Source organism: Lepisma saccharinum, chromosome 21 (assembly GCF_977018435.1).
Source record: "Lepisma saccharinum chromosome 21, izLepSacc3.1, whole genome shotgun sequence".
NCBI lineage: Eukaryota > Metazoa > Arthropoda > Insecta > Zygentoma > Lepismatidae > Lepisma > Lepisma saccharinum.
Genome location: NC_139249.1, coordinates 13,145,760 through 13,289,938, shown reverse-complemented (window position 1 = coordinate 13,289,938; position 144,179 = coordinate 13,145,760). Strand labels below are relative to the sequence as shown.

Genomic DNA, 144,179 nt, shown 5'->3' with positions numbered 1-144,179 from the left:
ATTTGCAACTTATTCCACACATCAAAAAGTGCCCTTATCTCAGTGGTGTGACCAGTGTTTTCGAAGAGGTGGGGTGGTACGTATACTTTTTAGTAGCCCGTCCTCATATGCCATTTTCTCCTGCCGTTGACCTTCTTCTTTTAGGAATACTTATCCAAGGTGGAGTTATGACCAGCACATACCCCCATTGGACACGTCACGTCATTCACATCAACACAATTACAAGGGTTCGTTCTAGGTCTAATTTGTGGTCAGATGAACTAATCAGGACTGAACCTTCAACGTATAATCCATTCTGGAATGTACCTCCACCAGGAAACGAAACCAGGGTCCTTCGATTATAAGGGGATAGCATTAGCAGAATTTCCGTCGCATTATAATCAAGGCATCCAGGGTTCGATACCTGCTGGGGGTACAAAATAGTAGGTCCAGTCCCAATTAACCTATCTGTGCATAAAAGTGGACTTAAAACTCAATTAATCAATTATTAGTCGAGGTGTGAAATAAAAGGACTTCTATTGTATTTCTATGAAGAATAATTACAGAAGGAAGACTCTTTCAACTATCTAGAGAAAATGGCTTGATAATTTTTTTGTTCTTTTAATATGATGCTATCAATACTTTTTATAGTACTTAATAATCATTTTGGGAGGGGCAAGTGGACCTCCTCCCGAAAAATCCGCCAATGTATACAATGTGCCTGGGACTTTTCTATGCAGATCGCCTCGTATAAAAGTTGTATTCGAAGTCATTGCATTTTGCTTACCTGTTGTTTTTTTGGCATTTTTCTCCTCGTTTGGTGCTGCAAGAGGATCTTTAATCGCTTTGCTATTAATTTTGTAAACCGTTTTGAATGAAATTCCAGTCATTTCAGCAGTTTCGCTTGCAGTCCAACTAACACATTTACCAGGATTTTTCTGCTTTACCTTTAAGTATACAATAATATTTATTACAATTTGTCTATCTTTACTTGTAAGACTCTGGCCACTTTTATGCTTAATAATACCACTCCTTGAATTTATAATAAATTCCTCCAAGAAATACATAGAATGAGAAAGCACGCACGCAAACAATAAACCACTTTATCCCCGACGGAAGCCTATTCACGAACTTTTGCCTGGTGATTCCCTGCCTCTTTCCGTCTTCCCAAAACGTGTTTGCAGCAAGTGGCAACCGTCCGACAGCTGTTAATTTTAACTTCCCAAATCGCAGTAAACACAAGAAAGGAAAAAGTCTTGTTTGAATGGTCCGAATTGCAAAAGAAGGTGTAGACCATCAAAGCCTTACATTTCCTCTGGTTCTTGCTTATTTATTATTTTCTCATCGAATGTAAACGACTTTTGTTTCTGACAGGAACACTCTTGTTTAATTTGTTTAATGGTGGTGATCTCAAAAGTAAAAGATCATACTGAACTCTTAACTTGGGCTCAACTAGGCTATATCCTATTTTGAATAGTAATCACTTCGAACTCTTGGGCCAGCCCCGTGACCTAAGCAATCTCTTGTTCCGCTATTCGACACACTTGGGGCAAGGTTTCATTTTTTCCTTTCTAACCTAGTTTCCACCACTTCCACATACTTCCCATTGAGTTATTGGATGTGTTCCTCGCAATCTTTTACAACACCTGGGCCATAAGTAGTATGTTATCTTTCACAGAATGTGTTCCTTGCAACAATGCCATACACAGTTTCACAACAGGAAGCAACATCAGATTAGATTTTGAATACTTTTGAATGTCAAAACAACAAAAATGGTACCAAGATTGTTCTAATGTCCTCTGCGCATTTCTGTGGTCCACATGCACCATTTTAATAACACCCTGTGTATCTAGACGACCATTTCTTAACCTTTTAACATGAACTTCATGTTCATGGACTTAATGTTTGAATTCCTAAAGTGCATCAAATACTTAATTAAATAAGTTCATCTAGGTATATTATTGCAGTTATATAATTTATTACATTACTTACTTTTATTATAATAAATTCATGAAAAGCGAGAATATACTTTGCATTTGTTTGGAGTTTGCATGAAAGGTCGTGACTGATGCAGATACACTGAGGCTGGCTTATTGACAATGTAAAAATGTGTTTCATACACAACCTATCATTAATAAAAGTGTTAAAAAAATATGGTTGTATCTTTACCTCTCGCAAATGGTGAACTATAATTGAAGAGCCTAGTGGGGAAAAAAGGGAGGGAGAGGGGAGGATCCCATCATGACCAAACTGTAGTCAGCAATGTAATATGCTTAAACCAACTGCAAGTAGTTTGTGGAATGAGCAGAGTATGGGATTGTGCCAGTTAGTGAGAATACATATTGCAATACTGCCTCAATTTGTCCACTAGGCTCTTCAATACCTATTAAGTTATTATTTTAAATAATTCACAGATCCATGAGGGAACAGTGGTCCCCTGAGGTGGGTCCATGATCCACTGATCTAGACAATATTATATCTTTTGAAGTGTATATCTCATCCTGTGAATTTGCTTGTTTTGTTTTTCATAAATCTCGAAAACGATTTAGTGAGGCATTCCGGCATTATGTGGAATGCTCCACATAAGATTCTTGGCATGCACTGATTTCATACATCTACAAGATACTTTTGTTGTGTCTGTATGACATGGTTTGAGTGCAGAAAAAGGACGAATGAAAAAGTGTGTGAAGTTTAAAAACATTGGACTTGATTTGTCAGTGAAGTGTACCGACTAAATATGCTAATAATTTTCTATTGGTGAAATATACAAATTACATGCATTCACAAACATTTAAGTCTTAATGCAATTAAAAAGAAGCATAATTTCCAGATTAATTCACCATGTTATCGACGTTGAAGTCCTCCTCCGTAGCTGAGCGGGTTAAGGCATTCACTCGTCTTGAGATCGTTCGCTGCGGGACAGCATAGGTTCGAATCCGGCTCTGGTCGGAATTTATTCGACCTATGTATAGGGCCGGTGGCAACCCACCATCATGAGGAAATTGAGAAGCTTCGAATGAGTAAGCGTAATCCGGTCCCGGAAACCCACTATAACGGCTGGGGATACGTCGGGCTGACCCCCCGACTATTCCAATACTGGTTGCAGATCTCCACACTTAGAGGTGACGAAGGAAAGCATGGGAGGGAGACTGGCAGTCAGTAGGTAAGCCAAGGCCCTTCAGGGCTGTTGCGCAAAGGATTATTATTATTTATGTGGAGTGGGACAACTTTCTGCTGATTTTTCCTAGTTCCTTTAAACAATTGCTTTAAAAACAATTTAAACCCATTCTAAAACTAAAACATTAACTCATACTCATTTTGAAATGCTTTCCTCATCTTCCTACAAACCTTGCAAAAATAATACAGCATCAAAATTTGGACAATTTATCTCACTAATTGTCATGAGGAAAGAGACAGCAACAAAATACGTATATTACTGCAGATATTTCTGGGCAATGAGCAGTGCTATATTATCAAGCTCGGTCGTACCTTTCTACAAGGTACTACTGCTTAAATTAGCACAATAGATTGTTACAGATACTTCAAAATAAAGACTATAAAGAATGTATATGTAATACCTGAATACACTGGGTGTATATATCTCTTAAGAACTCACAATGATATGGAAGAAAATTGTTGCAACTACTGACAGGGGCCTCTCGAAGAGTGTAGTGATAAGCACTGTCACTGAAGATTGTTGTAATTAAGTAATTCCTAGTTTGGTCCTCCGTAGAGGTACATAGCACCATGGTTCAGACCCAACTTCAAATTTAAGGTCTATAACTTCCCCGATGGTATAGTTGTAACTTCCAGGATTTCATACTTGGTGGAAGCACATAGTGGTTTAGATTGCACTTTAAACTATAGGTCCACTCCCGATTAGCCCATCTGTGCATAAAGTGACAAAACAAAAACTGGAAAAAAATAAGCCTACCTGAGAATGAAGTGGACTCATAGAAACAACAAAATCAAAAACTGACACGACTCATCTTTCAGGGAAGGTAAAGACAAAGTAGAAGGCCTCTTTGCAATCCTGCTGGGTAACAGTTTCATACATCGGAGACACATTTCTTCAATTTTACACAAGAAACTACTTACTGAAATGTTTCTCCAAAGTTTACAACGTTCGTCGAGGTATATTCTTTCATTGTGGAATATATTGGACCGGGAAATCATGTATTTTTCAAGAGAAATATCTCACAGACACAAAATTGCCATTGCTTTCATTTGCTTGCCCTACGACAAACGGATGCTGCATACGTTTGATGATGTAAGCTCCTGTCAGTGTTTCAACCCCCCCCCCTTTCTTTTTACTATGCTTGCTTAAAGTAACCAAACCTAACCTAACCTTATCAGAAATGGTTTGTAGGGCTATCCGTCAGCTACCCAGGCTATCTGTTAGCTACTTGTGCATAATGTATAATTTCCACTGGTGATGAACACGATACTAGGTATTTTTCGGTGAAGAAGGTTGAAACACTGCACAACGTGAGTCAAGATGTGCCCGCCATATTGTGCGTTCCGGAAGCGAAGAAAGGAATAAAAAAAAGCAGTCAGAATGTGAAAAATTGAGTTTGTTTTCGTGTAAAAAGCATAATGGCACCTTGAATATGTTCCGCAATACACAATTGGTAAGTACGAACCATGCGAAACACAAAATACGTGATTTTAATGTGTCTCCGATCTATGAAACTAGTACCTTCTGCTGTTTACAGCTCCAGCCAACTTGTATGGAAACTCAAGACATATGCTAACTCTGTCCACTTTCAGCTGTCTACGTCATTTATAACGTTTCAGCTTGAATGGACTGAGATCTGTAAGCCATTCCAGCACTGGCTTAGTTGAATATTAAAAAGCTTCTAACACACATGCAGGGACATGTGTTTCAATCTTCTTCCAACCTTTGTGACATCGTGACCTTGAGAAGGGATCAAAAACCAGGAACAAAGATTTTACTTTGTGTACTGTTTTTCATTGGCTTAGTTGTCTGGCTGAGAGACAAAGCATGGCAGAAAGCTCCAGCAGAAAAGTACATTTTAGTGTCTAGGATGCATCTGACTTGATGTCAGCCTTCAATTTCCGTTGCTTAGACTTCCTTTCCAGAGGCCTGCACAAGACCTGGAGCAGACCCGTTCGCGAGACATCGCTCCTGAAATGCCATGCAACCTGCGCAACATCCTCGCTTGTGCAGCTTGTATGTCCACCTGCCCAGATCGTTCCTGGCAGGCATTGTAGACCCGCCAGGTACCCGCAGTCTTACGATACCTAGTAGGTCTCAGTTCGTTCTTTCCATCAACTGCGGACCCCTCCCTCTGCATGACGTAGTTGCTTCGAGTAGAAACTGCACCGGGCCCACACCATTCTGCAGTGTTGCCAACTGCAATAGATTTTCACTACTTAAAAAAGGGAACTCAAAGCTTCGTAAGCCACATCACCAATGAAATGAGATTTACGAATGTTGCTCCCTCCCCCCCACACACACACATTGAAATAGGTTTTCCGTGGCACAGGATCCATTAGTATATGTCGTAAATAACCAACATACGTATATATAGTGATATAGGGCAGGACTGAAACATGTCACGTTCGACGCTGAGGTCGCGAGTCAAACAACACACTGTTCTACTGCGAACACCAGGGCCGTAGCCAGCCAGGGGCATTGCCATTACCCTCGTTTGGGGGGGGGGGCAAGTACTTGGATAAACGTAACAACAACAACAATCACAATAATAGTAATAAAGTAGCATGAAAGGCATTATTATCCTCATAAATCACGCAAAAAGGGGGTAGAAGTCGGTTCTCACGCATTTGTGTTGAAACAGAGGATTATAAATATTTTTTTTCAACACGTCAATTTCACATTAGCTAATAATGGAAAACAAGCACACAAACTATTTTTGAAAGAAAGAAAGTGCATGATAAATGCATTCCGAATGTACATGCATATGGCATGTAAAATTTCCATCTACAATATTTTCTTTTCACATGGAGCGACGTATTACATAATTAATTCATCCAACTCGTAACAAACCAACATTAATAGCAAATAATATCACGGGCCACCATAGCATTCTCTGTTTTAAAACTTTTCTCACTTAGATCGTTCGGCGCTCAGGACCGACTCCCGCTACCCCTTTGCTACGGCATTGAACTTGATGAGACTTGAACTTTAATGTTTGACCCCCACCCTGACCCCTCCGCTAGACAATTTTCGTCCAAGGTTGTGAGCAATGCACCCTGCCCCCTCTGGTTGCGCCACTGCGTGCCTGGTTAAGGCACCATGCAATGAAAAACAATTAGTTTTCAGTGAGGAGATTTTTGTTTGCTCGATCATTCATTTAGATAAATGAAGCTGTAATACTGCGGCAATAAGATAAAAACTGCTTACGCTGAACTGAAATTGCTAAGTATATAAATTCTCCTTGGAGAAGAAGCTCCTCCTAGGACTTCGTAGGATTTAGTAGCTACGTAAGTAGGCAACGCTGGCTGCAGCCGTCCACGTGGTGATGAAACACTTGGAGCGACACGCTGCCGGAGGGCTGTTTCCTTCCAGCAGGTTTTGCAGGTGCCCGGGTCTTGTTGAATGCCCATGTACCTTGTAAGCGCAGAGCGCCTTGAAGACCAAGAACCCGGGTAGAGACGCAAGTCGACTCGTTGCCGTGGGCAGGCGAGCAGGTAAACTTGTTATCGCGTGCAAGCGGGCAGTGGGTAGGTAAAAGGCAGACTATGCTGGCCTCTATTCCTTTCCTACCGTAGTTTCAAAAATGTGATACTACAGTATGTAATAATATTTACATTAAAACCATAAAATTTCTGCATGTTGCCAACACTCACGACAAGAAACTTATTACTTTCAGTTGGTCTTGTTTGGTCTAAAAATGCTTTGATTCAATTCTTTATGCTTCTAATTCATAGATGATTACAAACAGCATGGGTCGTTATTATTTTCTTAACCCACACAAACAGCATGGGTCATTATTATTTTCTTAACCCACATGCTGAAAAGGTGTATGTACAGGGTGTGCCAGAAGTAACGCCCTTTATTTTACCAGTGAATTATAAAGCAAACTTTGTTGAAATGTTCCAAATTGTAACTGACGTGTTGAATTAGTAATGTTTGTTTTTCAGATTCCTTGATTTCAGAATAAGAAAATAAATATTTATTTAATGAAAAACCACTACCAAAAGGACAGTGAAGATGAAACCTCAAGCTGTTGCGTTATCAATTAATGTATCCCAGACTAGTGAGGCCCTGGGATCTGGACTCACAGTCAGTTTAATCTTATGTGGAGCTTGTGTCTTCGTTCCTATACAGGGTGTATCATAAGTGATAGCGCAAACGGATACAGTATGCTTCTCTCCTTGTGCACTCTGAGGTTTCTTTGTTTAAAACTGAACACTGCCGAAAGGTAGCGTTGTAAACAAACCATACGACCTGTACAGGACGGAAGGCATAAAAGGCACGTCACTTGTAAAGTGAAAATCGCACAATGTGTTCAAACAATCAAGTAAGTGCCGGATCGTAACCATACATTCTCAATTATCTCGCCAACGGTTCTGATCCCATGTTTACCGAGACTTTCTTGCTTCTACTATCGTGTACTTTTCAATGTATCCGTTTGCGCTATCACTTCTGATACACCCTGTGTATGTGTCTGTCCCTTCATCCATCTCATACACCTCTTATCTTCGAGAATAGCCAAAGGCACACAAAAGTGAAGTAAAATAAACTAAAGTAATCAGTCAGTCATTATGATAGCAAATATTATTCACCAAAAGTACAATTTCATGACTTTTATTGACTTCTTGACTTACTTGTGATTTCTTTACTTTTTCTTGACTAGTAGACACGTTGGGCTGGCAACAGTGCAAAAGTTTATAATGGCATGTTTATTATTCTGTTAATAATACACATGTTACACAAAACGCACACTGTTCTCATTATTTAAAAAAAAAAAAGAATGAAAATTTCCACAAGCAAACTCAAAATATTAAAACAAAAAAAATTGTTAACAACTAAAGTTACCATATTTTCAGAACGTGAAATCGAGACGTTTTTACTACTCTATCCCTATGTCGCAATGCATGACCGCATGTGCATGCACATAAACGATACATATGTTATTAATTAATCAAAATAAACAAATGATATTACGCACAATATGTAATGGAAAATGAACAAAAGCATATTACTGGACAAGTAATGTTATGGCTTGACAAAAAATCGTAACATTTTGACATCCCGAATGAGGTCAGTAAAAAGTTGGGACACGAACTGAAAAAAAAGGGACTGTCCCGACTAAATAGGGACATCTGGTAGCCTTATTTAGAACTGAATTTCAAAATTTAGGCAACATGGCAACAACCGAGCACCCTGTATTTGACTAGCCCTGCACTACACTACAGCCCTGATCTTGACATGCATTTCTCGTAAAGTTGAAAACATGGCAACATAAAAAGTCACAGAGGTAACATTATAGTATAAGGAAAACGGATTTCTTCAAATTTACAGGAGAAAGTACTTACGGAAATCATTTTCTGTAGCATTGTGGAACTTCGTGAATGTAGTTTTGATCCATTTTAATGCGAAAACATGTAGTTTTCTGCGAAAATCTCTGTCCGATATGCTGTTTCTGCTGCCGCCATTTCCATTCTGCACAAGAGTACAATGTTCCGTGTGTTAAGAAGACGCAACCCCATAGTCATTATTTCAGCCTCGCCGTGTTTTCTCTAGAACATGACTTATCGAGTATTTTTAATATGTTTTTTAACTAAGCTTGCCTAACCTAACTTTACGGAAAATGGATTTTGGGGCTAACGTGAATTGTTTTTGGGGCTAACATAAATGGTTTGTGGGGCTAACATAAATGGTTTGTGGGGCTAACGTCAATGGTTTGTCAGGCTACCATCAATGGTTTGCGACGTATTAGCATAATTTTAAATCCGGTCACGAAAGTAGGTATTTTCCAGTGAACGAGGTTGCAACACTTCAAAAATCGACAAAACACTCGCACAACGTGCCCTGAACCAGTACGCTATCGCCTGCCATAATGTGTTACAGAATTGAAATAACAAGTAACAGTAAGTACTCGGAAATGTAAGAAATACACATTATCTTAGAAATGCATTATTTCACCTTAGGAAATGTTCCGCATTCCAAAATAGTACGTTAGCAATGTAAAAAAGTGCGAAATATATGATTTATAGGTGTTTCCCTTATACTATAATAGTACCAAAGTCACGTTTATTTCTTTTACGCAAACAAGCAAGGTTAACGTAAAAATCAACTCCAACACAAGATGGAAAGTTGTGTTTCAGGATAGGATGTAAGTTGTAGTCATTTTAGTGTGTTTTTCAAGCCTCTTCAACAATGGCAATTTACTCCTTACTTTATTAGTTATGTTAATAAGATTGAGAAAAATTTTCAATTTAAGGTCATCATGACACCTACTTTTCAATCCACTTCGTCATCTGACCACAAAATGATGAAAGGAAGAGCATGTCATGGCCACTGATTACCAAAGAGATCAACTAGCATTATTTATGTACAAAATACAGTGTGTCCAAAAAGTCACGCAACCCGGTGTTTACGACCGTATAACGGAATAGCGAAATGGAATGAGAAGAAACGCTTTCTGCCAAGAGAATGTCCTGTATATTGGGATAATTTAGAGAGACAAACATATGTAAGAACGTGCATATTTTAATAACAAATAAGCAAAGTGTAGCCAAAGGCGGAAAAAAATATTTGCAAATCGTGTATATTGATACACAGAACTCACTGAGGTAAATTATTGCAACATTTCACAATACCAACGAACAATTTGGATGGCCATCTAATGAATTTGACAGAAAAAGAACTTTGACGAAGTTTCAAAAACATTGCAGAAGGGAATAAATGGGCTGTTCCAAAAATCGATGTTTTCACAATATTACGCAGGACACTGGCAACACTGTTGCTGTCACGTGTCACTAACAGATGTGTTTCACCTCAGGCTATCACACTAGGGCACTTTTAAAGACAAAGGAGAAAGTTGGTTATTCTCGAACATATGCAATAAATTACATACACCTTGGAACCCTGAAATGTGGGTATCCCTAAATGCTTCTCTTACTCAAGAATATGACTATGTTCGGATATATTCTTTAACAATAAACACTCTTTCCTGTGTAGAATATGGTATTTTAAAAACACACACAGGACGTCAGCATAAGTAGACACAATCTGGAATGCCGTTCGCTGCAAACAGCAACCACCTAAGGCACAGAAAACATAACAATTGATACACGTTCTTCTGTACCCACATTTCAGGGTTGCAAGGTGTATGTAATTTATTGCATATGTTCGAGAATAACCAACTTTCTCCTTTGTCTTTAAAAGTGCCCTAGTGTGATAGCCTGAGGTGAAACACATCTGTTAGTGACACGTGACAGCAACAGTGTTGCCAGTGTCCTGCGTAATATTGTGAAAACATCGATTTTTGGAACAGCCCATTTATTCCCTTCTGCAATGTTTTTGAAACTTCGTCAAAGTTCTTTTTCTGTCAAATTCATTAGATGGCCATTAAAATTGTTCGTTGGTATTGTGAAATGTTGCAATAATTCACCTCAGTGAGTTCTGTGCATCAATATACACGATTTGCAAATATTTTTTTTTCCGCCTTTGGCAACACTTTGCTTATTTGTTATTAAAACATGCATGTTCTTACATATGTTTGTCTCTCTAAATTTTCCCAATATACAGGGCATTCTCTTGGCAGATAGCGTTTCTTCTCATTCCGTTTCGCTATTCCGTTATACGGTCGTAAACACCGGGTTGCGTGACTTTTCGGACACTCTGTATATGGATCAAATGTAAATGCTCCATAAAATATAAATGTTATTTTGCTTCCAGCAGAAAGAAAATGCTTCACAGTTGAAACAGCAAAAGCTGTTAATAATGTTCCCTTGCAATCAAGAACTCCAAAATTCAATTCCAGTAGAAGCACATTTCACAGGTGTGGATTTAATTCTAAATTGCGGTCTTCATAAACCCATGTGTGCATAAAGTGGACTAAATGAAAGGTATGAGAAGCATCACAAACAAACACAGCTGTGTCCACCCATTCATTACAAATATTCCAGTGCTTATATCCTGTAATTTATTTGCTATAAGTAGCTTTACAATCATCAACAGTATTAATAAAACTGGATGTACATTATGCAGTGGCGTCTCGTCCCTTGGGGCTTCCGGGGATTAGCCCCTAAAGAAAAACGGACGTATTCACGTAATTATCAATCACCATAATGCATAACTATCACACAGTCTTCTAAAAGAGGCGATTTCTACCCACGTAAATTCATTGTTTGTTGCAATGGATACGACAGCGCTCATTGATGTCAATTATCGTTTTCCGGGGCACGTCGCAAAGGAAGACATGGCCTACACCCACCTACGCTACAGTGAAGGTCACATGCTAGCAGAGAGAGGAGGGAAGAGTGCAATGGATTTGAGTGCTGATTCGGGGCTAGCTCCGTTGCGTCGTGTTCGATCTCGCGTGTTGTTCTGTAGTGTTTTGGTGGCTTTCATTCGCTATGTTTGAGTGAGTTTGGCAGGGTTGATGTTCGAACACAAGTTGATGAAGGACATAGGCTATGAACTTGCTCTACGAAGACATAATGAAATAGAACAATCTTTAAACAGAGGCATCTTCCCAGATTTATTAACCCTTCATAGAAGAGGGAAAACTAAAGGGAACTTGGTGTTCTTTATTGTAAAGAAGAGTTGAAAAACATAAACTCTATCAGTAGGCTATATTGCATTCATTTTTTATTTAAAATTATTTGGAGGGTACCTTTTCAGAAACAGTAAAAATGACAAACATAGTTTTAATAACTCCAGTGGCAACAGCTGAATCTGAAAAATGTTTCAGGACATTGAAGGGTATTAAAACCTGCTTAAGAAATGCAATGGGACAAGACAGACCAAATGCCTTGGCACTTGCTTACAATAGAGATAGAATACATTTCAAACATAGAGGGCTTCAACGAAAAAGTAATAACAAAATTTGCTGAGCAGAACAACAGGAATCAACGTTCGTAGAAAGGTATGTTTCACAACAATACCTGTTTCTTTTGCAATTATGTGAATTGCCATTATATTTTAAATTCTTTAAAAAAATAAGTCCAGTTTTGTAGTTTAGAAGAAGATAAATACCCGTTTTTTTGTAATTCATGTAATTTGTCTTTACATTGTAAATTCTTTCAAAAAAGTAAGTCCAGTTTTGTAGTCTAGAAAAAAAATACCTTTTTTTTTGTAATTCATGTGAATTGTCATTATATTTTAAATTCTTTAAGTATCTGTATTTGTACAATTGTTATATTACATTGCCTTTCTGCCACTTATGTCTAATTGCGATGATACTGATGAGTACTCAAAAAAAACATCCATGTCAGGACTCAAACCTGAAAACTTCAAAAGTCAACTAGGGGAGACCGGGGTAATTAGAACATGGGGTTATTGGAACATGTTAATGTAGAATAATTTAAAACGAAAAGACTGGTGTAATATTTCATACCTATGTACCTACACTAAACCTACATGCAGAAAATTTGTTATTGGAATAACTACACAAAAGTAAGTTTTATTTGACTTTTATTATACACCTGCAAAAATGATGTGACGCATGCTTGGTGTTTCTCTGCTTCTGCATATACTGGATGTGAATGAAAGACCCCTTTCAAAATTTTCTTCACCCCTATAATAAAACATAAGGGCACACATCATTTCATGTGAGTTTGGTTGTTTATGGGCAATTTGCCTGGTTTTTATAAGCAAAGTTCTTATTACCCCAAAAATTTCTGCAAATGGGTTATTAGAACATTGCGTAATTTGCTTGATTTCGCTTGGGTATACTAGATTGTACATGTAACTATTAGAAGTTTTTTCTTTACTACATTGTAGAACGGCCTGTAACCTTTCAAATAAATCATAGAACACTGATTTTCATTCACATATATTTGCTTCACAGCTGGGAAATTAAACTTTATGAAAAAAAGACGTTAACTTGGGATTTTATTTAAACAAGCATTGATAACTCCAGAAGAAGTAGAGCTATTGTGTTCAAATTTGCAGGGTAAATGGGACATTTATATATGATGTTCGTATTACCCCAACAGCAATCTAAAGCTATTCAGTTGAAATTTCTAACTTATGTTCCATTAACCCCAAATGGGGTAATTGGAACAATTTTATGGTGTCATGACAATTTTTTTTTTTTGGACGAGTATTTGCAATGCAGGTATGGTCATTATTTTTTTTCAAAAATATGCAAAAGATGTCCTTTTAAATGGTAGAAATTTTTAAAAAATCCATCAGTAACTTTCTGAGTAATTTACAGTGGAACTTCTACAGGCAGTTTCCTGTTATAATTACCCCGGTCTCCCCTACTTAACATGCTATATCACCAAGTGATATGTTGTTGTCACTTAATTCCCTTGACACCTTTATGTACCACCGTTTTCCAATTCACCGACAGTATAGTAAAATATATATTATTTTACTATATATATATATATATATATATATATATATATATATATATCTTATTTTACTATACTGTCGGTGAATTGGAAAACGGTGGTACATAAAGGTGTCAAGGGAATTAAGTGACAACAACATATCACTTGGTGATATAGCATGTTAAGTAGTTGACTTATATATATATATATATATATTGACATGTCACGGTGATAAACATAACCTTCACCTTAAATAGAAAAAAGAAAATAATTTCTGGTCGAATTTCATGTCTATCAATCGAAAACATAAGTACTTACCATGTAAAGATAAATTTACAGACAAGCTTGCTATTTTGGATCATCATGTTGCAATCGGTAACAGTTCGTTATATCAGATATTTTGTGTTTCACATGGTTCGTACTTACCAATTGTGTATTGCGGAACTTAGTTCAAGGTGCCATTATGCTTTTTACACGGAAAAAAAAGAAATTCACATAGAGAGTGATTTCTTTGACTCCTTTTTTTGCTTCCATAACACAGAATATGGCGGGCAAATCCGAAAAATACCTACGTGTTCGTCACTTGTGCAAATTGTACATTATGCACAGTTAGCTGACGGATAGCCCCACGAACCATTATGCACGGTAGCTGACCGATAGCCCCACGAACCATTTCCGATAAGGTAAGGTTAAGTTTGGTTACATTAGGCAAGCATAGTAAAAAAAGGGGGTTTGAAACACTGACAGGGGCTTACGTCATCAAACATATGCAGCATCCGGTTGTCGTAGGGCAAGCAAATTAAAGCAATGGCAATTGTGCGTCAGTGAGATATTTCTCTTGAAAAATACATGATTTCCCGGTCAAATATATTCCACGATGAAAGAAAATACCTCGACGAACATTGTAAACCTTGGAGAAACTCATTTCCGTAAGTAGTTTCTTGTGTAAAATTGAAGACATCTGTCTCCAACATAACAAACTGTTACCCTGCAATCAAAGTAAGACACCTTGAGTAACTGCAAAACTTCACGAGTTTGTCTAACAATATGATTGCTAATTCCTACATAAAGATTCCACTTGCGGGTATCAGAACTATGTCATAATTATCGCGTACAAAACAGTTGTCTCGCCGATCTCATAGTAATATCGCCGATCTCATAGTAATATGCCCGGCTTGAGGCATTGTAATTTACTAAGAAGTGTAAATTTACTTAAAAATCGTCAGTGTAAACACAGCTTGCTAAAATAAAAAATCAACTTGTATAAATGAAAATTTGTGTCATTTTCGTGACAAGAGAAAACTATTATTATTTAATTGCTTTCATCTCGGGTTGTGTCAGGATATTACACGTTATTTATCACAAGGTAAAATATTTTAATCCTGAAAACGAGAATTAAAAAGGGAATATATTGGCTTACCGCACAGGAATTACAACCTAACCATTATAGCAATCGAAAACAGTGACACGGTGCCAAAGACGTAAATGCACAATAATGATATACCATTACAATATATTTCATGTAATTCTTGAAACATTTCCACACATCACAGAAGTTAATTCACGAATTTTATAGATTGAATCGTAGGAAACACCTACCCGAAACATTTTGGATGTTCTCGGAGGCAATCCAGTTTCCATTGAACCAAGGGGAAAAATACAGCATAAACAAATGCGCTCTTTACATTATCGCATTTCTGTAGATAACTCTGACAATATAGGATTAAACAAACTCATATTTACTAAAGTTATGAATGTGTTAGAAGGAATTCGGCACCAAACATGTATGACTTCAAAGGGATCTTCCATTACCGTGGATCCGAAATACCAAACGCATTGGTTCAATTTCTGTTCTCATTCTATTACACAGATTCATAGAATATGGGCCATGTATAGAAGAAATCAATATACTCACCATGTTTCTTCACTCGTCTATCAAATAACACAAGTATATACATCTATAATTGGAAAGAACATTGATCATTAACTGGTTTTACGCCTCATGTAGCAGTCAGCTGTTACTACCTTGCATGAGGCGCTAATAATTTTATAGTCATCCATAGATGTCGTATGCATGCAGTGGGGCAAGCAGTGTTGCATGTTGCATCATGGCGTCAATCGGACGAGGTGTATGTGTTAAGTTCGGGAGATTGTTTTTGGACAAATCTCTAAACGCTGTGAAATATGGACATGTTAGGTATGCTGTTAAAAAGAATGTTTATGGTATTATTAAGCAACAACATTTTTTACGCATGTTATGGTTTCTTACAACAGGTGAAGGGTTAACTGGACAGCATGTGAAGTTGATGAACTTTGGAAATTTGTGTAATTTTTTGTCACAGTTGTCAACTTGTTACCAATTATTATTATTATTCCTAATATCCTTTCCAACATTACATAATATAAACGAAAAGTTAAAATCTTGGCCAGAAGTTAGATAATAGCTATAAGGCAAGGGTAATAATAGAATACAAAATGTTCAAGAGTACAAGGGTAAATTGTTTAGTATTGTAATTGATTAATGTAGAATGTGACCAGTCTGTCTTGGCTACAACACCATCGTTTTGAGCTAAACTCAAGACACCAACTTGAGAGGCCTAACTTCTGAATGCTGCCACGTACCAGTAATAATAATAACAATAAAAATTTTATTGTCATTAGGCCAAGTACAGCAATAGACAAAGTCAATAGTTAAGATATGCACATAATAGTGTTAAACCTATAGGCTATGCAAAGCTAATTAAATTATGTACCAAAACTAAATCATATATCTACTAGACATTAAAAAAACTCATTAATATCTTAAAATGGGTGTAAAACTAACCAGTTGTACAATTTGTTCTTAAATCCCTGTAACGATTCATTATGCAAGTAGAATGGAATTTTGTTGAAAAGTTTTTGGCCAATTACTTCAAAACTATTTAATGACTTAGACAATCTATGATGAGATAAGTAAAGTTCTCTGTTATACCTTGTATTGTAATTATGTACATTTTATTTATATTTCAATTCAGGCAACCTATTTTTAGTATAAATCAAAACAGAGTAAATATATAAATTTATTACAGTCATTATTTTGTAATGAATAAACAAAGGTCTACAATGTTCTTTGTAAGAAGAACCTGAAATCTCCCTGATGGCTTTCTTTTGCAATAGCAAAACGTCATTGACCTGACAGGAATTCCCCCAAAGGATTATAACATAAAGTATAATGCTTTGAAAAAATTTAAAAAAAATAAGAAGTTCTAATATAGCTAGTCAACAGGTACACAATTTTTTAGACACCTTAGCAAATAAATAACCCTGGACAACTTACTACTAATATATTTAATATGCGGTTCCCACGTTAATTTATCATCAATTTGTATTCCTAAAAACTTAACACTAATGTTGTCATCTATACAATACAGATTTGTTACATGCCTGTATGTATATATTGAGGAATATCTCAAATATTTGTAAACATTGGGACACTAACATGATACTACATGCTCTGACATGTAAGCCACCTGCATGTGAAACAGTGCTACACAGAATTCATGCCAAAATGGGATGCCAAAAGCATCTAACGTGGCCTTCATAATTTAGCATTCTTACAAGTCAAGTTAATTGTAATGATATGGCTGGATAAGTTGAAAAATGATTTAAAATAAGAGGAAGTAAATGAATTTTAAGTGTGTTTTTGCCACTAACTTAAAACTTTCTGTTACTTTCCAGGAGATTACATATTGCAAGTAACTTACAAGTGGTTACTGGGTATCACAGGTGCCACATGAGTACTCTCACAGGGGAAGCAAAGAAAGCTATGGATGCTTCATCAGAGGAAAGTGTAGAAAAAGCATCTGAAGCTAACAACGGAGAGAAAGGAGCAATGGATGGTCAGAAAGAGGACGAAAGTAAACTTCTATTAGAAATAGAGAAACTAAATAAAGAAATTGGCCTCCTTGCAGACAAGTCAAAGGATTTAGATGTAAGTAAGTTAAAGTGTGGTCATTCTTTTATGACATTATGGTAAATAAACATACGGTGTAAACTTGATTGCATGTTCTTGAGGCGGGGGGCTGTAACTTAATAACTTACAATGTGGAAAAGAAGATTAACACGTTTTCTGCCAGCGTGATTTCACCAATTTCTTCCCCCTGTGCCAAAGTGGTATACTCCTCGTCCTGATTCCAACCTCACTTTACTTCAAAGAAAGTTCCGAAAGATCCGTTTTCCCCCTAAGAACAACATGTCAAATCCACGTGGAGTCCAATAAATCGACCCCTGAAACCTTTCCCACCAATAGCGTTCGTCCAAGAAATGTCAGCTCTCGTCAATTCCACGTGGACTAAATGAGATGTTGCTAATTCAGTTTCTTTAGAGATTTTTGAACGCGAAGTTGCGGTTGCGTTATCTTTGCTAGGTTGTGTTATCGTATTGTGCTACTTTTTTATACAATATAAAGACCTTGGGAGTATAACCTGGCAGTGAATGAATGGATGTCTAAACACTGCAGACAAAAGTGACAACAACGCTTTACAGAAAAACAGGTGGTGGGTCGAAACCAGATACGGTTCCGGTCAGCTTCCTCTGGGGTTGGGTCAAAGATGCCGAACTGCTACTACGTTCAGGACTTCAGCTATAATTGGACTTTATTTTTGCAAATTTGCAATTTTTTTTTTTTTTTTTTTTTTTTTTTTTTTTTTGGGGGGAGTGAATGTAGAAAATATAGAGAATATCTCCATTTCGTTAATATTTGGTATACTAACTAAATTTGGCCTTCTAATCACGAATCTGTTGTTAAAATGTGGGGGTCACGTCTGGAAATAGTGAAAAAAGCTGATGTAAGTTAAGATTTTTTTAAAGCTGTATTGCAAATTTTTACGAACAAAATTTTAACTAAGCTTGCCTTACCTAACTGTACCGGAAATGGTTCGTGGAGATATCCGTCAATGGTTCGTGTGGCTACCCGTTCATAATGTACTGATCAGAAGGCCAAAATTAGTTAATGTACCAAATATTAACAAAATGGAGACATTCTTACCCTAACCTTACCGGAAAATGTTTCGTGAGGATATCAGTTAAATCTTTTCCCAATTAGCACATAAAAAGGTAAAAAAAAAGTGAAGTGCTCCCCTATGCTTAGCACAACGCCATGAAGGCGTATAGGGGGTGTGGGGGTAACGCCCCACACTTTCTTGATCCGGTCGTGAGTGGGGGTGATGGGATCAGCATCATGCCCCTGACTGCCTTTACCCCCCAGGGTTTCCCCCAGGTACCCATGTTATTCGACGCTGGGTGGGCGCCGGGGCCGCTTCCATCGTTAGAAAAGTTGCCGGATTTGAACCGGCCGGGGATCGAACCCGGGTAACAAAATATAAGTTTTGTAGCACTAGCTTCCTCACTGCGCAAGTCGCAATTTTTCTAGAATAATGCTCGAAAACCGTTGCCAAACCTCTAATGAAAATCCGCATTCGACATGCTCTTCTACCTCGTCGTTCTCAAGTAACGAAGGAACGGTGTGGCAACGCTGTAGACAGAGCAACAAATGCCAAACGTCACTTGTTCATATCATAAAACATGGTTATGTTTATGTATGGAAAGTGATTGCGGTAAAATAATGTAATTTTGCAAAATATATAGACGTAAGTGTACAATTTTTACAAGTGACCCCCAAATCTAGACTCCAGATACGTTACCAGGACTGCGTATTTAGTGAGTATAAGAAGTAGGAAAGTAATTGGAGACATTCTCTATATTATACATTCATACCTTTTTTTCCTGTAAAAAATAGCACACGCAAAACACTTTTATATGCACTCCACTCCCCACACCTTGTCAGTCATTCCTTATGTGCATCATTGGTATACTCATGACCAACGGTGCACTAGGAAAACAAAGTGAAAGCCACGTGTTTCTGTTGTTATCCCCTATATATATATGTTACAGTTTTGAACACACACATTGTCAACATTACAGTTAAGCAGCTTAATGAGTTTTCACTCCGAAATAACACTATTTGGTTTCTCTTGATTCTTGAACGTTTCGATGGTAAAGGTTCTGAATGATTAATAGTTTTGGTAACGTTTCCGATTGTTTTATGATTTCTCCTAGCACAGAGACTAATTATCGTAGAATTTTGTCACATTGTCACACAAAATTTGAACCTTCTTTAAAGTAATGATCACTGTTTGGATTCGAACAAAAGTTATTTATGTTGGAAAAAAAAACTTGAAAATTACCTTACGCACTTGTCATGGATAAGATAGTCTCCGTCGACAAGCAACAGTAAATATCGTGGAAGCATGGGAATGAATGTAGAAGTAAATCGGAACCTTAGAAGAATGCATTTAGGGACTTGATTTTAATGCTAAGGGAACCAAACCTAACCTGCCTAACCTAACCACGAAAGCATATTTTGAACAAAACTTTTAAGTAATCGCTAAAACTCCGCAGTATGTGTTAACAGAGGTACATCGAAATCGAACCATGTAAAAATTGCATTCGTAGCATGATGAAATCACAATAAAACAAAAGGAACTTGGGACGAGTAGCTAATTAGCACAGTTAGAAGCTTCACCAAATATTAGTCACCGCCAGAGAAATTCTGATTTGAAATGTAGCTTGTGCGAGCAGGTGTTCTTGGTTTCTGGTCGACTTGGACACGAGTTTTTGTGAATTTTCACACGAGGTACGAGGGTGGTTTTGATATTACGTGTTCAGGTATTACAGATTTAGGGGCATTATTTTAATGCTAAGAACCCTAAACCTAACCCCCTAACCTAACAACAAAAGGATTTAGCACAAAATGCCCATGCACGTGAAGCAGTCCATATCCATCGTGGATATTAAACAAAATGGTATAAGGGAGGGGAAAAATCATTCCCCATAAAATGCACAGTAATTAATCACTAAAACTGAGGTATGTGTTAACAAACAATTAGAAATCGAACCATGTACGTAAAAAATGAATATGCACCATGTGAAATTCAGAATTAGCCAATCGGAACTTGGGCCATTTCCATTTAATCTGATGATAGATAAAGGAGAGAAAAAAGGAGTGAATGTAGAATATAGAGAATGTCTCGAATTTCGTTAATATTTGGTGTAGTACCTAAATTTGGCCTTCTAATCACGAATCTGTTGTTAAAATGCGGGGGTCACTTGTGCAAATCGGGGAAAAAGCCGATATAAGTGGATTTTTTTTGTTAGAAGTGTATCACATTGGTTTATGAACAAAATTTTAACTAAACTTGCCTAACCTAACCTTACCGGAAATGGTTCATGGGGCTACCCATGCATGGTTCGTGGGGCTATCCGTTGCATAATGTACAATTTGCACACGTGACCCCCGCATTTTAACAACAGATTCATGATTAGAAGGCCAAATTTAGTTACTATGCCAAATATTAACGAAATTGGAGACATTCTGTATATTGTACATTCTTACCGGAAAAAAATTGTACTTCTGTAGTTAATGTTCACTCACTTATGATTTTCTGACTTTGACTTATTTCCTATTACTTTGCTATGGTACATAGAACCTCGACGAAGCGTCTGCAGACTCTGTTTCTAGCCATCTTCCTTATTTCATTCCAAGTCTTTCCTGCTTCATATATTTCTTGCTCTATTGTCCTTCAACTTATTCTTAGTTTTCCTCTCCTATTTTGTCCTTGTGGATTTCAGCTCAATGCCTGTCTTTCTATTGCCGATGTGTCTTTTCTCAATATGTGACCAATCCACTTTGACTTCCTTCTGTTGAGATCTGTATGGTTGTCAGTTTTGTGTAAAGATGTAAGCCAGCAAGGCTTGTGTGAAAGCAGTGAAATCGTATATGTCTGGGAAGTTAAAGAATTATACACTTTAATCCAAAAATGGTCGGATTTTATTACATTTTTCCCTTTCTTTATATGTTTACATGTAGTAAAGGACGATTGTTAAGGGTTCTTTTTGTACGTGTTTTAATCTCTTGATTTTCCCTTTTAGGATAAGTACAAAAGAGCACTTGCAGAGGGCGAGAATGTGCGTAAAAGATTAACGAAGCAAATAGAGGATGCTAAATTGTTTGGAATTCAGGGATTCTGCAAAGATCTTGTTGAAGTAAGTTCACTGTACTATATGCATTATTAGGAATTAGATTGGTTAATTAATTTATGTAGTGATTAACTGCTAATAATGCGATATTGTTGCATAGATGTATTGGTTAATTTGACAATCATATCCATTTGTATAGTTGCTTGAAACATTTTGAAGTTAAATGATTGTTATTTTCTGCCTGATTATTAAGAAGTAGGGATGGGACCGATTAATCGGTACTCTATCGGTATCAGCTGATATAGGTTTATCGGTAAAATTACCGATTATTTTACCGATCCGATATATCGATCAATATCTTATAATTTTGTGCAAAATTCTGCCATTTTGTTGTAATTTTTATGGATAATCTCCATGCCCTTTTTTCTAAAAAAGTAAATGTCTAAATATTAAACTTCTTTTGTACTGCAGTCACCACGAAACACACATTTATTAAGGAGATCAAGGACCATTTCTGATTTTATATCGGATCGGGTATCGGTAAATTTTATATCAGTACTTCATTGGTATCGGCCAAAATTTCATATCGGCTCAACCCTATTAAGAAGTAATCATGTTTAGAAAAAGACCAAGGTGATAACTGAGCTGGAAATAATTACATTCTGGAGATTAAATATGTAGTCTTTGTGAATTTTGTTCAAAAACTTGAAATGTCTGTAATTTCATTTCTAATAACTGTATGTTCTTCAATAGCCCTGTCTAGAGTCGTTTTCACGTTCAGAAGACACAACGGCGCTTATGGAGAAACCGCACAGTGTTGCCAATACAGCGCTAGCTCATGTCCCCTTCCTTCACAATGAAGGTGTTACATATTTTGTATATATAATGATAATTATATGTAATTATTAATATTAATATTATACTGTGAACGTTACAGTTACCCTTTTTACTATGATCCATTGCGATCACTACACCCGCAAGTGTAATGCACGAATATGACACTTCAGAAATCACTTAAAAAAATCACTGAGAGCTCACACAACTGAAAACACTTTTTCGGGAGAGGGAAAGTCTAAACAGACCAAAGTAGATCTCTCACTCAAGTAAGGGGAACCCAAACAAAGAAATGAGTTATGGCCCACGTGAACTGATAAGACGTGAATGACTCAAGCAAGGCATGTCATATTTCTATCTTGAAGCCCCATATTTTGTCACGTGTTGGAAAGCCTTTCAAAGGTTAATATGGTGTCTATGAATTTATGTGTTCGTTGGAAACTGAAAGGTGATCTTCATTTCAGCATTAATGTCGACAGTAATGTAAACGAAAACAACGTGTATTTCCGACAGCACTAATGTTGCTCACAACAGCAGCATTGGAAATAATTGTCAATTATTAAATGTAAGTAATTTCAATTCTATTATAACAAACTGCATGAAGTTAATATTTTTACTGAATGGAAATAAAATAACAACTCGAAAACTTGGTGGTGATACCCGGAATGCTGCGGTGAGTCGGCTCAAGATGGCCAGACAACGTCTCCTTACTTCGCATGCGGTTCGGGTTAAAAAGAAACTCCAAATGCATGGAAGTAATATTTCTGGGAACCTTTGAGTGGTTATAAAAAATAATTTCATTATTTTCTCCACAACTTTGTTGCTGGAAGTTTTTACTTGGAATTACAGAACAAAAAATGGCCAGCGACGACATTTTCTACTGCACGAATATAAAAAATCTCCACATACTTTATTTGAATATTTTTTAATGCAAATATGCTTTAAAGTATTGATAAATTCTGAGTACCACCATCACCTATGACAATTAAAAAACAGTGTCAATTTTTTTAATAATGAATGCTTCAATTTTACGGCATGTTTCAACGTTAGGAATGAAAACAATGTAAAAATTGTGTTTTCACAGAAAATTTGCGTTTTTAATTTATCTAAAATTATGTAAGCAAGTTACCAGTTTTTTGTGTTCACCATCGTATTCTCTACAAAATTTCCTGCAAAACTGCTGGTACCGATTTTACTTAAGCTAAATTTGTAAATCCAGAAATTTGACAACAGCGCGCTCGTATTTCCCATAAGAAAAGCATTGCCCATAAGAGCCCATTGTGTCTTCTGAACGTGAAAACGACTTTAGTTCATTGCACTTTTTGACTCTGCACTTGCACATCTAATTAGTTACACGGTGCAACACCAACTTGTCTACTTCGTTGATTTGGTGGTGTCAAGTAGTGTATTTGGTGTCTGCATCGTTTTCACTACCTTTGTGGTGTACTCTTGCGTTGTGCATCCTCACTAATGAAAAGAGTGGTTAACCTTTAGCTGCCGGACGGTCGAAATTTTGACTGCCACACATATACTCCTTAACACCGGATGGTCGATATTTCGACCTGCAGCACGCAGCAGAAATTAACGTGCCATTTCTTGACAACTATACACTATATTTCAGTTCTGTTTTTTCTAGAAGTGACTGCATGTTCAAAGCTACCTCATATTTTGAAAAAAAAAAAAAATATTAACACATGGCCGCAAATAACGTGTGATTTCTTAACTATACACTATATTTCAGTTCGGTCCTTTTTGTTCATTAGTGTACATCTAAATGTATTATATACTTGAATTACAAAACAATACATCCATTGTTATGCTATTAACAAGCGCCGTTTGGAAAAGCCCTTTGTTACCCTTTTTTTACTATGGGATAAATTGAAGATAAAAGGTTGTAATTCCTCAACCACTGAATCTTTTTGAACAATTGAAATTCTAAATGTATGAATGAGTAAGAAGCAACATCCGACAATTAAGGGTCAAGGGGGGAAACGGGGGTAAAGGCCCAAAGTTCAACATTTTTCGTGAGTAAGCAAAAAAATTTCGAACCCCATAATTTCCAGTTTTTTTTTTTGTTTTTTTTTTCAAAATTGCAGTACGTGCATTACATATGCTCATAGAGTGGTGTATTGTCGTGCTTCCCTCCAAATTAGGTCTGTCCAGCGTCCATAGGGCCGACGCTAGGTGCAAAATTCCGGACATTGTCATGAAGCTGGCAACACTGCCACTTTATATTATTTTTTACTCAAGAAGTATCAGTCTGATTTCAACAAAAATTGGCACGATTGTGTGAAAAGATTCAACTTTACTTCTTCTTCCTTTAACACTAATTATTGGGAGGCACAATGTATAAATTTTGCCTCCACTAAAAGCCCCGTATTTACGGAAGAAGACAAAACCAATTTTATCTGTCAATTTGTTCTCGAGTTACAATTTTTTTTGTACTTTGCGGCAAGTTTGAAAAGCCCACGCTTTAAATGACTCTGGCATAAATGTAAATACATGGCATGCGAGGAGTCCAGTGAACAAAAGTTAAAGCAGCAGACAGGCATTTGTTGAATCTTCTAAACTTGAACACTGCTGTTCGTCTACTTGGTTGAACGTCATTTGCTTGCACCAGCCTGACACCAGGATACACCTGCACTACACTTAGTGTCAAAAAGTGCAGCGAACTACTGTTCTTCAATGTTTTTCTACAAAGTTGTGGAATAAATTGTACACTTGTTCTTGAAACATACTTTTCTTACACCTCGGGTTGATCTCCAGACTCAAGATTGTATGTACTACTTCTGTATTATACAGTATGGTCTTATGCCATGTTAAAGTTTATCTTGTATGTTGTTTGAATGTTATATATAATGTAACGTGTATTTGAATATGTATAATCAGGGTGACTACTCACTGGGGATTATGCTGGAATTATTGGCTCCAGGAATTCTGCGTGAATTATTCTCCATAGACGTGAAAAATTACAACTTTTATTAATCCAAATTAATTCATACATTTACAAATGACCCAAGGCAAGTTTTTCACAGTTTTGCTTTTGTTTTTATCGAGAAAGGAAAGAAAGGAAAGCTGCATGGATTCTATCAATCCGTTCATAATGTTAGTCCTTTGCAGAACAATCTACCTGACAGGCAGGAGATTATTGCAAGTTAAGAAGTCTAGAAGTTGATTGGGCAAATTTGAGTTTGAAATTATTGACAATTTTTCTAGATTAGTGTATCCCGTAACATTTGTGACTTGTGTTGTAGATGTATTTTGAGTCTTGAGTATGTGAAATGGCAAATGTAAACGCCGCACCTTAAATTGAATATTTTAAATAGTATGTAGAATTTTTGGATACATTGAAATCACACAGACCCTTTATGCTGGTGAGAGGCGGTAATACATAAAGTTGAAACAGAGAAAACATCTGCTTGTACCCTTGAATTTTTGGAAAGTTCGCCTTGAAAACCCTGACTTATGCTTGAATTTTATCATGATCCTAGAGTGGCCACTCTGATAATGTATATCATCTTTACTGTTTTGCACACACAGGAGATGTACCATGTAGTAATTTTAGCGAAAAGTGCCATTTTGTTGTAATTTTTATGGATAATCTCCATGCCCTACTTTCTGAAAAAGTAAATGTCTGAATATTCAACTTCTTTTGTATTGCAATCAGCTCGAAACACACATTTATTACAGAGATCAATGAAAATTTCAGTCTTCAAGGACCATTTCTAATTTTATATCGGTATCTGTAAATTTTATATCGGTACTGTATCGGTATCGGCCAAAATTTCATATCTGCCCATCCCAACTGAATAGACATTCTCTAATACATTGGTGCTTTCTTTCAATTCATAGTGACTGACTATTACCTACTAAATTTGTGCTGGATGTACAGTACTATCAGTTTTAGGTACAGCATGTTATTTTAATTTTTTCTAATGTTTCATCTAAAAATGAGACCAGCTCGGTAAAATGTCCCTAACTTTCAGGTTGCAGATATCTTAGGAAAAGCTACAGAGAGCGTGCCAAAGGAAGAGGTGTGTGATAGTAATCCACATTTAAAAAATCTGTACGAAGGCCTTATCATGACTGAAGCCCAGTTGCAACAAGTAAGTATTCATAGTCATTAATGTGGCAGATGTGATATGAAAATGTGTGCATGTTGAAAATCATGGTGTAATTTTTAACTTTATTCTTCTACAAAGGAAATTTTGTAGTCTTTGGTATGTAGTGAAATTCATTGGCACGGGTTTTCTTTATGAAGGTCCTCCATCAATTTAATTATATCATCACTCATCCTCATCATCTTGATTAGCCAAAAGTGGCAGAAAAGCAAAGTAAAATAAGCAAAACCAATCAATCATAGTAACACTAATGAAAAAACTATAATTTTTATATTTAGTGACTAAATTTTTTATTACTCAGTTTTGACATAATTTCAGTTGTCATTTTCATGTGTTACAGATATAAAAAATCAAATGTAGTTTCAGTTGTAACATAATAACAAATTCATGGTGTTTGTGGTGTAAGTAATAATAACAAATGACTACACAATTAAACTTTACACACATAACAATATAACTGGTAGCATTTAGGTTTTAGTAATTTGTTAGTGATTATTTGTTGTAACTGACATTGCATTTGATCCTTTATGTAACTTTTGAAAAAGATGCATATGAAATTGTGTCAAGACATGAATAGTAAAAAGTTTAGTCACAACAAAGAAAATCATACTTTAGTGTAATACAATTAATGGAATGTCTTTTGATTGTTCCAGGTTTTTAAAAGACATGGGTTGATGCCAGTAAATCCGTTAGATGAGAAATTTGATCCAAATCTTCACGAGGCTCTTTTCCAACAGGTAGGTTATTTCCTTCAGTTATCTTCTATGGATCTGTTCACAAATCCGCAATTGAAAATTATTTTTCTAAGTGAATTAATTATCAGTCATAATCCATAACCTCTGTTTATGATATTCCCATTATGTCGATATAAAATTGTATGATTTTACCGTTATTGTTTTGTTTATTTGTCATTTTTGCACTTTGTCAGATCTCAATCAAGATGATGAGAATAATTGCTTAGTAGATGAAATAGTAGAAAGAACAAACAATGAAATACCCTCATCACCCATACTGATTCCGATACTTTTATGGATTGCCATGTCCCGCAGCGTGGCCATGCTTTGGGTTCCAGCTACGGTAGGACTAGAATATTAAATGACTACGGGCACATATTTTTGGTAAATAAAAAAAGGAAAATTTCGGTACAAAAACAGTCAATTTCTGGTTTAAAAGCGGTAAATAAAATGAAATTTCGCTGTTATAGCGGTGAAAAAGCAGCATATAAAATGACATTTTGTTTTTTGTGAATATAATCTCAAATTTGATTTAAAAATTGCACTATTACACAAAATGAACATATGTATCCCTCCTAATAGCACATTAAATCATTACCAGAATATTAAGTTTATTCCTGTATAATGGGGTCCATTTTTGTTTCTCAAATGTTTGCAGCAGAATTAATCAATTTTCCATGAATTGTGTAACTCACAGGATACTTCAGACTTTAGAAAGTGTCGCATCGGTATATAAACTGTAAATTTCATGTTTGAGTGTCTATTTCACATTTTGCAGAACATTTCGCATCATTTCGTGACAGAACTGGATAGGAAAATGCACCTCAGACCTTTCAGAAACATTAAAAATTAACATTAGAATGTGTTCTTTCACATTTCGTGTTTTCGTCAAAAACTAAATATGCATGCCTGTATAAATGACATGTTATGTAATCCCAAAATTCACTTTTTTCATACAAAAATGGTGCAAAATAAGAAAATAACTTTGAATTTTGCACAATTTCCAGGATAATTACACTCCATGAAAGTATTTACGCAGCATTTTTGCTGAGCCCACGAAAGGCCAAGATGCCGGAAAAGTATCAACCGGTTACACACTAATATTAATCGACATTTTTGGTATGGGTATTAGTTCAAAGTGGTATTGGCTCATCTCTAATATTAATATTAATTTTGATAAATGTTGTATTTACTATTATTAGTTTCAGTACTCAAACTGTATTTTTGCTTTTTCAGGAGGTGAATGGTAAAGAAGCAGGGATTGTTGTTGTAGTGTCAAAAGTGGGTTATAAGCTGCATGAACGAGTTATTCGCCCTGCATTGGTTGGGGTAGCAAAGTGATTGTGCACAAACAGTGACTGTTCTTAGATTTTTATTGTTTGAAATGGGAATCGTGTAGAAAAGACTGGCTGTATGCAGCTATCCTGTCAACATGCATTCATTTTCTCAAGTTTGAAATGGAGCAAACTGTAATAGTGCTTGTATTTGCATAATAATTCCTTGACGATAGATGAATTTACAACAAAATTGCCATCCTTCTTGTCTCCTCAAACATAAAAGTAATATTATCATTGGAAGTATTTACTGTATGGTACCATTAGCTGCGAAACAATTTACGTTGAGAATAAAATAATTTGTAGAACATTCCAGTGTGTGAATTTTAGTTTCTTGAAAAGAATCCTTATTTGTTGAAGGTGTTCAAATATACACTGGTGAAAAATATAATTATTGTTATTCCAAAACCTTTATTTCTGATTGGATTGTATATTTTTACAACGAGAGAGTATTTTGTTTTATTCTCAAGGAGAAGGTAGTGGTAAAGAAGTGTGTTTGTGTATATTATTTTACAGAGATGATTTAATGAACAAGTGTGTGTGTATATGCAGCTATTTAGTAGTTACACTTTTTGATGTGAGTGCTGTAAGCTGTATATATGAGATAAATAAACTATTGTTGACAATTCACAGATGTAAAAAGGGCCTGTGTACATGTTCATTCCCATATACTTTGTAGGGTTCAATTTTAATTAAAGATTTCATTGCTCGGTCTATAAATGAGAGTATCCTGTTCTATTGGGCCAAGCATGCAAAATAGGACAACAAAGTTGGATTCAGTGCTGTGTTTATATATATATATATATATATATATATATATATATATATATATATATATATATATATATATATATATATATATATATATATATATTTGTTCTAGGAATTAATTTGTGTGGTTGTTACGCACACTTTGAAGCTGTAGTTCAAACACAAAATACATAAATACCTTAAGAAAAATATTGTCCATCGCGAGCCACCACTTTCGCCCATCTGTCAGGCAAGTTACAGATTCCGTGGCGAAAGAAGTCCTCATCCTTTGAAGCGATCCAGTCAGAGACCCATTTTTCGATATCTTCTGAAGAAGTGAACCGCTGTCCAATCAAATCGTTATTCATGCAGTCGAACAAGTAGTAGTCCGAAGGAGCAACGTCTGGTGGGGTAAAACTTCCCATCCGACATTTTCTAAATAGGTTTTGACCGGTTTTGCGCCATGTGGGCGAGCGTTATCATGTTGAAAAATAAGTTTATCATGTCTGTTCTCCCATTCTGGTTGTTTCCTGGCCAGAGCTTGCTTTAAACGCATTAATTGTCGTCGATAAGTTCTCCATTCATAGTTTCACCCGGTTGCAGCAGCTCATAGTACACCACACCTTTCATATCCCACCATATGCACAGCATAACCTTTACACAGTGAATATCTCGTTTCAGTTGTGATGGACCTGGTTCACCTGGCTTCACCCAGGCCTTTTTTCATTTCGGGTTCTCGTAATGGATCCACTTCTCATCGCCAGTAACAATGCGATGCAAAAACCCCTTTCTTTTCTGTCTTTGAAGCAGCAATTCGCAAATGGTTTTTCGTCTTTCAACGTCTCTGTCTTTCAATTCATGTGGAACCCAATGTGACATCTTTTGAATCATTCCCATGGCTTTGAGACATTTGGAAACTGTTGTTTGATCAACGCCTAATGCTTCTGCAAGTTCTTCCTGCGTTTGACACGAATCCTGATCGAGCAATGCTCTCAATTCTTCGTCTTCAATTTTTTTTGGCTGTCCAGGTCACTCTTGGTCTTGCAGGCCGAAATCACCACTTCTAAACCATGCAAACCACTTCTGACACTTTCGCTCAGCTAGCGCATGGTCACCATACACTTCCACCAAAATACGATGACTTTCGGTAGCACTTTTCTGCATGTTAAAGTAATGAAGCAGAACACCCTGCGAAAACACTTTATCTGGCACGAACTGCTCCATGTTCAGTTGACTACAAAATGCTGTTGTTGATGCGTCAATCAACTGCCCTATTCTACGAACGATGCGCGCTGACAGGAGTTTTCAACGCATGTGTGGATACACGGAACTGTGGGACGATACGCTCGTTACGCCATCTCTTGTCCAGGCGCACGAATTAATTCCTAGACCAAATATATATACACACCTCAATTTAACAAAAGACCAAGAATATTGGAAACTAAGACTGGTAGTGCCGGCCCTCATGGCAGAGTGGTTAGCACATCGTGATGCCAAGGGTCCCAGGTTTGAATCCCGGCCTGGGCATGGATGTTTGCGAGTGTCCAGTCATCAATTTCATCATACCATCACCAGAGGTGTCCATTTGACTTTAGCCTCAGAGTTCAAGGATGGCCTCGCAAGGTACTTAGAGGCCGAGTCTGAGGCCAGGCCTCTGGAGGCTGGATATCTCTGATCATCACTCATCCCCATCTTCACAAATTAGCCAAAATTGGCACAAAAAGCTAAGTAAAATAAAGCAAATCAATCAAGTCTGGTGGTTACATATCATACCTCATTTTGTTTGTATGGAGTAAGCTGATCGCAAGAAACTATTTTTCTTTACCAAGTAGAAGAAGAAAATCAAAAACTTGTTGTTGTTTTTTTTTTTGGATAAAATTTCAAATCTGCTGGCCCCCACCTAGGCAAAGCCACAACTGGAGGGTTTTATTTGCATGTTCCTTGATATGTGGCATGCAGGTTGCAAAAATAAGCACTTTTTTGATACTTTCTAAGAAAAAAATATGTTTCCTAAAGTAAAGCAACACACCTCGTATATATGCTAGTGCAAATCTATGCAGATTTTCTTTGTTGTCAGATAGTAAAAAATGGCACCACTTACTCAACAATGCTCTCCCTGCCACCCTTTGAAACATCTCTTTTTGTTATCTTGTCTAGAGTAATGGCAGAAATAAGACTCTTCTGCCCTAGCAGTTCCAAGATGAGGGAAGAAGCTTTCGTCAGCAAGCAGAAAAGGAACAGTAGGAATCTGAATTGAACAGAAATGAATGTCGTGAAAGTCCATTTAAAAATACAACCTTGGTGACAATGAAGTTCGACCAGAAAGGAATACGTGATTAAATGCACAGAGGCATAGGTGGTGGAATGGGTGACCCGCAGAAGTGACGCATGTGTGTAAGAGGAGGCGTGTGAGCAAGAAAGAATCGTGATCCCAGCATGTTGCACCCAAGGTCACGTAAAGAACGAAAACGGGGAACTATACGCGTAACATTGAACTTCGACCAGGCACCAGACCCATACGGAAAATTCCAGATAGTGGCGCATTCAACGGAAGCATGACGTCACGGACACGATAAGGGAGTCCGCTGTATATAAGCACGTGCTGTGCACCGAGGAACCGCAGTGCATCATCACTATGGCCAGGGGCAAACCTATTGACAACACCTTGAGGAGAAGAGTGGTGGAGTTGCAACAGGATGGACTCAGTGAACGGGAAATAGGGTGCCAACTGAACTTACCCAAGTCAACCGTCCACTGCATCATCAAACACCACCAAAATACGGGTACTACAGAGCCAGGTAAGGCCCCCAGTCGAAAACGCCTGCTGAGCGTGCATGACCTACGGATATTTAGGCGCTATATCCAGACCAACAATCATGTTTCTGTGGTCGAATTACGACTGTGGACTTGAGAACGCTTTCACATTGAAGTGTCAACCAGAACCATTCGCCGTTACCTACAGCGATGTGGTTACCGAGTGTACAAGGCGAAACGTAAACCCTTCCTTTCCATGTTGAACAAAGGCAATCGACTACGGTGGGCACGCATGTACAGGGGATGGACATTTCGGCAGTGGAACAGGGTTTTGTGGGTGGACGAATCCATTTTCAATGTTGTGTACGGGAAAATACGGAAAACAGTCATTTGTCTGAAGGAGGAACAGAATGAAGCTAAATGTTATGCACGTCAGGTACAGAAACCTGCGTCAGTGATGGTATGGGGATGCATCACGGCATCTGGGGTTGGCCCACTACATGTCTGTGAGGGCATTGTGAATGCACACGCCTATACACGCATACTGGAGCAGCATCTTCCCACAGTGCGAAGGCACCTGTTCCACAGGTGGCGTCTCATCTTTCAACACGACAATGCCAGGCCTCATACAGCGTGGCTGACAAGAGAATGGTTGACTTTCCGTCACGTGCGAACTCTGCCATGGCCATCATCGAGACCCGACCTCTCGCCCATTGAGAATGTGTGGCATGTTCTTAAGCGACGTGTGCATCAGAGGGGACCCACGACAGTGGCTGCTCTTATCGCCTGCCTGCAGGAGGAATGCCACAGTTATTCGCCGACGGGGCGGCGGCACACCATGGTAAACAGGATCCCCTCTAAGAGTGGTCGAACTTAAATGTCACGTGTAGATGGACGAAAATGTTTTATTTTGTGTGTACACCATACATTGCTGCGTTGCAGCGGAAATTTATGTTTTCCTTTGTTCCATGTAGCCTGCTGAATAAAATATGTTCAGCATATGCATGTGTTGTCCTATCACAACGCACTCCTATATTTGTGACTGGTCGAACTTCATTGTCACTAAGGTTGTAGAAAAAGATACAAAAAAAGTATGCACCCTCCAAATGTAACCAGAATCAAATTACAGTTCACCAATAACTAATAATTAGACCTTGGATTTTAGATTTTTTAACATATTTGTTCCTTTGCAGATAAATAAGAAATAACAAGCTATGTCAGCATTTCATTAAAAAGACTCGACAACTGACTAAGTTTTATAGTGCCTAAAATAACTTATTTTGCTTGTTAGAACCTATTTTAGGTTTATGTGCCTAAATTAAACTTTTTTAAGGTTTTTATAATTTTTTTAAAAAAGTTTTACAGGACTTTTATATCTCGCAGAGGTATTTACTCTGTTTGGTGACAAATAAAATCATTGACTGGCATGTTTGAAATATGTTTTCTGTGGATTCTCCCCCCCCCCTTTCCAAGTCTATTATGTTAGTCAAAGCTCCAAACAAAACAAAACGAAATGTTAACTGCACACAGTGGCCACTATTAGAGGGGTCATTTCCCTTTACTTTTTGCCCTCATATCCTATGGACTCTTAATTCTAAGCCCCCTCCCTCTTTCTCAGTTTTGGCACCCCAATCGCCTCTACTGCCTGCGCAGTCCAAAGTGCAAACTTCTGATCTGCATTGTCTTGCTCACTTTTGCGTCAGTTCAGTCCTTCTGTGACATTCATGATATGCAAAGTAACATTTCAACACTCAAATTTGTACATATATAAAACATCCGCTTCTACCATTTTTTCATGTTTTACAAAAATTCTCGTATAATTCCCAGAAGTGTGAAGTTTTTTCAGGAATTTTGTACCATTTAAGTTTTTTGGAACACGTTTCAGGATTTTCAAGCGTAATTTAATATTTTTATTTCAGAATTTTTAGAGCCTATTTTAGGATTTTTAGAACCTATTTTAGGAGCTAAGAGCACACTTTTTAGAACCTAAATATCCGAGGTCTACTAATAAGTCTTATGTAGCAATCAAAACCTGTATCTCCGAACATTATCCGAGTCTCGATATATTCCAAAATTCACTTACTGTGCAAACATGCTGCTTGGTCCAAAAATGGACCAGCCTGGCGTTGGCGAAAATACCTGATGGTACATTTTTGTACCAGCTCTGCATTTAAGGGTTAAGTGCTATACTTTTCCTATTGTTTGGTGGTTACTCTGTTGCCTTGTAATCCAGGGGTCCTGGTTTCGATTCCCAATGGAGGCACATTGCACAGTGGTTCAGATCTCTCTTTAAATTGTAGATCCAGTCCAGATTCGACTTTCTGAGACTGTTTCTTCTTTCCAGTTTAAAATGGCTTCTACTGTACTGCAAATTTCAATAAATAAATAAAATGGACTTAAATTTTGACAACTGTTCTTTTAATAAATATGGATCAGAAAAAGCACAGGTGGACCAAAGGGCACCCAGTGGAAATGGAATATGTAAAATCCATGATAAAATACAATGAAAGTATATTGATAAAGAAGATAAACATGAAAAGCCTTTGAAGATTCGATTCCAGATTCTATGGTTTTGCAGTATGCTCTATTAGCCTGTGGATAATGGATTTCTGAACACTTTTACAATGCAGCATATTAATATTTATAGTCTGTTTTTACTCCAATATTTAAACTTCATTTTATTTGAAAATAAATATGGTTTGGATCTTGTAATAACAATATGAATATCAAACTACATTTTTCTTTGAAGATGTGGCCAACTCACACCAGAAAGTCTGCAACTGGCTTGACAGAGACAGATGAAGCCATATTCTATCAGTGAAATTAACGGTAATTTTATATTTAATGGAATAATTCATGAACTCCAGTTTTGTAAAGTGAATGTCTTAAGTATGAGATCTCTTTAACAAAGGAAATCCAATTGCATTTCATTACATACATTAATTGAAGAGGTAAATGAACCATTCAGGTTTTCATAAACACCTGTAATTTTGTACGAGGGTGGTCTGAAATGTTCTTGACCTTGGCCATAGATGGTGATGATATTGACAAGATTTTTTCCTAAGTTGATACAGCTGTCTGAAACAGGTGTGTTGGGTGTATTCCTTAAAGTGGATAAAATTGAATATCATGCAGTGATAGAAATCTTCATAAATCGAGGTTTAACAGCAAAGGAAATTCTTTCAAAGTTTATGGTGACCCTTCTTCAAGAAATAAAAAAGGAACTGCTGGATTTAAATGCAGTCATACTAGTCTCGAACATGATTCATGTGAAGGATGTGCAATAACACAAAAAACATTGAAGAAATACAGTGCCTTTTTCGGTGGAGTCACCTGCAGAACGGCGGCTAATTTGGCGGGAAGTAAGATCGCATCTGCTAGCTGTATGCTGACTTCCACTTGATGCGTGAGTGCTTCATTGTTCGGGTAGCTGGTGTCCAGTTTGCCCATGTTTGTGAAGTGTTAAGGCGTAAACAAAACAAGTGTTTTACATTGTTTTGTTTTAGTTGACGTATTACTGGTGCTTTTCTGCAGTCTAATAATGTCACTATCCACACAATTTTTTTTGCACGACTTATATCGTTACGAATTCTTGCAGGGAAGTTAAAATACGTTTTGCAGCAGAATTCCCAGATGTTCGTGTTTCACACAGAGACAGTGTCTGGATACTTGTGAACAAATTTGGGTAATCAGGGTCTGTTCTTGATAAGAAGCAAAGGGTAAAACGACATGTGCTTTATGAGGAGAAACGTTGAAGTACAATCAAAAATCCCTCGGGTGCCTTGCACAAGAAACAGACATTTTCATAACGTCTGTGTGGTGAGAGCTACCAAACTTTCAAACATGAAACCATACATTAGAAGAATTGAAATATCAGGAGGGAAATTGAAGCAATTTTGGAACAGGAACTGATACGTGTTAGTGAAAATTTCCTTTAAAAATGCCGAAAATGTGTAGATGCAGGAGGACATCATTTCCAACACCTCGTGTAACAAGGTGCATGCTCATTTTAATTGTAACTGCCCATGTAATTGTACGAGCTTCTTTCATTACATAGCTAGCGGCATCAGTCACGCGGATATTGCATCCTGTTTGCCAGCAGACGCGATCTTACTTTCCGCGGCGACTCAACCGAAAAAGGCACTGTGCATGATATGGTAATGTTTGAATTCTTGATGTTGTTGCATCAAAGAAAATAAATATTGTGATGGGCAATGTGCTTGGTAATACTTATGCATCCAACTTGACAGTCAATCGCAAAGATAGCAGTAGGCAAAATGGTTCATCACTATTTCTGTTATTGTTCATTCATGGTATGTTTTTTTAGGAATTGGAAAATTGCCCTTGTAGTGAAACATAGGCTGTCCTCCTCTTATTTGTGATTTTAGTTGCAATTCTTGAATCCCATGTTACGGAAAGTAGCGAATGACCATGGTGATGGACAATTTGACATTGGCTATACTTCCTATAAAATGGTCCCAAGGGTGTACTGTCAGGGGGCGGGGATATCTGTCAGTCCAACTCCAAGATCTGCGGAGTTGGAAAAACAGTTTAGATGTTACCTTATGTAATTCTTTCCACACAAGATTAAACAGTGGAAGTGAAAAAAATCATGCAAGACTAAGGCTGGCTTGGTAACTCAGTTGGTAGATCAATGGCACAGTATGTCAGAGGACTGGGTTTGAGTTGTCCTCAAGCCTTCATATTTTGCTGAAATTTCTATGCAGATTAGATTCTGCTGTGATGGGACCAGAAGAAAATCATTTGGGTGGCAGAGGAAATGGGATATTTTGTGGGGAAACAATCTTCTTATCTAGTTTTTCATGTTTTATGGGGGACGGGGGGGGGGGGAGCATCCACACACCCTGTACCCTTCTGATGGTATCCCTGGTTGTAAGTGCCACCAGATGTGCACATGTCAATACAGACTGAATGGAGTAAAAACTTCTCAAGTTGGTATCAACAAAGGTATGTTCCTGTGTGTGAATTTAAAAGTCCTCATTAAACTCTAATAATTCTAATGTGCACCCCAGTGGCATCTTCTGACCCTGAACTTAAGGCCTTGACAATGAAGGAATGTTAACCCCTCCCCCTCTCATTTCTGTGAACATATATTACAAATTTTCTCCGAACATTTTTGGTGTAAATTTAGAAATATTTAGAAAAACATTAAATTACATAAATTATTTTAAATGAAGTAAATACTTCATTTAAAATATTAATATATTTTAGAGGCCACGGTCGCTCAGTCCGTAACGTGTCTGACTACCATGCTAAATCCAGTTCAAATCCAGGAACTTTTGTAACGTTGGAAGCGGCCCCGGCACCCGCCCAGTGTCGAATGACATGGCTTCCTGGGGGAAACCCTGGGGGGTAAAGGTGGTCAGGGGCGTGATGCTGATCACATCACCCCCACTCATGATCGGATCAAGAAAGTGTGGAGTGTTATCCTCACACCCCCTATACGCCTTCATGGTGTGGTGCTAAGCACAGGGAAGCACTTTACCTTTTTTTTTTTTACTTTTTTTTAAAATGTATTTCAATGGTAAGGAGAAGCAAGGGCTTCCAAAGTACAGTTTTAACGAGAAAATTAATGTTCAATACTTCGCCATACAATTAGTTTTTAAAGCACGAGTTTGCAACCAGAGGGGTTGGGGGAACTCCCATCACCCCCTACAAAAAACAGCCTGGACATAAGAATGACCCATTCATTGAAAAATTGCTAAAATGCACATGCACATTCCCGGTTTTTCCCCTTACCTTCATTTATCCTTCCAAATAGTAAATTTTGAAAAATCAACTGCTCATTACTTATAGTTACTTGAATTCTAGCTCTATTCTTCTTTCTTTAGAGAGAAATGCGCTGATCACCACCTCATGAAATTTGGATTTCCTTCTCGCAGCTTAGAAAGTAATTCTTTCTCGGTGGAGATAAGACTTAAATTTGTCATCCGGTTCTGAGTTTGAGTAGAGCGGCAGAATGTGTGGATCATCTTCAGTGATGAGAACGATCTCTTGACAGATGATGTTGGGGAAGGAATTGTTGCGATCAACACTGCTAATTTATATATTTCCGTAAACCCGCCCACTAGATTCGTGTCCAGTAAATAATTTACAATCTCAATTGGTGTTTTCTCTGATCTTTCAGTAGAAAGATCATTCTGTAGTTTGGTTAAATTAAACAGACTGCCATAAATTTCCTGCCATTTATGTAGAAGATGGTGAGGAAAGTTTTCTCTTTTATTGAAGTGGGATTTAATAAATCAAAATATTGCAATTTTTCGAATGAGAATCTAATTGTTATCTGGTTGCTGATATTATCAATGATTTCAAAATAAAGCCTCCGGCAGTGGTCTTTCTGTGATTCGTTGTTCAGTCGCCTCCTTTTCATTTTAACAACCTCTTCCTCTTCTACTGCACCACAGTGGCGTACGCAAGGGGGGTTACGGGGTTTAAACCCCCCCCCCTTGAGCTTGTGAAATATTATGAAAAATGTTGAAAAAATTAAATGGCCAATTTTTCACAGTCAAAGATCTGGGACAATAATATTACTATTACTACTTCTAGTACTACTACTACTACTACTACTACTACTACTAATAATAATAATAATAATTTGAATTATTATTTCCATGCAGCATGGAGAAAAACACAGCATTCCAAACACACGCGTCTTTCAGAGTGATGTCTTGAAAATAACCACGAGTTTATGAGGTTAGGTTAGGGTAACTATGATTTAAAAGAGAAAAAAGTTGTTTTCTATCTCAGTTGCAACAATGTTCAACACACTGGAGTACGCAGGATTATTTTTTCGGGAGGGCTGGAATAGTAAATGTGGATAGCAAATGGCTTCGATTTGGAGGGCAGGATGCATAATAAAATATTTCGTACTTTTGGAGCTTTTCAGTCTATTAAAATTGTATTCAAAGACAAAAATGGTAATCGGGATTCACTTTAAAAGAGGTTTCGCATTTACACATTTTGATTTTCTTAAAGTTCTTAACGGATTTTTATTTGAAAATTCTGATTTTATCAAAATTTCGGGAGGGGCTGGAACACCATCGGCCATCCCTCTACGTACGCCAGTGTTCAACGAACATGTATTTCTTTTGTGTGTGAACAATGAGAATTAACTAAATAAAGTTATTGGTACGTTGTAAGAGGCTAATGTATAGACAAAGGCTAGGCGGACAAGAATACAGTCACCAGTTCGCCTTCCCATTGTATTGTTTACGGCAGCACGTTTGAATGTCTCTCTTTAAAATGTCTCACCTTGTTGACTAGACAATTATTAAAACGACAATAAGCTTAACTATTGTAAAATGTTTTGTTGGTAAGAACAGCGAGATAATCCAGATGTGAATTATCGAGGACATTCATGCGGGGAAAAAGCCGGAAAAATTTCAACCAATTTCGGGAATCGAATCCGGATCTCCTGCGTGATTGTCACTTGTCAGACACTCTACCGACCAGACCACCGCATCTCCTTGGATGAGTTCCATACTTTGATTATTTCAATTTATTTTAATATATTTTCTTGTATTTATGGATCTTCTTCACCATTGAAATGTCTCACCTCGTTGACCAGACAATTATTTCGTAACAAAAAAACAAAACAATGCTCCCAGGATTTGATAAAAATCGAATGACTAGAAAGTAATTTCGTTCTATTGTTTTCATAAATACTATATTTATGTATATCTCTACTACTTAATAGTAGTAGTAGTAGTGGTATTTGTAGTATTATTAGTATTAATTCAGCTAATTAATTAATTATAAGTATTATTAATTAATTGTGATTATTATTATTTAATTAAAGTATAATAAAACAATGGTAATGTGAATTTGGAAAAAAGTTTTAGAAATAACACCCCCCTTGATGAAATCCTGCGTACGCTACTGCTGCACCAGTTATACAATTCCATAGTGTTTCGAAATTCTCCCTTTCCTTTTGCAGCTGTTGTTGAAATTCAGTTATTTCATTACTGCAATACAAAATATCAACATTTTTAGACTGCAATATACTGAATAATACGTCTGAAAAGGCAAGTAAGTTGGATATAGCCTTTATTAAACATATATTTTCAAAATCCTTCAGGAAGCTAGAAAATCCTCTTGAAGTCATTGCAGTCAAATGATCGAAGTCTCCACTTTCACTAACATGTTCAAAAATCATAAGCAGTGCTTATCTGTTGTCATTGACTGTCCACACTAGCCTAGAGATAAAATTCCATCTGGTAGAAGCTAATGACGGGAGCTTTCTGGACATGAAAGCAGAAAGTTTGTGTAACCTCTTTGGAGAATGAGAGAAAAACGTAGGCAGTGATACAAGACCACAAAAGAACACCTTAAGCTCTTTGTTACATTCTAACGATTGTTGCAGCACCAAGTTCATGACATGAGCATACAGATACTTCTCCAAAACTTTGCTTTGAAGGCCATTCAAATGGCCACTCATTACCAAAGATCCATCGTATGTCTGGGCAATTAATTTATCTCCACACTTATATTTATCCATTATTTCAGTGATTAAAAAGAGCTCCTGTAGTTTTATCGGTGCTCATGTCATAAAATCCAAAAAAATTTCAATGATGTTTTTCTGTGAGACAGAAAAAAAAACGTAACACGGTTGACACCTGAGATTTATTGCTAATGTCTGATGTTTCATCGACCATGATAGCCACAAAGTCTGTGTTTTGAATTTCATTGTAGATTTCATCTCTCAGAACATCCGAAACTGAATTTATTAAATCATTTTGAATGCTTGCCGAAGTACCGGGAAAAACTGTAGAATTTAATAAATGTTCTTTTAATGAGGGGTCAAACTCAGCACTTTGTAACATGCCCACCGTTACATGGTGGTATGGTAAAGTGTGGGATGGTTTCGTAAAGTGATATATATATATATTATATATATTGAAAAATATTCTGCCGGCACACTGTCTATGGCTCATATTTTAGTTTTGTAAGAAAGACACTATTGATTTATGTTATTTCTCTTTCGGCCAAAGAATGTGTTCTTCCCATTGTTGTTGGTTTGTAACTGATAAAGAATTGTCTATTTTCTTCTGTATAGAATTGGTACAATGCAATGTGCTTTTAGTTATTTTTATGTTTGGGGATTTTTACCGAGTAGGATTGAGAGAATTTTGAACGTACGGTTTGTATCTCTGTTTAAAGTGAGTTGGCAACGCGTACTCATAGTTAGGATTTTCGCCACCCATGCGCCACTCCCAAATGTTATAAAAGCAGCGCAGACGGGCCGAGAGCTGAGTTGACTGCCAGATGCCAACTGCGGAAGGATCGGAAGATCTGGTCCCCAAGACTTCGGTCTAGGATAAGTCCCCGGCCAGATCTTCCCTAACTGATGTTTTCCCCCTTACTGATCCGGTTCCAGGTTCAAACCTCAGACAAGTCCCCGACCGGGTCCTTTCTTCAACAGTACCTTGGTTCCCAGGTGCAAACCCCGGGAAGGTCCCCGACCAAGGAACTGAAATGGATGAGTCCCTCAAGAACCGGTTCCTAGGTGCAGACCCTGGACAGCCCCCGACCGGTTCTCCCCGTAGATCCTGGTTCCAGGTTCAAACCTCGGACGAGTCCCCGACCAGGTTCTCGCACACCGTCCATCCTGATTTGTTGGGAGGTACCGTTTGACGCTTGTCACCTGGCTCATGCCCAAAAGGAGGTACCTGTGCATCCTGTTTCTTTAACTTCTACCCCCCCCCCAGTTGGCAATCTTGACAGAGGGCATTTTTTTTATTATTATTATTATTGGTCACGTGTGTTTGTTTAGTCACATGTGGTTCTCTTTTAGGTAATCACGTGGGACCCTTTTTCTGTTAATTGGTTTTTGTTAATTAGTCATGTGCCCATGATAATTATTAGTACATTATGGGACTCGCATATTTGTATCAAGTGGGAAACCCTAACTGGGATAAAGTAGAGTAGTGCGTTGTTGCCAAGTGGGCTAAGGTTTGTATTATTAATATTATTATTATTATTGGTGCCTAAGTTGAATAAAATTGTCACGTGGCATGGAAACAGAAGGTCCCTAACTGAGATAAACTTTGGCTATTTGGATCCAATCTGGTACGGAAATTAACTGAAATCTATCAGGGATAAAAGTGTATGTAACCACCAGAGTATATGTAAGGTAAATTATTTTGGTCATGTAATAAGTTTGTTCACGGGTCAATGCTTTACCCGGGGGTCAAACTGATTATCATTTAACACAACATTTCTGTAAATACCTTGTATTCACTGTTTGCGTAATATATAAATGATCATTGCAAAAGGTAAAAAAAAGGTAAAGTGTTCCCCTGTGCTTAGCACCACGCCATGAAGGCATATAGGGGGTGCGGGGGTAACGCCCCACACTTTCTTGATCCGGTCGTGAGTGGGGGTGATGTGATCAGCATCATGCCCCTGACCGCCTTTACCCCCCAGGGTTTCCCCCAGGTACCCATGTTATTCGACGCTGGGTAGGCGCCGGGGCCGCTTCCACCGTTAGAAAAGTTCCCGGATTTGAACCGGCCGGGGATCGAACCCGGGACCTTGAGCATGGTAGTCAGACGCGTTACCGACTGAGCCACCGCGGCCACCTAATGATCATTGCTCACACTCAAATGTGATATTCATGTTTTTCATTTCGAGCTTCACTGTTATTCAAGTTACACCCAGCAAGCCCTGAGATATCCATAATCTGTGGTTCTCCGACTGGAATGAAGTTAGCATTTATGGGTCCTCCTAATTGAAGTGTTTAGAGTGTGGCGATTAATTGTGTGTACGTGGGACGTTGCAACTTGCAATGAGGAATTCCATGTAATTGCCCTTATTTAGAGATGCTGCATTTTCCTCATGCCTCGGAATGGCAGTTCTTGCTTTGCTCTTTAATAAAGAGTGTTTTTTTAAGAGTGATAGAACTTTCGATACGGATAGCTGTCATTTGTTTTGTTTTGATGACATGTTGTTTTGTCATTTCATATCAGTGAGCATTGGCAAATGATCATGGAAAGACTGACGCCGCAACAACGTTTACAAATTGTGGAAATATATTTCCAAACATATAGAGCACTTCGGAAATATCAGTGCTGTCAGTGAATTGGCCTCCAAGATCATGTGACCTAACACCACTGGATTATTTTCTTTGAGGATATGTAAAGTCTCTGGTTTATGCTGATAAACCAGCAACAATTGATGCTTTGGAAGCCAACATAACTCGTGTTATTAACGACATATGTCCCCAATTACTTGAAAAAGTGGTTCAAAATTGGACTGATCGAATCCGGTTCATCACAGCATGCCAGAAATTATTTTCAAAAAGTAAATGTCAGAAAGTTATCTTTCAAATAAAAACACAATTGGCTTCAAACTTTATTTTTTATGTGTTTTATTTCAATTCAATGTTCTATCACTAAAAAAACACCCTATATTTCCCTGTTCTTTTTTTACTTTTTCATTGTGTATCTTTATTTCAGCTTTTCGTTGAGTATCCAAAAGAACGTCAATTCTAGTAGGGGTGGCAACAAAACTACTAAATTTAAAGAAACTAGAAAGATTCAATTCAGACTCACTGTGTTTTTTTCACTGCAGTATTGAGATGATTCAAATCTGCATACCCTTGATAATTCCAAACACCTTTTTTAGTCGAGAATAATAAACATGTCCAACAGTATAATTTATTCACCACATCACACCCGCAAAGCCAGCCTGAAATTTCATAGAGTTCTTTTCGAAAATGTGTCTCAAAACCTTTTCCAGCACCACTTTTTCCTTTAACACATGTTGACATTGTGGGATTCGGACATGGTCGATCATTGTCAATCACTTGTTTCTTCTCTGAATATGAAAGTGAAGAAAAGGAATTATTTAAATACTTTTACACAATACTTTCACTATTCTCCATCTTAAAATAATCACGTCACTTCACACACACATTTAAAAAAGAATGCACAACAATCACGAGCAAAACAACGTGGGGTGAATGAGAGCCAAATCGTTGGGAACAAGTACAACCCCTTAAGAAACTAACCATGCTGGTAGGTGGCAGGGTGCGCATCCGCGGTCATCCTATGTTTTGGCAGAGGGAAGACATTGGATTTCCTCTCCAATGTCCTGGCCGTCACGGACCGATCTGCGTGTCTAACAACCACTGCATGCTGCATGGCATTCAAAAACTACCGGGCGCTCAAAACTGACAAAGAAAATCGCTCAAAATCGTAATTTATAAGAGTACAGATACTTTCTTCTTTATTTCATTTTCCTTTGGCCGTTGACACACGACTTACACACAGAGAGAAATCGCCACTGGTGCACCCTGTATGTAATTCTTTGCAAGTTTAGACTATATGTGATGCTAATGAAGTGAATCAATAAGTTTGCTGAAGGCAAAACTGAAAAAAAAGGGAAGGACTAACAACTTTCACCCTATTTCAAGTTTCATATTCATGCCAATCAATCAATGTAACAATTATTTCCAAAAATACCTTTAGAATTGATGTAATAATTGTGCAAAATGATATTTTTCTGCCTACCAATGAATGTGCTTATGCAGGTTGTGGCTCAACCACGTTAATTAAATCTTGGTGTCAGTTTCTGCTTGCTCCTGATTACCAAGCATGTAGTTAATGAAATTTTGGTCAATTTACTTTATCAAAAATTGTGCTTGTGCTTATGGGTTTTTACCAGTTTTAGAGTACCTTTGTAGCTCTCTTAATGCTATTTATATGATTTACATTTTTTATACATTATGCACAACACATTTGTAAATCACATTTTGCTGTATATTGTGGCATGGATAGCTGTGTTTGGTGATAATTTGGTTGTGGGTGATGGTCGAACTAATGAGAACGTTGAAAATATTACCTTAGACAATTCTACGATTTGTAGGTTAAAAATATCTAGCATCAACATAAGGAATGCAAACTTAAAACCAAGATACACGGGTGAGTTGGTAGTATTTTTCTTAGAAATTAATTTTATAAGTGTGTTTTCTAGGAAAGCTGTGTTTTAATACTTTTCTTGTAAGATATTGCCAATGTTGATATCAGACTAAGCCAAGCGTCAGGTTAACCTTGCAGCAGGTTTTATGTATCAATCCGCGCGAGAACTGAGCTCAGAATCTTCCGTGCCAGTCTTTCCTCAACCGCCGAGCTGCTTACATCGGAGACACTGAGAAAATCTACAGTATTGCCAACCGCACAACACATCAAAACCCGCATGCATGTCAAGTGGATTGTATTTTTGCTTCTCTTTGTCTCCTGAAACATAACATTTTAAAAGTACTTTCTGCGCATATATTATTTAATAAATGTGTCATTAATATAAGAGCGAAACAACTTCTAAACATGAGAGCATGTGTGTATATTTCGAGCACGCAAAAATAAAAATAAACAAAGATAAAAGTAAACAACGATAGGCCCCTCTTGAATTTAATGACAAATTATTGTTTTTGGTTTAGAAAGAAATAGATTTATGAAAAACTTGGTTGCTTCGTTCGCAATACATCCGTTACTGTAAGACACACGCACTTCAAGTTGTACCACCAAAAAAGCATGATTTGTTATTGGTGATATATACAATCAGGTGCATTGTCTGTCGCTATTACTCTGGTTTCAATTTATGAATCACTTCACTAAACCAGGATTCAAATCTTGGTCTGTCTATTTGTTGCTGATAATCACCCTTCCCTTTCTTTGCGCGGAACAGTAAATATGCGCCTTCAACAAAGCTTTCATTGCCGCCAGTGGGTGAAACAATAAGCCTCCCCCTTCCCCTCATCGTCGGTTTCTTCAGCCCTGGCGGTGGTTTTGCATGGTGGTATCCTTCCATGGTTTATTCCCCCTTCCCCCACTCACCGAGTTGAAGGACGTCTCGTCCAAATAATAAACATGTTTCTTCTCACTGCGATATATTTTAATACCGCGGAGATTCTTTTGTCGTCAAACAACAAACAATCGTTTCCTCTTGCTAAACTCAAACCGCAAATCATTCAACACCCGTGATACAATTCGTGTGCACATTGACGGCAAATCACCTCACGCCCTGTTTTACTTTGATCTTGTTGCCGCAAGGAGGATTATGCATTTAAAACAACTTGCTTGACTTTGAAGAACATTTCCTTTCGGATGAAGCCCAAAATAACATTCGGGTAAAACCGCGCGCTGAACAGGAGATTCAGCCATTCTCGCCGCTCTACAATAAACATAGGGTTAAAATAGTGAGAGGTGCAACACTGGTATCAGCGATTTCACGCGCTCTGCAACGCATTCAGTCTCGCTCGACTCGCTCTAAAGTTTCAATGTCTCTTCAACTCATTACAGATTCGAGTTGGCGAATCTGCGGTTCTAAGTTCGTCTGCACAGTGATTGCAACCAATTAAGTCCATACCTGCTAATCAATGTATTATTTTGTCTGTATATTACAAATTAAATAACTGTTTTCTTGCAAGTATGCAGTTGTGTCGGAATAGAACCCGTCTCAGTGGAACTATATTCTTGCGCGCACGTTTGGATCTACATATGCTAAAACCTGCTGCAAGGTTGACCTGACGCAGGGCTTACCTTACTATCCTCGAAAAGAGACTCTGTATCAAAATAATTCATTTAAAATATGCAAATTTCTTGCTGATATTTATCCATTTAGTAAGTGAATCTATTATAAATGCATTCTCATCATATGTACTGAACATAGTTAATTTCAATGCATTTGATATTATATTGTCATTTTTTTTTTCAGATACATCCATTTCTTACTGCAAGAATTGCTCATGCAGCTTCGTCAGTGGTAATTTTACATTCACAGAGTTGCCAGGTGTGGATAAATTCAAATCTGACTTAAAACCTGATCCATGGACTTCTATATTTGATCCAATTTCGTCTCTTGCTGCAAAACATACAAAAGGAATTGCATTAGAATCTCAAGGTAGGGTGATTTGATGTTAATATTTTTATAATATACCATCAAAATCTGTCACCTTAACTTTTTCCCTAAAGATTCATATGATTATCTTACAACACCAGAACTCAAGATGGGTATAACAGTTGGGCTGAAAAGTTCATAGGCTGACTCATAGATGGCGTTACTACAATTAAATCCATGTGATTTTTACTTAGTACTAACCTTCAAAAGATACGTGTATAAATTTCACAGCTGCCGGATAATTAGTTCGTGAGATATAGCATTGTGAGTGAAGCAGCTTTTGTTATTGTGAAAAAATGGATAAAAACAGAATTTCGTGTGTTAATAAAGCATTGCTTTTTGGCGAAAAAAATACTGTTGAAGCCAAGGCTTGGCTTGATAAACATTATTCGGACTCTGCACCAGGAAAATCAACCGTTGATAAGTGGTTTGCTAAATTTAAACGAGGCGAAATGAGCATCGAAGACGATGCACGCAGTGGACGCCCCAAAGAGGCTGTTACCGACGAAAACATCAAAAAAGTCCACAAAATAATTTTAAATGATCGTAAAGTGAAGTTGATCGAGATAGCTGAGACTTTAAAAATATCAAAGGAACGTGTTGGACATATTGTGCATGAATATTTGAACATGCGAAGGCTGTGTGCAAAATGGGTGCCGCGCGTGCTCACAATCGATCAAAAGCAACAACGTTTTGATGATTCGGAGCAATGTTTAGCGATATTCAACCGTAATAAACACGAATTTTTCCATCGATATATTACAATGGATGAAACATGGCTCCATAACTACACTCCAGAGTCCAATCGACAGTCAGCCGAGTGGACTGCACGTGATGAACCGAATCCAAAGCGTGGAAAGACGCAACAGTCGGCTGGCAAGGTTATGGCATCAGTATTCTGGGATGCGCATGGTATTATATTCATCGATTACCTCAAAAAGGGCCAGACCATCAACAGCGATTATTACATAGCGTTGTTGGAGCGTTTAAAGGATGAAATCACGAAAAAAATGGCCCCATTTGAAGAAGAAAAAAGTGCTGTTTCATCAAGACAATGCACCGTGTCACAAATCAATGAAAACGATGGCAAAATTATATGAATTAGACTACGAATTGCTTCCCCATCCACCATATTCTCCAGATCTGGCCCCCAGTGACTTTTTCCTGTTTCCAGACCTTAAAAGAATGCTCGCTGGAAAGAAATTTAGCACTGATGAAGAGGTAATCGCCGAAACTGAGGCCTATTTTGAGGCTAAAGAGAAATCGTACTATAAAAATGGCATCGAAAAATTGTATGACCGCTATAATCGTTGTATCGCCCTCAAAGGCAACTATATTGAATAATAAAATCGAATTTTGTCAAAAAAATATTTTTTATTATGTTAGCCTACGAACTTTTCAGCCCAACTGTTATATGTAGCGAGAAAGATGTGCATGTTGTTGCTATACAGACAAGGTGGTCATGTGCTTCAATCTTACACAAGAGGCATTATTGTTTTCATGTTCTTGTGTTGGCGTGTGTTATTTTTTAGTTGTTGAGATAAAATTAATATTTTAGACACTGATTAAACTTCAAATTGAGATACATTTTTTTCTCTGAGAAGTGAGATTATGTTTATTTGTAAGCAGAATAAGTAATAAATGGGTAATATATATTTCTAGAGTATGTATTTTTGGCTATACTGCATAAGCGACCCTTTTGTTTTGCCATTTCGGATATTGGTTTTAGATGGATAATTCTAGACTTGATTGATTGATTTTGTTTATTTTACTTTGCATTTCTGCCACTTTGGCTAATCACAAATATGAGGATGAGTGATGATATGATGAAATTAAAGAAGAAACACCCACGCCCAGGCTTGAACCTGGGACCCCTGGCATTGTAGCGCTGTGTGCTAACCACTCAGTAATGGAGGCCAGCAATAATTATAGACACTGAGTTCTTAGCATGCCATATGTTTGTGTACCACATCAGTGACCAGGCATATTGAGTGCCTCATGGTTGCACTATTGAATGTTCCAGGTTCAATGTCCAGTCTAGGCATGAGTGATTATAATTATTTGTGAATAATCCTTCATCAGTTTCATACAGTTACCATTCATCTTCATCATTGCAATTAGCCTCGAGACAGATAAGTAACATAAAAACAATTAGGCTCCATAGGAATAATTTATACATTAGTTTCTTGTGTTTTTACTTCTGGGATCTTGTTACATACAGGTATTGGACAAAATAATGAAAACAAGAGTCAGAAGTGGGACATAAATGTGCCTGGTAATACTGAGCACGGCGGAAATCAACCTTCTCTTGTTTGTTGCAGGTAGTATGTACTGTGCACTGACAGTAGAGTGAGGCAGTGTGGTAGTGCACGTTGTTCAAGTGTAGTGAGTGACCAGTATAGCCGACCTGACGGAGCTTGAAAGAGGTCGAATTGTTGGTGCCCGTTTCACTGGAGCATCTGTGAGCAAAACAGCAAAGTTATGTGGTGTAACACGAGGCATGGTCTCGAAAGTCAAGACCGCATACACAGTGCACGGTGAAACAGGGTCTGCTAAGCACAATAGTGGTTGAAAGACGAAGCTGCAGGAAAGGGACCTCCGGACCTTGAAGCATATTGTGACGTTGCAGAAGAAAACAATGGCCTCCAAAGTGACTACAGAACGTAATCAGCACCTAAACACCCCGTGTCATGCAAAACAATGAGGCGGGAACTGCATCAAATGGGTATCCATTCGCGTGTTGCTATTGCCAAGTCCCTAATAACTGAGACGAGTGCTCGAAGGTGACGTGCATGATGCAATGACCACAAAACTTGGACGTTGGAGGACTGGAAACATGTCATTTGGTCAGACCAGTCCACCTTTACCCTCTTCCCCACTACTGGACGCGTGTTTGTATGGCGAACACCCTCGGCAGCATACGATGTGGACTGTCACCGCCCGACTGTCAAACATGGTGGCGGCTCTATTATGGTCTGGGGCATTATATCATGATATTCGGCAGCCACCTTGTCACATTATACAGTCAAGTCTCATAAGCAGTCTATAGAGAACTCTTGGATAACCAGATCCACCTAATGGTGCAAACCTTATTTCCAAACCTGAATGCCATCTTCCAGGATGATAATGCCCCCATTCATACTGCTGGCACTGTTCAACAGTGGTTTCCAGAGCATTCTGATGAGGTTCAACATCTTCCCTGGCCCACCTAGTCCCCAGACCTGAATATTATCGAGCCTCTGTGGGCTGTTTTGGAATCCAGGGTTCGGCGTCGATTTCCACCTCCTTCGTCTCTACCTGAGCTGGAGGCTGTGCTGCATGAAGAATGGCTTCAAATTCCACTCACCACCATTCAGGACTTGTATCGGTCTATTCCGTCCCGAATCCAAGTTGTATTGCATGCTAAAGGTGCCCCATCACCGTATTAATACATGACGTTACGACTTCCACAGGTGTTTCCATTATTTTGTCCAATACCTGTACGTGTGTGAGAATTGGGCAATGGAAGTGAATGAGAAGGAATAATGGTGATTAGGATGTGGTTTTAACTTTTACTTAGGAGTACGAAGCGACAAACTTTTGCCAATGAATGGAGAGTTTCTGGACAGCTTTCAGACTGAGTGGCAGTCAACAAGCAACAAGTGACGAGGGATTTCACACCAAAGCAACAACAATGTGGGCTCCTCCAGTCTAAAATCATTCGCTGGGCATGCATGACCAATGGACGAGGCAATATGATGTACGATTAGGAAAAAAACAGTTTGAGGGTCATACAAGTGACAAGCAACATATGCAGCTTGCATCACTTTGATACGAAAGGTTGCATTTATTTCTGAAAGTTTGTTTCCAAGTTACTTGTCACTTCGGTCTGAGAACTCTCTTAGAGAAGAAGTTACTCAAGTGAAGTTCTTCAAATGCAACTGCCGGTTGTGACTGAAAGTGCCACTGAGTGTAAAATCTTTGCCACTAGGATCCACTTTTGAGTACCTGCATTTGGTTGGTTGTTTGATTGATTGAGTTGGTGTTTTAAATTCACTTTATGCACAGTAAGGCTAATTTGGATCGAACCAAGGTCCCCTTGATTACAATGCGACAGTGCTACCACTGTGCCATTGGAGAGGCCCGACATGCATTTGGGTCAGTACTTTTCTAAAAACATGTCACTCAATAACCTCATTTGAAGAAAATCTACATGTTTTGGGGAATGAAACACACTGAAATCAATAGAGATAAAATATCCCTAAAATTTCTTTGCAGTTTGTCACTAAATAAATCCATGTTAGATCACATTAATATATGTAGTTGAGGGCAATAACAACGCATTATTTTAATTATTTTCTATAACTGTGATGCGCAATTTTCATTGCAGGGTTTGTACTGAGAAAACTTCGTGACCATGAATTGTTGTTCAGCACAAAAGCCATAAGAAAAGCTCTGAATTCTGTTTCTCATCAACTCATTCTTGGATATGCATTAATGTTGCTAGGAATTGTTGCCTTTTTTGGTAAATATAATTTAATTTGTAAGCAATTAGCAGATATAATACTAAATGTAATAATGCATTGTTACACATTGCAATGCTACTTGGGTTTATTTTTACATGTATTTCATGTTTTCTGTAAAAAGAATCACATGTTGTGATGTATAGCATACTCTAAAGTACAGTAATAGTTTTCATAAATATAGGGTGATTCACCAATATAGACTGGAAAATGTTCATATTTCAGCACATTGTAAACACACAATATGAAATATGTTGTAAAAATACTGTACATATTGAGAAATGAAGAGAAAAAACCCTGCCAGAACAGGACAGCGAGGGGATGTCTGATTGGGTGTGGCACACCGCACTTTGTAAGCAGTCTGTTGCCTTGAGTCTACGAAACAGCCCATCGTTCTTTGCGTCAGTGTGTTGTGAGATAGTGAAGGAGAAAGGAGTGATCTAATTAATGACTAAGTGCTTCAGAATAGCTACTTTCAACAAGATGGTAGGTACCACACTTTGCAAAAAAGCATGACTGAAGAGTCTGTGGCTGCCAAGATCTTCAAACCTAAGTCCTCTTGATTTTTTACCCTGTGGAATGCCTTGAAATGAAAAGTGGATGTCAAGAATCCATAAGGAGAATGGAAAATAAACATTTGATGTGAAGTTGCTGCAATCACTGAGACATACATCTTGGTCGATTTTGAAAATGATTGTCTCTGTCTGGACAATGGCTTAATTCCAGCTTATAATATGGACATAAGTAAGTATATACTCATGTAAATATTTTGAAACATACCTTTATTGTGAATCTTCGTCTGAAGAAGACCCTGTTAGAAGGTGGAAACGTTATGGTTTTAGTGTATATATTTCTTTTTATACAATAAATTTAGTCTTGCTCAGCATTTTAATATTTTATTAATGTGGAAACAAGGCTCAACAGCGTTACCTTTCTCTAGTTTAATTAGTGAAAGAATCACCCTGTATAGTATGAATTGAAGTACTGAGATTTTGTATTTCAATCAATTCCTGCAATATTACTTTTTCAAGTAAGGATAATGGATCAAGGTAATGTGTGAGCTGCTCCTACATAGTCAAATAGTTATCACTCTTGCATTTGGGGCAAGCTGTCCTGGGTTCAATTTCCAGTGGGAACACCCTGAATTTCTTGTTGACCTAGCATCATGAGGAAAATTGGAGAGCTACTTGAAAAAGAAGTAGTGAGCTCCGGTCTCGAAAAAGTCACACAATAGTGGCAATGGGACTTGATGTGCTGACCACACGTCACCCAATAGGAAAGTTGCTTGCCTTCCTCTGGCCCTCAAGGGGGCTGTTGCACCATGCCTTTAGTTTTTTAAAGTGTGAATCAAACTTTATTAGGTGCAACCAGAGCATTCAACAGTTGAGCCAGTATTGTACAGCAATGGATACCTCCAGATCATTCAACAGTTCGAATAGAATTTAATAATAAAACCATTGGATATAGTTGTTGAGGAATTAGCAACCATTGCATAACTGGGTATATTTTCTTATCCATTTTTTTTCGGGTGTATCTAAAAAATAAAGAATTATATTCATTGTATAAATTTGCTTTTGGTCTTCAACTAACTTGAATTCTAGAATTTCACACTTGTTCATTTGTCATAGCTAAAGTTCCATCTGTATTTCTTTTCATGTTTGCAGCAATGCCTGTTGTATTTTGTGCCAAGGCCTGTTCCAGAAACACACTTAATTATAAGAGGTACCAGTGTTGTTATTTCTTTGAGGTCATAATGGTCTTATTGATAATGTTCATACTGGGGTAAGTGTCATGAAAAATGTGTGTGCGTGTGTACATGTGTGTGATAGAGAGAGAGAGAGGAAGTGAGTGAGTATCTGTAAATAAAATATTTTACGGAAAGGGTAAAATACAAGGTGGCACAAAAGGAATGCATGTTTTTGTAATAAGTGTAGCGTTGTTTATTTTCAAGATACAAACGTTTTATTAACACCAAAACCATCGGTAAGAAATGCAGTTTGGATAGGTATACAATGATGATTTAAGTATGGAAGATGATGTCAGAAAGATGACTATTGTTGCTGTACACACATCCGGAGCCTCTCCTCAAAGTTCCACATTGCCCTTGACGACATTTCATCTGGCACAGCTGTAATTTCTTCGCAAATGGCAAGTTTCAGCTTGTCGACTGTATGAGGTTTGCGAGCATAGACTTTCGACTTGTGGTAACTTCACAGAAAGAAGTCACAGACACAAATCTGGGGAGCGTGGGGGCCAAGAGACATCGCCGAAACGTGAGATTATGTGGTGGGGAAACATTTGATACAGAACTGCCATCATAAGCCTTGCTATGTGAGAGGTGGCTCCATCTTGTTGGAACCACATGTCTGCCATGTTGACCCCTCGATGTCGAAGTTGTGGACCCAAAAAATTGTGAAGCATGCTGACATCACTCTTTACTGTAGCCCCCCTTCTTCTTCAAAAAAGTAAGGTTCAGCGATCCTCACTTTCAAAACGCCGCACCACACTGTCACCTTAGCACTAAGGAGAGGTCTCTGGTGTAATTCTCGTGGGTTCTCCTTGACCTCCCTTTTTCCAGGCATGCGCAGAAAATGCCATTTTTGCAAACAAAATGTTGGCAAGTGCAATGCCGAACTTTGAGGAGAGGCTCCAGATGTGTGTACAGCAACAATGACATCATCTTTCCAACATCATCTCCCATACTTAAATCATCACTGTATACCTATCCAAATTGCATTTCTTATGGATGATAGTTTTTCTTGTATGTACGCATTGCTTGCATGATAGAATTATTTTCCTGTAGTTTACGGTTATTACAAGCATAAGAAAACAGTTTTTTCTTTTTCTTTGTGACGTTTCAGGAGAACACACGCTCCTTTCATCAGACATTTATTTTCATTTTGACTAAAGATACAGTTATAACAATGGTTAGTAATTTTTAAACAAAAAGGAATCTGTTATATAATGGATGTTGTCAATGTTACATTGTTGTAATATAGCAACTTAACTGTGAAAAAAGCAGTTTTTTTTTTGTTTTTTTTTAAAAAAATTATGAATCCCAAATATCATCAGGTAATTCAAATAAATGTCTGATGAAAGGAGCGTGTGTTCTCCTGAAACGTCACAAAGAAAAAGAAAAAACTGTTTTCTTATGCTTGTAATAACCGTAAACTACAGGAAAATAATCTTATGGATGGTTTTGGTGTTAATAAAACGTTTGTATCTTGAAAATCAACGACGTTACACTTATTCCAAAAACATGCATTTTTGCACCACCTTGTATGTAGTGTGGAGGTGAAACAATTTACTCACGCTGTTGTCCAGACCATACATATTTTTCTCTTTCATTCTCATCTCAATATGTGGCAACCATTTAATATTACAGTATAGACAAGTACGTATTTATATTTTTAGCAAGGATTGGACTTATCAGTTGGTAATCTGGTACTGATTAATATAGAGTGTATCTGTGTTAAAGTTTATTGATAAAATTACACATAACCTTTACATGCAATGTGTCATTGAATGCACAATATTTGTCATTTTCTTATTGTTTTTACTATTACAAAGGTGTAATCCATGTACCCTGGTTTTATAAAATCAGTTTCTAAATACAGTGTTTCTTTTATGGAAAGTAAAATGCATTTCAGTCCCTGGTTTCACATATTAATTAAGGTGGTGAGTCCTTCATGCAGCATTTTACCATTTAACATCTGATTGATGGCAAGAGTCTCAGTGCTTTGTTGCTATTGGTTAAAATTTAATATTTGTCCATCTCAAAATTTTTAAAGAGAATTGCCTATTTTCAACATTAAGTTAGGAATGTTACTGTAATTTAAAAAAAAACTGAAAATGTATAGATTGCCCATGAAGCTTCATTTACAGTAGATTTTTTAATATGAATACCCTTGCACTTATTATTTATTCCATCATCATTGTGACACTTTATTCATTTTAAAATATTGCTTCAGATATGGATCAATTGGCTTGCTCCATAACTTGATGTGTTTAGACACGGCTTGGGTTTCTTACTCGCAGATGATGAGAGACGCACTGGATGACATTGAGTCTTACTTACATGATTTTCGTGACCAGATGACTGTTGTCCATGATGATCTGAACTACATTGTCAGTTACGTGCTTGAAACATTTTCATGTAAGTAATTATAACAACATCAGAATAATTTTTCTTGCATGTAGGTATTGATTGCATTGTATTAGGGTGGATGAAATTAAAATGGAACAGGTGCCACAGAATGAAATCAACAAGGTTTATTTCAAACTAGCTGATACCCGGCATTGCCTGGGTATTTATTTATCCCAATCTTCTATTAGACAGGAAAATAATGAATTCTAACTATAGTGCAAAATGAATTTGGAGTTGAACGGCATTGGGAGTGTCACTATTCATCTTAGCGACCCTGTAAACTATGGATTCCACACTAATATCGGTCGTTTTACATGTCATCCCCTTCCCACCCCCACCCCTAGGGGTACCAAGGGTGTATTGGAGTTGAACGGCATTGGGAGTGTCACTATTCATCTTAGCGACCACATAAACTATGGATTCCACGCTAATATCGGTCATTTTCACAACACAAAGTCATATCAGCCTGAATGTTAGACAACCCAAGAAACACTATCGTTGTGCGGGGTTGCATAGAGTCACGGATGTCTGTTTGTGCAGAATTTAATATCGGTCGTTTTGGATTATTTTTACATGTCATCCTTTCCCACCCCACCCCTAGGGATGCCATGGGTGTCTTACCCCCCAAAATATTATTTCCAGATTGCAAGTAATACGTTTACCAGGTTTGGTTAAAATTGCTCCAGGTGTTCGAGAGTTATGGCTGAACAAACAAGCACACACACATCCACACACATACATCCATTTTTATATATATGTAGAGATTTAATCTCCAAAGTTACAGAAGCACTTGTCCCACTGTTTCACCAAGCGGTGAATACCCTGCTCGTAGAACTCCTTTGGCTGAGATTGAAACCAGTTGCGAACTTTGTCCAAGTGCAAGCACCGACCCTTCAATGCCTTTTTCAACGGACCAAAGATATGGAAGTCGCATGGTGATAGATCAGGGATATACAGTGGATGTTCCAACACTGTCCACCCAAATGTTGCCAACGTGTTCTTTGTAACAGCTGACGTATGTGGCTGTGCATTGTCATGCAGCAAAACCACTCTGGGTCATTTGGCCTTGATTGCTGCTCGGACGATGCTGCTGCCTGACCACCTACGCATATCACGTACTCACGTGTGACTATCTAAGGTGAGTCCATTATGCAGTAGGGGTTTCTTTCCTTACCTCCCGCTCTACTTCACACAGGGTTGTCGCCACACACATACATAAATATAACCCAATACATCCACTGTTCCGTTTTCATTTGATACACCCTCATAGAATTATTTCTCTTGCAGTTTACAGTTCTTACAAGTACATAAACACAATTTTTGCTGTTATGTTTCAGGAGAACACATGCTCCCTTCATCATACAGTAAACCCTCCTTAACACAAATTCGCTTAAGACGAACACTCGGTTAACATGAACAAAATGTTGGTCCCGGTTGGTTTTATCGGTTAACGTGAATTTTGGTACCATGAATTACGAAAACTGTTTTTTAGTCCGTTGCATCATTAGATCTCATTTAACACAAACTTTCAAAGTTTTTCATATTTTTTTTCTGTTGTTCCTCTGTAGTTCCACTGCTAGGTATGTAAGAAATCGCTCAACAATCTCTATCATCTTGCCAACAAACAACTTATACAGTATTATAACCAACACATTCAGATCAACAATATATTCAAATGTGTTTTTCTATTCTTTAAAACATAGCCAGTACGAGTAACATCAAGATTAAAACTTGGGTGCAATTTCTTGACAATCGCGATCATTGTGTCATCAGTGAGCTTATACGTATTTAACCAACAAATTCAGTTGTGTGTTCAGATGTGTTTTTCTATTCTTTAAAACGTAGCCAGTACAAGTTTTATCCAAATTGACTGCTAGTTTTACGGAAGCAATGAGTAGAGTTGGCCATGAAGTTACCAGGCATTTGTGTTCCCGTCTGCGACAGCGCAATATACAGACATTTTTCACCAGAAAATGATCTATGAGTACTTTTTTAAAAAGTTAATTACTGTAGTACTGTTATCTATGATGACATACATAATACATATTGTAAATGGTTAATGTGTAGAAAGAACTGTATTGCAACAATAAAATTTGAGTTCCTGGTTAGCACAAATTTTTTTAACACGAACTCTTGATTTTTCGGTCCCTTGGGATTCGTGTTAACGAGGGTTTACTGTATATGTATTTCTCTTTTGAATACTGTTACAGTTACAACAATGGAATAAATTAAACAAAAACATAAAGAAGCAGTTATACAACGAATCTTGTGAATAATATTACAACAACTTCATTAAAAAGTAATGCTTGTTTTACAATTTTATTGTAATGGTGAATCAATGTATCTGAGCAAACCACCATCAAATTTCTTCTCAGTTCTGATGTAAGTCACATGACTTTCTAAGCCTCATGACTGCCACCTGTTGAAAGAACAGCATATGGTTATATTCCTACTCTTGTGAATTAATAAATATTTATGATGAAGAAAACAGTTTGTTATTTCAAGTAGTCAAATTTACGAATGTTTAGTGATAATGTACATTAAAACATATTAGAGCTCTAGGGTTAACAGTTCAAAGGCTTACTTGACTCACCAGCATGTTTGTCTCATCCAGAAGCATAATTCTTACTGTTATTAACAAGTTAATTTAGTTTGTATTATTATTTTTATGTGATATCCCTTTTTATTCCAGGCCTCCCGGAACAAAGTATTAACAGTACAAGAAATGCTTTAAATGAAAGTTTTAACAAAATTAAGTTGGAAGTGTGGGAAGAAAGTGATCATCTCTGGAGGACATTTGAAAACTCAGGTATTATGACTGTTTTGTTTGAATAAGTGAGCAGAATACCATTAAAAATTTTGTGAATCAAATCAAGATGAACTGCTATGCATTTAAGCTGCTTATAATTAGGGCTCGGAAGTTGAGGAAAAATCCTTTTTTTTTTCCTAGAGTCCAAAGACGAGGCCCAACATAATATATGTTCATTTTGGGTCATTGTAGGCCAGAAAAAAGTGGGTTTTATTTGTCCTTTTTTGCCTTTTTCAGCGTTTTTTGGCTTATTGGTTCTTTTTTAGCCTTTTTTTACGTCTTAATGGCTTTTCTTTGCAACTTTACCTTCTTTCGACTACATTTTTACTGCCCATTCTCACTTCGAATCGTCATCAGTTCATCACCTCTTAACATCCTTTTTGTAGTAAACAAATATAAAAAACAAGAAAGAAATATATTTGGTTACGCCAAATATGATTCTTCAAATATGATTTTTCAAATTATGTTAATCTAAAAAATATATAATGTCTGAAAGAAGATGCATTTCATTCATATAGTTTTCTCGCACTGCGTGTTCATTACCACCAGAATTTTGTATTTTTTTATTCATTAAATGTGTAGCCTAATTAAAACTGAAGCTATTAATTAATTTGGATCAGATTTATACGTCCTTTTTTCATTTTTAGGTCCTTTTTTTTGATATTTTTAGGTCTTTTTATAGGTCTTTTTTTGGCAATTTATAGGTCTTCAACTTCCGAGCCCTACTTATAATATATTCTCTAGTGGTATCTAAATTTCTAAAGTACAGTTGAAACCGAGTTATACGTATGTCAAGGTGAAGAGAAATTAATATGTGTAACTGAGAATTACTTACAAATCAGATTTAGATACCATATCATACCATTGTTAAAATACTGTAATTGTATCTATTTTGAGAAACAAGATACACATGATACAGGTTGTTTCTGTCATAAAGTGGTAAATTAACGAATCTAAAAATTTGATTGTTAAATATAGGTTAGAAGCGCTTTTTCTAAATTTACATATCTTCTCTCTTGTTGACAGCTGATTTTGTTTTGTTTTGTTGATATAGTACCCAATTTTAAAAATTCATCTAAAATAGCATTTCTTTTACTAATGAATATGCAAAGTGTTATGCAAAGTGTGGTATAAACAATGCATAGATCTTCAGCTATTTCAGTTTCAGTTTTATGTGGATTAACGTCCACTTCCCATATAAATTTTACTTTCAGGTCAAGGGTGTAACTTTTACTCTTTCTGTTCTCCATGGCCGATCAATAGCAACTGAATTAACAGATGTTCTGTTTTTATTATGGAACACTGCAAACGCCAGCTATCTGCATCTTTTTAACGTGTGTACTTTCGTATCGGGATTACGTACAAAAGAAAACACATCCTCTTCCTCTGATAAATGACACCTATCCTGTTTCGTATTTGAAACTGGCCTTGTGTTTTTGTAATGAACAAAAAATGTGCACTTCTGTGACAGTGTTGTAGCTTGGTTATGTACAAATCAAGTATATTTTATGAAAATTAGTACGAATAACACCGAATTATGTGTAAATGTATTACGTACAAATGAGGTTTAATTAACACGTTTTTAAATTATGCTGCGACATACAGTAATTTACGTATAAAACAAAATTACGCAGAGCTGAGTTACGTATAAAGCAGTCTGAACTGTAATTACAGCTCTGACTATAAACTCCTATGTTCTGTACATACCAGTTTCTGAAACAGCTTTCTCTTATTATTTCGGTTAAGACACTAGCAAACCAGCTGTCTCCATTGCTTAACTACAGCCCAGACAATTTTCTTTTCACCCTTGAAGGAGGGAAGCATGCACAATGCTGTTTTCTCATATTGCTCCTTCAGTTCCCTAATACACTCTTCACGATACCTCTCTAAAAGCTCCCAAATCATTGTTTAGAAAAATGATAAAAGATAAAATATTAATAAATAAATATATGTAGGTATGATACCCCCCACCCCAAGAAAATGGAAAGAAGGAAAAAAATCTAACTAAACTTTGTGACTCAATGGTCCTTTGGAAGCCAAAACGTGCCAAGCGGGACTAAGCTGAAAAAATTACAATGCAGAAAAATGTAAAATCGGGTGAAATTTCCAACAACTTTCTATGTTGGAACCATCAAGATTGAATGTATAATATGGTAAAATGTAAAATTAGAGTTTCACTGTCGTTAGGCAAAATTACAAATATTCAATTGCATAATGATCTCAAAAATGGGTTGTGCTGGCAATTAAACTTCTTTTTTTGTTCAAATACCCTACACTAAAGTGAAGCGAATAAGAATGTGACAAGGTAATGTAAACATTAGGTTTTATAACCGTGATTTAGCCAAGTGCTTTCTAAAGTAATTAATTTTCAGTATTATTGTATGGGTATTTGTTTATGTACAAAAGTATCTAGTAATGTAAATGTTTACCTATTTCAGGATTGATGATTTTTAACAGTAATCAAACGCATTCTCTTCCCGTGGCCCTGAATTCAGTGGAATCTTCTCTGCAGCTAATGGCTAAACAGCTCTCTGCTCTGATGACTAAGATTGATGAGGATTCCAACATAACTGCCTCTGAATACAAAAAAATCGAAGCTAGTTTGTCTCATCTCAAATTGGAGTTCAACATCACTTTCAATAAAACAAATGTATGTTGTTTTTGTTATTATTTGTATTGACTGTGTAGTGGTGTTACTGATGTAAAAGTTATGGAGAAACAGTACTTTAATAATAGAATCCAGAAATTACATGAAATGTCAATGATGGAAAAAGAGTTAGAATAAGATAAAAATGATATGTTAAATTTCTTTCAGGTCATATGTTTGAGTTGAGTATGGAAATATGGCAAAGAGAAAATTGTATTTTTTGGTTCCTTTACAATGCTTTTCTACAAAAGCTGTCACAGAGAAGGTGAGACTAATTCCTGTATAGGAAAACAGCGACCTCCATTGGCTAGCAAATATACTAGGGTGAAAATTTGGTTCATTAGCTGCCGATTGAGACCAAAATGAGTGCAATAGGTTAAAAAGTCGTGACTGCGTAGCAGTTACCCCTCCAAGAATCATTAAGATGAAACAAAAAAATTACAAACCACAACATTTTTATTCAGAATCAGCCATATCATGTACAGGGTGGGAAATAACCTTTTGCTAGGGGTCTGCAGGAAAAAGTAACAACAATTAAGAAATTATGGTAATACCAAATGTTTACTACGACAATTGTGGTTACAAAAACAAAATTAAAAGTTAGTTTACGACAAAGCACCTTATTTCAAGGCAAATGCTAAAACCAAGACCTTCTTCGGCGAAGTGGCATTGACTTCTTCAGCAGTTCTGAATGGCCGGGTGCATCACTGGACCTGAATGCAGCGGAGCATTTTGGGGCTATTCTGAAGGACGCAGTTGAGTCCTTGATGATAGTGGAACGCGGACCGGACCGCTATTCCAGGCCAACACTCCTTGCACATCTGGAACAAGTCCTCCGTGACATGGAATGGAATACGGACTGTTTGCGAATCTTCTGAGCTCCTACCTTGATCGTCTTCGTGCTGTGAGAGAAGCAAACTGCGGACATACTAACTTTTAATTTTGTTTTTGTAACCACAATTGTTGTAGTAAACATTTGGTATTACCATAATTTTTTAATGTTACTTTTTACTGTGGACCCCTAGCAAAAGCTTATTTCCCACACTGTACATCTTTTTCAAAATAGGAACCATTGACAGCTAAGTAAGTGTCCATACGCTCCTGCCACTTTGTGAATGTCTTTGAAAATTCGTCGTCAGGTAGCGAACTGAAGAAAACTTGCACTGCGGTGATCACTTCTTTGTTCGTCATGAAATGATGACCACGTAAAGCGGCCTTTAAAAGTGGAAATAGCCAAAAGTCGCAGGGTGCAAGGTCCAGGCTGTATGCTGGATGGGGGAAAATTTCTATTTTTCTCTTCGTTGTGAATAATTGCTGCAACAGTGTTCACTTGCATCTCGTTAATCACGGACGGTCTTTGTCCAAGATGCGGAAGCGAAGCACCTAATTCGCACCCATCTTCGAACAACTTGTGCCATCGGTACACTGTGGCTCTACTCAGTCTGTCTTGATCGGCATATGCCTGTTGAAACATTGCATATGTTTCCGCAGCACTTTTCCCTAAACGCCAACAAAATTTTATGGCATGTCGCTGTTCATTTTGAATACTCATCACGAGAGGCAATGTTATACACAAAAAGCTGGAGAGGTAAACGAAACATGTTCCATGTAAATCAACACAGCTGCTCACTAACGTGGTTTCGCGACATGTGACAACTTGCTACGGAAACAGAATGAGTCATCCTACACGACGCGACTAGTGCCGAAACCATAGGCAGTGTTCCCAAGCGAGGAAAAAAATCTGTCTCACCTTCTCTGCGACAGCATTTGTACCTCGGGTTATCCGTGACAATGAACTTTACTGATGAAAAGATTAAATGGATGGTGGAACAAATACAGTGATACATCCGTGCCTCTCCCGGGTTTGGATCCCAGTCTGGGCATGGGTGTTTCAAATTCATCGCATCATCACTCATCCTCATCTTTGTGTTTAACCAAAAGTGGCAGAAAAGCAAAGTAAAATAATCCAATTGTATCAATCAACATTCATGCCTTAACCAGGGATTGAACTCGGGACCTCCAACTTTGTAACATGTTACGCAAACCAGAGAGTGACTTATTAGCAAGTGCCTGGGAGTAGACTGGCAGATAAACATGGAGGTACTGGGGGTCCGAGAATTTAACTTTTTCATGCATAGTCTAACAGCAGCATAACTTGTGGCATAAATAGGAAGGTTAAAAAAATATCCCTAGCATGTAAATTTTAATAAACCTGGAAATTTTGTAGCCCTTGCCAAGTTGTGCTTATGTATGGTCTAAGTTCAATCAATCCCAGGATGCCAGATCACAATGGGATATTTGAAGTCAATTTATGTAAGGGAGTCTCTATGTACAGTCGGGCAGAATTAACTTGAGAGAAATGGCCGCTCTGTGAGTGATGGAACTGCGCTCGAATTGGCTAGAGTGGGGGACTTCCCCCTGTAACGGGCCAACGGAAACTCTAATGTTAGGGCACGCGAAATGTTACCAACTGTTAAAAGGATTCACATGCAGTGACTGGTGAAGCAAGCGAAGTGGCAGTGTTTTCAAATTATGGATTAAAGGTAAACAATAAACTGTTTAACCATTTATTGTGTAAGATAGAATACTTATAATTTTCTTAGCATGTCCTCTTAATACAGTGATATTTCCGTTACACAATGTAATTATTTTTCAAATCTCCCATCTCCCGTTGTCAGCTGATTGCCCGTGATTCACGTTAGAGTCAAGCGTTCGCTGTAGGTTGGTACTCCTGCAGCAGCGCCGGCAGCCATTTGTCTCAAGTTAATTCTGCTGGACTGTAGTAGAATGAAATCACGGTTATCCATTTCTTTACCTTCTCAACTTTCCCCTTGAGGATTTCCATAGCATTTCTTCCAACTTATGTATGTTTGTTTGTTTGTTTGTGTGTGTGTGACAGAGAGTATATGTTTAAATTTTTCATGGCCTCAGGTCACTTCTTCAGATTCAGGTATTAAACTGCAGAAATGGAAGTAAGTGTTGTATCTGCAATGTTGCCAGGTGCAGAACAAAGATACACTTGTTATGGAAAAACGTGGTTCTCTCACCAGGCATGTCAAAAATTTTAAGTGGTAGGTTGGGTGGGTGGGGTTAATGTGCAGTTAAGGGGGAGGATTGGGAATAGAGATGGAGGGGTGGAAATGGAATTTGGTTCGGAAAGTTACTGTGCAGCCATTCACACCAGGGGGTGTAGTTGCACTCATGGCTAATATGTAGGCCATCTCCCAGTGCTTTTGTACTGAGGTGTTGGTGAATTGGAGTAATGAATGGATGATCAGTACCCAGAAGCAGTTGTTGAAAGGGATATTGTGACTGATCAGTACCCGGAAGCAGTTGTTGAAAGGGATATTGTGACTGTTGGTATGGAGGGCGACAGTGACATCCAGGTTGTTGGGTGGAGGAGCAGAGGTTGTTGATCCTGAGGTTGAGGGTTGTGGATGTTTTCCCCATATAAAAGCCACCACAGACGTCACAGCTGACCCATTCTAGCCCTCTTACCTTTCACCCCCCTTCCCACACACACACACACACTCACGGTCTCTCTCACTCACTCTCTGTACACATCGTAACTTTATTATCCATCAGTACCAGCACCTGAAGTGGAAAATGTTAGCTGGGGGACTGTTTTGGTCAAGCCTTGGAGTTTGCTGAGAGGGGATGCACCTATGGTTTAACATGGCTACAATGAGACAGCAGGGGGATGCTTTGTGAAAATTTTGTTAGCTGGGGCAAGGACGTATTTAGGGGAGTCCAGGGGTCCGAACCCCCCCCCCCCCCCGAAAGATTTATCAAGTATTAAAATTAAATAATGAAAAATTTATTCGTTTAGCCATTGTTATATAATTTCCTCTGAACTTATTGTAAGACAAGGATTATATTGGGATCATACAGCTTTGAAGGACACAAAGGACGTATTCCGTGGGTCAGGACCCCCCCTACCCGAAAGACATTAGGTACGAAAATTAAATAATGAAAATATACTCATTTAGCATTTGTTGTATAATTTCCTCTGAACTTATTGGAAGACATACGGCTTTGAAGAACGGAAAGGACGTATTTAGGGGGTCCGGAACACCCCCTCCCCACCCGAAAGACTTATTAAATGTGAAAACTAATAATGAAAATATACTCGTTTAGCATTTGTTGTATAATTTCCTCTTAAGTTATTTGAAGACAAGGATCATATGGCTTTGAAGGACAGGAAGGACGTATTTAGGGGGACCGGACCCCCCCCCCCATCCACACACACACACACACCCGAAAGACTTATTAAGGACAAAAATTAAATAATGAAAATACTCGTTTAGCATTTGTTGTATAATTTCCTCTGAACTTATTGGAAGATAAGGATTATATTGGGATCATACGGCTTTGAAGGACAGGAAGAACATATTTAGGGGGTTCAGGGGTCTGCACCCCCCGAAAGATTTACCAAGTACTAAAATTAAGTATGAAAATATTAGCATTTGTTGTATAATCGATGGTTATTAATTTCCTCTGAACTTTTTAGAAGGTTAGGATTATATTGGGATCATACGGCTGTGAATGACATTACAAAGAGGATTTATGTACACTACTACTCAAAATAATATGCATAAGATATTAATCAGAAACTTACTTTTCTCCAACTACATGTAACATCATTTTTGTTATTTGATAAATATTCAATTATTCATCTATTTGACATTAATTCATTGCCAGGGCACTTGTTTTTATGTAAATTATTCCAATCTTAACTACAGGTAAGCTACGTAATGAATATGCGCTGTTATATTTCTATTCTTATACAGTCTTTTTACCTATTCGTGTAATAATAATATAATATTAATTTATGTATTTTAATTAGTATTAATTTGATTTAATATAATTATTTTAATTTAAACATTATTATTATTATTCCTGAGACACTTGGTTCAGACCCCCCCCCCCAAAAAAAAAGTATTTCTAGATATGTGCCTACTGGGGGGATACCATTCCCCAGCATCCCCCTCACTTTAAGCACTGATCAGGAACAAAAATGTTATTTATCTCTGAAATATATTTACTGCCAAATGTGAAGGGACAATTTGTATATTTTTGGGGGTGGGGAGGTATGGCACACATTTGACATGAAAACTTAAAGTTTGTTCACTTCAAACAGTAATTGAAATTTTTTCGTGTGTCAGTCATGTTTATTCCAAAATTGTACTGATTGTCACTTCCCACAGGAACCAAATTGGAAATATATCTATGAGACTTTATGTGCATCTTGTAATGGATTCCTTTTCTCAGTGGAGAAGCAAATATCTCTCCTTGATGAATTTTATGTTGAAGCACAAGAGAACATTCAGCCTTTGATTGTCAACTTGTCTAATACCACATTAGAGATACAGGTATGAAAATTACAGGTGTATTTTCTATAACAAGTACATTGCACAGTGGGTCTACAAATGAAGCATTAGCAGGGTGGATCAGGTAAGTCAACTCTCATGAAACTCCAGAAACATAAATTTCATATGCAAAACATTACTCAACATATAAATGAAACGGTACAAAAAACATTGAAGACCACAGGGAAAGAACGTGCTTTATCCATTTTCTTGCAGGAGAGCACATTATTTCCTTGTTATGAGCATGTTCTTTCCCTGTATAAGCAACCAAAACCTCTTTGCAATGGATGGAAAAAGCACGTTCTATTGTTGTACAATTCCTAGTTAGAAAGACTCTTCACAGAGCTATCTGATTGCACCTTTACCTCAATTTGGTTAAAAATGGACAAAGAATGTTGTTTCCGTGGTCTTCATATGCTTTGATGAATGAGAATGTCGATTGTATGAAACGAAAAACATTGTAAATTCCAGCACAGAATCACCATGGCAGGAAATGATACTGTGCTACTTCTCTTACTACAGAAAATTGACTTATCTTCCCCCCCCCACCCTTCAAGTCACCTCCATCATGATAAACAGGCATTGTGTCACTGTCAGTCATATACAGATGAAATTGTTGTATCTGGAAATAGTAACCAAACGCTTTTTTTTAATTATTTCACACACTAAATTTCATGTAGCAAAAATCACGCGATGGCAGCAGTGATAATTCTGTATAAAGAGAAAGGAAGGATAATCATTGAAAATCAGGAAGGAGACATTTAGTAAAAAAAAAGATGTCATTACTCGCAGACGGTTAGCAAGGAGTGCAGTCAGGAAATATTCATAGAATGCTTATGTCAGATTGCTGAGTTGGATTTACTGAGGGGTAACAAGAAAATGTTTGAGTAGGAAGGATGACACCTACATAACTGGGGATTGTTATGTGGGAAGAAGAGAGAATAAAGAGTTGGGAGAACGAGTTCAGGGAGATTCTATGGAGAGTCGTTCGTGAAGGAGGTATTGGAAATTATCTCCGGAGTTCTGAGGAGATTCACGGTCTATCGCTGAGACGGGTAAGAATCCTTACTTTCATATCCAAATATGTGCCGGGTCCAATCTTGACGACATAAAATGCATTTTAGTGTGTGAGGCCTTTAAAGTCCTTTTAAAGTTGTCTTTTCACCTCTCGCAGCTGAGGCTATGGTAAAAAGGTAAAGGTAAAGTGTTACGCCCTGTGCATAGCACCATGCCATGAAGGCGTATAGGGGGTGTGGGGGTCGTGAGTAGGGGTGATGTGACCGCCTTTACCCCCCCAGGTACCCATGTTATTCGACACTGGGTAGGCGCCGGGGCCGCTTCCACCGTTAGAAAAGTTCCCGGATTTGAACCGGCCGGGGATCGAACCCGGGACCTTTAGCTGAGGCTATGGAGGCTCACTATTATTTAGTATTAATGTGTACATAGGATCGAGCGTACACACCCCAGAAAATCGATCCCAGTACCGAGAGTATGTTACCCAAGGAGACGAGCCAGTCTTTATAGTTTCCAGGTTACACAAGGAGACGAGCCAGTCTTTATAGTTTCCAGGTAACTGAAGGTGTGATACAGTAGTGGTACATCTTCACCGGAACCCCATATACAATCAAGTCTGGTGACCTCGATGGCTACCCAATCCACCTTTCTGAAAGATGTTCCTGAACATGGCAATGCCAGTAAGATGGTGCTTAATCTTGCTGCTGGAAGAGGAATTTGTTATACTTCTTGATTCACCCCCCACCCCTCCCAAGTGTGAAAATAATCTACGAGACAGCATATCCAGATAACACTGTTCGGCAAAATTAAACTTTTTGTCGCTCCCATGAACCAAATTAGGTGATTCTTATAGATTTCGAGCTCCTGAGTTTGAATCCGCAACCCGTTTTTCTCCAATACGTACCAGTTTTGAGGGAGGGGATGGGGGCGGGTTTCAATTACCACGCAAAGGTGCTATTCTCCCCCCATATAGAATTGCATGCTATCATCAGAATTTCAATATAAAACAAGCAGATACAACTACATAAAGAGTAAAAGTTCAACATTTGCATGTGAATTGGTGTTCCTGCTCCTCTTGTAATTTGTACAGGGTGTCTCGCGTGTCGCATTCCAACAGAAGTCGGCCAACATATTCACACTCCATTTCCTACTGTAGCGCCTCTCCATGGTAGCTATTTGTTGATGAAATCTTTCACCGTGTTCATCGGAGACCTCCCCCAAGCTGTACTGTTGAGAGGAGAAGTCCAAGTGACAATGCAGGAAATGTAACTTGAGGGACATATTACACCTCATGGTACGAAATGAAATAATTAACCTGCCCACAATGTCTTTGTAATTAGGTGACTAATGATTCCTGAGAAAATTACTGCACACGTTCCGCATCACTCAGCTTAGAAGGAAATGTAGGATCCTTCAAAACGTCTCTGATTTGAGACCCTGTATAAACACCTTCTTTCACCTTGGCCTCGCTCAGTCTTGGGAACAGTTTTCTGATATGAGTAAATGCTTCACCATCCCGCTTCAGGGCCTTGACAAATACCTTCATTAGACCTAATTTTATATGGAGAGGTGGTAAGAATACTTTCTCCGGATCCACAAGAGGTTCATTAGCCACGTTCATCTCTCCTGGGACCAGTTGGTTCCTTGGTGGCCATTTTGTGATGGTATACTGCTCTTTGGCTCGACTGTCCCAATGACACAAGAAACAGCAGTGTTTGGTGTAACCTCCTTGTAAACCGGTGAGGATGGCAATAACCGTAAGGTCAGCACATACACACCACTTAAACTGTTCGTAATTTAATTTCTGTAGTAGGTTCCGCATGTTCTCGTATGTTTCTTTCATATGCACAGCATGAGCAACAGGGATGGCAGGATATTGATTGCCATTGTGTAGTAACACTGCCTTCAGGCTAGTCTGCGACGAATCTACGAACAGTCTATATTCTTCAGTGATGTAGTCAAATTTCAGTTGTTCCATAAGCGACGGAATGTCACTGCAATACACCAAATCACCATCCTTTGTAAAATTATGAACTAGGCTCACCTCTCTTTTTCTGTACATCGATATATTCACATCTCGGTCAAGTAGATTCCATTGTTGAAGTCGCGATGCAAGCAACAGGTCCTTGGTCTTCGGAAGGTTTAAGTCTCTGATCAGATCATTCAGTTCTTCCTGACTTATCACATGTGGTTCCTTAGTGTCAGACACTGGGGCGTAATTGGGATCTGAATGCGTACTCGAAGATTGTGCAACATCCTGACAAGTCGCAGGTTCTTCGTCGGATGAAACACTGCTCAGTGTGCATGAGTCTGGTGGTACGGTTACAGGCAGAACAACATCATGTGGGACAGGTCTCCTCGCGGAATCCAAGTCAGGATACTGTATTTTATGCTTCGTGCCTTTTGAGAAACCTGTAATATTGGTCAGGCATAAGTAACAGTCTCCAACATGATCCCGGGGCTCGCGCCAAACCATAGGTACGGCGAATGGTATCGATTTATGTGTACCTTTTAACCATCCTTTTAGAGTACGCGCACACGAGTTACAACTTTGTTTGGGAGCCCAATCGCGATCCTGGTCGCCGACTTTACACCCAAAGTACAGGTGGTACGCTGTCTTTAGGAACGGTGACAATGCCCTACTTTGCCCCTTGAAGACCACTTCCCCACATATGTAGCAGAATGAATCTACCGTGTTTTTGCAAGTTCGTGGCATGTTGGTTTAACACAAATGTCAATATTTCACGCAGAAATATTTTTCCTTAACGATATAAACAGACACAGAGTAACGCGACTCTCTTACACCACGATCACCTCGGAAGTAAAATATCTGCTTCATGGGACAACGAGGTGGATGTCTTGGCACCTTTTTCCAGCTACATCCTGTTTGTCGTCTAGACAAGGGGGTGCCAACGAATGACCACAAGTTGATTACGAATCCTTTTACCTTGAAGGAAGCCGAGGTGACAGTGTAGGAAGAGTGTAACAAAAATAAAACGTTGAACTCCAATGTACACAAATAAGCCTGTCACACATAGTTAAAAACTGTAAGATATCATCCATTTTAGAGCCAGTCACTTATGGCTCATGGGACATCGTGAAAATATTTCTTCCAGCAGTAATGTTAAAATGCAATATTATTCACATTTTTGTTTTGACATTTATCTGGAATTCTCAAAAAAATGTGCGTTGTGGCAGAATTCACTGTTTTTTTGGAGTGGGTGGGGTGTATTTGGAATTTTTTCTATTTCGGGGTGGGGGTTGTGGGGGCAGGGGAAAGAATGTTCCTAGGATATAGTAACAATTCTTGGATTAAGGTAAAAATACACAATTATGCATTCCAAGCATAAAAAATACAATTTCATTAAAAAAATACAATATTTCGGTAAATTTTTATGGAAAATGCCCTACAAAAAAAAACCTTACGTGCTGGAACTTTTTCAATGCGATATTCGTAATCAGCGACTCGAAATCTATAGGGTACACCCTTTCATCCTCGTGGGAGGATTTTCATGCCGATCAGTGTAATTGAAGCCAATAATGGCATTCTTCAAGAAGAATGTGCACTGCATCAGGCTGTGAAACCACCTTGGGAGTATGGGGGTAGGGTTCCTCACATTCTTGATCTCAGCCATAGTGAACAGAATGTGATGAGCACCATGCTTCAGCTACCTTAAACCACCATGGTTGCTCGCCCCATTACAGGGTAAATGTGCCCAAGAGCCACTTTATGCAGGGACATGTGTCAGAAAAATTGCCACCTGAGATCACCTTACCTGGAAATTGAACCTGGGTCTCCAACATTACAGCATAGATAATAACAGTAACAATGTTTTTCTGACTCGATATGATTAAAATTACAACTTTTTTTTCCTGAGGCAGCAATGGAGCAATTCAACAATGTTAAGTGTGAACAACATGCTTGAGAACATATTCAAGAACATCCCAGCAAGTCGTCTAAAAGATCTTAGCATCACATTTGACAAGGATTCATCAATATTGGACATTAAAAAGTAAGAAATTATAATAATATGTAAGCAGTGGCGGTGATTGGGCTCCAAAATTAGGGAGGCAAGGTGCAAAAACTTGGGAGGTGGTGGCAAAAAGGGGGCAAAAGTGGCAAAAAGTGGAGGGGGTAACTGCCCCCCTAATCGCCGCCACTGTATGTAAGTAAACTATGATATAGATTCATTGCCTCAGATTTATAGCCAGTAAAGATTCAATTCCACTTTTGAGCTGACGTCAATACACTAACTTGGATTTTCTCTCTCTCTCTCTCTTTTCTCTTCTCTCTCTCTGAGAGAGAATGAGAGAAATATAGAGACAGAGAGAGAGAAAGAACTCCGCCTCCCTTGCCGTTCTCTCAGAGAGAGAGAGATAATATTGATGCATTTCTATTCCTGTTATTTTACATGCTCTCCCCCCTTCTTCTGCCAAATTGTTACTAATAGCAAAAGACTCGAACCAAGGAACTTCTGAAAGTTGATAACTTCACATCCTCGGCCATCAGTACATGATTGTTGCAACAATTTAAAGTTGTTCAGGAAGTTCTAAAATAGTAAAATAACTATCTCCAATTACAAAATCCATTTGTGCCACCCAATAGTAATGCAAAATTAGTGAAAAATATGTATTTTGCAAAACATTGGCAGATATTTGGACTCCATGAAAGCATCAGTGGGTATTTTGCAGAATCAATGAGTTATCGAGTGTTATCCAATTTGAAGAGGTATTGAAAATTTAACTTACACTTTTTGACACTGATATCACTCATACCAGTTGATACTGATACATCAATATCAGTATTGGATTAACTCTATTTTATATTCCTATTCTCTTTTATTGCAATTTCTTTATAATATTGTAATTTATTTGAGAGAGTAAAACTTTTATTTTGTAATACAATCATAAAAATTGTAATAAACTTATATTTTATTCATTTTCTCTTGACACAAGGCATAAATCTGCTTTCAAAAAAATATATATTTTACCTGTAAAAAATATGAATATTGACAAAAATTGATACCGAAAAGAATTTTGAATATTTCATTTACACACAAGAAACAAAATTATAAATTAACAAATTATAAAATGTTCAATATATGTTGTGTGGTGCTGATTACATCACTCCGATCTTCGGCCGTGATGAAGATAGTGTCCCCCCCCCCCCTATATGCCTTCATGGCATGGTGCAAAGCACAGGGGAGCACTTTACTTTCAAAATGTGTTAAGTATATATCAATCTATGAATTATTAATTAAATAAGCTAACATCAAAATTTTGTTGATGTGTCAAGTTTTTTAATTACGAATTTTTACAGGAATAATTCTGTAGTGGTAAGTGGACGAAGAGTACTGTTGTTGATGCCAGCCTGCCATGCATTCATTGTCCTGGGAACAATGTTGGTCGGTATTGTTGCTGGGATGAATGAAATTAAACAGTTCTATCATGTATCAGAAAACAAGCGAATATTTTCATGCAGGACAAGCATAGGCTCTGCTTTTCTTAGGGTAAATATATACATCTTCACTACTTAAACCCTGTTGTATAGAATATGTACAATAACATTTTTATCTTATAAGGCTGGATTTTAGTTGCTTTCTGGGTGGGACATATTAATCAGTAGATTACTGACAATAGTGGTCTGATGTTTGTATAAATTAGAGATGAGAGACAATCAGTATTTCATTATTGTCATCTGGTTTATTGGTAAAAGTACCAATAATTCTACTGATGTGATACATTGATAATAGCCTGTAATTTAGTTCAAAATTCTGTCATTTTGTTATTATTTTTACACATATAAATCTACGATTCATATGCTCTGATTTTGTAAAATAAATATCTATGTAGTTATTTGCATCAATGATGATTTGATGAATGAACAACCAGCACCTGAGAACTTGAACCGCATGAATAGGAAAGCTCAGTCTGTTCAGCACCTGATGCTATTACATCCCAATTTATTATTATTTTTTATGCTAGATGTAAAAAAATTGACATAACTTGGTCCAAATATTTTTCTCTAAATTTCCATCAGCCATTCAATAGGGTTAGTATGTATCATGCTTGGACATGGAAGGGGGGGGGCTATGGATGAATAGGTATGTATGTATGTATGCGCATACACGTGCTGAATACAAAGACTCAAAACATCTGTTCAGAATTTGTATATGATTTACTCATTCAAATGAAATGTGTGTGCACAAAATTATTACATCTTGCTGTTTTATCATCCATTAATTTGTGCACTTAAAATAAATTACACTGTTTGTATTTTGTATTATTTTACATCTCTTTTCTGACATCTTTGGCTAATTGTAAGGAAGACTGATGATTAGATGAAATTGACAAATAGACACTCACAAAGAACACCCATGTGCTTGCAGGGATTCAAACCTGGGAACTTCTGTGGTGAGATTGACAGTCAATCACTTACCACGCTCGGCTACCAAGCTTGACGTAATAACAACCAAGTAATTTCTAGGTTAACATTATTTCTGTCTTCTCTTTCAGTATGGAATGATCTTTGGTCTTCTCCTTGTGTGGTTAAGTCTCCTAGTTGCTGGAGTTTTCTATATTTTAAGTGTATTTCTGTCTATGCTGTGTGAACCTGCCGCAGACAACACACTCTTTACCAACTACACTGATGATCCTACGGTGAGTAGCATTTATATGAAAGTTTACTATATAATAGAGGTAGGGCTGTTGAATCGGTGCAACAATATTGATATTTGCTCATAATGTTGATTGATTGAGTTGCTTTATTATACTTCGCCCTTTCTGCCACTTTTGGATAATTACGAAGATAGGGACGAGTTTGAAATTGATGAATTGACACTCACAAACATCCATGCTCAGGCCGGGATTCGAACCCGGGACCCCTAGCATCATAGTGCGATGTTATAACCACTCTGCCACAGGGGCCGGCATGCAATGTTACTCATGAATATTATTAAATAAATTAATCAAGCATTGTGTGTGTTTTTCAATATTTCATTTTACTTCTTTCAGGTGTGGGGAAACAGAACGTACCTGGATGCAATCCTACAGGACCACATAGCAAACTACACAGGAAGTATCAGTGGCACAAAGCTGTCAGAACTAATGGAGAGTTGCTCTAAGAATAACACATTCTACAGTGCTTTAAATATAAATCAGGTACAGTTGACGATTTTTCGATTCAGAAAGCATAGATAGAAGAATATGTACTAGTGCTGTAGGGATAGGATTTCACTGGAGCGCTAATTAGTTTGCATGGACAACACTACATAGCATATGGAATTGAGAGCTTCTTCTCTTGAGTGAATAAAACTAGAACAGGGAAAACCAACGTTATACATTCGAAGCCCAGCTGTACACATAACCATAATTTGTCTGTGGTAGTGGATCCTGAAATATGGATCGTAAAGTGAAAGATGCAGTAAAATTTAAACTTAAGTAAACATAGTCATCTCCTTCATGTTAAAATGTAGTTTAGTCTATCTTACCAATACACAGCAATATATGAAAATGAAATAGACGATTGTGGGCTGAAACTACCAAGGTGGATATTTTACTGATCTATGATTTATTGTCACATTAAAATGATATTCCTTTGTAAATGCTCGAGCACAAACCACTCAAGGGTGGGAGAGTCGAACAAGTACGAGTGAGCGAAAGTGGTCCCCTGCAGTGCTGTAGTATGCACGAAATGATACATAAGATTTGCCCAGACTGGTGCTGCCATCTGGACAGCAGTTGTAGCAGTGCAATGCAGTGATGGTAGATGGTAGTACTAGGATATCTTGAGAGTCAGGATGAAAATTTTCATACAGATGGAGCCCGACCCTGAGGCTGAGTGGTTAGCACATCATGCTGCAACGCCAAGGGTCCCGGGTTCGAATCCCGGTCGGGCTTGGTTATTTGTGAATGTCCATTCATCAATTTCATCACTCAACCCCATCTTTGCAAATTAGCCAAGAGGCACAAAACGCGAAGTAAAATAAACTAAATCAATCAATCAATCATTCATACAGATGGATTCATGATGAAAGTTGTGCGAATTACTCACAAATTTAATATAAAAATATTAATAACTTACGTTTTGTGAGTATGTATCTAGGTAATTCCGACGTTTCGGGATGGAACTGCTCCCTTCTTCAGGCTGCTCACGTTTAGGTTATGGGTAAATCATAACCACGTCGACCTCTCGATAGGTACTGGATATAGGATTGGTAAAAGATGTGTGGTTAAAAAACAATAAAAATCTAAAACCCATTACAGGTGCACGTCATACTACCATGGTAATAAAAATCTAAAACCCATTACAGGTGCACGTCATACTACCATGGCACTCAATTCCAATCCAAAGTCAGTCCCCTCGCTATATCCCTACGCCATGGAGCTCTTCCTCCATGCCGAATCGTGTTTTTAATTGCCACTATGCAAACCGCTGACTCCATAGGCAGAAGAAACTGCCTGTTTCCTGAATAGCTCAGGAGGTTTGCATAGCACAACACTGTGCTGCATTGTTTACATGCCTCAGAGGCTGAGACAACTGAATGCCCTGGTCAACGTGAAGCATTCAGAGAGGCTTTATAAAATAAACGTATAATCTTAGGGATTGATACGATATAAGGGCAGAACTTGGAAGAAGAACTTTTGCTTGTGAATCAAAATTTCATCAAACGATGCCAGGAATGTGTGAGTGTAGGTGGACATCACTTTGAACAACTCTTATAACTAGGGCTCGGAAGTTGAAGACCAATAAATTGCCAAAAAAAAGGATCTAAAAATGGAAAAAGGACGTATAAATGTGATCCAAATTAATTAATAACCAGTTTTAATTACATATTTAATGAATAAAAATAATACAAAATTCTGGTGGTATGGAACACACAGTGCGAAAAAACTATATGAATGAAATTAATCATCTTTCAGACATTATATATTTTTTACATTACCATAATTCCACACTAGGGTTACAGAAATAGGACTTCGGATCCTATTTCAGTCGTCCAAAAAGGTTTTTATCTCATTTCACGGCTTTTTTTTTATTTCTTTACTACAGAAAGGATGTCTAAGAGGTGATGAACTGATGATGATTCGAATTGAGAATGGGCAGTAAAAATGTAGTCGAAAGAAGGTGAAGTTGCAAGAAAAAGCCGTTAAGACTTAAAAAAGGCTAAGAAAGGACCAATAAGCCAAAAATCGCCAAAAAAGAACAATTAAAACCCACCTTTTTCTGGCCTACAATGACCCAAAATGAACATGCACTATGTTGCCATTCGTCACCGGACACCCCACAAAAAGTGCTCGGGATCGTCTGTACACATCATACAACCTATAAAAGGCGTTGCCGGTTGAGAATACACTCATACCAGCTACAGCAGTCAATATGGACAGACAACGTGAACTGAATGAGGCCGAAAGACGGATGATCACTGGAGCCGACAGGTTTGGGCATTCGACCCGTGAGATTTCCAACAAATTTCAGATACCCCGGTCAATAGTGAGTGATGTTATCGTGAAGTGGAAGCAAGAGGGGGTCATGACATGCCGACCCAGACCCAGTAAACTGAAATTATTAATAGATCGTGACCGTTGATGCTTGAAATGTGTGGTGAAGTCAAACCGGAAGGTGTCGTTACAGATGGTGCCACAGGGGTTTCGATCGGCTTCCAGTAGTACTGCAAGTGATCGTACTGTCCGCCGGGAGATAGTCGCACTTGGTTTTCATGGTCGCGCAGCAGTTCACAAGCCGCATATCACAGCCCGCAATGCAACCCGTCGGTTACAGTGGTGCAAGGAATGCCGCCATTGGACTCTCGAACAATGGAAATCCGTCCTATGGAGTAATGAATTGCGCTACCAGATGTGGCGGTCTGATGGAAGTGTGTGGGTGTGGCGTATGCCCGGTGAATGCTGTTTACGGGACTGTATCGTACCCACAGTGTAATTAGGCGGAGGTGGCATCATGGTGTGATCCTGCTTTTCGTGGTATGGTCTTGGTCCTCTTGTTTTAGTTTGAGGAAACATGAATGCCGATACATACCAAAAAGTTCTGGACAATTCTGCGCTACCAACATGGTGGGAACAATTCGGTATTGGCCCATACCTGTTTTAGCACGACAATGTTCCATGTTATACGGCAGGCATTATCAGCACGTGGTTTGATGACATGGGTGTGCAAGAACTTGATTGGCCAGCCCAAAATCCAGATATCAACCCCATTGAACACCTTTGGGACGAGTTGGAGAACCGCTTGAGAGCCAGGCCATGCTGCCCAAAAAACACCACTGAGCTGTTTGCCGCTTTGCAGGAGGAATGGGGCAAGATTCCCGTTGACACGTATCGCAAATTGGTGGAAAGTCTTCCTCGAAGGGTTGCGGACGTCATTGCAATGAAAGGTGGCCCTACACAATACTGATGTGGTGCTGCGACCGGATTAACATACTGGTATGGGGTGTCCGGTGACAAATGGCAACATAGTGTATATTATGTTGGGCCTCGTCTTTGGACACTAGGATAAAAAAGGATTTTTCCTCAACTTCCGAGCTCTAGTTATAACACAGGTTAATGCTCGTTTTGCAATATTAATACAAGTATCTGCATGCTAAAGATATATTCGTAAAAATAAGCATGATGGTACTGGTCGAAAATGTCGGCATCTGCGCTAGCGCCGCCTGCCACACTTCTCTCGGTCTCGCAAGGAATTGGACACACTGTATACGGGGGATTAATAGGTACATTTTTTTTCTCGTTCCAGTATTGGGAGGTGGATAAGTATCTCAATGTGTCCTCACTCCAGATACCAGTGAACAAATTGAAGCTTCCCATGGACAAGGCTGCCTGCGAGTTTTGGTTCAACTTGAATCAAACTCACATTATAGACCAAGCTTCACAGATGCTACTATCTGCAAGCATCAAGCTGAACACAACATATTTAACGGAAGTAAGTTCGTAATTGGTCGTTTCTTCCTTTTTCTATCAATTGAAATAAGTTTCAACAGGGTTCCCACTCATGTTTTATTTTCCCAGACTTTTCCAGGTTTTTTTTTGAGAAATCAGATTGAATCCTCAGACTTTTCCAACACAGTGAGAACCCTTTTTAATAAGTTTATTAATAATAAAACACAAACAGGAACACTGACAGTAAATTATAACCCTTATTGTTTTATTTCTATAAATAGCTTCTGATGTGCAGTGCTCAAATTGAGGGGGATGCAGGGATGCAAAATTTTCACAACCCCCCGCCCGTTAACCCCAAGGCTCGACCAAACATCCCCCCAGCTAACAATTTTTCCACTTCAAGCACTGGATGTAGACCCACAATTCTGCCATTTTTTGTTACCTACATGAATATTAATGGAGAAGAAGAAATATTTTGAGTAATAGTTTCCCTGACCAGCATTCCTGTTTTTGTTATATATCAACATTAGTTGTGTCTTTATTTTCTAATGTAGTATGTGTAGTATGTATGGTGTAGTATGTACAGTAGTATGATGAAGAAATTCTCTTGGGATATCAACCTCAGTTCCAAATATATGTACTTACGAGCTTTTGAGAGCTAATGTTCCTCACTTCTTCAGGGATTGAATTGCAGAGACATGAGTTTGTGTGTGGAACCTGTTTTTATGTACAGGGTGGTTACAATTAAAGTTTCCCTACTCAGGCACAGATTCACGGGGAGGGCGATAGGGGCGATCACCCCTCCCAACTGCCAGGCTTTTGGATAAATTAGTATGCCTAATATTCTTGAAGACTGAAATGTTGTCTTACCGCCAAGTTTAACAGTTTCTTAAAGTTTGATTTAAGTCCACTTTATGCTCAAGAGAGGCCGATCGGAAGTGTACCTGCAGTTTAAATTTAGATTGGAACCATCGTGCAATTATGTCTCAAATGGGGATCAAACCCGAGACTTCTTAAGAGAATAGGTTTTTGCTATATTTGCTTATTCACTTCATTCCTCGTATCTAATTGATCAGTTTACTGTGGCCATTTATAATAACAACATACAAAAATAACTATCTGTTTCAATTCTGCAGTAACATTTTGTATCAAAAATTTATAACCATTTTACACAGGCTGGTTGGCGGCGAGTACACTAGCACTTTTTAGAAGATCTGCTGAAATTCGCACCTCCCAACTGTAGCTTCTAGATCCACTACTGCTCCTACTCAGATCACTCTGCAGCCCATGGTAATAAACATAATGCCGGTAAAAAAAAATAGTTCAAATTTGAACAGGTTGAAATATGGCACTGAAACAGCCATTGCAATCCGATTATGTCACTGTATGGCATGGATTCACAGCCGATTTCATTCTGGGCAATTTTTGCTTTGAGGGGCTGACACCACAAGGTAACAGGTTGCATGTTTTACTCAACTTCTTGCATAGCATGTGGTTCCTGCCTATAAGAACAATGATGTTTAGAGAACCCGGTCTTCATTCAAGATCCCTGCATGTTGGTCGACAAGTAAAAGGCCTGCTTCGTACTAACTTTGGTGATGATTATTCCTAGTGTCCGAAGACGAGGCCCAACATAATATATGTTCATTTTGTCATTGTAGGCCAGAAAAAGGTGGGTTTTATTTGTCCTTTTTTGCCTTTTTCGGCGTTTTTTGGCTTATTGGTCCTTTTTCAGCCTTTTTGTTTAGGTCTTAACAGCTTTTTTTTTGCAACTTCACCTTCTATCGACTACATTTTTACTGCCCATTCTCAATTCGAATCATCATCAGTTCATCACCTCTTAAACATCCTTTCTGTAGTAAAGAAATAAATAATATATATATATATTGTGACGATTTTTTATGCGAATTCGATTTTAAGTACAACGTGAAAAAATCCCGCATCGAATATCGTCACATTTCTCCTCATGTTATTCCGGTACGCTTCGCGTCTATCTGGTTTCAAGATTAATGGATTGACCGCTAGAGGTCTCTAGTGCATTTTTCGCCTTACGAACAGCATCGACGAAAAGCAGCGGTTCCTTATCAGCACGCGAGCCGCGAGGGATTTCCTGACGTCACGTGGCAGATTACGGGAGAAGCAGTGGCTCGCAGAACTCAGTGTGCTTCTCCCTCCTTTCTCTCTCTCGACGGCAGTTTTGATTTTGACAAGTACTTGATTTCGTTAAACATTACGAGAGGACCTTGGTTCGCCCGCGTTTAGTGCAAATACGTCAGAAGTGATTAGAGTATTTTGGAAATACAGGAATGTCAAATTACGTGGATGGCGAAAATGGAATTTGTTTTTCTCATTGAGCATTTTTCGCCGAGGACGACTTGTTGGTTTCGGCTGGTAGAAACCTGAAGAACGAAGGACAATTGGGTCGACAAGTGAGAAGGAAGGATGAGAATAATGACACTACTATAGTGTTCGACGAGCACGAGAACCGACCGATTTGACGACGTCCCAGTGTTCGCTTGATCCAGAGGGATTGTCCAGTTAGTATTGGTGGATCGATTGCGATGAGGCTGAGGTATGTACCCAATGACTCTTTTCAATAAGTGAAGTGTGAAAGTGTGTAATTTTGGACGAGAAGACCACTTTGACTCTCTTGTCGTTACCTTCGTCACGGAATGATAAAATTGAATCATAAGTAAGGCACGAAGTGCGAAGAGTGAATCACGAGTAAAACAATTACAATTCTCCTTCCTCCTCCCCCTCCCCTTTTTGTGAATAGACGTCGTAATGTTGCCCTGCATACAATGAAGAAAGAAAGTGTCACGGAGACACGTCCTTCCTCTTCCCCTCGGTTTCTTGCTCAAAGTAACAAAAGGATTAATCGTTCAATTTACCTTGCATATGGGCAACTCGTGTAAGGAGCTTAATGTCTCCCCCCTCCTACAAAAAAACCAGAATCACGAGTTGACATAACTTTCACGCAATACATCAAATGAGTTTAGCATGAGCACCAAAGTAATATGTAATGTCAAAACGGGTGGTCTTTATCCTTTGGAATAACTAGCATTTAACGAAAGAGTAGTGTAAAAAAGGCAATCATAGATTTGTTTCGACCTGTTTTAATATATTGTATATTTACGTCGTTGGTAGACACTGGGTTTTGTTCCCGGTTATGTTGTTTTGTTGGGCCACCAGTAACGAAGAATTGTTAATAACTTTTAGTCAGTTATTGTTACGAAAGGAACGAAATAATTGTTGTGAATAATATTTATGTATATGTTACGTTTGGAAAACGCCTGCCATTCTGCGTTGCGAGGTAGTGCGTAATAAATCTTGAGTTGACTCAACTACTTAAATTAAGTGTAAATAATTATCCCTTACTCTGTAAAAATTAGAATCTATTGCATTAGAGCATTTTGACTAAAACGTGATCGGAAGAGCATGCTTGGATGAACAGGCGATTTACTTTCATTGATTGAGAAAGCGACTTAATTTGACTACGATATTTTCAATTTTGGTTATTGACAAATTGTTTTCTCTTTTTTTTGTGTCAAGTTGGTTCTCTGCGGAGACTGAGGCGACGGTCCAAAATACTGTCATTAGCCTCAATAAGCCCTCCTGACTATTGTAAGTGATAGTCTTCTCTTACTTCTATTACCGTGCGAGTGATTGAATTTTCCACGGACCTCTGCACCTTCCTTTCAAAAATCTTGACCTTATTGTCACGCACGCGACTATCACGTTACAAAGTTTTTGGTAGCAGATCTGGTTCTGTATACATACATTTTCTGTTTTACTCGTTAAACGTAAGAAAATTTTGGATTCACCCCCCTTTTTTTTTTACAAATTTTTTTCCCTCCCACCCCCCCTTTTAGGAACTTTTGTTTCCCCTTCCCTTGCCCAGAACTTCTGGTAGTGTTCTATTTGGGAGAGCTCATTTGTTTCACAAAGGTCGGCAGTCGATTAAAAATATATATATATATATTTTCATAGCTAATTTCCTTATGTTGCAGTTCAGTATTGTTACCACGTATGTGTTAGGACCAGTTACCTTTTTGTTTTGGTTATTTACCCTTTTGAGTTTAGGAACAATTTCCAGAGTAGTTTCCACCATGTCATCCCCTCTACATGACAATTTACATGGATCGTCGACCTTCCCATTTCCGCTTGTAAATATACAACCCCCCCCCTTTCAGCAAACCCCGCACCTTCATACGCCTAGAGAACTTTTCTTACCCCCCGACTATTCACATGTTACAAACCACATTCGATATTCCGCAGCAACAGAACTTTTCCAAGCTTTACCGTATACTGACGGTTCAGACCCTGACAAATTGTTTCATTTTTTGCTAACCATATATAAAACCTTTAAACTTAATCTTTTGGATTTAGAATCCTTGCTGCTAATGGCGTTTTCATCCACTAAGGGAGTACTCCGGGAAGTTTGGTACAATTCTCTTATTGAGAAATTTCCATGGCCAACGTTTACACGAGTTATTTGGTATCGTTTGGTCCCCTTTTCCACATTGCAGATCCTACTGAACAAATATCTAACACGTCCTCAGAGAACTGATGAATTTCTTTCCAGTTATTTGCATGAAATTTTTGACGCTTTTCACATATTACCCATTGATTGGACCGAATCAAGTCTTTTGGAATCGGTTCTGCTGAATTTACAGGATGCCACCCGTCTACTTTTAATGGGTTTTAATCGGCCCACTTCTATGGTCAATTTTATAAGTTTATCTCGAGAAATATGGCCCATGGAATTACGTCGCGTCGAGCAACAAGCGGAGGAAGACACCTCACACTCGGGTGCCTCACCGCCAACCCCGTTGCTTGCCTCTCTAGAACATTCACCTCCAACTAGCCCTGCATTCCCTTCTCCTACCCCCCTTTCAGAAACCTTGGATATGTCGGACGATTTTCCCTCTTACGCGGTTCCACGGACTAGCGGTACTTTACCGAATCCTTCGTTTTCACAGTTGGGCACCCAACAAGTTTCGGTACCAGCGGATACCACCTTAACGCATATTGAACACCCTTTGACTATTATTGAGACAGCTGTCCCGATTATCAATGCCACTTTGAATTTTACACCGAGTCGCATTCTTCTCGATTCAGGAAGTTCTGTGTCCTTGATTGCGAGGGGATTTTTGGCCAGCCTCCGCCCCAGACCCCCCGTTTGTAAAGACACTACTCGTACGCTACAAACGGTCAATAGTCAGGCCATACGCCTTGACACAAGTGTGGTATTGACTTTGAAGCTACAGGGTTTGTCCTGGAAATGGAATTTTTGGATTTCAGAAAATTTACCCTTTCCTGTTATCCTTGGTTCAGATTTTTTTTCCTATTCCAAGGGTACTATTTCCTTTGAACATTTACTCGTTTCTTTTCCCTATTCCACTGATCCCATTCCTTTCGCCTCGTCTGTATCTCCCACCACGCTACACCAGGCACGGTCTCCGGAAGACGATGCCCCTCTTCATTTGATTGACGTACCCTCTAATATAACAAGTTTATTACATGAATATCATGATGTGGTCACCGAACGTGTTGGCAGTTGTACACTGGAACCGGTGTCTATTCCTTTAATCACTAATGTTCCCTTCCGTTCTAAGCCCTTTCAGTTAAATCCTACACAAACGGACATTCTACGTCAAAAAATTCAAGAGTTGATGGATCAGAACATCATAGAGGAATGCGCCTCTTCTTACGCATCCCCTTGTTTCCTTGTAGACAAGAAGGATGGTGGACATCGCCTGGTGTGTAGTTATAAGCATCTAAATAGACTCATCGCCTATGACAACTTTCCACAAAGCCGTATTGATTTGATATTTCAACATTTACAATCGGCTCGGGTATTTTCTTGCTTGGATCTCTGTCAAAGTTTCCATCAGATACGGTTAGATGAGCCCAGTAAAGACTTAACGGCGTTTGTCACCTCTTTCGGTCAATACCGGTATACCAGGGTTCCCTTCGGTATCAATCTGGGTACTCAACTTTTGACACGTGCCTTAGATAAAATTTTGGGTCCATTTAAATTTAAATTCTTGGTCACATATGCCGATGACGTCTTGATCTTTAGTCCGGATGAGGAAACTCACTTGCAACATCTTCAATTAGTTCTTCACGCATTTCGAGAAGCTGGATTAACTGTTAATCCCATTAAGTCCAAATGGATGCAAAGGGAAGTCAAATACTTGGGATACATTTTACGTGAGGGACAACTTGTTTTGGATCCCGACCGTATATCAGCCATTCAGGATATACCCCCCCCTAAGAACCTTAAAGCTGTTCAGCGTATTCTTGGATTATTGGGGTACTATTCCCGTTTCATCCCATCTTATTCGGAGTTGACTTCTTTTCTTACAGATAAAAAGAAAAAGGGCATAGCCTTTGTATGGTCAGAGAATGATCAACAACAATTTGATCACCTTAAGCAGGTTTTCCTTGAACATACGGTTTTAGCTTTACCGGACTTTTCCAAGGAATTTGTCCTCCAATGTGACGCTTCGGGATTGGCATTAGGGGCTACTCTTAATCAACGTATGCCTGACGGGTCTTTACGCCCTATTGCTTTTGCTTCCCGTAAGCGGACTGATTTAGAACGTCGACAATCCATATACGAGGCTGAATGTTGTGCGATCGTTTATGGTTTCAAAAAGTTTGAGACTTATTTAACAGCAAAGCATTTTACTCTTCAGACCGATAATCAGGCTCTTTCCTGGCTTCTACGACACCCTGAGCAATATGGCAAATTTGGGCGATGGTTGCTGTACCTGTCGCGATTTTCGTATTCTGTCGAGCATATCGCCTCTCGACTTAATCCTGTTGCCGATTGTTTGTCACGAATGTACTCACCTGAGGAATTCCAGGTTTCTCCCTTACCTGTTACCTCTATTGCTTGTGCGGCACCTAAATTCCAAATTATCCCCTTTAGTAAATCCGATATTCTTGATCTTCAACAAAAAGATTCTAATTTACAACCAATAGTAACACAATTACGTGCAGGACAAAAATATAAACATTATGCTCTGTATCATGACCTACTTGTTTGGCAACCCCCACGCTCTACAGCTTCCTTAGTTGTTGTGCCCCACACTCTTCAACACCTGATTTGTCGCTATTATCACGATATGCCTATGGGAGGTTCACATTTGGGTATTCAAAAGTGTACTAAGAAAATAATGTCAGTCTTTTGGTGGTCATCCTGTGTTCAAGATATTAAAGCTTATGTCAAATCTTGTGATATTTGTCAAAAGGCCAAATTGGCCATACGAAAGCCTCCGGGGTTTTTGTCATCTGAAATAATAAAACATCCTTGGCGACGCCTATATATTGATCTTGTTGGCCCTCTGGTGCGTTCGTCAAAGGGCCACTCTTATATTCTAGTAGTGGTAGATGCCTTCTCAAAATGGGTTTCTCTTTATCCTCTTCGGGGACCCACATCAAATCAGATAGTAGAAAAGCTTCGCTCCTTATTTCTTGTGTTTGGGGCTCCTTGCGAACTGGTGTCGGATAATGCTTCTTATTTTCGATCTCGTCACCTTAATTCTTTTTTGTTTGAAGCCCGGGTGAAACATATTTATACTAGCTCCTATTACCCTAATCCTTCATTGGCAGAAAGATTTATTCGCAATCTCAAGGCTTCCTTAATAGCGTATCATTCGGATGACCATACCAAATGGGACGTCCATTTACATGCTATTTCCTTTGCGTTTAATACCGCAGTCCAGGAGAGCATTCAAACTACACCTTCACAAATAATGTTCGGACGAGACATTGATGGCCCTATGAATTTCTTTTGGGAATTCACATCTGATTCCGACTTGGCCGGTCCTCCTTCGGCCGATCGCGCAAAATGCTGGGCTCAAGCTTTTCATCACCTACAAAAGTCTTGGGCCACACGGCGGGATCGATATGACCCTAAAAGACAGCCTTCTTCAGTTAAAGTAGGAGATATGGTTCTTTATAAAACCTTCCCTCAGAGTAAGGCCTTCCAGAACATTACCGCCAAACTGCAACAACGATGGGCTGGTCCTGCCAAAGTGTTTAAGCTTTTAGGTCCAGTAACGGTTCTCCTAGTCGATCCCGAAACCGAAGTTTTTCTTCGCAAGATTCACATTTCTCATCTTAAACCTTATTATATTCGGGACGATCCTCCACCGGATATTGACTTGTCTGACACACACCTAGCTTCTGTCCTGCATCCTATGGAGGGAAAGAATTTAAATCGCCCCCTGCGTCAATCTCAATCTTTTTACTGCAACTTTTGCCACAGAAGTGGACATTCCACGTCTCACTGCCGCCGTCGTTCCTCCCAGCATGATCCCCATTCTCGTAATCTGGCTATTCCAAGGTAATACATGCATTCACTTTCACATGTATGGTATGGTATGATAAGTGTTGTTATCTACTAGAATGTTAAGGTTTCTATTGCAAGTGTTCCGTTTATATCTTGTTATTACTATGTATTTATTCACAGTTTTGTATTCTTACTTGGAGTATGTTAAAAACATTTATTCATTAATCTTCATCCAAGTAAAGCAAACAATGATTCATTACTAAAGTTATAATTTAACTTCATTTAGTAAATTTGGATATCAATTTTTACTACCCGTTTGACTGTATATGTATATTTTTGGGATTGTTTGTTTCAAATATCTTGTAATTGGTGCTCTTATTCCTCGCAGTATTCCCTTCCTCCCTTTGGTTTCCTCTCCTCTTTCCTATCTTTTTGTTTCTTCTTCTCCGCTTCTCTTCTAATGTATTTCATTTTTTTCTTTTCATGGTTTTTGAGGAACCTCACAATTATATTCCATCTTGGAATAAGTGGAATTGAGGCATCATAAGGATGATTCCTTATCCCCGTGTGACAACATACATATATATATATTTCCGTCTACGTCGCAAATATCTTCGATCTGTAAGTGCATATCTGATCGTTGTTCCAGTGTCAGTTTTTCCGCAAAATTCAGTGCTACGTATCATATATCCCTATTTTTCCTTTATAGAAGGCAATTCTGTGCGCCCCATCATAGACTCTATTGGCGCCTATGGTAATTGGGTGTTGCAAAATTTTTGATATTATGTATTAACACATTCTTAAATTGTTAAATGTTTTATACCGTTTGTTCATTCCCATTTTTTAGATTGCAATCAATCATTCACTTCCATTTTTTATATTATTGTTATTGTATTTATTATTGGTATTTAACTCATGTATTTCAATTTATTACAATTATTAATCTCTATGTTGTCCACTGCCTTTTTCAGAGATTAACTAGTCTTTCAAGTAATAATTCCTGTAGGCAGTCAGGTGTTGGTGTCCAAACAAAAAAAAATGAGGGTGTTTTGACTTAATTATTGTCTGGTTTTCATGTGTGTGTTTTCATCACGGTTAATTTATTTATATCATGTATATATATAAATGTTTTAATATGGTTAGGGGTTATTTTGTAATTGGTGCTCTTGCGATACTATTGCAGTTAGGCCATGTTATGAATTCTGAGCCTTATTGGTGTCTTTCTCCTTTTTTCGCAAGGCAGGGGAGTTTGTGACGATTTTTTATGCGAATTCGATTTTAAGTACAACGTGAAAAAATCCCGCATCGAATATCGTCACATTTCTCCTCATGTTATTCCGGTACGCTTCGCGTCTATCTGGTTTCAAGATTAATGGATTGACCGCTAGAGGTCTCTAGTGCATTTTTCGCCTTACGAACAGCATCGACGAAAAGCAGCGGTTCCTTATCAGCACGCGAGCCGCGAGGGATTTCCTGACGTCACGTGGCAGATTACGGGAGAAGCAGTGGCTCGCAGAACTCAGTGTGCTTCTCCCTCCTTTCTCTCTCTCGACGGCAGTTTTGATTTTGACAAGTACTTGATTTCGTTAAACATTACGAGAGGACCTTGGTTCGCCCGCGTTTAGTGCAAATACGTCAGAAGTGATTAGAGTATTTTGGAAATACAGGAATGTCAAATTACGTGGATGGCGAAAATGGAATTTGTTTTTCTCATTGAGCATTTTTCGCCGAGGACGACTTGTTGGTTTCGGCTGGTAGAAACCTGAAGAACGAAGGACAATTGGGTCGACAAGTGAGAAGGAAGGATGAGAATAATGACACTACTATAGTGTTCGACGAGCACGAGAACCGACCGATTTGACGACGTCCCAGTGTTCGCTTGATCCAGAGGGATTGTCCAGTTAGTATTGGTGGATCGATTGCGATGAGGCTGAGGTATGTACCCAATGACTCTTTTCAATAAGTGAAGTGTGAAAGTGTGTAATTTTGGACGAGAAGACCACTTTGACTCTCTTGTCGTTACCTTCGTCACGGAATGATAAAATTGAATCATAAGTAAGGCACGAAGTGCGAAGAGTGAATCACGAGTAAAACAATTACAATTCTCCTTCCTCCTCCCCCTCCCCTTTTTGTGAATAGACGTCGTAATGTTGCCCTGCATACAATGAAGAAAGAAAGTGTCACGGAGACACGTCCTTCCTCTTCCCCTCGGTTTCTTGCTCAAAGTAACAAAAGGATTAATCGTTCAATTTACCTTGCATATGGGCAACTCGTGTAAGGAGCTTAATGTCTCCCCCCTCCTACAAAAAAACCAGAATCACGAGTTGACATAACTTTCACGCAATACATCAAATGAGTTTAGCATGAGCACCAAAGTAATATGTAATGTCAAAACGGGTGGTCTTTATCCTTTGGAATAACTAGCATTTAACGAAAGAGTAGTGTAAAAAAGGCAATCATAGATTTGTTTCGACCTGTTTTAATATATTGTATATTTACGTCGTTGGTAGACACTGGGTTTTGTTCCCGGTTATGTTGTTTTGTTGGGCCACCAGTAACGAAGAATTGTTAATAACTTTTAGTCAGTTATTGTTACGAAAGGAACGAAATAATTGTTGTGAATAATATTTATGTATATGTTACGTTTGGAAAACGCCTGCCATTCTGCGTTGCGAGGTAGTGCGTAATAAATCTTGAGTTGACTCAACTACTTAAATTAAGTGTAAATAATTATCCCTTACTCTGTAAAAATTAGAATCTATTGCATTAGAGCATTTTGACTAAAACGTGATCGGAAGAGCATGCTTGGATGAACAGGCGATTTACTTTCATTGATTGAGAAAGCGACTTAATTTGACTACGATATTTTCAATTTTGGTTATTGACAAATTGTTTTCTCTTTTTTTTGTGTCAAGTTGGTTCTCTGCGGAGACTGAGGCGACGGTCCAAAATACTGTCATTAGCCTCAATAAGCCCTCCTGACTATTGTAAGTGATAGTCTTCTCTTACTTCTATTACCGTGCGAGTGATTGAATTTTCCACGGACCTCTGCACCTTCCTTTCAAAAATCTTGACCTTATTGTCACGCACGCGACTATCACGTTACAATATATATTTACCCAACTGAGGTAAGGTTTCCGAAGTCCTATTTCTGTAACCCTAGTGTGATTAGGCCAAATATGATTTTTCAAATTATGTTAATCTAAATAAGATATAATGTCTGAAACAAGATGCATTTCATTCATATTGTTTTTTCGCACTGTATGTTCCATACCACCAGAATTTTGTATTTTTTATGCATTAAATATGTAATTAAAACTGAAGTTATTAATTAATTTGGATCACATTTATACATCTTTTTTTCCGTTTTTAGGTTCTTTTTTTTTGTCAATTTAAAGGTATTCAACTTCCGAGCCCTAGTGATGATCATGTCATCTCCACATGCTTGGCCACCCTGTTCTCTGGACTTGAACCTTATGATTCCTGAAAGATCATGTTTATCAGAAATGTGTATGGGTTCTGCCAGAGCTGAAAGCCAGCATTATATGGCATATTGCTACCATTCCCCAGGAGACACTTCACATGAACATTTATCACAGTCTTGTGCTACAAAAGGATCATTCCATGCTTCATTTCCCCATATTCTTCATGGCCTCTGTACCAGGTTTCACCACAATCCGTTGCTTTGAAGGGTCTCCAGAGTGCTCTTGAGTAGGTGGCAGGCCAATTGAGAGTCAAATAATTCTTGAAACAGGGAGGGCAATCAAACAACTTTGTAAAGAACATGCCAGTTACATCAAGAATTTTCATCCAGAAATATTAGGGTTAGCAGAACGTTCCATCTAGGAGAGCCATAGAATTGACTTCACAACAACAAAGATCATCAATAAGTCATCTTGACTTCACAACAACAAAGATCATCAACAAGTCGGCTCAAAAGTGACACAGGGCTCGAACTGGACCCAGCCTGGTTACCAATAGTCTACTGGGAACACAGACATTGGAGAGATGACACCTCATTGGCCCACCACCTACAGACTGCTCACACACAAATAAATAAAAAAAGGTACCTCTGACACATCTCTGCACTTTGATTCATGAAGATGAGAGTGACATTAGCTCTTGAAAGCTCGGAACCCTATTCGGAAATCACCTGGCTGATATCCCAAGAAAACCTCCATCAATCGGGAGTCATCTGTTCTATATCCAAGCTCTTGAAAGTATATACAGAACTGACCTGACTGATATCCTAAGAGAATTCTTCATCATTCACGACCAGGAAATCTAGAGTTACATTCTACTATGTTTGTTTACAGGTAATCAGCTATGTAAATAGAATTAAAGAACAACATCTACTGACTGAAATAAGTAATGCAACGTACAACTTGCCACAAGATGCAAAGTTTGAATATGTCCACAGTGAGTTGAATAAAATTGCCTATGATGTTGTAGTTCTAGAAGAGAAGATCATTCAAGAAGTTCATGGGAATATGTCACTAATTTACAACTTAATTCAACAACTGTTTGACCATGTTGTGAGTATCAGTAATGTAAGAAATAAATACATGTTGATTAGACATTGGTGATGATCATGTCATCTCCACTTGGCCACCCTGTTCTCTGGACTTGAACCTTATGATTTCTGGCTATGGGGATTCCTGAACGATCATGTTTATCAGAAATGTGTATGGGCTCTGTTGCTACCATTCCCCAGGAACCACTTCACATGGACATTTATCACAGTCTTGTGCTACAAGATTAGACTTGTTTGAGCAATTCCTGTTAATTACCTCAGAGTACAAAGAAAACAAAACAAGAAAGAAAATCACAGTACAAAGTTGTATGGACCATTAACATTCTATGATATACTCATGCATTTTTGTTTGCAATTTTCTTAGTTGGAATATACAAGGTGGTTATAATTAAAGTGACGGTGTTCAGAGTGGTATAGCACGGGCTGTAATGAGAGTAGCAGTCTGAAACTTCGTAGATATGCTAATGAAGCAATGCGCTCGCGAATTATGAAAAAAAAAGTTCCAATTCTCGCCACCAGGGTAAAAAATGGCGCTGTAAGCAGTCAAAACTTGGTATAGTTACAGGAAAAACACTATAAATCGCAGAAAACAATACTCTTTGTAATAAAATATCGCTACAATTTCACTATTCGAATTACATGAACATTACTAAAGGAAAAAGCAACAAGCGTCACCAACAACAACCAGGGAGCTCACACAATGGTTAGGCAATTTCACCGACTTTGACGTCAGAGTTATGGAAAATTCCACGTTTTGACTGCTTACAGCGCCGTTTTTTACCCTGGTGGCGAGAATTGGAACTTTTTTTTTTTTTTTGCATAATTTGCGAGCGCATTGCTTCATTAGCATATCTACGAAGTTTCAGACTGCTACTCTCATTACAGCCCGTGCTGTACCACTCTGAACACCGTCACTTTAATTATAACCACCTGGTACTTTTTACCTTGTAAATATGTTAGTACTTAAACATTATCATTGCCATTCACCAATATAATAAGTAGTCAAGATACCAAATATTAGGAGGGGGTGTCAGGAATATTTTTTGTAGTGCAATCACATTTAATATATATCCTTATTTCAGGGGCTCCCGAACTTTTTCCTTTCATGGTGCCATAAGTGTTTCCACGCTTTCAAGATTTTTCAGCAGCACCCCAAGTCAGAATGTAGGCCTATGTAACACTTCCAACGCTCAGTGTGGTTGCTTGCCGTAAGTTAAAAAATAAAGCAACCCACAGCACACACTTTGGGATTGTTATTTAGTGTCGCTTTTGGCTAATTGCAACAATGAGGATGAGTGATATAATGAAATGGATGAAGGTGACAAAGAATATCCATGCCCAGGCCTTGATTCGAACCTGGGACCTCTGGAATATCCTTAAATACCATGCAAAAAATGTAGCTAAAAGAGCATTTTTTTTATCTGGTTTTTCTTCGTTTGCTAGATGAAGGGGTGTATGGAACCAGGTTGGTAGACATGGGGGATTTCTGCCCCTCCCGTGTCTTATAGTAAATTAAATGAACTAATTGAATTGACTTTATTGCTGGCTGAGGTTCAGCTGTTGCTGGTCTACCAAGGTGCTTCCCTGGATGGTAGCTTTTACTCGTACCTTGTAAAATGAATCAGAAGTTTGACTTTTTGAGTGGGATGTATTTTAGAAATTTTGCCATTCCACTGTAAAATTGTTCGGTGAATGAATGAGTCAATTTATTTTAAGTTTGGTCTCCATTAGTTTATCTTAGTGATAAATGTATATATAATCACTAATTTTTTGTTTTCCAGTTTTTATTTCATCAATTTTATTTTAAACAAAAGCTAGTATGCAAGATCTCTGGTTGTGAACCATAGTGGATTCACAATTTATTGTATAAACAAAATGTAAACAATTATCACATAAAAATAAAATTTATATATTTTGCAACCTGGTTGCATCTTTATTTAATAATATAAAAAAATTAATTGTGTGTGGTAAGTGTTTACCGTTTCCTTCCAGGTATTTATATGTGATTTTGTATGGAAAGTTCAGTGTATTTGTTAATCTTATTCACAGGTTAAGCTTATACTGATCAGTGACCATGTAGGCAACTTTCACAACAAAGTGAAGAGAACTGTTGGACCTATCACTATGCGAGAAACAGAGTTTAGAGCTCATACTGCAAATACATTAGTTCAACGGTATGTAAGTCACTTGAATACTTGTCTAACGAAAGAAGCAGGAAATTGCCGTATAATTCCTCTTATATATAAAAAGGCATACTGGGCCGTCTGCAAAAATGGGCTTCACCTTGTGGTAAGTAAATATGTATAGAGCAAGTTTGAAAAATCAGTAATATTCTTCTGGCGGTACACAACGCTACTTTTGTTTGAAGTGTACTTACAAGTTCACTTTATGCACAGATAGCTAATCGGGACTGGACCTACAGTTAAAGTGGGATCAACATGAAATGATGATAATCATTATTTGTCCCCATAGCAATAGACTGAAAGATATCAGAACCTTGAACTAGCTGCATAAAATGCATTCAAGGACAATTCAGTACTTTTAATGTAAAAGATTCATAAAATGACTTGTGCTGTCATTAAAGTAATATATCTTATCATTCCCTTTCTCTTCCAAGTACAGGGTGTCCCACGAACGGCGCAACTGGGAATTAAGAGTGGCGTTACTTTGTAACCGAAACCTGTACATACATAAGTCATACACCAAATGTTAGCCCTGTCCAAGTAGATATTTTTAAACATAGAAACAACAAACGGGGTGCAGTGTTGCCAAATGTAAGTGAAAGTGTAAATTTATATTTCCACAAAGCATGGAAAATTGCATGTCAAACATTCGTACGGAAATTTGGACGTCAATTTCCACCTTGGGTAGGTGGACTATTTCGCCATCTATAGTTCAGAGAAGAAAACCGATCGTTTTCACATATAGCCAATCCTGAAATGCCTCGTAAAGGCATCCCGGTCCAAATGGGTGTTTTAAAAAAATTATGAGGTACAGTGGCAACACTGTTGATGTTTGAAGGCAACAAAAGGTTTGTTTAGTGATGGTCTACGACATGGAAATATTGGAAACAGGAAAAAAAGAATGAAAATTATGGTGAAAAAAGGGTTACTTACCTACACCTGGCAACCATGCAATGCGCGTAACAGGCAGTGTAGCTTTACAAAAGATGTTGAAAATGACAACCATTTTCCCTGAGGCATTCATCAACACGTTTTATCATGTTGGAAGCAACTTTATGCAAGGTTGATTGGTTTATATTGTTAATGGCTGTGCAAATGTTTATTTTTAGATCATCAAGTGTTCTTGGGTTATTAATGTAAACTGTTTGTTTCAAATAACCCCACAGAAAAAAATCTGGAGATGTCAGATCCGGGGTGCGACTGGGCCATAAGTTTTTGCTTATAATGTGATCGCCAAAAAACTGCCAACATGTCTAAATTTTTATTAGACGTGTGACATGTTGCGGAGTCTTGTTGAAACCAACCATCACGTTCATCACGTTCCAACAGAGAAATAAACTGTGTGATAAGGTCACGATAAACTATTCTGTCAACTATTGTGTTGAAAAAGAATGGACCGATTATTTTTCTCCGCGAAATCGTGCACCACACACCGATCTTTTGTGGATGAAGTGATTGTTCATGTAACAAATGGGGATTGTTACTTGACCAGTGTCGAGAATTTTGACTTTTGACATATCCATTTAAGTGGAACCATGCTTCATCCGTGAAAAAAACCTTATCCAAAATATTCAACCATTGTCTCTAATAAAATTTCTAAACCACTGGCAGTATCTTACACGTGCACCTTTGTCTGCTTCCTTCAGTTCTTGCACAGCCTGTACCTTATATGCACGTAGGTGCAATTGTTTTAACGCTCGGTGAGTTGTTGTTTTTGATACACCTGACTGTGCAGCAAGTTTACGAACAGATTTCCTGGGAGATTGTGATATTCTCTGCTCCACATCCTGCAGCACACCTTGTGTCAAAACTGGTGGTTGTCTGTGGTAGGGTTTGTCACTAACTGATCCGGTTTCACGAAATCTGGAAACAAGTCGATATATCGTCGAATTTTCTGGAACACTGTTATTAGGATATTTCTCGCGAAACACAGTTTTTACACTAGCGTACGATTTTGAACAAAAATAATGTTCCACAATGAACACCCTCTCTTCCAAAGAGTACTTCATTTCACAGAACAATTCTAATCTTCCCCTACGAACAATGCGAAATGCACGGCTCAAGCAGTTCAAAGTACACAACTAACTGATTCTTTTGTTCTCGTTTGGTGGGTGCTCTTATCGCATTGCATGGTTGCCAGGAGTAGGTAAGTAACCCTTTTTTCACCATAATTTTCATTTTCTTTTTTTCTTGTTTCCAGTATTTCCATGTCATAGACCATCACTAAACAAACCTTTTGTTGCCTTCAAACATCAACAGTGTTGCCACTGTACCTCATAATTTTTTTAAAACAGCCATTTGGACCGGTACGCCTTTACGAGGCATTTCAGGATTGGCTATACGCGAAAACGATCTGGTTTTCTTCTCTGAACTATAGATGGCGAAATAGTCCACCTACCCAAGGTGGAAATTGACGTCCAAATTTCCGTACGAATGTTTGACATGCAATTTTCCATGCTTTGTGGAAATATAAATTTACACTTTCACTTACATTTGGCAACACTGCACCCCGTTTGTTGTTTCTATGTTTAAAAATATCTACTTGGACAGGGCTAACATTTGGTGTATGACTTATGTACGTACAGGTTTCGGTTACAAAGTAACGCCACTCTTAATTCCCAGTTGCGCAGTTTGTGGGACACCCTGTATATTTGCATGTTAGGTGGACTTATCAATACCTCCAAGTGCTTTGTAGTAAGTTCAAAAAATGAAATATTTATTTTTATGTCATGGCTCGGGATTAGAACAACATTTTATTCTTGCTCTGCCTTGGCATTATTGTCCATTATTATTTCAGAATGGACTGTGGATTGCATTTAGCATTACTGGCATATCGATGTTAGTTTTGTTGTTTCTGAGCTGCAGACTTGCTGCATATTTTAGAGGTGCAAAAAGTAAGTAAAATTATCATTTCTTTGCTTTCGGTAGTGTAGATTTGTTTTAAAATTTGATGTGCAAGTTGTAATTTAAAAAAAAAATAGTAGTTGTGCACATATTGTAATGGATTTATTTTTTTAACGTACCTTGTACACTGGGATCCATAAGTATTACCAAGCAAATTGTCCATCACCCCGTTTACTCCCTTTGTTTTATGCAATGAGAGCTTCAAGAACTGACGCAAAACACCAAACAATCTGCTTACAACCTCTCAACCAGTATACGTAAAAATAGTCCTTAAAAATACTTAGGATGAAGATAAAAACAAACAAAAATACTCATTGACAATTTGCTGGAAATGCTTATGGATCCCACTGTACTAATAACCAATCAGATATGAAATTGCAAATATTCCCTGAAAAATCTGAATGGTTTATTATCTTCCTTAAATAACGAATGCAGACAGGTGACTGCAATAGATTTTTCTATTTTTAAAAGCCCACAATTTCAAATTCTTAACCAGTAAAATATAAAACATACTTTTTACAAACTTCCAATAGTAGGATAATATATTTAGAGTTTATTTACCACTGCGACACTCTTTTTGAAGTCTCAATTATCCTGAGAGTTATTCATATCACGGAAAAATGATTAATTCTGCTGTATACAGGGTAAGTCAAAATGATGGACCCGATTACAGAAATTTATTCTGTGAAATCTAATAAACATATGTTATTGTGAGACATGCGCTTTGAAAGGTTAACTTTCAAAGTTTAGTTTCTACGCAGTGTTTCCACTTTCTACCGCTAGGAGTCAACAGCAAGCAGGAAAATGGCGCTGACTGGAGAACAGAGATCTTTCTGTGTGCTTGATTATCATGTGAACAAGTCTGTGATTAGTGTGCAACAGCATTTCCGTACCAAATATCGGAGAGAACCACCTACGGGGAAGGCCATTCGTAAGTGGTATGAACATTTCAGAGATTCGGGCTGCATCTGTAAACGAAAATCGACTCGCCGTCCGTCGACTGGGGAAGAGACAGTGGAACGAGTGCGCACATGTCTCATGCGGAGTCCACAGAAGTCGGCCTACCGGGCAGCAAAAGAACTTCAACTTCCACAGAAAACTGTCTGGCGGATTCTGCGGAAACGTTTACAAATGAAACTCTACCGGTTGCAACTAGTTCAAGCCTTAAAAGATTATGCTTTGCGCGCGTCCTTCTGTGCTGATTTCCTCGCATTAATTGAAACGAATGGGTTCTCTGAGAGGTTAATTTACAGTGATTAAGCAACTTTTCACCTTTCAGGGAAAGTGAATAGACACAACGTAAGGAATTGGGGAACTGCTAACCCCCATGAATTTGTGGAACACGAATGCGATTCTCCCAAAGTGAATGCCTTTTGTGCCATTTCCTATGAAACGATTTATGGGTGCTTTTTCTTCCATGAGCATAATGTGACAGGACTTGTTTTCTTTGATATGTTGCAACTATGGCTCCTTCCACAGCTTGCAGAGGATAGCGCAGATTTCATTCTCCAATTGGATGGTGCCCCTGCACATTACCATGGCAGCATTCGGGACCATCTCAATGGGGCATTGGAACAACATTGGATAGGTCGTGCATCTCCGGAGGATCGACCTCTCCTTCATTGGCCTCCTCGTTCCCCCGACTTGACCCCATGTGATTTCTTCATGTGGGGTTTTGTCAAGGATCATGTTTATGTACCACCACTTCCAACATCATTGGATGACCTGCGTGCCCGCATCACAGCAGCCATTGCTGATTGACCGCAACATGCTACACAAGGTTTGGCAGGAGATAGACTATTGGCTTGGTGTGTGCCGTGTTACGCGAGGTGCTCACATAGAACACTTGCGATTTGTTTGAAAAAAAACTTTGACAGTTTACCTTTCTTAGCACACGTCTCACAATAACATTTGTTTATTATATTTCACAGAATAAATGTCTGAAATCGGGTCCATCATTTTGACTTACCCTGTATATTTGAAAAGCAAACTTTGATTCCTTTAAATAGGAATAAACCTAATACAGTAGAACCTCAATTTTACATTTTTCAAGGGATTAAGCAGAAAAAACTTAAAATGTGGGAAAATGTAACATTTTGCTATGTTGGGACCATCAACATGGGAAAATGTAGAATCTTGGAACGTAAAATCAGGGTTATACTGTACTCTAATTACATAAACATACTATTAGAAAGACAATGTTTGTGTAGTAAGTGGTTTTTAAAATCAAATTTAGGGTTATAATTATCATTTTTAACACCAAAATGCCATTTTATATCCCACCTTTGATACTGCTACGTGCCCAGTTTTTGTAGTGAAATCCTGATATTTTATTCACCATAAATATATGGCTAACTATATTGCTTTGCAGAAATCCAGCGCAGATGGCATAGGATGATCGAGGCGCATAGGGAGAATTCAGAGTTGCTCCAGACAATGCATCTCTGCCATGCCATTGATGAAGCACAGTACATTGATAGTATTTTTCAAATGAAGCCCAGGAAGGAATCAAGTCTGCAGAAAGTGCATCCAGTGCAATCACTACCATCATATGGAAAATCTTTTCCGCACATAAACAAAAACTGTGACAAATTGTTTCCGCCAGATAAGTACACGCACTGAATCAATTAAGTCTATGCATCTTTGTCATCGTTAGTTTGAGATGTTGACTTTTTATTTTTAGATAAGATTTTATTGGTTTTTAAAATTTTGTTTACACAACTGGAATAAAAATATTTTCTATTTTTCTGTGAAGTTTATATTTAAGACATGTTCTGAATTTGAGAAACGGGATTGTAGGAGGGGTGAGTAAAATGGCCCGCATGCTACTATTGTATTCTATTTATAAGCCTGGTCCACAGTCAGTTGTCAGTCTAGCTTAAGGTAAGTTTGACAAAGCCTGACGCAAAACATGCAGATACACTATGCATGCTTTCTCTGTCTTTTCTTCAGTCGTACCATGGTGTATGGATAAGGATAATTCAGGGAGTGCGGCGAGATTGACAAAAAAGAAATTTGCACATGGCTCACAATGGTCGAGTTACTTAAGATGGGTAAATTTTCACATGTCAATTTGTTACGGCAGTAACATAAGGATTGGCATATTATTTCGAGCAGTCATCACACCTCATTCAATTCGTGCAAGACATCGAACTTACCATCCACATGTAATGTTTTGTTTGACTCATCTGCTATTGTCATGGAAGACAAAACATCATGTGGACCAGGCTTTTTGGTCTTTACTGTTGGAACTGATTTAAATATCCATGAATGTAAAACCACAAAATTGGGATAGTACTGTGACCAAGACAGCTTCATAGAAATCAAGACAATGACAAGACCTGACCATCAGAGATTTGTTCTTTATCAAGAGTTTCGTATGGTATTCAATTCGATTTTTGTGGATGGGATGGGTGATATGAAGAAATTGATCGAGCACCCAGGCCTGGATTCGAACTAAGGACCTCCAACATCATAGCATGCTGTTCTCCAGTCAGTCATTAGTGACGATTGTGAACATGTTGTCCATGGTTGCATATGTATTGACAAAATTAGGTTTTTCAAGGAGTTGTAGCATCAAAACAGAAAAATGTAATTATGAAAAATTGTTTGCCTTATTCTATACTGTATACAGGGTGATCCAAAATGTATGTCCCATCTTTTGTTTCACTGTGGTGGTCAAGGTAATTACATTGGAAGACTTGTTTCACTGTTGAAATTTACTACAGTGGAACCCCGATTTTACATTTCCCCACATTACAATTCAATCTTGATAAAATTTTCCTCGATTTTACATTTTCCCAAATTTCAAGTTTTTCCAGCAATCAGGCCGTCATTGACTAATCAGGTTGGAATTGCAGCTCAGGTGTAATATGGGGACGTGCTGGAGAATTTCGTCCATCCCATCATATCAACCTGGGATTATACTGATGATTTGAACTTCATGCAGGATGGTGCACCAACACATTTTGTACTGCTGAAACAGACAGCTTACCAAGGGTTTTTCCTGGACAAGTGAGCAGGCCTCGTGGGAATGTTGAGTGGCTGACGAAAAGCCTAAACACCATTGGATTTATATCTCTTGGGGTAGATTAAGCCTTTTGATTAATGTGTTTCAAAACCTATAACACTACAGGGATCATAAATAAAAGTCAACTGAGGTTTATATTAGTGGAATGATTTCTTTTTATGTACTTCTGTGCTCTACAATAATGTAGCACACACAATTCCTTTTACCAATGGTTTTAAAGATTGCTACCAAAAAGTATCAGAGATCTTTTACAGATTTGTCCTCCTGAACATAAGCTCAATTAGTAAGGAGCAAACTTAAATTATGTCCAACTCAATCAGCATAATAATGATATAAGCCACAACAAAAATGCATTCCTTAACTTCCTTCAAATCTACATTGACCATATTCTATATGGAGATTTTAACCAAACTGTAATAACATACATATATACAAACGACTACAGACAATACAGCACAATAGTTTCAGAGAGTTATGAGAAGTGATATGTGACTATGAAATAAAACTTCTCTACTTACAAATATCTTTCAGTGACAATAGTTTTATGATAATTAGAATCTTGAAGTTGCACCTCGACACTTAAGACAATTTGAAACTTTATGTGTACGCGTACAAGTATGTAAACCAAACTATGGAGTACAAAAATTCTGCATTCACCACCAACCAAGAATTATTGGTCAACCTTTATGCACAAATTATATAACAAAAACTGTTTCAGACCAAGAAATAACTTAACGCTTATTTATTCAAGAATAGAATGAAACAACACTTCCAATTCAATTAATAATAAATATACAAAGCCAGATTCTTCTTGACAGAGAATTCACATGAGTGATCACATCTATTGCACGTATTTGCGCAAATCTCAAAATTAAATTCTCTAATTTTCAGCTACAAATACTGCCTCCAATGGCAAAGCAGTGTATGTACCTTGGCAATTATACTGAATATATTTTCCAACTGTGTCCACCTTTTCAAGTAAACTTAAATAATAAAAACATTCATGTAAACATACGACAAAAAAATTAACTAAACCCCCCTTCCCCTCTCCACATATTCTTGTTCTATGATTGAAAAACAAAACTTTACCTACTTTTTCTCATGGAAGGAAAATAAAAATTAAATAACCAAATAGACAATTACAATAAACCAAATCACGATTTGTCTATTGCACTGGTAAACTCTAACAGTTCTATTAATTTCATCATTACTGTTTATAAGTGTTAAAACATGCTACGTAGATAAAACAGAAATGCACTTATCATAAATTGGATAATACAATAAAGATTTTGATGACAAACACGCACAAATATTGTTCTGAATAATGACTACAATGGTCACTAATACATTAGAAATAACCACAATGAAAAGATTTAATGAAAGAATAACAATGACGGTTGGCAAGATGTTCACAGAGAATTGCACATCAAAGAACAAGCATAAATCACCCATCCTTTGCACTGTGGGGGGCAAAAATATAGATCGAACTGCATACTGGATAGCTCAATAGAACTTATTGCATATAGATTTTTATGCTGGAGAGAAAAACCTGGCTTACACAGAAAACTACCTTTCAGACTAAAGTCCAGGGTGTACAATTACGATTTAAACTGATGGATCACATTTCGACGAGAAAGTTTGTACTCAAAAATGCTCTTTGGTGACTTCTCATTCGTGGAAATTTACAAATAAAAAAATCGGAATTGGAACTACATTATGCATCTGCCGAGAAATCCAATTAACTCCTTTGCATCCCAATGATACCTGCATTCTGCGAGCGGAGCAATTGAATAGAACAGCGAGAAGAAAACTTGTACATAAAATCGTGATTCTCCACTACGTCTCCCAGCGCATCAGAAACCTTCCTTGTACTGGCGGGTCTCCATTTTGGCTTGGAGCAGCTCCAGCTGTCTTCTTGCTTCGCACTGTGGGAAGTTGGCCATGTCGTAGTATTGAGGTGCAATCTTCAGTAACCACTCGGCTGGAACATGAAAAGGGAACAGTCAAATAGAGCAGAGAAAATATTATGGTATAAGGTTTGCCCAAGTGAAAGTGGCATTAGCATCGTTGTTTAAGGGCAGAAGGATCAGTTTGTGTCCAGGCAGACAGGAGGACCCTAAACTATTCCTCCCCCACCAACCTTTCCCCATGGTGCGCAGAGGAAGGAGAAGTCTGTGCACTGGGTGGTCACAGAAGAGGAGAAATCTTAGCATTACACTTATTGGAGTATTATTTTACTTGCTCTCTTGAGAATACCAGACTTCTGATGGCGTAAAAAAACATGAATGAATAGAGAACACATTGAAGGTTTGAATTGTCATCTAAAAAGTCGAAACTCCAATTTCATTAGCCACTGCTGCATTATTTTTCTCCATAAGGAATGCATGGGAATCTGAAAATTCTTATCTATCAAATTTTTCGAACATTGTGTCCAGCTTAATAGAGAACACTTGAAAAACATGGGGAGGAAGTCATACTCCTTTTCATAGGCATGTTTTATTTTAGTAGCAGTGACCATTCTGACAATACTGAAATAAAAGCACACCCGGTGCAAATCTGTCACTCTTTGCCTAAAATGCACAGTGTGTCAGTGTGCTGAAGCAAGTTCACTACTTATGGTCATGGCATGAATTTGTCCAAACATCCCAGAGGGCAATTATTCTAATTTTGATGGCAGAAGGTGTTAGTGAGTGAAACTGAAATTTGTTGCATGAAGGATAGATATAGGAATAAGTGCCTGTTACAGTGTAGTGTTCAAAGTGGCAAGAGTTTGTCGAAATTTGCAGTGGTGCTTGATGGGAGATCCTTTCCAATGTCCCCTACATTCCCCACCTGTGCCCTTTGACCACCACATTTTCAGGCTGCTTGAAAAGCTCTAAAGTGCTGCCTGTTCACTAACGATGCTGAGGTCCAGGATGCTATTGAAGACTGGTTCTGCAGCCGTTGAAGACTGATTCTGCAGCCGTTGAAGACTGATTCTGCAGCCGTTGAAGACTGGTTCTGCAGCCGTTGAAGACTGGTTCTGCAGCCGTTGAAGACTGGTCCTGCAGCCTATCATGGCCATTGAAGACTGGTTCCGCAGCCTATCATGGCCATTGAAGACTGGTTCCGCAGCCTATCACGAACATTCTTCACTCAGGGTATCCAGAATTTAATGGTGCTGGAACACTTACTTGCACTTACAATGCAACTATGTGTAGCAGATATGTAGCCTGTGTATGTTCACATATTCCAACAAATAAATCATGCCAGAAAAAAAAAAAGTCTCCGTTTCATTTGGGCAACCCTTAAAGTTAACACATACATATTCAGAGAATTGTGGTGTTTCAGATGGCTATATGATGTCAACTGGCAACCATGACCACATGCAGGCATGCATGAGTAGAAAATCTCCCATGATGCAAGTCTCTCAATCACATTGGCATGTCAAGACATGGATCATGACAGTGAAGGTATTCATCTGAACATGTTCCATTCAGGAGATGAAATGACTACTGCACAGTGAAGTATCACAATGCCAGAGAATACTTTCATTTCTGCACGCTATTAGCCATTGTCTGAGCCACCTCATTATTGTGTACCACTCTTGCAAGGGTTGTTGGCGATCCTGACTGGACCATCACAGCATCTGCTGCATCTTCTGAATGGACCGTATTCGGATCAAAACCTCCATTGCCATGATTCATGGATGAACCAGCCAATGTTTTGTGGCAGGCGCAGAACATGATTGACAACTGACATTGGTAGATACAATATGCATCACCCTGTATTTAAATTCTGCATTTTAGTGGTGCAGAAATAGATTTTCTGCTTTGGTATATAAACTTCAGAAAAATACCAACTTCATTTTCCACAAAATGAGTGCATTCCTGCATAAATTAACTGCATTTGATGCAATAAAAGCACGAGTGAAGGAACAATTTGTTGAAATCAACCAACAAGAAAAAAATAATTGACAACTTCACAGAGGAAATCAATTATTTTCCTAATTAGGACTGAGAAAACACCTGGTGATGTATTAGTTGGTATTCAGTTGTCAATACTTTTGTGCTTTAGTTTTTCATGGAGTCCCCAAAAATGCAGTGCAACTTTCTTAGTCTTAACTATCCTGGAAATTATGTAAAATTTTAACTTTTTATTGTTTATCAGTTTTGTGTGAAAACTTTGATTTTATGATTACATAACATGTATTTGAATATTTGAATATTCCGATGTAATTCTTCAATATTTTAAAAAAAAACTTTTGATGCATATAATTGGAGTGCAATGGGTTACACACCAATATTTATCAATATTTTGAACAACTTTTAGTTACAATTGGTATTGGGAATGTGTATGATAATTTGATTGATTGATTTGGTGTTTTAAGTCCACTTTATGCACAGTAAGGCTAATCGAGACTGGACCTACTGGGATCCGAACCACTATGTGCCTCCACTGAGTATCGAACCCAGGACCCCTTGATTACAAGACGAGGACACTACCGCTGTGCCATCGGGGAGGCCTGAGTACGATAATCTGCATTAGTATGGGGATCAGTTCAAAGTGATATTGACACAATCCACTTGTCATGTAATGACATACCACTATTATTAACTGTACATTACTACCAAAAACACTGAAACAATAAAACAAACATTTTTCCCTATCTTATTGCTTAAAAGTTGAGAAATGTTGTTATTACTTACGTTTTATATCTGTGACTGTTCTGATGTAGTTTTTGGTTGTCAAAACAAATTCATTGTAAATGACCCACTCCGGTTTGTGATCCAAACATGTGGAGGGATGCAACTGAACTACCTGGTTGTCTTTGATTGTCAGATAATGTCCTGTTCTTTCTAGATGCGCAACCTGAAAATACAAAACATATAATGCAACCCATCTTCAAGCATCACAACATGTTATTCAAAATACCAAATTTCCATTGAAATATTACTAAACATATTTTATTTTCAGTGACATTATTTTCTTCAGTCACTCTGACATATTGTTTGAAAAATTCTAAATATTTATGCAGTGGAACCTTGTTTTGTTAAATGTGTTCAGTTTTTCATACAAGTTAGTCATGGAATTCATGAAAATTTAACATTGTCAAAAATTCTCAGAAAAACCTATACTTTTTACGATAAATACTTGCAGATAAATTTTATTTCTACAGCCCTTAGCCAACCTGTATTTTACTGGACAAAAATACATGTGGGTTGTCTGTTATAAATATTAGTCGCTAAATTATTAAGTCTAGTGTGTGGTTGACTCTGTGACATTACATGAAAACCACTGCACGTTGCTCGTTTCACTTGGCTGGCACCTATTAATAGACATATGCATATTTCATTCCTGAAGGCATATGCATATTTCGTTTCTGAAGGAAGTGCGAAATAACATGCTGTACTGTTAATTTTTTTGAAAAGTGTGAGGTACTTTTGTCTACCATGTTTATCAAGAAATGAACTGCAAAATGCGAAATAAACTTTGTTTGAATTGCTATAAGCCAACTTTATGCACAGACAAGATATTCGGGACTGGACCAGAAGCAAAAATGGTCCTTTACACAAGAATAAACTTAGCACACTGATAAATACATATTTGTGCTATTAGAAAGGAAATGCTTATTTTGTATAATAAGTATGTTTTTTAAATTAAAATTTCGGATTATAGTTGCCATTTTACATACAACGGAACCTCGATTTTATGTTTTTCAGGGGACCCAGGTTGGAAAAACTTAACCCATCCGCTTACCATTTAAATGCCAATTTTTTTGCCATGAAATACCATTTAAATTTGGCTATCTCCCGTGAAGGTTGCACAGCAAGACAAGATGTCAAATATTGTTTAAACTATCCAAGCAATTTACGTGAAAATTTTATATATTGAAGTGGAAGTATAGTAATAAGTACGCACATATGCAGTTTACTTGAAAGATAATTAGAAACTCACCTAATAAATTTGATCACACACATCGTTGCATTCCATTTCCATTCCTCAACCTTTTATATTTTTCCTGCCACAGCCACCTCTTCCTCACTTTCACTACATTCTTCAATTTCACTAACATAAAATGAACCCCCTTGTTCATCTCCCCTTCCAAAATCCATATTTTCCTTTTCATCGCTATCGAAAAGCAACTTTTCAATCGCAGAATCATCTACAACATTCTTATGCAACATGTTTGCAAGACGTAACAAATGAAGGTTTGTTTACATGAGAAATTACTGAACAAAACATGCTTGAAATGGTATGAAAAACTTAGCAGCACAAACATACACGTCATAGATTTGAAAGATCATACAACCTCTGCCATCTATTGAATGAAAAGGGAACTACATGATGAAAATCGGGAACCCGTCGATTCGACGACTAGGTATGGGAAGCGAACGTCCAGTCAAGCCGTCGATTCGACGACTAGGTAAGCGAATGGGTTAAAATGCAGGAAAATGTAAAATCAAGATTCCATTGTACTGCTTTGGATAATGAAATGTGTCTAGATTTTGAACCAAAATTTTGATCTTTTGTACACTATATGTATACCTATGAAATGGAAGAAGGTAATATACAGCACATACTATTTATTTTTAAGGAGCATATTGGGGACTAGAAGGAATCTGACACACAGTTGGGGTGGTGAAGCTTCAAGACATAGATCAGGCACAGATGAGGTGGTTTGAACACATGCAGAGGATGGGTGCAGAAAGACTGCCAGTAAGAGCTTACAATGCACAAGGTGGGAGTAAAACCAAAGGAGAGACCAAGATGTCGGTGGCAGATAGTGGAGAGTGTAAGGAGAAGAGGACAAGATTGGAACACCGTGGAAAGAGGAGTGGTGGAAGACCAGAAGAAAATGGAGAGGCTCGACTTCTATGCCGATCCAGCCAGAGGCAGGAAACTGTGAAGGATCATGTGGCCTTACCTATTTAGTTCAAAAGCCCACTTCTTTCGTTGTCTTTAGTTGTCTCCGATGCAGGTAGTATTGCATCAATTGTGGGAGCGTCAATCATTGCAATAACTGTTTAACCCTGTCGAGTATGCCACTTTCTCTGACTAGGGAGTGTACACACAAACTGTATATGCACACTATAAATAAAATAAATAACACAGAAGCACACAGTAAAAGTGAAATACCTGCATAAAAAATCCTGCAACTAAAGCTTTCCTGATGTTGATGTAGTAGTCCTTGGATGTAAAATCTGTTGAAGTTCGCTTCAGATTGAACCGGTCCATAATCCTCGAGAGCTGCTGACGAACATTATCCCCAGACTTCAGGGAACGGTAATTGACGAAGTTGTCGTAACACCACTGTGGATCCTCCATGTCTATATAACAATAATAATACAGTTAACATACCGTAATTACTATGACAAGGTAGCCTATTTGCAATAATTAGTTATGAATAACAGAAACTGCAGCTGATTTAACTTAAGAGAATGTTGGTAGGTGGAAAAATGGCTACATTGACACTAACCAACTATGCCACAAAACTGATTTCTGGCTTAGACAGCATCATGGGTGGGTAGGAGTAAGCCACCAAAAAAAGAGATCCTATACAATGACAACATCTTCACTTTGCCAGATATGAATTGTTTACTATTTTATAGGGATGGGACCGATTAATCGGTACTCTATCGGTATCGGCCGATATAGGCATATTGGTAAAATTACCAATTATTTTATTATATTACCGATTCGATATATCAATTATTATCTGATAATTTAGTGCAAAATTCTGCCATTTTGTTGTAATTTTTATGGATAATATCCATGCCCTACTTTCTAAAAAAGTAAATGTCTAAATATGCAATTTCTTTTGCACTGCAGTCACCTTGAAACACACGTTTATTAAAGAGGTCAGTGAACCTTTCAGATTCCTCAAGGACCATTTCTAATTTTATATTGGATCGGTAGAATATCGGTTATCGGTATCGGTAAATTTTATATCTGTACTTTATCAGTATCAGCCAAAATTTCATATCGGCACATTCCTACTATTTTACATTTACATCGACATTTTGTACAAAAATATTTTTATTCTCATTAGAAAAATCCAAATGAAATTCACAATAAAAATAATTAATGCATGGTTGTAACGGGTTTTGTCATTAAAAAAAAAAAATTTCACAGTAGCTTTAACAAAAACAGGAAATTAATTATATCTTTATATTCATCAAAATAATAACAAAATGGCAGAATGTTTCCGTATCTTAAAGGCCATTTATAGAAATATTGGGCTAATTTTACTGATACACCAGCTTTTGATTTGCATTATTTTACATCACTTTTTGTCACTTTTGGCTAATTTGCGAAGATGGGGATGAGTGATGATGTGATGAAATTGATGAATGGACACTCGCAAGCATCTATGCTCAGGCCGGGATTCGAACCTGGGACCCTGGCATCATAGTGCATAGTGCTAACCACTCCGACATGGTGGCTGGCACTACCTTATACCAGCTGACTGATAAAAGAGTACTGAAACCTAATAAATATAAAACCAATATCGATAATGTGTGCCAATCTGCTACATGGCAACATTTCATGAAGACATCAAATTATATCATTGGATATTGGTATTAAAAATAACTTCTGCATTGGAAAGTTTATTGTACAAACAAGCTATGTGAATTATTTCTTTATATTCATAACAAAGTTTCACTTCCTAAAATAAATTTTATACATACGTAATTGGACTGTCAATATCAATTCAAGCAATCTCAAAGACAAACACATCCTCATGCAAATTCCAGTACTAGAACTTTGCTGATTTCAAATTGCTCTGGATAGCTATACATTGCAAATATTCCATAACAAGCCAACAGAGCTTTTTTAACCCTTGACTACTATTGGCACTGATAATCACACAATTACTATGGAGGAGTCTGTCAGACCACTGTCAGACTGCTGTTTTTATTTTTAACTGTGGAGTAGCTGTTTTGCTATTTTCAATTTCTGATGCGTTTCACGTGACTTGACATTGTTACATGATATTGTAAAGCAGTTTTCAATTATTACTGTTCAAAGAAATGTAACACTTTATGAAAAGAGGAAGGAAATCAGTCAAAAACTGCAACACTATTTTGTGTTTTTGAAATTCCAAATTCTTAAAATTTCTACATTTTTATGTTGTCAGAAGAAAGGTAGTTCAAAGTAATATGTAATTGTTGAGTTAATTTGGTGTTTTAAGTCCACTTTATGTACTGCAAGGCTAATCGGGACTGGACCTACAATTTAGAGTGGGATCCGAACCACTGCCTCCAAAAGTAATATGTATTATCTTCCTGAAATTGAAAATGAGTTATGAGCCATTTGAAACACACAAAGTAACAAAAAAAAGCATGTAACTACTATGGTATGTCTGTCAAAGCGCTCACCGAAAATATAATTCAACAAGATTTGAAAAAACAAAGGCAATACATCTTGACCTTGACACCATGCAGCCAACACTGAAAGGTATGGAGAAGGGATCACTTGTGGTTGGAGGGGTGCGAGAAATAAAGTAAAAGATTAATTCAGCACGGTCTTAGAAAGACGGTCCATAGTAGTTAAGGGTTAAATAAAATTCATAGATCTGAATATTAAAACTGGAGTTATTTAGTATGAAATAAAGAATTTTGTCGCACAATCTTAGTGGAGAGTGAATAAAAATTCTGCCAGATAGATATGGTATTGCAATGAAATAAATATGATATTGATGTCACTACTGATTCGAAGTTGTATAGGTTCAGCCCTATAGCCTGACAAGTCAAGTCCCGATATGCGCAGATCGATGCGGAGCACTTCCAATTACGTCATCCTCCCCACCACTCTTCTACGTACTTGTCTGGTCTCGAGACTAAGGGTGGTGACAACTCAGCAAAATTAAGCTAAAACAAATATGACAAACTATTTTTACTGTGTAGATTGTCGGTGCCGGCTCATATCAGTTTATCAGTGGTTCATTTGATGTAATCCGGTCTTTGAAAATGCGTGCGGTGCGCGGATCATAAACTGTAGTATTACGCACGCGCGTTAATGTTTATAACAAAGAGAAACTACTGGATGAATGACTTCATTTTCTGAATGCGACATCGAGCAGTGGCCTGGTTTTTTTTAAAAGGCGAGTGGGTTTATCGTACAACAATCACTACGAGAAGGCAATCTGATAACATGTTTGCCTGTGTTCTTTTTAAAACACTGAAATGTTCTTGCTCTTTACTCTTGGCTGCATATTTTTGAAATGCAAAAATTAAATCATGCCGGGTCCAACGAAATCCACAATCTGCTCTGGAAAGCCCCTTACAGGACAGGCCAGAGAAATTGTTTACAATGTTGCAACATATTTGCGAAATCAGGAGGAGTTACATAAACTTAAGTATAATGTTGTCGAGTCCACAATCGCCGCCACGGGAGTATCTAAATGGATCGTTTCTCAAGTTTTAAAAGAATTGGATTTGATTGATATGTTTGTTGTAAGTCCACTTTATGCACAGTTTAAAGTGGGATCCGAACCACTATGTGCCTCCACCGGGAATCGAACCCGGGACCCCTTGATTACAAGGTGACGACGCTACCACTGCACCATCGGGTAGTTTCAAGTTTTAAAAGAAGGAAAAGAGTCGTTGGCGAAAGGTGAGCTCAAATTCTGTACTCCGACAGGTAGAAAACAGCCCAGCAAAAAGCGAATACAAATTTCGTTGAAAATCCTCGGACCATTCCCCTCCCTCCAGGCTGCAACACTGCAAACCAACGTCGCTGCTGAGAATGGAGTGGTGAAATGTGGTGTGAGCTGCGCAACAGCTATTTGCAGCATCTTGTTTTTAAACTTGTCAAGTTATAACTGGTATTATTGCCTTAGGTCTAATCCATAAACCCTCCCTTACTCAAAACAGGATACTTACTCTGCTTGAAGGCATGGTAGACGTTCAGCAGGGTGAGATGGTCCCCGTCTATGTGAGCAAACCGCATCTTGGCGTCGTCGGCTGCCTTCTTTGCCTCATTGGGTCGGACGAAGCACTGTGGGACTAAACAGTGAAGGAGGGGAGCCCCATACGAGGCCCGCATCCAACCAATTTAGTAGAGCCCACAAGAGGCTAGGAGTGACCTAAGAGAGCTACAACAAGTTAGAACCTTGCAGTCCTCTTTTGCAGAGATGTATGAAGAATGCTTTCGGAAGAGTCAATCTTTTTTTTCTTCCTTTTGGCAGAATTTTTTTTAAAACTCAATTCTTCATGCAGTTCACCCAATAGGGGAGTAGGGAAAAACCAGAGTACAACAAAAGGAACAAAACAACTTTATTTGTAAACAATCTATTGTTAACACTTTATACCACAAATAAGATTCTAACTTGTTGAAGCCTCACTTGACATGCTTATAAATAAAACACACCAACAGTAGATACTAGTAGCATAAAATTAAATAAGAATATGTTCAACTGCACCAATCTTTCTCCTAAAGAAACAATGAAATAAAGTTCTTGCTTCTCACGTTGACTCCATGGGTAGAACCTGGCCGTAGCAGTAAAAAGAGAGAAAGGATACAAGCAGTAATTTAAAATAACACTAACAATGTTTACACATTATTAAAACTAACACTAAAATATTAATTAACCTAACATAGATATTAATATGTTCAAAGTTATCATCACTGCGCTAATTGAAATTAAGGAGGAGGAAGGAAAACGTTACCTAAAACAATAAATAGGACAGCACAAAAGTTAATGGGAGAAATTGTAGACTTTCCTTCTCTAGGGTGAAGACTTGCAGGAAGCATAGGAATTTCAAATGGCATTTAGTACAAAAAAGGGACAGGCTTCAAAATTCTTGAGTGCACTGAGATAAACCTGGTTAGTGTATTCCCACTCTTTATTGGGTTGGAATGAGATTGACACTATTATAACTGCTGAAATATTTTGTTTGAGACTTCATGACATTGTGACCCGTAAATAAGCTGCATAAAATGCATACATATTTACATTTTTTAAGATGCAGTCTTCTGGAGTAATGTTTTGCAGAGGTAATTTCTTTAAAAACAAAATTAATCAAAATAGGGAAGTGATTAATACAGATTGTTATTCAGCAAGTTGTTTTTTATTAAAATTAAGAATGGACTGATATGAAATTTTGCTAATACTGATAAAATACGAATATAAAATGAAGATGAAATATGAAGAAGCAATAAGGACATTAAACCAAATTTGTAGGAGAAAGTTATAGTTTCATAAACAACAACAAATACAGACTATTTCACATAACTCGTTATGTTGAAACAAGGAACGGTTAGGAAAAGAGGACAAACTTCTGCAAAATGAAAGAAAGAAAAGAAAGAAATGTGTAGTGGCTAAGTGGGGAACTAACAAAAAGGAAAATATTTTAAATTTACCTCATTTTTACACCTAAGAGTATCACAGAATTAGAAAATTCTTTAGATACAGTCTGTACATAGTGAAAAAACAAATTTTGCACCAATCTATAAACGCAATAGCGATAACATGAACAGATTAAATTACAGTAAATATTTAGTTGCAATTTTTAACATTTCCTATTTTGCTAACACAAATAAAAGTAACAAAAATATCATCTGCAGCTCATCGATTCAACGGAACTTTCCTGATAAGAGCGCAGACAGGTGTAAGAAGAAAATTAGTAAAGGACTGTACAGTACACACTGGTTGCCATATATTATATATATATCTGACATATCCAAGAATTACACATTATACAGTATCTTAAAGTTCATGATTACTTTTGTTTGTTGTAGTACACTTTATGTACATTTATGCTAATTGGGACTGGATCTACAATTCAAAGTGAAATCCGAAACACTGTGTGCCTCCACCGAGGATTGAACCAGGAACCCCTCAATTACAAGGCATGCATAAAAATAAAGTCTGCATTTTCTCAATGACAGACTTCTCTTTTCTATATAATATGTTATTTAATTTGAAGGTGGTAATTAATGCACTAACTTCCATTTTATATTCATAAATCTTACACTGTACTCATAGAAACTTTTCTTGTTTTCATTTCTCATAGAAACATTTTATGCAATATTCGTAACAGAAACCAAAACACCATACTTTGGAGCAACACAATCTACTTGCACTTCTGAATTTTTAGAATTCAGATGATTTGGTATGCATTATTTGTTGATAAAAAACTCTGCATAATATTACTGTACCAGCAGGCAAGGGAGAATTTGTTTTATATATCCACAGAGGCTAATCATAATGCGGGCTGTGTTTTAAAATGAGTTCTTTATTATTTGATAGATATTGGTTTTGTTTTTCCTATTATTATTTAGGGTCGCTTTTCTGCCACTTTTGGATAATCAATAACGATGAAATTGATGAGGTCGGCTCAATAGATTCAAGCCTGAGATTCCTCAATTACAAGGATGTTGCCTTAACCAGTACACTTTAAGGGAAGTTAAGGGAAGGCTCTTCAAGATTCAGAGAAGCATGTATGTAGAATTAATTAAAATTATGATTGATTTCTCATCAGCGAAATAAGGATGTACTTCGCAAAAATAGTGAGGGACAGCCTGCATAATATTTTATTTTCGCACGTTTCTTGCAAACATCACTCATCTTGCAATCTGTTCCAATTTTTTTTAAAGTTACCTGACAACATTGCTGTTATGGAGAGAATCTCGTTTGAGCAGTTGTAGTTGCAGCTGGCGATCAGCATCTTGGCCAGTTGAGGGTCCAACGGGAATTCTGCCATCACAGCACCGAGGTCTGTTAAGTTGCCGTCATCATCCAAGGCTTGCAGATAGTTCAGAAGTTCGAGTGCCCTCATAAGCGTTTCTGGAGCTGTGAACAAAGAGAAGCCTTAGTTTGATTGCATCAAATTGGCGAGTACGTGCTAACACAGTCATGGTTAACAACTTCAGTGAAAGGTTGATAAATCTGGTGATTTTTTCATGCCAGTTGCTGGCAAAATTGGTGATATTTTCATGCCAGTTGTTGGCAAAATTCATGACAAAGCAACAAGCTATTAAGGAAGCTTTCAGACCAAATGACAAGCGAAGAGTGATAGGCAAAAGCAACATTCGTCACTGGGAAACAAACCTTCACAAATCAATACAAGCTTTCACACTGGAATGTCATAAGTTGCACATGTAGCACATACCCCACTTCAATTTGTCCTCACCTTGACATTTGAGGAGATGTTTTGCCCCCTAAAACCATTTTTTAGCCGAAACAAAAAAACACATTTCTTCCTTTGGGCCCCTCTATACACCTGCCAAGTTTCATGGAAATCGAAGGGGGACACTTAGATGACCTCCCTTGTAAGTAACTGTCCCAACACATTGTAGCGTCCTAATCCCATTTTTCCTACTTTACTAAGTTTGCCAAATTCCATGGTTTGAACCATACGAGAAAATAGGATTTTCAAAATTGAAAGATATACATGTTCCTTAACGGAGACCTTCAACAGAACATTACCTGGTGGATCCATGAAGTCGAAATGCACCAGATCGTCGATTCCGAGCTTTTTCAGCTGTAACACTACGGAGCCTAAGTTAGACCGCAAAATTTCAGGATATGTGTTATCTTGCATTTCTTGCTTGTATGCTTTTTCAGTGTACAATCTGAAACATTAGACAAAAAACATGTGAATGCAAAACCACAAAAACATGTAATATAAGTTTATGGTAAATATAAGAAAATATAACTCATTACAAAGCAACTTGCTTATAGAAGGGGCATTCAAAAAATAATGAACAAAACACAGTAAACACACAAGGTTAATACTTAGGATCCTTCCAAGTACTCTCCTTGCATCTGAATGCATCCATTTCTGAAATACTGCTTTGACTTCTTTTGAGAGCTTGGTCAGAAGAGACATCACAGCATTGTTTAGTTCATCAGAAGCTTCTGTTTTATATCGGGGATTAGTAAATATTGCAGGGGTCAAAATCAGGTGAGGGGTCAAAATCTTTTTTAAAGATTTGTAACCACTGTTACAACTATCTTTAATCAAATAGAACAGGTCAGTTGTAATGGAATCCCAATATTTTATCCAATCCATGTAAACCTAATCCTTGCCATTGCTATTCACGAAGCTTCGTGGCCAACCATGAAGCCGATAAACTGACCTCAAGAAGGGGACAGGGGTCCCTGAAACGTTGTCAATTATTCAACATATACTCACTGAACGTAAGTAAAAACAAATATTTTATTTTATTTATTGTTTATTGAGTAAGTCGCACGTAACCTGAAAAATGAATTTGATAATCTGTGAAGGTAAGAGACCAACTGTACCAATATATACAATGAGATGGAAATATTACATGACTAAAATACACTCATTGACCCCCCCAAAAAAAAAGGCACCTATAAGGAGTGGTGGAAATTAAATGAAACTGCACCTGATGACAGGTTATGTGACTGTATTGCAATGATTACAAAATCAGATCAAACGGATAACAGCATTTGCACTACGGTCATACTGCTGACCCCAAGTCAGTAGGATGTACCACCCCCCCCTCGGGTCTTGTTACATGCACAGATTCGATTTGGAATGGAGTCGTAGAGCCTTCGTATCCTTTCCCGAGGCAAGTCGACCCACAGCCATTCTAACTGGCCAACGATATCCTGCAAATCGACACTGGGTCGGAATTGACGTCCGAGCTGATCCCTTACGTGTTGTATCGGGAACAGTTCAGGGCAACTTGCTGGCCACAGAAGTAGCTCAACATGATTCAGGCAGTCCATAGACACATGTACTGTGTGTGAACGAGCGTTGTTGTGTTGAAAGACTGTACCACGATGCTGTCTCAAGAGGAGTAACACATGAGGATGTCTGTGATGTAGTGCTGTGCCATCAGAATCCCCAGAACCACTATCAGAGGTGATCTGAAATCATACCCAATGGCTCCCCACACCATGATGACAGGGGTAATGCCGGTGTCTCTCTCCACAACATTGGCCGGATGTGTCCTCTCCCCTTGGTGCCACCATACTCGCACATGATGGTTATCTGTGGTAATGCAGAACTGAGATTCATCGCTGAACATGATGCAATGCCACTCGTCATTGTCGTCAGCAGTCCATGCCTCCCGGTTACAGCAACACTCCAAATGCAGCTGTTTGTGTTCTGGTGTTAACGGCAGCCTCCACATGGGACGGTGAACATGTAGTCTGGTGGCTGCATGATGACACAGGGTGTTGAAGATAGTCCTGTATGTGTGTCCAGATAGCAGACGCAGATGTGAGGGGTTTGCAAAATGATTGATGCACAATACTGCGATCCTCCCTTGGCGCAGCCAGTCTTGGTCAACCGGAACATTCACTATGTCTGTAGGTGCCCTCACGTATCCATTGGTGCCAACATCTGGCCACTGTGACAAATGAATGCCCGAGATGCCTGGCAATTGCAAGACTCGACCAATTGGCCTCATGCAGACTCCCAATACAGCCCCTTTCGAACTCCCTCAAGTGCTGGTAACACTGTCTGATGCATCTACGAGGCATTCTCTGCGTTGATCACCTTCTCTCACGGTGTTGACTGTTGTCTTCACGCTCCACACACACCTTATGAACACTATCAGGCCTCATAACACTATCATGCAGTGGCACAACTAATGGACTCTGGTTGCCATTCTAGACGTTACAAATCATTGCAACTCTAATCATTTACATACATATCGAAGGTACACACGTGTATGAAATGACATTCAAATTGGACCATTCCCTGTGGGTGCTTAACTTTTCTTGTCAATGAGTGTATTAATATAATTTATCACTGATATATTGCACTATTTTAAACAATTACAGTATTCATCATTAATTTAAGCAATAGTTTCATAAATGAGTTCACAAACCTGAAACATTTTCCTGGTCTCGTACGACCAGCACGTCCAGCCCTCTGCTGTGCTGATGCTTTACTAATGGGTGAAACCAAAAGTGACTCTACTCTGATTCGAGGATTATAAACCTGCAATGAAGAAATGCCCAACAATTAGATCATATGGAAGTAGGGTAAACGTAAGTTACTAGATAATGCAATGCTTAATAGTACTCATTAGAAGAATGAAACAATGGCGATGCCATCAGTGTTTCAAAGGCAGCAGATCCTGCCGTGATAGCACTGGCAGAGAGAATTCCACATGGGTAAAACAGCAAAAAGTCAGGCTCGGTAGCTTAGTTGATAGAGCAATGACACAGTATGACAGACCCAGGTTCGAGTCATGGCTTAGCCTGCATTTTTCGCTAATTGAATGATTGATTTGAAGTTGTGAGTTCACTTTATGCACAGTAAGGCTAATCGGGACTGGACCTACAGTTTTAAGTGGAATCCGAACCACTATGTGCCTCCACCAGGTATCAAACTCGGAACCCCTTGACGACGATGCCATTTTTCGCTAAAAATTTCTACATAGTTTCAAAAAGTGCACACGATTTGCCCAAATTGATGTACACTATCATTTTTCTACTACTAAGAATGGTACGATGAGAAACATTTAACCCGATCCAATCCAATTTTTCTTCCGCCCTCATACTCTCCAGTTCTTATTTACTTTGGGTGGCAAAGAGGTTGTATGGGTTACTTGTAATTGCCCTACAGTTGTAGAAAACACAAATATTAATTCACCTGATGATTTTATTATTTATCTTAGGTTACATAAAATAATTCAAGTTTTTTTGTTTATAATTTACTTGCATGCCCTCTCTCTGCCATTTGTATTTGCATTGTTATCATTACTTGGGGTACGGAGGTGGAGCATCTTTGTATTTGTTGTGAAAACATCCCAACACCATTCTTTTTAAAGTGCCACTTTGAATCACTACAACTACAGAGTATAATTTTAAGACACTCGCAACTTTATTTATGGCTTCATACACCCTGATACTGTCTACTCACCTTCTGCTTTGCAAATCCAGGGTCTATCACAAAAACAACTCCATCAATGGTCAATGATGTTTCTGCAATGTTTGTTGATACGACTACTTTACGACCGATGCCACCATTTGGTTTGGTTGGTGGCGGAGGCTCAAATATTCTTTGTTGTAGATTTGGTGGCAGAGTGGAATACAATGGAATGCATTTCAGTTCACCAACCTCAGGTCCCAGGTTATCCACTTCACGTTTTATCCTCTTGCACGCTTCTTCGATTTCCTGCAAAGTTCATGCAAAAACATCTTTAAGACCTCTGAGAATGGAAGGTACAAATGTTATTGTATAACAAGTCAAAGAGCAAAAAATTACTGATCTTACTGACCAAAATGTCCACCACATGAATACTTATTAATTTCATTACAGCCCATTAAAACATTAACTTTTTAAAAGTGAAACTGATTTCACTTAAAAAATTAACTGTTATTCAACATCTGTGTAGCATTTGTTTTTTAATACAAATCTGTCGGCCCCCGTGGTGGAGTGGTTAGCACAACATGCTACGAATCATTCAGTTTGTGAGTGTCCATTCATAAATTTCAACATATCATCACTCATCGCCATCTTCGCAAATTAGCCAAAAGTGGCACAAAAAGCGAAGTAAAATAAAGCAAATCAATTTAATACAATCTAATAAGTGTGTGAGGACGAGACAATGTTTTCATTACTGCACTAACTCGCCATTAATGAATCAACAACCAACTTGTACAATTATGAAGAATTATTTAATTGTTTATTAGGAATGGAGAAGATTAATTAGTAATTTATTGGTCAAACCAGGTTCCAAGAATTATACCTTCATTAAAAAAAATTAAATGTCAAAATTATGTACCAAGAAACAGGCTATTTCTGAAACATCACAATGATAAAATTATGGGAAATTTTACAAAAAAAACACCTTATGACAAATCATCATAACACTGGTTATGTTTTCGATAATTTTTAATTAACAGTAACTTAAGTGTTCTTTTACCGCTTAAGGAACATTGGTACATTTTTATAACTTTTAACTTTCCATGTGCGTTTTAAATAAAACAAAGCTTACAACTATTATGACAAAAGCATTGAAGCATTGAAAGGTTACAGAACTAATTATTAATAATAATATGATGCAATAGAATGGTTTACCTCTTGCCCTGTGAGAAAAAGAAGAATGTCTCCCAAAATCTCTTCGCACATATGGATCTGTATCACAGTTCGAATAGCAGCTTCCAAGTAATCTCTCTCTGGTTCGGGGGTGTAGAATATCTCTACAGGATGAGTTCGGCCAGGAACATTCATTAACGGTGCATTATCAAAATAGTGCTGGAAGAGAAATGTTACATCTTAATAACACATAACAGAATATATGACATTGTACATAAAAATTTACAGAGATGACTGCCAGATGAATGTCATGATTAAACACTTGCATGCAATGGAAAATCCCGATAAACATATGCTGTGTTCCAGGAATTTCAGGAGTGAGGGAACGAAAGCAAGTCTCTGCATGTAGTAGTCGACTCCAGAGGACTCTACTGATGAACGTGTGCAAAGGAATGGGATTGCATGCAGGGAGAAGAGCGACTGCACTTACCAGCCTTTGCAGCAGCATGTACTGCTTCAATCCGTCCACTTGCTTTCTCCCCTACTCTATCTTCATGTGCCGCAATGCTCCACAGATTCCTGGGACAGAGTATGCATTAATTTTCCCTACATATTATACGCAATTGTAAGTGGGGGTTGACCTTGATGGCTATTTCTGGCACGTCCTGTCTGGTGTCAACTAAATCAGCTGCGAAGTAAAAGCTGAAGGAATCACATCGCTCTCCCGAAGCAACGTTGCCAAGCGTACTTCTGTTTTTGCCACTATGGCTGTGTGTCCGCCTGCATTCCGACCTGTGGGTGTCCTTTCGGAAATTTCCATCGTTCAGGACTGAGTGTTCAGTTGTACCATTAACCCCCGCTGATTTCTGGTGCTGACAATATTGTCGCCCGAGAAGACTCTTTCTCACTCTACGGTAAGCTTGGCAACATGTGGTGGACCCAACGCTCATTTGTTGTATCCCACGAACAACGTTCGGTACCTTGAGACTCAAAACTGGCCGATCTCAGCCGAAGAAAATTCAACTGATTGCTGATTCGCTGTTTCCCAGCCGCAAGTTGGATTTGCATTCAGTATAATAAACAAACACTGACTATTTTATTATAAGTAATGGTTCAGAAACTTCTCATTTGGAGTTTTAGTTTTAATTTACCTGGTTTGCATGCTGCTACTGGAAAGCGTGGGAAAGATCCCCCTTGCATTTTTTACAAATGCCTAATCTGTGTTATGTTTGGCGCTAAATTGAAAATTTTTAAAAACTCTTGATTACCTGAAACTTTCCAGCATCCAGCGTAGCTGACATAATAACTAATTTAAGATCATCCCTCTGTTTTATGACCTCCTTCAGAACGCCCATGAGGATATCTGTAGCCAACGTTCTCTCGTGAGCTTCATCTAGCAAGATCACCTCGTAGTTCTCAAGCATGGGATCGGACATGGCTTCTCTCAGCAACATACCATCAGTCATGTATCTGGAATAGGAAGACTATTAATAAGCCTGCAACTCTAATGCTAGACACTGCAACTGCCTGGCAGTACTTGCTTTATATTTCCACTTCTATGAATGCGGAACAGAAAGAACCCTCCAACGAAGATGGGAAAACATATAAATGGCAGCAAAAAGATGAAAAAGTGGCTACAGATGGGTATTCGAATAAAAAAAAGGTGAATAAAAATGATGGAAATATAAGCAATGAGTAGATAAAATCATCAAGAAACATATGAGAAGTTAAATATACAGATGCAGGGTTATTAAAAAAGAACTCCCTGATTTCGTGATAGTATTGCACGGAATTATGAAACCTATTGTTATTATAAGGGTGCACATCTGTGCCTGAGGTCCACGCTTTTATTTGAATAGTCCCGCACACAGCTGGTTCCACACTTCGTCGCTACATGTGAAATGCACCATGTTGGCATTTGGAGAAGAAGGCATTCTGTGTCCTACAATTCCATGAAGAAATTTAAATTGGTATGGCTTCATTCGTCGACATTTTAGATAATTCTCTACACAGCTGATGTGAGAGCTGAAGGTCTCGACTTGCCCGATTTGTTGGAAAGCTTCAAAGACCAGGTCTCCAGTCTCATTCAATGCTAACGGCCTGCCACTAGATTTCCCTTGGCAGAGACAACCAGTAGCCATGAATTGTTTGTACCATTTATGAATGCTTTTCTCCACTGGCTCTTTCTGAAATTCGTCCTCCACTTTTGTTGTATGGCCGTAACAGTTTTTGTTTTGTGGAATTGCAGGACACAGAATGGCTACTTCCCTCCAAATGCAGCCATGTTACATTGCACACTTCTAACAGCGTAGTTTGGAACCAATGGTGTGTGCAACCATTCAAATAAAAACTTGTGACACCAGGCACAGATATACACCCACATAATGACGATATGTTCCATAAATTCCCTGCAATAAAATCACGAAGGCAGGGAGTACATTTTGAATAACACTGTATATACATTTCTCAACATCCATGATACATTAAATCTATATGCAAAAAACATGGAATTAGTTTTCACATAAATAAGTAGATTCTAACACCATTTGTTGAACAAAATATGTTTGTCCTACAATTTCTTCTGCAAATTAGGTGAGACCTACTTTTCTACACCTGATGCATTAATAATAGTTAAATGCTTCATTTCACTTCATACTTCAAGTAAAATAACCCAGAACTTACTCCAAAATCAACACAAGTAGGTTACATATTCAAAACACAAATGATATTGCCAAAACTGAATCTGAAAGTTTTAAACCCAATCTTATGAAATCAAACAATTATCCCATACATTACAGAAGAAAACGCACGCAATGGATACAGCAAATATGGTTGACTTACTTCAAAATGGTTTTCGCTGATGAACAATCTTCGAATCGAATACTGTAACCAACTTCTTGACCTAAACACACATCCATCTCTTCGGACACTCTCTGGGCCACGGACATAGCTGCCACCCTTCTTGGCTGTGTGCACGCTACTCCTCGCTTTCCTCTTGCTCGAGAGTATTCGACGCACCTGCAACCACAACAAAACATGAAGAATGTAAACCATGAAAAAAAAATGAAAAAAAAAAAACAACTTTTTTTTCGAAATGAAACAACAGAAAATTAATCATTTAGCTAACCAATCCACATCATCAATACTGATCAATAAATTTATTTTTGTAGTCTGTGTGTGTCTTGTAAGCTCTCACGTGAAGTCTATATGATCACAATGACTTCTGAAAACTCGGGAACTACAAGTTTCCCCGTGACCTAAACTGGCAACAATAGTGCCACTGCTCCCACACCAGGGTTTTAAATATGATGGTGGATCTGTAAATGTACTGAAAATGATGTAAAATGCAGAAGTTTTGTTACTTCTATTCTGCAGGGGTTGAAACTAGCAGGTGTGTCCAAAATTACTGATTTTACTGGGGGGAAAGGAGAAAAAAACCTGATCAAATTCATGTGGGTGTCCTTGCAAGAATTGGCAATATAGAATGAGCATGTGGTGGCCACATAGTTCTTCAAACCTTGTCAAGGTTGTGAGGAAAATATGGTCAGATAGGGGAGGAGCCATTGTGGTAATGAAAAGAGAATGGTACAAGAGGAAGTATGAAGACCTAAAAGGAAACGGATATGAGATTTTTGGAACAGAAGAACAAACTATAAGAGAAATGGTCATACAAGACTGCAGGAGGAGAGGATTCAAGAAGTGCATAAAGGAGACAGGAAGACTACCCAGTTTGAAAGACCTTTCCAAAGATACACAAAGAGGAGATAAAGTTGAGACCAGTAATGGACTGCAGAAACAATATTTTGGAATCCTTGGAAAATAAATTAAAGAAAATTATTGAAGTGTTAGTAAGACAGCAAGAAAGCAGAGCAGTGAGGAACAGTGAATAAGTGGTGGACCTCATAAAAGGACTTAAGTTGAATGGGAAGAAGACGACAATGTTTAGCTTAGACGTGAAAAGTATGTTCCCAAGCATCAAGAGGGGGACACGTTTTGGACATTGTAAGCAAGACAATGGGACAAGAAATTATAGGAGAATGGGTTAGTGAGCTGGAAACCATTTGGAACAACGGTTACAGTAAAATGGGGGATAACATAATGTTAATGACTGAAGGACTGAATATAGGCTCTAGCCTAAGCCCAGCATTGGCTGAATTGGTTATGAATGAATGGGAAAAGAAAGTGGTCGAAAAAGGAGGTGACAAAATGATTCTGTTTTGCAGATATGCGGATGATTGTTTTGGCATATGGAAGGGAAGAAAGAGGCAGGCAGCTGAACATATTTGCCAAAGAAATACAAGATAAAGAAAGAGGGATATTGCTGGAACTCGAAATAGAATAAGACAAGATAAGCTGCCTAGATATATTGATGAAAAGGAAGAGGACAAGAAATTGAAACCACTTGGCATCAGAAGAAGTGTGCAGCAGGGGTATTCTGTTACAAAAGTGATGCGAGGTGACAAAAATAAATTTTACACAGAATATGGAGGACAGAATCAAGAAAATATGCACGAAAGAATGTGAAAAAGAAGGCGAAATAAATAGCCTATGGAAACAGCTCGAAAAGAATGGCTACAAGGAGTATAGACTGGACATAAACAGAAGGAAGAAAAGTGGCAGGGGAGTAGAGGAAGAGAAAGAAAAAAAGAGGTGGTTTGGCATAAGGAGTATGGGGAAAAGCACAGGAAAGATATGCAAAGTGCTTAGGAAAGCGGACATTAAAACTTACAGGAAGGGAGGGAGAAGCATCTTAAGAATAGCAAAGAATGCAAACAAGAAAAAGGAAAACATAGAAGAGGAAGGGATTATCTACGAAGTGAAATGTAAAGAATGTCAGAGTGTGTACATAGGAGAAACGATAAAGAGGCTGAAAGACAGGTTGCAAGAACATAGGGATGATATACGACTTGAGAGAGAAATGTGATATTTAAGCACAAAAGAGAAACAGGACATGACACAGTGGGATGACGCTAAGCAGATAGGAAGGGAGCATAGAATACTAGTGAGAAAATGGAAGGAGTCCAAGGAAATAGAGAAGAAAGGGGAAGAAGAGACAATGAACTGGAATGGGGGACTGAAGATAAACAAAGAATGGAAGAAGGTGTTAGAAAGAGTGGAAAGGACAAGAGCGAAGGAGGAGAGAAGAAGGAAGAGGAATGAAGAAAGAATGAGGGGGTCAGCATATTGAGTTTTTGGTTATCATGGAAACAAGGTTTAATGGTGTTAGAAATATTACACTTCAAGCAATACAAACATACATACAAGAGCATGTTCCTACATAAGAGCAAATGACATAACCATATTTTGTAACACATTTACGTATTAGGGATAGGTAAAAAAAAAAAGTAAAGTGCTCCCCTGTACATAGCACAACGCCATGAAGGCGTATAGGGGGAGGGGGAGTAGGAATAACCACAAGCAATAAAAAAAAGTACAAATAAAATGCTAAGAAAAAGCTATTTTTTATCCAGTAACTGAAATGGAATTCTTGAACTGAACAATATTTTCTGTTGAACCACAATAAAAAAAATGAAGTGGGCTCTGTGTTACACCCTACGCCAGAAACACATGCTTCAATTACACTTTTTATTCAGCATAGCTGGCTGATACGTTCTGCACCATGGCTGTGCGGTCTAAGACGTAAGCTTCTGACCCTGACTACAGGATGCACGCAGGTTAGTCTCTCTTGTGGGAAGTATAACAACTTTTCTCCGATATTTCAGACTGTGTATGCAGCCGGTGACCACACACCATCGTAAGGAAATTGGGGAGCTACGAGTGACTAGCATAACCCAGCCATGGAAACCTACGGTGACTGGGGGGGTTTGTCTTGCTGACCACACATCACCCCGTAACTGGTTGGATGATATGACCTTTGCTGAGGTATGTTGGAGTGAGGCTGGTGGGCAGAAGGTAGACCCTGGCCCTCCAGGCTGTTACGACATGGGTTATTATTATTATACATCTTCGTGAGAGAACCAGAACTCCAAAAATGCTATTTTCAGTTTTGTTTATCTCCTCTGAAGTCAGATCCACGTATTTCCACCTCTAATCCTTAACTGCAAAGTGGAGTCACGTATATCCAATTTACGGACTTTCTAAAGTCATCATATCTCTAACAACACATTACTTCCCATTTCCTGTAAACTTGATAACATGGAGTTACATCCGTCAGGTTGTCACACAATGATATGTTCTACCACTTGTTAAGACATCTGCAATAAAGATCAATGAGAACAATTTGAGACATGAAAGAACTTACCACTGTGGTATCTGTGTTGTCTTTCCAGACCCTGTCTCGCCAACAAGTACAATGCATTGATTAGTATCCAGCAGAGACATGAACTTTTCTCTGTATTCCCACACAGGCAGTGTGATCCTCTTACGGAAAAATTCATAATACCTGAAAGAAAAAAATCAATAATGAATGAACAAGTCCACAAATGGAATTAAAAAGACAGTTCTTACCTCTACAAAGGATGTCATACTGTTCATATTCCTTAGTTTTCAATTTCTATCAATTATATATATGTAAAGGTGAAACATGCTTGAAATACACTGCAACACATGCACTTAATATTTGCCAAAATTTTGGTTGAAGGTGTTGAAATGCATAAGCTTCAAAGGTAACAAAAAATTGTAAGAACAGAACTACATTCTTTTTCTTGTATGTACGCATTGCATTGTAGAATTATTTCGCTTGTAGTCTACGGTTATTACAAGCATATTGTTGTGACGTTTCAAAACACACGCTCCCTTATTAGACAATTATTTTTAGTACATCCATTATATAACAGATTCATTTTTGTTAAAAAACAACCATTGTTATAACTGTATCTTTAATCAAACTAAAAATAAATTTCGGATGAAGGATGTGTGTGTTCTCCTGAAACGTCACAACGAAAAGCTGTGTTCTTATGCTTGTAATAACAAGAGACTACAAAAGGAAAAAAGATAACTACTTTGCCATGGCAAGCTGAATACAGTTTTATTTGGAGGAAGGGTAAAAACTAGAGATGTGACAATACCACTTTGAACCAATACCCTTCCAAATTTCCACCAATACCTTAAAAATTAAAAGTTGTTCAAAATATTGATTAGTATTACTACGCTCAGCTTTAAAATAGTTAAAGAAATACATTGCAATATTTAATTGATGTCGCTTATGGCAAAGAGTGACAGTTTCGGACCAGATACGCGTTTATTTCAATATCGTTGGAATGGGCAATGCTACTAAAATTAACCCCCACTATACAAGAGAGTATGAATTTATCCCCATGTTGTAAGTAGAAGCGGTTTCTTAAGTTGATTATTAAGCTACACATGTTGGGTGAAAAATATGATGAAATAGCTCAGAAACTCAATATGCTGACCAAGGCAGAAATTTATTTTATTATAAAACAAACTAAATGTAACGTTTCAACCTTCTAGCAAGGTCTTCTTCAGACTCCAGATTATTAGAAAGTTGTTCTGGAACAATCTAGCAGATGACTTTCCCTTGTCAACTGTACTTTCACATGAAAGAGAATGTGGTTGGACTCTTTATCTCACGCTCTATTTCCTTCATTCTTCTTCCTTCTTCTCTCCTCTTTCTCTCTTGTCCTTTCCACTCTTTCTAACACCTTCTTCCATTCTTTGTTTATCTTCAGTCCCCCTTTCCAGTTCATTGTGTCTTCTTCACCTTTCTTCTATATTTCCTTGGCCTCCTTCCATTTTCTCACTAGTATTCTCTTCTCCCTTCCTATCTGCTTAGCCTCATCCCACTCTATGTCATGTCCTGATGTGTAGTAAAGTGACACAATGAACTGGAATGGGGGACTGAAGTTAAACAAAGAATGGAAGAAGGTGTTAGAAAGAGTGGAAAGGACAAGAGAGAAAGAGGATAGAAGAAGGATGAAGAATGAAGGAAAAAGAGCGTGAGATACAGAGTCCAACTACATTCTAGATGGAAGAAAATATGTTTAGCCTCTTAGGTGAAAGTACTGTTGACAAAGGAAAGCCACCTGCTAGATTGTTCCAGAACTACTTTCTAATAGTCTGGAGGGGAGTATTTTTGTGTATATATATCCTCCTGTTGTGTACCTTGTTACATTTGTACTTCGTACAGAGCTGAAGAAGACCTTGCTAGAAGGTTGAAACGTTACGTTTAGTTTATGTTTTATAATAAAATAAATTTCTGCCTTGGTCAACATATTGAGTTTTTCATATCATGGAAATAAGGCTTAATGGTGTTATAAGTATTTTCAAAATCCAATGCATTCCTTATCGAGAAAACAAAAACTTGGAAGTTATGGCTAATCAAAATGGAGTTTTAGACTTTTCCGATGTGACAAATAAAATCTTCAACATGTCCTCTTTCCATTCACATGTTTTTCTACGCCATTGGAAAGTTTGATAATACTCCCATAAGCATAATGCTACATTTTCTCCCCTTCTACAACCATCCAGCACACACACCTATATTTCTGCAGCTCACCAGGAGCCAGAATGCCAGACAAGTATTAGCCGGCACTGGTCAATTCCAACTTACACTTTCACATACTGATACCATCTGTATTGATTTGTCCTACTAAAAAAGCAAAAAAAAAATGTTAACAAATTCTATAACTGTGCTTATCCAATATGCCATTTCATCATGATGTTGGTTCAGCTTTCACCAATACTCAAGATTTCTATACTTACTCTTCACCAATGAAATCAAAGCAGTAAATTATACCAGGCGTTATAGAAATAATTGAGGTGTTACAAACATTTATTGCAAGTAAACTATTGAACTTACATTAATGAAACCAATACAGAATGAACGAGGAATGTAAACAGTTTGTATGTTTTGTTAAGCTGAGAGTTCACATTCCTGCCGCTAGGCTACACTCAAATCACTCACAGAGTTTTGTTCAGCTGCTGTGGCCCCCAAGATCACCTGACCTTACACCATGTGACTTTTCATCATAGACACGGTATTTGTTCCACTCATGACACAGTCCTAAGAAAGCTTATCATAACATTATAAGACACTATCGACAGGCCCATATTGATGCAAGTGTGCCAAGAACTAGACTATTGTGTCGATGTGTGCCATGTCACCCGTGGTGCACACATTTGTAGGTGTCAAAAAAAACTGTTTGCATTCCTCGTTCATTCTGAACTGGTCTCATTAACGTAAGTTCAATATTTTATTTGCAATAAATGTTTGTAACCCCTCAATTATTTCTGAAACACACATACATACTGGACATAAAAAATAGGGAGCAAATTTACAATACCGAAAGTATCTTCAATTGCTTTCAAATTCGGCATACTCACTAATTTTGGCCTCGTAATGACGAATCTGCCGTTAAAATTTGGCGGTCATGTCTAGAAATTGCAAAATAAGTCGAAAAAAGTGGGTCCATGAACGGAGTAAACACCCTTGATTTATGAAGAAAACAACTATTTTTTTTAATGATTAGCATTTCAAAATTATGTTTACGATGACCCTTAATTTTAACTATTCAACTATTTAACTATGCTTGCCTAACCTAACCTTACCGTGAATGGTTCGTGGGGCAAACATGTTTTCAACGCTCCATGCAACGGGTCTCACTTATTGCACAACACTTGAGCAATGTTGTGTTAAGACCGTTGTGCGGAAAGGAAGACGTCTTCATATCAGAAAACATGTTTTCCATGTTAGTGTATGGAGAATCATAGTGGTAATTGACAAGGTTATTTTGCAATTTCTAGACTTGACCGCCAAATTTTAACTGCAGATTCGTGATTACGAGGCCAAAATTAGTGAGTATGCTGAATTTGAAAGCAATTGGAGATACTTCCAGTATAGTAAATTCTTACCGAAAATAGTATTATCTAATGAAATAATTATACTAAGTATAACCTGTATCTTATCTTACCGAGGTGTATAAGGGAGGCTTGTGAAAGGGTTCAACTGCAGATTTGTCTTCGGTGCTGTTGGTGCCATGTTCCCACCTGCACTTTTCTTGTCGTCTCTCTCTCTGAAATTAAAAAGGAAGATTAATATTTTCCCACTGAAATTCCAAAGAATTACACAATATTGGAAAGAAAAAGATGTAGTCTCTGCTTTGAAATAATGAGAAGTCCCTATAGCAGTGGTAGTTAAAAGTAATTGATGCATTACAACACAATGATCATTTCTAATAATGCATGAAATGTTACAAAGAATCTCATCTACATTTGACCACACTATTATTTAGGAAGATTTAAGGTCACACACCTGATTGTACATGATTTTCAGATATTGCGAATACTGGGAATGCCAACAAGGCATGTTTGGAGAAACTAATTTGCACATTGTATGTGGACCTACATATTATATATATATATATATATATATTAACCCTAGCCTACTCAAAATATATAAATATTACCACCATAAACATATAGAGAATAAAAAAAAGTGCTCCACTGTGCTTTGAAGCATGCTATGAAGGTATATAGGGAGTGTGGAGTTAGAGCCACACACTTTCTTGATCCCGGCCGAAAGTGGGGGTGATGTGATCAGCATCATGCCCCAGGCCACCTTTATCCCCCAGTTTCCTCCAGGTACCCACTTTACAGGATGCTGGGTGGGCACCAGAGCCGCTTGAACAGGTGGAAAAAAATCACAGTTCTCCCCTGCTGGAAATTGAACCCGGGTCGCTCGCATGGTAGTCAGAGCACCAAACCCTAACCTGCGTAACATACTCAGATTCAAAAGTATGGTTCCCTTTCAAATTCACTCTCATGTCCAGGAGTGTATTTACTCATATGATATACACTCCACACAAAAACGTTTGGAATATTATTATATTTGGCAATATGTGATGGGCACAGTGGCCTATGTCGGTGAAATGACAATCACCTATTGTCTAACGTAACAATATTCCAACCCCCAACTTTTTGTGAGGAGTGTATATTGTATAGAGGGCCAACCATGAACACATCAGTTTCAAAAACATAAAATTTCCTAGTAAAAATTTATATTGACTGAGAAATTAAGTGAGTGAAAATATAAATTCTGCATGAAAACATACATGAACAAATTGTAAGATATTTAATTAAATTCAATATGAACATGCACCGGGAAGGACACGAAACAAGGAGGTAAAAATGATAACGGATTATGGATCAAAAGGATGATGGAATAGTGATCATATGAGAAGGCGTTGACGAAATTGCATACTCAGGGTGGCCAGTCTAGGTGCATGATAAAATTCAAGTACAATTCCCGGTTTTCAAGACTAACTTTCCAAAAATTTAAGGGTAGAAGCACATGTTTTCTCTATTTCAACCTTACGCATTACCGCCTCTCACCCCCCCCCCCCACCCCCCGGGGACACACAAATATATTAACAATATAAAGGGTCTGTGCGAATCCAATGTATTCAAAAGATTCTAATTCAATTCAATTGAACGGTATGTATATTTAATTGAAGGTGCAGAGTTTATATCTACAAACTCGTCACAAATGTTAAAGGATCTAGTAATCTATGACAAATTGTTAATTTTATAAGAATTTCAAATTTGCCTAATCAACTTCAAGATATGTTATCTTGCAATAATGTTTCGTATGCCAGATAGATTGTTCTGCAACGGACACTAACCAAGCAAACAGACTGAGAGAATTCTGTTTTATTTTTCATGCAGCTTTCTTTTATTTTCTTTCCTTGATAAATGGAAAATATGGAAAATAAAGCTCATTTTAAATAATGAAAAGAGGGGAACTTATTTTGCTGAGAAACATGTTAAGCATACCAAAGAAAAATCCATAAGCAAAATATACAGTAAGTAATCAATACGTTTCTAGTACATGGTATCATATATAATTTATGTAAAAATTGTGTGTGTGTATAGTGACTGTCAAAATAGAGCAATCGGAACTGCCAATGCTTCATGGTGAATTACGCAAAGAGAGACTACACGAAGGCTAGCTTCAAATGTGAACAGAGAAAATTAAAATTACAATATTCAAAGCAGTACAAAGGATCTTGCGCCAAGTAAATAATTTGTCAAATGGATACCATCTCCATGCATCACTGCCTAACATACACGTGCACTATAAACCAGAAAGGTTATCATGCTACGGTTCACGCCACTAGGTGGTGCTAGGGTTTCTCTGACACATCAAAATTAAACTTCTTCCGAATTTTCCAGCATTGTGAAGAGGAAAAATACGTATTGAGTGATATCAAAAACCAATGTAGAAGCTTGCCTTAACATGAGCTGAGATTTCGATTTTTGAAGTATAGAGAAAGCCCCGTGCAAAAATCTCCAATGTTCTTTTTTCTCTTTCTCGCAACAGTTGGCGCTTACCTTTAAACACGGCAATTGAGGAGGTGTTTGCATTTCGGTTTCAAACACTGAGAAGAAATAAAAAATGAATTGTTGCTTTTCCATATTGCTCAATTTAAGTAGTGTGGTCTCCAAAGTATTTTCTTCAACGTTTATAACATTTAGTGTTAGCAGTATCAAAGTTCTTAACTCTACATGAACTGCCAATTACAAAAGCAATATCAACAAGAAAAGAAAATACAATAACATGTTGTACTGCAGCCTTTATGTTTACTTTGTAATTCGTACATGTCAATTTGTTATATTTAATTACAGGAAGAATACAAATTAATCAGATTTCATTAATTATTCTCATCATATGGGATAGCAAAATTTGTATTTTGTAGTCATAAAGTCTATGGTCCTGCAGTGAAGTTTTCCATTGAATAGGCAATGCACAAAAATATCCTATAACCCCCCCCCCCCCTCCCAGTTGAAAGATCGACCTTGACATTTGGCAAATCTTCAGAAGACTCCATAAAAATATTATGCTTCGCTAATGGTCCTTACCCATTGATATTATGTGCTTGACCTTTTGAAGGACTTGTGCAACAGGACGATGAGTCACAATGTTCACACAAAATGTATACTAACACAAAGACTTTCTGAAATATCGGAAAATATGCAAACTAAAGGCCTCCCTGTGACATTAACTAGCAACCCTTCCGGGGGCTGTTCACCCACTGTACCCCCTCGAGAATTACATTGAGATTTATATTAATCGGCAGAATTTGATGTCTTGCATAATATAAATTAGTTCCAGCGTGCGGAAAACACAAAGGAGAAAATTCGATCACAAAGTATGACCAGCATAAGCAAAAACCTGCTATTTCGAATTGCTTTCGCCGCTTTTTATTATTAAAACCTTTTTGTAGGCACACTCAAATAGCGAAAGAACACGTCGATAGTACCTATTGGTATAGATCGACCACAAGGGAAAAAACCTTGGGACGAGAAGCTCTCTCTTCTTCCCTCCACCTTGGGCCATAAGGAAGCATGGTCAACTCTCCCCTTTCCCTACTCGCGGGGGTACTGTGCACAGGACTCGCGGGTCTGCGCAGGTTGTTTTGCTCGTGGTTTCACTATACCAAACCTAACAGTCGTTTTGGATGCTACATTCACTTGTGCGAACCCTTCAGGCTGTTGTTCTTCACGGTAAAGTAACATGCTAAGGTAGCAGACGTACTTTATTTCACAATAACACATTTCTGAGAGCTAAAATCAACTGAAAACGTTCATAACAACAAAATATATTCATATACCATGCAAAATATTTCACTTTCTCTAGGGGTTACAGAGGGTCAAGGGTACCCACTTCCGTGCCAGGGTTTCAAATACTGTTCCTTCGGCAACAACAGCCTGCAGACAACAGAGCACTTAGTGGCAGGAACTGCATAAGATAAAACTTCTAGCCTATATGTGAAGCCCTGCATGCAGCTACACATGGAAAACTATACTCAAAGGAACTTTGGCATGAGGGTGAAGATGGAAATCTTAATTACCAAACAAAACTATCAAGCATACTAACGAACACCTCAAAAACAGGCTCTTACCTCTCTCGATCTCTGTCATAATTTTTGTCATTATCTCGACTGCAAAAAGAGTGAAAATAATAAAAGAAATAACGAACAAACAAAAATTATATTTGAGCAAAAGCTGTGTTGCAGCAAATAATTTTTGCATTTGTTCTTACTTTGGCTAGCAATGGGAACTAAAATAGACTTAAAAACCCATGATCTAGTAGTGACTGGTCATTGCACACTTTCAATCAAATTTCCATTTATTGTCTGTAAGCATACGCTGAAGTAATGCTCATTTGTGAAGAATTATTTGCTTTCCCATATATGTGTTTTCCATCAAGCATTCATTCATTTACAGTCATCTTGACCACGAGACTGTTGCTGCCCTCTATTAGGCATTTTCCTTCACAACAGATATGTAATACTGCTTCTACAGGTCGGTGATATGTAACTAGACATTGAAAATCTGCTGTAGTTTTTGTAATATTTAAGCAATCTCAATTATTTTTTTCTGTACATATAAATTATGGAATAGTATTACATATGTGCCAGCTCAGAATTCAATGTAAGCACCGGCGGCATCCACCAGATTCCTCCAACGAATAGGGATCGAATCCACTGTCTCTGTAGGAATTCCTTTGGGATGTTTGTGAATCCCGAATCCGTACCTCTAATTTTTCCACGGTGTAGAGTTTTGTCTTGTACTCTTCCTCCTTTGCCCAGCCCCATAGGTGAAAGTCACAGGGCATAAGGTCTGCCAGGCCATTCATGAGGTCCTCGTCATTCCAGTCAATGTCACGGAAAATTGTGGTCCAACCAGGCCCATACGGTAAGTGCAAAGTGTGGCGGCGCACCGTCTTGCATGAAAACAAACTCATCAATGTTTCCCCAGTGAGATATGATGGGCCAAACATACCTCTTGCAACATTGTCAGATACTATTAAAAATGTCATAACATTGTTAGATTAAGTATTAATGCTTTTATTTGTTAATTTTGAGAATGGTTGTTACTAATATTCGCATGCACATATAAGTAATACTATTCCATAATGTGTATGTTCAGAAAGTTTCATTGAGATTTGGTTAAATATTACAAAAACTACAACAAATTTTCAATGCATACTTACTTCTCACCACCCTGTATATTACTAATGCCTACTTACTTCTAACCACCCTGTATATTACTATGGATGTAAGTTACCCTTAACTGTGTATGTTCACTGTGATCATATTCTTGCTTCTATAGTTGTATGAAAGTAGGTTAGGTGGATCAAATTTACCCTCTTAGCATTACAATCAACACAACGCAAATTCCAATAGCATCACGACACACAGTTTCTACATGAATCAAATTCTAAGCATATCTAATAGCATATAATTTTTCCAATTACTTTCCGCGTTTATTGTGCAGAACGATTTTTCTCATCCTGCTCATATATGCTTACATGAGATGGTTAAGTAGCTCAAGTCTGGTTGGAACACTTAGCATTACAATTATGTATTTACAGAGTTACAATACTTAAATATGCTTTCAGCTGTGCTAATAACTTTCTCAAGCTTCACCACATGAGTTGTAGTGAAAATGAGCAATTTTATGTGGTAGTATTTATTATGTCATTGCAAACGCTATGAGCTTTATACGGGAAATTATATATTATGAATTGTTATTTTGAGTGTTGCTATAAAAATTTTGGTAAGAATTAAGAATACAGAGAATGTCTCCAATTTCGTTAATTTTTGGTATACTAACTAAATTTGGCCTTCTAATCACGAATTGGTTGTTAAAATGCGGGGGTGACGTGAAAAAATTGTACACTTATGTATATAGCAGGTGAATCACCTAAAACTTGCACCAGAAATAATTCGTGAACAACATTTAATATTGAAATACTGTTTTAGCAGATATATATGTATGAGAGGGGCTCATGAAATTAGTGGACACAATACGTTCAACTACGTAAGAAAGTACAATTTTCAACACTAAACTTAGTTGTTTTTTTTAATGGAAACCCCATTTCATTTTCAGCTCATTTGAAAGTACGGAAAAAATCATTAAGAATGGAGTTTTCAGTGTCTGAAAATACTATTTTGGGTAAATTTCTCGTATCGGACAACCGGATATCTTCAAATTTACAGGAGAAATTATTTACCGATTTGCAGTTTCTTTAGACTTGTGGAAGTTCGGGGAAGTGCTTTCTCACATCGTTCATTGAATTTTGCCGGTAAATCATCTATTTTTCAATATAAATGTGTAACCGATGCACAAAAGCTCTTGCATCCATTTACTTCCAGGTGGATGTAGCCTGTGTGTGATGACGTAATCCCAGTCAATCCCGGTCAATGTTTCCAAACTCGTGTTTTTGTAACTGAAGAAGGTACATGTATGCAAATTGTTTGTGGGGCTATGCGTCAATGGTTCGTGGGGCTATGCGTCAATGGTTCGTGGGGCTATGCGTCAATGGTTCGTGGGGCTTTGCCTCAATGGCTCGTGGGGCTATGCGAGAATGGTGTGTGGGGCTAGGCATATTTTTTCTAAACCAATTTTTAACTATTGTAACCTATACGTGACCCTACCTAACCTAACCTTACCGGAGATGGTTCGTGGGGCTATGTATGAATGGTTTGTGGGGCTACGTAGGTATTTTTTTGGTGCAGTGGGGTGGAAACACTGCATGCCGAGTACGGTAGTGAAACTGTGACCACCATTTTGAGTGTTACCGAAGGCAAAAAGAAACGAAGAAAACTTACTCGATATGTCGCAAATAGAGCTTATTTTCGTGAAATAAGCTAAATGCCACCTTCAGCAATGTTCTCAATGTAGAAAACGTAAGTACGAATATTCAAATTAAATGAACTAGCAAATTTCAGCCGTTTGTCCGATACGAGAAATTTACCCTATTTTGTTTTCAGCAACAGTTCTGAAGTACTTACACTATCACAAACGTGTTGTTAATTAGTGCACTTTGTTACACCCTTGCTTTATTTGATAAATCAATTTGAAGGAAAAATGTATAAGCTGCAAAGTTTAAAAGTTGAAAACTTAAAGATTTGTCATGACTAAACGAGAAGAGTTGATTGTTCCAATGTACTAAAAATTATGACATAAATAAATGAACGCCAATTTAAAATTAGAAAGGTGTATGTACTAACATTTATGTATGTTACTGATAGCAGAATGTTTAAAATTTATACTTTTTAATTAACAATTATTTGTTAACTCAGAAAGATGTATCAGAACCTTTTAGATATATTTGTCAAAGCTTATTTATGTACAAATTACATATTTTATTGTAACCCACAGTTGTTAGAACTTTCCTAAGCACAACACATAGTACGCAGAAGAGTAAGGTGAGTGGTACGATACACAAATGGTGTCTAAAGGGGGATATGTATGTTACGACACACGAATCAACTTGTGAGAATGTTTGTTTCAAGCGTCAACTTCAGGTTACAATTACATGAGAACTACTTGACGTATTTCAATGTAACAAAACACCATTCTTAATGATTTTTTCCGTACTTTCAAATGAGCTGAAAATAAAATGGGTTTTCAATTTTTTAAAAAAACTAAGTTTGCGTTGAAAATCGTACTTACGTAGTTGAGCATATTGTGTCAACTTACTTCATGAGCCCCTCTCATACCTATATATCTGCGAAAGCAGTTTTTCAATATTTATTGTTACTTACGAAATATTTCGGGTGCAAGTTTTAAGTGATTCACCCGGTATATGTTGCCATGAACCATGCACGGGAAGCCCCACAAACCTTTCACGGATAGCCCCACGAACCATTTCCGGTAAGGTTAGGCAAGCTTAGTTAAAATTTTGTTCGTAAAACAATGCGATACAGCTTTAAAAAAAAAATCTGAACTCATATCGGCTTTTTCCCCTATTTCCAGACGTGACACCTACATTGTAACAACAGATTCGTGATTAGAAGGCCAAACTTAGTTACTATACCGAAAATTAACGAAATTGGAGACATTCTCTGTATTCTTAATTCGCTCCAAAATGTTAATGGCTTTGTGCATCATGGCTTACGGAAGAATACAAAATGTATTGGAAAATAGATTGCATATGGTTATGTTGTACTTACTTCCTTGACACCAGTAACCTTGCTGTGGCATGAATTCTGCTGGGTGGGTGCTCCTGTTATCATTCATGTGGGTGAATTTCATATATGAGGGCAATTTCAGTGCTGTCGGTAAGTTTCGGTTTTGTTGTTAGGGGTGATAGGTTTCATGTTGCTAGAATTTTCGGTAAATATGCGATATCGCCCGAACGGATTTCAGGAGAAACTACTTACTGAAATCAGTTTCTGTAGCATTGTCGAAGTTCTTCGAGGTATTTTCTTTCACGGAAACTGAAAACTTCACCATTTTTTATGTGAGGAACTTCCATTTTCTGTAAAGTGACATTATGCTGTTGTTTCCATTATGTACCTGCAGATGACACGAGCGTCGAAAGTCACACGGTCTCACCAGTATTTACAAACGTGCCTTTTTTTTACGAGATGGTAAATGTTTACTATCCTTCGAACACCTATAACTTCTGAGTTTCGTCAATTATTGACATTTGTACTTACCTATCTGCTTCGCAGATAATTTTTTAATGTGTATTCAAGTTTTTTTGATCAATTTTTTTTAAAAAAAAAAAGTGTTTTTGTAACTGAAGAACGTACGTTTCCGCAAATGGTTTGTGGGGCTATGTGTCAATGGTTCGTGGGGCTATGCGAGAATGGTGTGTGGGGCTACTCATATTTTTTTCGAAACCAATTTTTAACTATTGTAACCTATTGTGACCCTACCTAACCTAACCTTACCGGAAATGGTTCGTGGGGCTATGCGTCAATGGTTGAATTTCCGCTATGAAACATTCCCACATCACACAAAACACCTTCCAGATGTTAGACAATACTACAGGAACTTATTACGGTAAGTAGTTTCTTCTGTAGAAATGAAGAAATCTGTCCGAAGGATAGTAAACTAGTACCACCGAATTTTCACATATTTTATTTTCTGCAGGAACATACAACATTTTGTGAAAAAAAAGTGCTCTGTGATATATGAATGTGCCACTTGACATATTTTATGTTTGGTGACATTCATATTTGCAAGTGTTTTTTTCACTTGAGTGTGCATTCAACAATTTTTTATGAATCAAGAAAACCTATGGAAGTAGTTTGGCACATGTTTTTATTCAATGGGTGGGACCATACTTTGGAGTCGAATCTGTTATTTGTGGTTTCTATATTGTGAAACAAATTTTATGTCACACAAAGTAATTTTTTTTTTTTTAAATTCTATGAATTCTAGATTTATTGAATTTTGTTCTAACTGGACCTAGAGTTTAAAGTGGGATACGAATCCCTATGTGCCTCCACCGGGTGCCGAACCCGGGACCCTACGAGGCGACGACGTTACTACCACGCCATCAGGGAGGCCATGTAATTTTCAAGGGGGTACACAAGCCCATGATCCTGCCGTTTTAACCTTTCTTCACATTCCATACGGTAGCAGTATTCGTAATTGTAATTATTTTTCATGTTCATATTCACTTCGCTATGTATATAGGATCCTGTCTCATTGTAACCTACTTTGAAACACAGGGTGCTCATGGTGTGATGTTTCAAAATTTCATAAGCATGCTTTCTGATTTGGTCAAGGTAGTAACAAGTTTCTATTAGAAATGTGACAAGGTCCCTTAATGTGAAATGAGTCTTGTTTATGTGAGAAAGTACTAGATAGAAGGAGCAAAAACAATTTAAAATCAAACTTTCAACATTTGTGAATACTTCCAGAAGTCGAAATAGACTTCAGTAATACTGTATTATAAGCCTTCCCTTCATATCAATAAGTAAGACAGACTCTTCGTCCGTATTTGTGATCAACTACAGCCACTTAATTCAAGAATCATTATCTGCGAAAACAAATTACTAAAATATCACAAAAAGTGCACGTTTCGTTCGGCCATTGGCACAAGCAGGAACTCCATTGAAGTGACAATTTAATTAAAATTTCGGAATTCTGCACACAATATACTGTTAAAGTCAAACATACCTTTTCTTTTTTATATATGGATCCACAACTTCAATTCTTCTTTTTGACATATTCGGTATTTGAACGCTTATAAACCGTAAAAAGGAAAAATTAACGCGAAAAATTTTACACCACGCACTCCCTGTAACGGGCCTCAACACCAGTGTAAGCAGGCGATGATATCAAAAAACCCTAAATGAAAACATATTAAGGTTTCCATTTCCTTTGCTATTTCTGCACAAAAATGGTAGAAACTACAAAATAAAAAGTTAGTTTTCACTTTGAAGTTTAATGTTCTATCTAACGTAGTAGTATCAGTTAAATATGAGAGTTTCGAGTAAACTTGACAAAAGGAATTCATGTACTAGCACAGTATCATATAATTTATACATCGTAATTGAATTTTCACTTCTACTTCCATGAGTTGCACACTCACTTTCATCAGAGAAATCGAGAAAATCTTATCTCGAGATCGGGATAGTGACAAATTTCTTTCCCGATCATGGTAACAAGTTTTCGGGATCCCCCCACAAATGAGCTGCATTTAATTATTTAATCCATTCTCACTGTGTCCAAGGGGGAGGGTTGGTAGGGCTCTTTAACCTCCTTTGGTCCAGGGATCACCCCACCCTGGGAATCGAACCCGGGTCTCCCGCGTGGCAATCAGACGCCCTGCCCTACCGACTCACTAGACCCACCCGGATCAATTGCTTTCATTCAAACAGAATAACCGTAAAACATAGATCGAAATAAATGAATTGGACTAGGTTATGTTTCATATGTATAATATTATGTATAATAATCATAATAATAGCATAATAGTAGGTGATGGTAGTTTTCTTGTTCATATTTCTACCAGCGATTGGGTTCCAAATCTGGGAGGGCAAGGTCAGTTTACTTTCCCTTTATACATAAGGTTTAGCATATTGCAAGGGCAAAAGTTGCAAAAAGTGGGGGCAACCGCTCGCCCCCGTAATCGCCGCCACTCGAGGAGAGAGAACACACAACACAAAGAGGTTCGTAATTTTCCCGTAGATGACTCTGTCTATCGCTGGTCACTAGTGCACTAGCACCATCTCGAACGATTTTTAGGAACTACTTGAAATCTACCGTCTCATCTTGCAGTTATGCTTGATATGAAAATTGTCTGGATACAGGCCCGTAGCCAGGAATTCTTTGTAGGGGCGGCGAAGTCAATCCTAGAGGGGGCAAATTTTAAATATATTGTGTCGCATTGGCAGATATAGCAGGATACACAGAGGCACTTTCCCCCTCCCCCAAAAGAGATACGTAACGGAAAAGGGATATCATCTTGAAACTGCAACGAACAAAAAAAAACTTCGAGCAACATCAAATATCAATATTTCGATAATGACCCTTCTATATTGCCAAAGAATATAAAGTTAAACATAAATAGAGTAAGGGACTGTATCTACTTGATATTTACAGGTCGATAATGTTAATAGACGATTAATATGTATCAACAGCTTTGAGCCTCTCTGCAGAACTGATTAAGGGAGCCCTTTATAAATCATGCTTCATAACGATTCCCTCTAGTTTCCAGTATGCAAGATTTTTACTTACAAAGGAATCTAATGAGAATCCAACAACACCATTGTGTTGTGCCATGCAAAAAAAAATCGAATTAATTAAATAATAATGGTTACATATTATCTACACCTTGATGAATTGAGGACTAAAAGTGGTTTTAAAGACGTTGTAAGTGCCAAAAGCGAAAGTGTTGGGAAATGGCATCGTTCAGCACATCAGCCCGAAAGAACGTTCACACTAGTGACCTCTGTACACGCCCTTTGAACTACTTAGAGAGCTAACAGCCACATTTCACGTTTATCACATTATAAAGCATGGCACATTTCACAGTTTAACGTGGAAAACGGTGTTTGAATTATTGTGGCACTTACATCGTTTACTAATTTTAGTCTTCAATTGTGTAAAAATTTGTAATACATTTTTTTTGTACTTGCTAAAACATTAAAACATGGGTCCCTTAGTCCACCACGGACTCTATTTCCTTCAAAGGGGAGACTCTTGCATCACTACAGAAGATTTTCCTACTGGTTACGTTAACCATTTTGCAAAGTATTGTGTGAATGTTATTATACAGGGTGTATCAAAAAGAATCATCCGATTTCGAAAGGCTATATTTAGGAAACCAATGAACATAGAATCTCGCAGCAAGTTGTACAATACATGTTGTAACATCAAGTTTTACTTACACTAGGTTTTGATTTGTTGCAGGTAAGTGCTTTACTGGTACAGCTCAATCTTTAGTCCGCAACAAGAAGGCAACCCAGCAACAGGAAGCATTCTGCATGCTCTGCTTCAAGAAATGTGAGTTCGTTACAACTGTGCAATGTCGAATACTGTGAGCAAGTAGGTGGTGACGACGAATCTCACGCTGCACAGCTGTAACGGACTCACAATTGTTGAAGTGGAGAACGCAGAATGCTTCCTGTTGCTGGGTTGCCTTATTGATGCGGACTAAAGATTGAGCTGTACCAGTAAAGCACTTACCTGCAACAAATCAAAACCTAGTGTAAGTAAAACTTGATGTTACAACATGTATTGTACAACTTGCTGCGAGATTCTATGTTCATTGGTTTCCTAAATATAGCCTTTCGAAATCGGATGATTCTTTTTTATACACCCTGTATTATAGTTGAAATACATGTTTCGACACCTGACAAACAAATAGGAATCCCTTGATTGATCAATGACTTCTTGGATTACAGTGTCATCATTAATATTTCATATTAAGTTTCATAGAAATAAATTATTTTAATAGAGCGCAAATTATTTTACGGGGTGCCATTGGATTCTCTTTAACATTTTCTTTCATATAGATCGTTTGACTCCCAGGACCGACTCCCGCCACCCCATAGCTATGACTCTGAACTTAAACTATAACAATAGCAGATATTGCGAGCGAAGCGAACAAGAAAATTTTACGAAATGTATTTTTGTTTGTATAAAATTTGAAATCGAGGGCAGGAATTGCCCCTCAGTGCGCCTTGCAAGTGCCCTTGGCCATGGCCGTAGGCAGGAAAAGATTTCGGGGGGGTTCACTCATAATTGTTCCCTTGCACATCGCAAGAAATTTGAATAATAGAAATAATAACAATAATAATTATTAATTAATAATAATTAAAATTTCATTATAAATAACTAATTGATACAAACGTATTATTATTATTATTATTATTATTACTGTCCTTATATCCTTGAGGAGACTTTTCTACTCTATCCATCAGAAGTGTGAATATGCAGCACAAATGTTTTTATTATTATTTTTACGTTTCATGCAGTGTGTACTGAGATGCACAGTTATTATATTTTGTTATTAAGTTTTAGGTACCTCAAGAAAAAGCTTTAGAAGTAAGAGAAATTTTAGTCATAAAGTTTATGTTGTTTGACCATTCACATAAAACTTAATTTTTGTATTTTTGAAAACTGTGGAACCAGTTATTCTTTGGATTAAATGGTAAAACGTAACATGGTGCCTGTATTGTAACCTCAATTTTTCGATCTAACGTCATTTTTCTTTGGTTATTCTGTTCGAATACTAACTGGACATTATTTTCGTTATTAACAATAAAACTAACAAACGTTCTGCTATTTTGTAACTTGCAATAAACGATGTCAATTCGGGGCGAGGGGGTTCTATGGACCAGTTCGATCCCACTTTCCGACGCTCATATTGCTCCTATATTTACCAAACAACATTATATACAACCACTACACACTATACAAGTATGTCCTTTATAGGACCGCATATATGTTAAATGTATGTACTATATCGACCGCTGGGTGAAGAGTAGTGAATATAATTCGCTACGAAGATGGATATCCTAGGTTTGAACTCTTATAAAGGGGTTTTTAAACCCTTATCGAACAGGGAATTTAAAAGTTGGAACGGGAATTTTGGGACAATCACAAGGGAACTTTCAGTCTGATATAGGAACAGCACTGGAAAGAGGACAACAGAAGTGAAAATGAAGGGGTCGCGGGTGGGCTGCGATTCTGATAATTAAACCCGTTCCGCTCAAATTGAAGAATTCAAAATGTTTGAAAATTCTAGCTCGATCATTTCAGAATTGTCTCGCTGTTGTATTTTTGTGAAAGTTGTAACGTGATAGTCCCGTGCGTGACAATAAGGTCAAGATTTTTGAAAGGAAGGTGCAGAGGTCCGTGGAAAAATTCAATCACTCGCACGATAATAGAAGTAAAGAGAAAACTATCACTTACAATAGTCAGGAAGGCTTGTTGAGGCTAATGACAGTATTTTGGACCGTCGCCTCAGTCTCCACAGAGAACCAACTTGACACACAAAAAAAAAAAAGAAAAAAAGAAAAAAAAAAAAAACTATTTGTCAATAACCAAACTTGAAAAATATCGTAGTCAAATTAAATCGCTTTCTCAATCAATGAAGGTAAATCGCCTGTTCATCCAAGCATGCTCTTCCGATCACGTTTTAGTCAAAATGCTCTAATGCAACAGATTCTAATTTTTACAGAGTAAGGGATAATTATTTACACTTAATTTAAGTTGTTGAGTCAACTCAAGATTTATTACGCACTACCTCGCAACGCAGAATGGCAGGCGTTTCCCAAACATAACATATACATATACTATTCACAACAATTATTTCGTTCCTTTCGTAACAATAACTGTCTAAAAGTTACTAACCATTCTTCGTTACTGGTGACACAACAAAAAAATATAACCGGGGACAAAACCAGTAACTGCCAATGACGTAAATATACAATACATTAAAACAGGTCGAAACAAATCTATGATTGCCTTTTTTACCCTACTCTTTCATTAAATGCTAGTTATTCCAAAGGAAAAAATACCACCCGTTTTGACATTACATATTACTTTGGTGCTCATACAAAACTCATTCGATATATGGCGTGAACGTTATGTCAACTCGTGATTCTGGTTTTTTTGTGGGAGGGGGGAGTCATTAAGCTCCTTACACGAGTTGCCCATATGCAAGGTAAATTGAACGATTAATCCTTTTGTTACTTTGAGCAAGAA

At 37.8% G+C, this 144,179-nt stretch overlaps 4 protein-coding genes across 9 annotated transcripts in view; 2 read left to right on the top strand and 2 right to left on the bottom strand.

Annotated features, from left to right (window-relative positions):
- The window catches only part of SecS (Sec synthetase), a 51,381-nt gene extending 35,875 nt beyond the window's left edge, over positions 1-15,506 (bottom strand). The window contains exon 1 of one of the 3 annotated variants that reach the window (XM_083142687.1): positions 15,395-15,506. The gene's annotated coding sequence lies outside the window, so the exon portion shown is untranslated. Of the gene's footprint in view, positions 1-4,678; positions 4,788-15,078; positions 15,175-15,394 lie in introns of those variants that run through there. The other 2 variants (XM_083142688.1, XM_083142689.1) reach the window with 2 other exon arrangements.
- Positions 15,507-15,537: 31 nt separating this feature from the next.
- Roe1 (grpE protein homolog, mitochondrial Roe1) lies at positions 15,538-28,828 on the top strand. Its single transcript, XM_083142690.1, has 6 exons — positions 15,538-15,676; positions 17,197-17,449; positions 21,448-21,561; positions 26,316-26,435; positions 27,104-27,187; positions 28,421-28,828. The coding sequence occupies exons 1-6, from the start codon at positions 15,543-15,545 to the stop codon at positions 28,523-28,525; spliced, it is 810 nt and encodes a 269-aa protein (XP_082998816.1). The 5' UTR covers positions 15,538-15,542; the 3' UTR covers positions 28,526-28,828.
- Positions 28,829-44,621: 15,793 nt separating this feature from the next.
- LOC146003952 (uncharacterized) lies at positions 44,622-98,988 on the top strand. Of its 4 annotated transcripts, none has more exons than XR_014443879.1 (17): positions 44,622-44,966; positions 46,759-46,944; positions 51,311-51,445; positions 53,108-53,225; positions 55,415-55,599; positions 58,283-58,399; positions 60,838-61,049; positions 66,254-66,418; positions 71,312-71,442; positions 72,750-72,939; positions 73,946-74,089; positions 74,444-74,590; positions 78,180-78,365; positions 90,944-91,162; positions 93,211-93,335; positions 96,142-96,238; positions 98,620-98,757. XR_014443879.1 is itself a non-coding variant. In XM_083142468.1 (17 exons), the coding sequence occupies exons 1-17, from the start codon at positions 44,771-44,773 to the stop codon at positions 98,868-98,870; spliced, it is 2,808 nt and encodes a 935-aa protein (XP_082998594.1). In that variant the 5' UTR covers positions 44,622-44,770; the 3' UTR covers positions 98,871-98,988. The 4 variants fall into 4 exon arrangements, 3 of the variants coding, with proteins under 3 accessions (XP_082998594.1, XP_082998593.1, XP_082998595.1); XM_083142468.1 differs by having other exon boundaries at positions 93,211-93,339; positions 98,620-98,988; XM_083142467.1 differs by having other exon boundaries at positions 93,211-93,450; positions 98,620-98,988.
- Positions 98,989-100,404: 1,416 nt separating this feature from the next.
- Positions 100,405-139,271, bottom strand: Dhx15 (DEAH-box helicase 15). The gene is made up of 14 exons (XM_083143074.1): positions 139,140-139,271; positions 129,125-129,226; positions 125,497-125,637; positions 122,076-122,252; positions 120,503-120,704; positions 119,277-119,453; positions 118,116-118,370; positions 117,076-117,188; positions 114,695-114,840; positions 113,867-114,058; positions 111,147-111,269; positions 107,398-107,588; positions 104,967-105,129; positions 100,405-102,259 (listed from the first exon to the last, which is right to left on the bottom strand). The coding sequence occupies exons 1-14, from the start codon at positions 139,187-139,189 to the stop codon at positions 102,132-102,134; spliced, it is 2,160 nt and encodes a 719-aa protein (XP_082999200.1). The 5' UTR covers positions 139,190-139,271; the 3' UTR covers positions 100,405-102,131.
- Positions 139,272-144,179: the final 4,908 nt, after the last annotated feature.

Excerpts from the sequence above, each read along its gene's own strand:
- Roe1 (XM_083142690.1), top strand. The coding sequence starts at position 15,543 with ATGTCGTATGCATGCAGTGGGGCAAGCAGTGTTGCATGTTGCATCATG. Across the intron at positions 21,562-26,315 it reads TCTGCAAAGATCTTGTTGAA|GTTGCAGATATCTTAGGAAA; the intron begins GTAAGTTCACTG and ends CCTAACTTTCAG. Across the intron at positions 27,188-28,420 it reads ACGAGGCTCTTTTCCAACAG|GAGGTGAATGGTAAAGAAGC; the intron begins GTAGGTTATTTC and ends TTGCTTTTTCAG.
- Dhx15 (XM_083143074.1), bottom strand. The coding sequence starts at position 139,189 with ATGTCAAAAAGAAGAATTGAAGTTGTGGATCCATATATAAAAAAGAAA. Across the intron at positions 120,705-122,075 it reads TCAGCGAAAACCATTTTGAA|ATACATGACTGATGGTATGT; the intron begins GTAAGTCAACCA and ends TTCCTATTCCAG. Across the intron at positions 114,841-117,075 it reads AGACCAGGAAAATGTTTCAG|ATTGTACACTGAAAAAGCAT; the intron begins GTTTGTGAACTC and ends CTAATGTTTCAG.
- LOC146003952 (XM_083142467.1), top strand. The coding sequence starts at position 44,771 with ATGCACAACACATTTGTAAATCACATTTTGCTGTATATTGTGGCATGG. Across the intron at positions 61,050-66,253 it reads TCACTTTCAATAAAACAAAT|GAACCAAATTGGAAATATAT; the intron begins GTATGTTGTTTT and ends CACTTCCCACAG. Across the intron at positions 91,163-93,210 it reads AACAACTGTTTGACCATGTT|GTTAAGCTTATACTGATCAG; the intron begins GTGAGTATCAGT and ends TCTTATTCACAG.